Source organism: Eleutherodactylus coqui, chromosome 1 (genome assembly GCF_035609145.1).
Source record: "Eleutherodactylus coqui strain aEleCoq1 chromosome 1, aEleCoq1.hap1, whole genome shotgun sequence".
In the NCBI taxonomy this organism is placed as follows: domain Eukaryota; kingdom Metazoa; phylum Chordata; class Amphibia; order Anura; family Eleutherodactylidae; genus Eleutherodactylus; species Eleutherodactylus coqui.
In genome coordinates, this window is record NC_089837.1 from 410,378,307 (window position 1) to 410,522,485 (window position 144,179).

General features: G+C 44.0%; 2 protein-coding genes across 4 annotated transcripts; both read left to right on the top strand.

Moving 5' to 3' along the window:
• Nucleotides 1-2,363: 2,363 nt before the first annotated feature.
• Nucleotides 2,364-5,342, top strand: LOC136602387 (cysteine-rich, acidic integral membrane protein-like). Its single transcript, XM_066588867.1, has 2 exons — nt 2,364-4,791; nt 5,032-5,342. The coding sequence occupies exons 1-2, from the start codon at nt 2,364-2,366 to the stop codon at nt 5,340-5,342; spliced, it is 2,739 nt and encodes a 912-aa protein (XP_066444964.1).
• Nucleotides 5,343-7,901: 2,559 nt separating this feature from the next.
• Nucleotides 7,902-83,583, top strand: RBM26 (RNA binding motif protein 26). 3 transcript variants are annotated; one of them, XM_066580768.1, is made up of 23 exons: nt 7,902-8,101; nt 17,448-17,566; nt 20,279-20,421; nt 21,222-21,310; nt 25,555-25,701; nt 26,026-26,243; nt 31,997-32,257; nt 33,938-34,177; nt 36,764-36,910; nt 49,626-49,787; nt 54,823-54,931; nt 56,379-56,538; nt 58,245-58,412; nt 60,268-60,399; nt 60,535-60,606; nt 60,780-60,902; nt 63,460-63,534; nt 67,076-67,243; nt 68,841-68,945; nt 74,086-74,286; nt 78,501-78,587; nt 81,027-81,140; nt 83,211-83,583. In XM_066580768.1, the coding sequence occupies exons 1-23, from the start codon at nt 7,959-7,961 to the stop codon at nt 83,298-83,300; spliced, it is 3,273 nt and encodes a 1,090-aa protein (XP_066436865.1). In that variant the 5' UTR covers nt 7,902-7,958; the 3' UTR covers nt 83,301-83,583. The 3 variants fall into 3 exon arrangements, with proteins under 3 accessions (XP_066436865.1, XP_066436873.1, XP_066436881.1); XM_066580776.1 differs by having other exon boundaries at nt 36,764-36,905; nt 49,624-49,787; XM_066580784.1 differs by having other exon boundaries at nt 20,279-20,415.
• Nucleotides 83,584-144,179: the final 60,596 nt, after the last annotated feature.

Below are 144,179 nucleotides of genomic sequence, written 5' to 3' on the forward strand. Positions count from 1 at the left end.
GACCGCTGCAACGATAACGGCGATCACATGACCGGGGAACGCTGCGACGATAACGGCGATCACATAGCCGGGGACCGCTGCGACGATAACGGCAATCACATGACCGGGGACCGCTACGACGATAACGGCGATCACATAGCCCGGGACTGCTGCAACGATAACCGCGATCACATGACTGGGGACCGCTGCGACGATAACGGCGATCACAGAACTGGGGACCGCTGCTACGGTAACGGCGATCACATGACCGGGGACCGCTGCAACGATAACGGCGATCATATGGCCGGGGACCGCTGCAACGATAACGGCAATCATCTCTTAGCAATGACGTCGGTACCCGCAGCGAGTACACACTATAGTTCATGTGCGCTGCGGGTATATCTGCGACCACGGAGCACAATGGGCTCTATGTCACGGATATCTGCGGTAAAGTAGAACATGCTGCGTTCTGTTTCCTGCAAGTGGATTCTGTAATTCCGACCCGCTAATGTGAGCGGAATTGTGTCATCCAGGGCATTTGATTGATCCGCTATTACCGCAGATAAAAAGGAATGCAGAATCCGGAATTACTATCTGGTCGTATGATATCGGCCTAAGTAGATCGCTACCTTTTTATCACGTGACTGGGGACCGCTGAACGAGGCCACCGCTCATTGCTCCAGGCTATTGGTAGCCGGTAGCAAGGAGATTTAACATTTCCTGGGCTCCCCGGCTCCTGCATGTGTCTGGCATTTTGCCGGTGAGCGTGTGCGCAGAAGCCAGGAAGGTCCGTGGAGGAGGATCGCGTTAAGGTTCAAATGCGGAGGTCTCTGGTAAGAAGTTTCATCTCCCCTCACCAATCGCATCGGAGCTTAAACTTCAACTTTTGTGTGACGATAACGGCGATCACATGGCCGGGGACCGCTGCGACGATAACGGCGATTACAGAACTGGGGACCACTGCGACGATAACGGCGATCACATGGCCAGGGAACGCTGCGACGATAACGGCGATCACATGGCTGGGGACCGCTGCGACGATAACCGCGATCACAGAACTGGGGACCGCTGCGACGATAACAGCGATCACATGACTGGGGACCACTGCGACGATAACGGCGATCACATGGCTGGGGACCGCTGCAACGATAACAGTGATCACATGACTGGGAACCGCAGCGACGATAACGGCGATCACATGACCGGGGACCGCTGCGACGATAACGGCAATCACATGACCAGGGACCGCTGCGACGATAACGACGATCACATGGCCGGGAACCGCTGCGACAATAACGGCGATCACATGACCGGGGACCGCTGCGACGATAACGACGATCACAGAACTGGGGACCGCTGCGACAATAACGACGATCACATGACCGGGGACCGTTGCTACGATAACGGCGATTATATGGCCGGGGACCGCTGCGACGATAATGGCAATCACATGACCGGGGACCGCTGCGAGGATAACGGCGATCACATAGCCGGGGACCGCTGCAACGATAACGGCGATCACATGACCGGGGAACGCTGCGACGATAACGGCGATCACATAGCCGGGGACCGCTGCGACGATAACGGCAATCACATGACCGGGGACCGCTACGACGATAACGGCGATCACATAGCCCGGGACTGCTGCAACGATAACCGCGATCACATGACTGGGGACCGCTGCGACGATAACGGCGATCACAGAACTGGGGACCGCTGCTACGGTAACGGCGATCACATGACCGGGGACCGCTGCAACGATAACGGCGATCATATGGCCGGGGACCGCTGCAACGATAACGGCAATCATCTCTTAGCAATGACGTCGGTACCCGCAGCGAGTACACACTATAGTTCATGTGCGCTGCGGGTATATCTGCGACCACGGAGCACAATGGGCTCTATGTCACGGATATCTGCGGTAAAGTAGAACATGCTGCGTTCTGTTTCCTGCAAGTGGATTCTGTAATTCCGACCCGCTAATGTGAGCGGAATTGTGTCATCCAGGGCATTTGATTGATCCGCTATTACCGCAGATAAAAAGGAATGCAGAATCCGGAATTACTATCTGGTCGTATGATATCGGCCTAAGTAGATCGCTACCTTTTTATCACGTGACTGGGGACCGCTGAACGAGGCCACCGCTCATTGCTCCAGGCTATTGGTAGCCGGTAGCAAGGAGATTTAACATTTCCTGGGCTCCCCGGCTCCTGCATGTGTCTGGCATTTTGCCGGTGAGCGTGTGCGCAGAAGCCAGGAAGGTCCGTGGAGGAGGATCGCGTTAAGGTTCAAATGCGGAGGTCTCTGGTAAGAAGTTTCATCTCCCCTCACCAATCGCATCGGAGCTTAAACTTCAACTTTTGTGTGACGATAACGGCGATCACATGGCCGGGGACCGCTGCGACGATAACGGCGATTACAGAACTGGGGACCACTGCGACGATAACGGCGATCACATGGCCAGGGAACGCTGCGACGATAACGGCGATCACATGGCTGGGGACCGCTGCGACGATAACCGCGATCACAGAACTGGGGACCGCTGCGACGATAACAGCGATCACATGACTGGGGACCACTGCGACGATAACGGCGATCACATGGCTGGGGACCGCTGCAACGATAACAGTGATCACATGACTGGGAACCGCAGCGACGATAACGGCGATCACATGACCGGGGACCGCTGCGACGATAACGGCAATCACATGACCGGGGACCGCTGCGACGATAACGACGATCACATGGCCGGGAACCGCTGCGACAATAACGGCGATCACATGACCGGGGACCGCTGCGACGATAACGACGATCACAGAACTGGGGACCGCTGCGACAATAACGACGATCACATGACCGGGGACCGTTGCTACGATAACGGCGATTATATGGCCGGGGACCGCTGCGACGATAATGGCAATCACATGACCGGGGACCGCTGCGAGGATAACGGCGATCACATAGCCGGGGACCGCTGCAACGATAACGGCGATCACATGACCGGGGAACGCTGCGACGATAACGGCGATCACATAGCCGGGGACCGCTGCGACGATAACGGCAATCACATGACCGGGGACCGCTACGACGATAACGGCGATCACATAGCCCGGGACTGCTGCAACGATAACCGCGATCACATGACTGGGGACCGCTGCGACGATAACGGCGATCACAGAACTGGGGACCGCTGCTACGGTAACGGCGATCACATGACCGGGGACCGCTGCAACGATAACGGCGATCATATGGCCGGGGACCGCTGCAACGATAACGGCAATCACATGGCCGGGGAACGCTGCGACGATAACGGCGATCACATGGCCGGGGACCGCTGCGACGATAACGGCGATCACATGGCCGGGGACCGCTGCGACGATAACGGCGATCACAGAACTGGGGACTGCTGCGACGATAACGGCGATCACATGACCGGGGACCGCTGCGACGATAACGGCGATCACATGACCGGGAACCACTGCGACGATAACGGCGATCACATGACCGGGGACCGCTGCAACGATAACGGCGATCACATGGCCGGGGACCGCTGCCACGATAACGGCGATCATATGGCTGGGGACCGCTGCAACGATAACGGCGATCACATGACCGGGGACCGCTGCAACGATAACGGCGATCACATGGCCGGGGAACGCTGCGACGATAACGGCGATCACATGACTGGGGACCACTGCGACGATAACGGCGATCACAGAACTGGGGACTGCTGCGACGATAACAGCGATCACATGACCGGGGACCGCTGCGACGATAACGGCGATCACATGACTGGGGACCGCTGCGACGATAACGGCGATCACATAGCCCGGGACTGCTGCAACGATAACCGCGATCACATGACTGGGGACCGCTGCGACGATAACGGCGATCACAGAACTGGGGACCGCTGCTACGATAACGGCGATCACATGGTCGGGGACCGCTGCGACGATAACGGCGATCACAGAACTGGGGACCGCTGCGACGATAACGGCGATCACATGACTGGGGACCACTGCAACGATAACGGCGATCACATGACCGGGGACCGCTGCAACGATAACGGCGATCACATGGCCGGGGACCGCTGCGACGATAACGGCAATCACATGGCCGGGGAACGCTGCGACGATAACGGCGATCACATGGCCGGGGACCGCTGCGACGATAACGGCGATCACATGGCCGGGGACCGCTGCGACGATAACGGCGATCACAGAACTGGGGACTGCTGCGACGATAACAGCGATCACATGACCGGGGACCGCTGCGACGATAACGGCGATCACATGACCGGGAACCACTGCGACGATAACGGCGATCACATGACCGGGGACCGCTGCAACGATAACGGCGATCACATGGCCGGGGACCGCTGCCACGATAACGGCGATCATATGGCTGGGGACCGCTGCAACGATAACGGCGATCACATGACCGGGGACCACTGCAACGATAACGGCGATCACATGGCCGGGGAACGCTGCGACGATAACGGCGATCACATGGCCGGGGACCGCTGCGACGATAACGGCGATCACATGGCCGGGGACCGCTGCGACGATAACGGCGATCACATGGCCGGGGACCGCTGCGACGATAACGGCGATCACAGACCTGGGGACCGCTGCGACGATAACGGCGATCACAGAACTGGGGACCGCTACAACGATAACGACAATCACATGACTGGGGACCACTGCGACGATAACGGCGATCACAGAACTGGGGACTGCTGCGACGATAACAGCGATCACATGACCGGGGACCGCTGCGACGATAACGGCGATCACATGACCGGGGACCACTGCAACGATAACGGCGATCACATGACTGGGGACCGCTGCAACGATAACGGCGATCACATGGCCGGGGACCGCTGCGACGATAACGGCGATCATATGGCTGGGGACCGCTGCAACGATAACGGCAATCACATGGCCGGGGAACGCTGCGACGATAACGGCGATCACAGAACTGGGGACCGCTACAACGATAACGACAATCACATGACTGGGGACCGCTGCGACGATAACGGCGATCACATAGCCCGGGACTGCTGCAACGATAACCGCGATCACATGACTGGGGACCGCTGCGACGATAACGGCGATCACAGAACTGGGGACCGCTGCTACGATAACGGCGATCACATGGCCGGGGACTGCTGCAACGATAACGGCGATCACATGACCGGGGACCGCTGCAACGATAACGGCAATCACATGGCTGGGGAACGCTGCGACGATAACGGCGATCACATGGCCGGGGACCGCTGCGACGATAACGGCGATCACATGGCCGGGGACCGCTGCGACGATAACGGCAAATTACATGGCCGGGGAACGCTGCGACGATAACGGCGATCACATGGCCGGGGACTGCTGCGACGATAACGGCGATCACATGGCCGGGGACCGCTGCGACGATAACGGCGATCACAGAACTGGGGACCGCTGCGACGATAACGGCGATCACATGACCGGGGACCACTGCAACGATAACGGCGATCACATGACCGGGGACCGCTGCAACGATAACGGCAATCACATGGCTGGGGAACGCTGCGACGATAACGGCGATCACATGGCCGGGGACCGCTGCGACGATAACGGCGATCACATGGCCGGGGACCGCTGCGACGATAACGGCAATCACATGGCCGGGGAACGCTGCGACGATAACGGCGATCACATGGCCGGGGACCGCTGCGACGATAACGGCGATCACATGGCCGGGGACCGCTGCGACGATAACGGCGATCACAGAACTGGGGACCGCTACAACGATAACGACAATCACATGACTGGGGACCGCTGCGACGATAACGGCGATCACAGAACTGGGGACTGCTGCGACGATAACGGCGATCACATGACTGGGGACCGCTGCGACGATAACGGCGATCACATGACCGGGGACCACTGCAATGATAACGGCGATCACATGACCGGGGACCGCTGCAACGATAACGGCGATCACATGGCCGGGGACCGCTGCGACGATAACGGCGATCATATGGCTGGGGACCGCTGCAACGATAACGGCGATCACATGGCCGGGGACCGCTGCGACGATAACGGCGATCACATGACCAGGGACCGCTGCAATGATAACGGCAATCACATGGCCGGGGAACGCTGCGACGATAACGGCGATCACATGGCCGGGGACCGCTGCGACGATAACGGCGATCACAGAACTGGGGACCGCTACAACGATAACGACAATCACATGACTGGGGACCGCTGCGACGATAACCGCGATCACATGACCGGGGACCGCTGCGACGATAACGGCGATCACATGGCCGGGGACCGCTGCAACGATAACGGCGATCACATGACCGGGGAACGCTGCGACGATAACAGCGATCACATGGCCGGGTACCGCTGCAACGATAACGGCGATCACAGAACTGGGGACCGCTGCGACGATAACGACGATCACATGGCCGGGAACCGCTGCGACGATAACAGCGATCACATGACCGGCCACCGCTGCGACGATAACGGCGATCACAGAACTGGGGACCGCTGCTACGATAACGACAATCACATGACTGGGGACCGCTGCGACGATAACGGCGATCACATGACCGGGGACCACTGCAACGATAACGGCGATCACAGAACTGGGGACTGCTGCGACGATAACAGCGATCACATGACCGGCCACCGCTGCGACGATAACGGCGATCACATGACCGGGGACCACTGCAACGATAACGGCGATCACATGACCGGGGACCGCTACGACGATAACGGCGATCACATGGCCGGGGACTGCTGCGACGATAACGGCGATCACAGAACTGGGGACTGCTGCAACGATAACGGCGATCACATGGCCGGGGACCGCTGCGACGATAACGGCGATCATATGGCTGGGGACCGCTGCAACGATAACGGCAATCACAGAACTGGGGACTGCTGTGACGATAACAGCGATCACATGACCGGGGACCGCTGCGACGATAACCGCGATCACATGGCCGGGGACCGCTGCAACGATAACGGCGATCACATGGCCGGGGACCGCTGCGATGATAACGGCGATCACATGACCGGGGACCGCTGCGACGATAACCGCGATCACATGGCCGGGGACCGCTGCAACGATAACGGCAATCACATAGCCGGGGACCGCTGCGATGATAACGGCGATCACATGACCAGGGACCGCTGCGACGATAACGGCGATCATATGGCTGGGGACCGCTGCGACGATAACGGCGATCACATGGCCGGGGACCGCTCGCCGCAGCCACTGCTCCAGGATCCTCGGCCACCTCTGGTCGTCAGGATCAGGGAGATTTTACATTTACTGGACAATTCTTGACTTTTGCGCATGCGTCCGCCATTTTGCAAAAAATAAATCTGTAATTCTTACACAGCGAACACCGCACAAACAGAACCCCAAAAACATCGCACGGTCGTCAGCGCTCACACTTGGCAATAGATCATGCGGTACAGTAAAGGGCGCAGAACAAACACCTCATGCCGCAGGCGGCTGCGGAAACTGACGGAACGTGGACAATGGAAATGGATTTTGGACAGCGTAGTTGAAAAAAATTGTCTGCAGAGCCCGCGGCTCCTATGTGCGACATGCACACCGCGGTATGGGGGCTGGTATGTATGAGGGCACCGCTGCCCACAACCTGTGGGGTCTGTTACCACTAGTGCCCTGTTATGACGTGGGACAAGGATGACCGATGGGGTGACCTCTCGCTCATATTCACCCCCAGCTCGTTGCCAGCAGGGGGCGATGTTCCTCACAGAAAGGGCTTCTCATTCCCACTATGAAGACACAACCAGCCCTCACAGTACAGGAGCGCCGCTCCCAGCATCAGCACTGCGCATGCGTGCGTGTCCCGGTGCGTCATGGGAACGTGATGACGTACTGTGGTATCGCGATGTCTGGCGGCCGCCATTTTACAGTACGGGCTTCTCCCCTGGCTTGCAGGTTCTCAGTGCATGGTAACCCTGGGCGGTACGGGGGTCGTCAGCCTGCACGGTAGCTCGGAGCTGGGCTCTGATCCCGGCCGGGGACGCACCAACATGATCATAGAGGACTTCGATGCGCTGAAGCACTGGCTGTCCAAGACCTTGGAGCCCATGTAAGTGCTGCGCCCAGCGTGCTCTGTCTGACTGGCAGCAGTGCATTATGGGGGGGGGGGGGGGCAGCTGCGATCTGCAGCACAGGGACCCCCAGCCTTCCTTGTCACGTGACCCCTCGTCAGCTGACTGGGGGCTTAGGCTCTGTGGTGGTGAAATCTGCAGCACAGTGTCCGCTGTGGGCTTTGGTGCAGGTCTCTGTGTGAACGCAGGCGTACACGGCGCCATCGTCTGTTCGGTCCACGGAGGCCTTGTCCGCCCGGTCGCTTTGTGCAGGCCTGACCGCCGGTGGTCAGAATAGCCCCCAGCGTAGTAGTCAGCAGTGTCCCTCCAATTAGTTCCAGCAGCCCCCCCTGGTAGTAGCTGTAGAGGAGCTCCTCCCAGTTGTCGGGCTGGCCCCCCCCCCCCCCCCGGTATTACATGGGGGCCCTCAGTGTTGGGGCCCGCGTACAGGGTTCGCTGTATTGAACCGTGACATGGCGTGCAGTAAATATGTAATGACCCGGCGTACTAGTTGCGTGCTGCCGGTCGCTGTGCAGTATCTTGGCGTGTCCATGCGCTGTGGTAGAACATGCTGCCGGTACAGCCTACTCCGTGCACCAAGATGGCCGTGACACCTTCTGCTTGGCGTATAACTGCACATATGCCTCCGCCGCAGAGTCTTTACCGCCTCCGCCCGCTCACTCAGCGCCATTTCTACAGATCAGGAAGTGGTTGTCAGCTTACAGACAGGCGGGCAGCGCTTTCCATAGGAACGCTATGGAGGACGTTCACCGCCGCCGGATTATTGCCTCAGGGAACGCAATGAAAACCTGCCTGTGGACAGGAGCCCTTAAAGGGGTTGTCCCGCGGCAGCAAGTGGGTCTATACACTTCTGTATGGCCATAATAATGCACTTTGTAATGTACATTGTGCATTAATTATGAGCCATACAGAAGTTATAAAAAGTTTTATACTTACCTGCTCCGTTGCTAGCGTCCTCGTCTCCATGGAGCCGACTAATTTTCGGCCTCCGATGGCCAAATTAGCCGCGCTTGCGCAGTCCGGGTCTTCTGCAGTCTTCTATGGGGCCGCTCGTGCAGAATGCCGGCTCCGTGTAGCTCCGCCCCGTCACGTGCCGATTCCAGCCAATCAGGAGGCTGGAATCGGCAATGGACCGCACAGAAGCCCTGCGGTCCACGGAGACAGAGGATCCCGGCGGCCATCTTCAGCAGGTGAGTATGAAGACGCCGGACCGCCGGGATTCAGGTAAGCGCTGTGCGGGTTGTTTTTTTAACCCCTGCATCGGGGTTGTCTCGCGCCGAACGGGGGGGGGGGGGTTAAAAAAAAAAAAAAAAACCCGTTTCGGCGCGGGACAACCCCTTTAAGGACCAAGTGTGCGGGGGTTAAAGGTCCCAGCAGGTCGGGTCCTCTGCTTTTAGTTACAGCTGAGGACCCTGAGGAGAAGATGGTGTTAAAGTAGTCCAGCCCAAACCCGTATATCTCTGGTATAGCCACGATCGTACGGACCAAAGAATAGTTCTGTAATTTACCGCACGGCGTACCCTGCGCACAGGGCCACATCGGGGGCTCTACTTTTTCTTCTTACCATTTAACTCCACTTATCATTATTTTAACCGTTTTTCAGTAGATTGTAGAGCAGCGTTGAAAAATATAACTGGTCCGCAGAAAACAAGAAGCCCTCCGACAGCGACGGGGCGGAGAAAAGCCTGACTTATCAAAGTGGGGAGGAGAAACCAAAGGAGCGTCCTAAGGGGTTAACCTGGTCAGATAGTGCGCCTCCTGTACACACAGCGCCTCCTGTACACACAGCCGGCGCTCCTGTCCGCTGCTTTAGTCTTAACCATTTGTGCTCCATGCCGGGGAGGATCTAGTGGTGGAGGCTCGGCTCTGCAGCGTTCCGCTTCCTGTGTTCAGCTTCTTTTCTCCACTTGTGTTGATGTCGTCTTCAGGGGCTCCAGACTTCTGCCACTCGCTGAAGAAATACTCACTGGGTGATGGGTTTGCTGTAACATTGGCCTGTGTGGGGGCCCGGCTGCGGCCTGCGTGGGGCGCTGCAGTGTGTGCTGGAATCAACTTTAAAACACCAAGCAAACTTGCATTGAAAACCTTTTTTTCCCACTGATGGTTGTCTCATAGAAGGTGGCCCCTGTGTATTGGAGATGGTCTGCTCCGTGTGGGGAATAAATCATATATATATATATGTTTTGCTACATACAAGAGGAGCCTCCTAACCTGAGAATTTTAGGAGCTAAATAATATTTGTAGCCGAAGTTGCTGCATCTTCTCTGATGGTAGTAGAACTGTGGAGCAGTACCCCGAAAATAAACCCTAGTAATAATTAAAATAAAGTCAATAGGAATGCATTGGATACAAGGTGTGATACGGGCGGGCATGGAGGCTCTAGTACCCTGTTGTACCGCCTCTAGCTTGGATACAAGATGTGATACGGGCAGGCATGGAGGCTCTAGTACTCTGTTGTACCACCTCTAGCTTGGATACAAGATGTGATACAGGTGGGCATGGAGGCTCTAGTACCCTGTTGTATCGCCTCTAGCTTGGATACAAGATGTGATACGGGCAGGCATGGAGGCTCTAGTACTCTGTTGTACCACCTCTAGCTTGGATACAAGATGTGATACGGGTGGCATGGAGGCTCTAGTACCCTGTTGTACTGCCTCTAGCTTGGATACAAGATGTGATACGGGCAGGCATGGAGGCTCTAGTACTCTGTTGTACCACCTATAGCTTGGATACAAGATGTGATACGGGTGGCATGGAGGCTCTAGTACCCTGTTGTACTGCCTCTAGCTTGGATACAAGATGTGATACGGGCAGGCATGGAGGCTCTAGTACTCTGTTGTACCACCTCTAGCTTGGATACAAGATGTGATACGGGTGGCATGGAGGCTCTAGTACCCTGTTGTACTGCCTCTAGCTTGGATACAAGATGTGATACAGGCAGGCATGGAGGCTCTAGTACCCTGTTGGGCTGCCTCTAGCTTGGATACAAGATGTGATACAGGCAGACATGGAGGCTCTAGTACCCTGTTGTACTGCCTCTAGCATAGACACAAGCTGTGATACGGGCATGGAGGCTCTAGTACCCTGTTGTACCACCTCTAGCTTGGATAGAAGATATTATACGGGCAGGCGCGGAGCCTCTAGTACCCTGTTATACTGCCTCTAGCTTGGATACAAGATGTGATACAGGCGGGCATGGAGGCTTTAGTACCCTGTTGTACCGCCTCTAGCTTGGATCAAGATGTGATACGGGTTGCATTGAGGCTCTAGTACCCTGTTGTACCGCCTCTAGCTTGGATCAAGATGTGATACGGGTGGCATTGAGGCTCTAGTACCCTGTTGTACCGCCTCTAGCTTGGATCAAGATGTGATGCAGGTGGCATTGAGGCTCTAGTACCCTGTTGTACCGCCTCTAGCTTGGATCAAGATGTGATACATGCAGGCATGGAGGCTCTAGTACCCTGTTGTATCGCCTCTAGCTTGGATACGAGATGTGATACAGGTGGGCATGGAGGCTCTAGTACCCTGTTGTATTGCCTCTAGCTTGGATACAAGATGTGATACAGGCAGGCATGGAGGCTCTAGTACCCTGTTGTATCGCCTCTAGCTTGGATACGAGATGTGATACAGGTGGGCATGGAGGCTCTAGTATACCACCTCTAGCTTGGATAGAAGATATTATACGTGCAGGCACTGAGGCTCTAGTACCCTGTTATACTGCCTCTAGCTGGGATACAAGATGTGATACGGGCAGGCACGGAGGCTCTAGTACCCTGTTTTACTGCCTCTAGCTTAGATTAAAGATGTGATACAGGCGGGCATGGAGGCTCTAGTACCCTGTTGTACCGTATCTAGCTTGGATGTAAGATGTGATACAGGCGGGCATGGAGGCTCTAGTACCCTGTTGTATCGCCTCTAGCTTGGATACAAGATGTGATACAGGCAGGCATGGAGGCTCTAGTACCCTGTTGTATCGCCTCTAGCTTGGATACGAGATGTGATACAGGCAGGCATGGAGGCTCTAGTACCCTGTTGTATCGCCTCTAGCTTGGATACGAGATGTGATACAGGCAGGCATGGAGGCTCTAGTACCCTGTTGTATCGCCTCTAGCTTGGATACAAGATGTGATACGGGTGGCATGGAGGCTCTAGTACCCTGTTGTACCGCCTCTAGCTTGGATCAAGATCTGATACGTGTGGCATTGAGGCTCTAGTACCCTGTTGTACCGCCTCTAGCTTGGATCAAGATCTGATACGGGTGGCATTGAGGCTCTAGTACCCTGTTGTACCGCCTCTAGCTTGGATCAAGATGTGATACGGGTGGCATGGAGGCTCTAGTACCCTGTTGTACCGCCTCTAGCTTGGATCAAGATGTGATACGGGCGAGCACGGAGGCTCTAGTACCCTGTTGTACCGCCTCTAGCTGGGATACAAGATGTGATACATGCAGGCGTGGAGGCTCTAATACCCTGTTGTATCACCTCTAGCTTGGATACAAGATGTCATACAGGCAGGCATGGAGGCTCTAGTGCCCTGTTGTACTGCCTCTAGCATAGACACAAGCTGTGATTCGGGCATGGAGGCTCTAGTACCCTGTTGTACCACCTCTAGCTTGGGTAGAAGATATTATACGGGCAGGCGCTGAGGCTCTAGTACCCTGTTGTACTACCTCTAGCTTGGAAAGAAGATATTATACGGGCAGACATGGAGGCTCTAGTACCCTATTGTACTACCTCTAGCTTAGATCAAGATGTGATACGGGCGGCATGGAGGCTCTAGTATCCTGTTGTACCGCCTCTAGCTTGGATACAAGATGTGATACAGGCAGGCATGGAGGCTCTAGTACCCTGTTGTACCACCTCTAGCTTGGATCAAGATGTGATACGGGCGGCATGGAGGCTCTTGTACCCTGTTGTACCGCCTCTAGCTTGGATACAAGATGTGATACAGGCAGGCATGGAGGCTCTAGTTCCCTGTTGTACTGCCTCTAGCATAGACACAAGCTGTGTTACGGGCATGGAGGCTCTAGTACCCTGTTGTACCAACTCTAGCTTGGATCAAGATGTGATACGGGCGGCATGGAGGCTCTAGTACCCTGTTGTATCGCCTCTAGCTTGGATACGAGATGTGATACAGGTGGGCATGGAGGCTCTAGTACCCTGTTGTACCACCTCTAGCTTGGATAGAAGATATTATACGGGCAGGCACGGAGGCTCTAGTACCCTGTTATACTGCCTCTAGCTTGGATACAAGATGTGATACGGGCAGGCGCGGAGGCTCTAGTACCCTGTTTTACTGCCTCTAGCTTGGATACAAGATGTGATACAGGTGGGCATGGAGGCTCTAGTACCCTGTTGTACCGTATCTAGCTTGGATGTAAGATGTGATACAGGCGGGCATGGAGGCTCTAGTACCCTGTTGTATCGCCTCTAGCTTGGATACGAGATGTGATACAGGCAGGCATGGAGGCTCTAGTACCCTGTTGTATCGCCTCTAGCTTGGATACAAGATGTGATACAGGCAGGCATGGAGGCTCTAGTACCCTGTTGTACTGCCTCTAGCATAGACACAAGCTGTGATATGGGCATTGAGGCTCTAGTACCCTGTTGTACCACCTCTAGCTTGGATCAAGATGTGATACGGGCGGCATGGAGGCTCTTGTATCCTGTTGTACCGCCTCTAGCTTGGATACAAGATGTTATACAGGTGGGCATGGAGGCTCTTGTACCCTGTTGTACCGCCTCTAGCTTGGATACAAGATGTGATACGGGCGAGCATGGAGGCTCTAGTACCCTGTTTTACCGCCTCTAGCTGGGATACAAGATGTGATACATGCAGGCATGGAGGCTCTAGTACCCTGTTGTATCGCCTCTAGCTTGGATACGAGATGTGATACAGGTGGGCATGGAGGCTCTAGTACCCTGTTATACTGCCTCTAGCATAGACACAAGCTGTGATACGGGCATGGAGGCTCTAGTACCCTGTTGTACCACCTCTAGCTTGGATAGAAGATATTATACGGGCAGGCACGGAGGCTCTAGTACCCTGTTGTACCGTGTCTAGCTTGGATGTAAGATGTGATACAGGTGGGCATGGAGGCTCTAGTACCCTGTTGTATCGCCTCTGGCTTGGATACAAGATGTGATACAGGCGAGCATGGAGGCTCTAGTACCCTGTTGTACCGCCTCTAGCTTGGATACAAGATGTGATACAGGCGAGCATGGAGGCTCTAGTACCCTGTTGTATCGCCTCTAGCTTGGATACAAGATGTGATACAGGCGGACATGGAGGCTCTAGTACCCTGTTGTACCCCCTCTAGCTTGGATATAAGATGTGATATAGGCTGCATTGAGGTATACAGTTCATGTATGTTATCCTGCAGCATATCGCTCCACATTTGCTGTTACTGAGCCTCCTAGATCATACAACCTCATAGGCTGTTACATTTGGCATCCCAGATGGTCCCTTACATGTTCTATTGGTGATTATTAGTGACCATTATCCTGCTGCCTCTTGGAAGCCGCCATGAATGGAACACACGTGGCTGCAGGATGTCCAGAACATATCACTGAGCTGTCACTGTCCCTCGTACCATAACTATTTGTGAGTGACTGTCATATATGATGGCCCCCAGATCATCACACCAGCAGGGGGCAGTGTGCCGCTCCACAGCTAAGGTAGGATTGAGGTATTTACAACAGTTTGGTCAGAACCATCCAAGTAGCTGACAGTTCTTCGATATGACCTTCCAGCTTCTTGCATTCCTATAATGCGCCGCTCTCATACTCTGTAAGGCCGCCTGCACACGAGCGGAAATCCCGCCGCGGGATTTCCGCCGCTGAAAGTTTGCATAGGAGTGCATTACAATACGCACTCCTATGCAGACGGCCGCGGTTTGGCCGCGCGAAATGTCGCGCGGCAAACAAACCGCGGCATGTCCTAATTTTCTGCGGGGCACGCACTCACCCGGCCGCCGGCTCCGGTCTGCGCATGCGCCGGCTGCGCGGCAGCTGGCACATGAAAGAGCCGGGGCCGCCAGGCGCGGGTGAGTACGCGCTCGTCCCTGCAGGCGCTCGGGTCGGATCGCGCGGCGAGAATTCTCGCTGCCGGATCCGACCCGCTCGTCTGCAGGCGGCCTAACTGAGCAGAATCTCCTCTCTGCAGTGTAGGGATGTCCAGTTGTCAACAAGTTCTACACAAGTAGCATCTGAGAGCTTTTTGATAGGCTAAGGCCTAATGCCCATGGCCGGAATACCGCAGCGGAGCCCGTCACAGCGTCCCCCCAGAGACCCCATACTTGCCTCCGGATCCGCTGCCCAATGTCCCGTAATGCGCTCCGGCGCGCATGTGCAGTGTCATGTGGTGCGCATGCCGGTAGGTGGGGAAGTGTTTTCACGCTATCTTCCGCTGTGCTACAGTGGAAGATAGCGTGACGGACGGCTTCCATTGACTGCAATGGAAGCTGTAAGCCCTCGGCAAATAGAGCATGCCGTGGGTGAGGACGGGAGAATTCACGGGGCGGAATTCCACATTGGAGTTCCACACCGTGAGCATTGCGCTATTAGGGTCAATAGAACCTAATAGCTGCAGGGCAATGCTGCAGATTTCCGCCATGTAATACGCTGTGGAAATCCGACCGTGGGAATTAGCCCCAAGGGTGGAACCACCTTTAGGGCCTCAGGTGACAAGACCGTTCATCTAATCACAACTCTAATCATTTGTATATCTGCCTGAGATGTAACTGCATGCTGAGTTTTGCAGAAAAACAATTTCTTCTAGGGGCTGGATTTTTTTGGCAAATGACAGTCTATAAAGATGCTCATTCTGGACTAGATGTAACTCTTATCTATATTTTACATGGGACGCCCCTTTTAAGATCATGGTCCAATTGTTGTAAAACTAGTCATCGTTATAATATTGGTTTATTTAGGGACTTGTGTATAAAGATGGCAGCATAAAATGTAGCTGGGGCTGTCAGTACTCATCTCGGTCACCATTATGTGGAAGGGCATTATCTCTTATTTGCACTGTGTTTATGAAGAACATAGCCCTTTAACCCCTTAGTGACCACCCTATCGTGTTTTTACGTCCTGCCGTTGTAGGATGTGTATGGAGGGAGATCACTGCTATCTCCTTCTATACATCGCGGGTGTCAGCAACAGCCCCGACAAGCTGCATGGCCGATCGGGGCTGTTAACACTTTAAATGCCACTGTCAAATCTGACAGTGGCATTTAAATCCCTCCCCCCAGAGAGCCATGCTGGTGTCATGGCAACCGGGGTCCTTCTGAAAGGCCCCAGGGCTGTCGTAGTAGAATGACTATCAAGCCATCCCTATGGGGTGGCTTAATAGACTGCCTGTTGGATCGCAGAATGATGTAATGTTGTGGCATTACATCATACTGCAGGAGCAATCAAAGCATCGCATGTTGCGGTCCCACCTGGGGACTATAAGAAAATTTAAAGATAAGAACAATAAAGTTTTATTAATTATTAAAAAAACCTTATGCCATATTTACAATAAAAATTTCAATAATACAAAAATACATATTTGGTATCGCTGCTTCCACAAAAGTCTGATCTATCAAACTAATGCATTATTTTCCGTGCATTGTGAACGTCGGCCAGTGAAATAAAGAACGGTCAACTTGTTGCCAAGAAAAGATCTAATAAAAAGCGATCAAAGTCATATGTATTCAAAAATGGTACCAACGCAAACTACTGGACGTACCGCACATAATGAGCCCTAACACAACTAAAAATAGTTATTGTGTGCAGAAGATGGAGACAGAAAAAAATACAGCAAGAAAAAAAACAATACAAATTTGGTACCGTAGTAATCGTACTGACCCGTAGAATAAAGTTATCGGGTCAGTTTTGTTGCTGTTTGTGCGCTGTAGAAACAAGACGCACGGAAAGATGCCGGAATGTCCTATTTTTATTATTTTAGAATTTGTTTTACAGTTTTTCAGTAATACAACTCGTCCTGCAAAAAACAAGCCCTCATACAGTGACGTCAATGGATAAATAAAGGAGCTACGATTTTTTTTTTAAAGGGTGGAAAAAAACAAAAAGGGGGAAAAAAAAAAGTTTGGTCACTAAGGGGTTAACAGAAGGGTTTCCATCTGATGTGCCCCTCGCTCTGGCAGTGTCTGTAAACCTGATCGGGCTTTGTGGTTTTGCTTGATAGAAGCCTTTGCAGTCTCTTCAATAACCTAGTTTGGACAATCTGCAGCAGCGATCTGTACTGGCGGCTGGGCTGCTGCAGCACACTAACTTGTAAAGACTTTATGGGTTCAGTGATTATTTTCTGTTTGCTCCACAGCTGTGACGCCGACCCATCAGCCCTTGCTAAATACGTGGTTGCACTAGTGAAGAAGGATAAGAGTGACCGAGAGCTGAAGGCGCTCTGCATAGATCAGCTGGATGTCTTTCTACAGAGAGGTAAGTCCACACAATGTACAGGGGTCCCACCACATATCATTGGTGTCTGCAAGGATGAAGGGGCCGCAGCACTAGTTAGAGGGGCATTCCCACTTTTATAAAGATTGTAGGGGTATAGCAGAAGGCTGGGGTACTGATGAGTCCGGAATACCAGTGATGGGGACACAGTGCTGCATCTCCGTGTTATCACATCGTGGGGGTCCTGAGAGGTTTTTATTAAAATGATGGATATGCTAGACACACGCCGTTACTTTGCAAGATGGGAGTACCTCTTTAAGGATCCCTTTACACTCGGGCAGACATATTGTTGGCTCGTTCAAACGAGAAACCCTTCAGTCGTTCACATTCACTGTAAGTGAATAAGCGGGAATGAACGAGCGCTGGTTAAACTGAACGAGCCAAAGAGGATTTTTTTTATCCTGCATAAAGTGAATGACGAACGAAAAGTGAGCGATTTATCGCTTGTCATTCGGTCGTTGGCTGCGTTTTTGAATTATTTATTATTTTTAAACTTAAATCCTTCCGTGTAAAAGGGCCTTAAGTGCTGCAGTGTTTTCAGTCTCCCTGCACTGCAGTGCTTCTGTTCGTCCGCTACACATGATCATTCACTGCTCCCTATTGCGGAAGGTCTGACGGTCAGGGGGTTGGAACCATACTGATCCTGAAGTGATGCCACATCCGTTTCTTACGAATCTGATACACTAATGTAAACCTATCCCTTTCTTTCCCTGTGCTGATCCACTTTATCCCCAAGTTGAACACTTCCTCTGTTTCATCTGGAAGTCGTGTGTAAATTAGGCCATATTGTGAGGTCATTGTACCCTGAAACAGCTGTCTGTACATGGAGTCTTGTTTTGCTTTTAAATCCCAGTCATTGTTACAAGGCTTGTATAAAGAGTAGATCTTTGGCTTAACCCCCTAGTGATCAAGTTTTTTATTCAGTTTTTCCATTTTCGTCGTTGCCCCCTCCCTTTTTAAAAAAATCGCAACTCTTTTATTTATCTATCAACGTTACTGTTTGAGGGCTTGTTGTTTGCGGGACGAGTTGTACTCTTTAGTGGTGCTAATTCATGTTCCATATAATGTACTGAAAAAATTGAAATAAAATTAAAGGGGTTGTCTCACGAAAGCAAGTGGGGTTATACACTTCTGTATGGCCATATTAATGCACTTTGTAATGTACATCGTGCATTAAATATGAGCCATACAGAAGTTATTCACTTACCTGCTCCGTTGCTAGCGTCCCCGTCGCCATGGATCCGTCTAATTTCGCTTTCTTCTGGCGTTTTTAGACGCGCTTGCGCTGTGCGGTCTTCTTCCTGGTGAATGGGGCCACTCGTGCCGGAGAGCTGGTCATCGTAGCTCCGCCCCGTCACGTGTGCCGATTCCAGCCAATCAGGAGGCTGGAATCGGCAATGGACTGCACAGAGCCCACGGTGCACCATGGGAAAGGACCCGCGGTGCATCGTAGGTGAAGATCCCGGCGGCCATCTTGGTGAAGGAAGAAGTAGGAAAAAGGAAGACGTCGCAGAGCGGGGATTCGGGTAAGTAATATGTGTTTTTGGTTTTTTTTAACACATCCATTGGGGTTGTCCTGCGCCGAAAAGGGGGCCCTAGAAAAAAAACAAAAAACGTTTTGGCGCGAGACAACCCCTTTAAGTTGAGAAAAATAAGGAAAACATGTCATTCCCTCATCTTTTGGTGCGTCTTGTTCCTTCCTACGGGGCACAAACCAACAGAAATAGCATGATATCTTTATTCTATGGGTCAGTATGATTACTATAATACCAAACTTGTATAGTTTGTTTTTTTTTTTGCTGTACTAATATATTTTTTAAAGATATTTCATTTCTTAAATATTTTCTGTGCATCTTCTGTGCACAATAACTTTTTTTTATTTTTCTGCTGATCTAGTTATGTGAGGGCTCATTTTTTGCAGTACGTCCTGTAGTTTCAACTAGTAACATTTTTGAATACAACTTTTTGATTGCTTATTACATTTTGTTTTTCTTGGCAACAGGGTGACCAAAAAAAAGCGCATTTCTGCCTTTTTTTTTTTTTTTTTTGAACGACTTACACCGTTGGCAGTAAATAATGTATTACTTGATCAGACTTTTGTGGACGCAATGATGCCAAATATGTATTTTTGTTTTTGTTTAGATTTTTTTTATAATTAAATCTTTATTTCTAACCTTTCTTTTAGTCCCCGGAGGGGACCACAACATGTGATGCTTTGAGCACTCCTGCAGTATGATGTAATGCCACAGCATTACATCATACTGCGATCTGACAGGCAGTCTATCAAGCCAACCCACAGGAATGGCTTGATAGGCATTCTGCCAAAACAGCCCATGGGCCTTTCAGAAGGACCCTGGCTGCCATGACACCCACACAGCTCTCCCGATCTCATCACAAGGGGGCTATATGGGACCCCTGAACATCATTCAGGGATTTTAAATGCCACTGTCAAATCTGACAGTGGCATTTAAAGGGTTAACAGCCACGTGGCTTGTCGGGGCTATTGCCCGCGGATATCAGCTGTAAGAAACAGCTAACGCCCACGATGTATGGAGAGAGATAGTGATGCAGGACGTAAAAATGTGATAGGGTGGTCACTAAGGGGTTAAAGGAATGCTGCCTTCCAATAGGTGGCACTGTGGAGGTATTATTCCATCTCCCTTATTTGTATCTACTTTGAAACATCTCTTACAGAAACTCAAGGCTTCGTAGACAAGTTATTTGAAGCTGTGAACACAAAAAGCTATCTCCCTCCCCCTGAGCCTACGTCAACAGTCATTGTAAAGGAAGACCCCATAGAAAGCCAAGAAAGAGAAGCAAAGAAAGAAGAGGTGCATGTAAGAAAACTATTACAAGTAGCTGCCGAGGCCGGGTTCGCACAGACGAGTGCGACGTCTGTTTGTGAAACTCAGACCAATATTGCACTTGGCATCCTGAGATTTCTGCTGCGAGTGCGTTGCGTTTTGCAAGAAAAATGCATCCCTGAAACATGTGGTTTTCATGCGCAGGAAAATTGCATGTTTCAATAATAAAAATTTAAAAAATTGCACTGCACATATATAAAAATTATGTTTCGTTTTTTTATGTGTTTTTGTTTTAACCGCTCCATAAAAATGAATTTAATTTTTATTGGGCCATGTGAATAAAACTTTCCATTTTACATGGGCAATATCTCACCGATAGAAATCAGCTCAATCAGTCAGATATTGCGCATGAAAATCGGCCTCTATGATTGCACTTTAAGGCCGCTTTCATACGGGCTACAAAATTGTGTGATTTTTCTTGTGATGCGACAGTGCTACAAATGTGAAGCCCATGCTTTCCAATGGGTACTTTCACATTAGCAATGTTGTGTAGGCTGCTACATGGCGAGGGGGGAAAAAAAAATCATTACATCACAGGCGCTATCCTCTCCTCGAGAGAACCTATCAGAGCCGGCACTTCCTGAAGGCAGGGTTTTTAAACCACTAACGAGGAAGCGCTGAGGGAAACCTACAAGCAAGTGTGTTGGGGACCTGCGAGGTGGAGTGTGGCGGAGCGGACAGCGGCGGTTAGGTGATGTGTTGTGTTTTTGTTTAATTAGTTCTGCACTAATATTTTCATTGCTTTGTATTCTAATTTACTAATTTTTTCTCAGGTACCCAAAGATGATGAAAAAGAGAAGAAACCTTTAAGAAGAGTTAATCACAGCCCACAGCCATCGAGTACACGACACCGAGAAAATAAGTAATCACATACGTTATTTTTATCAGAATCTTCTGAAGTTTTTTTTCTTCTTTTTATTCTAGAAGTAAAATGACAAGAATTCCTTTTTAAATGTGTGTTTATATTTGTGTAGCTCGTAGCATTCTGGAGCAGAAATCCATTTATGTAGCCTTCCACTTGGCAAAATTGATGTTGATGTCTTTATTTTGTTAGTCCGTCACCATGCGGATGGTAACTGGGTGTCACCAGGTGTTTTTGAGGTGCATTGTGCCTTGTTTTGTGCCGCCCACGGGTCCTGGTTTAAGGCTTCCGTGCGTTGGGGTTATGGTCCCGCCGCACGTTCCTCGTTCAATGCAGGTGCGCGGTCGTCCCTGTAAACTGGTGTCCCACTTTTCCCTGTTTTGCTGAGCAGTAGCTCAGTGATGGACATGCGTCGATGTGATGACCACCGCGCCCCCCCCCCCCCCCCCCCAAATCTCTGCACTGTGTTTTCCTTGTACCGCAGCGGCCACGTGTAGTTGCAGGGTGATGCAGCACTTCTTGCTGCACATACTGGACATTGCTGCTGTTCGACCATTGATTTTGGCCAGCGCATGGCTATGTGTCATAGAGTGCGGCTGCAGTTTTTGGCCGCTGCTCGGCCGGTATCTTCCTCTGCAGCCCCGTCGCGGCCACCGCTAGGTTGGTGTGGGACCTGTGCATTTTTTTTCCACTGTGCGTTAACTTACTGTTGTCGCCACTGGCCAGCATGCGTAGCCCACTGCATGTGCAGCTTACTGTGATACCTTCCGTATAGAAAGAGTACTCGAAAGTCTCTGAATCACCCCTCACGTCTACTCCGAACCGGATTGAGCCTTGCCCCTCCTGCAGCATCTCCAATTATAGAAGAGCCGCAGGCCAGAGCCGTCCACGAACGCATGCTATGTGCGCTCTCGCCACAGACTACAGTGACGTTCAGTCAGAGCATCTCATCTTCCGCACAGTCCGGTGGATGTATAGTGGCGATTCTGGGTCCCAACTCCGACAGCGAGCTGGGGGGCTACAGATACATCTATAGAGCGCCCCTCCAGTCAGCTCTATGACATGCCGATCTGCTATGAGCCGCTTTGTTTGGCCGGTCTCGGAACTACAAGCCACCTTGTTTTTGTTTTTTCTAGGAATCTGGACTGCTAGTTCTATCAAACGCGTCCGTTCGGACGTGGGTAGCCTACAGGCATGATACCAGTTGAGAAAGAGTGCCCCGCTGCCCCCGATATGTGCAGAACCGCCCATGTTGCTCCTATATTGTGGATGGGCAGATGCGGTCCACAAGGAGGACTCTGTAATTCAGAGCAGTCTCTAATTTAGCTACTGGAGCATTTGCCACGGGTCACATAAGGAAGTTCACACGTCCAACGGAGTTAAGTTGGACGGACCAGGGAGCACGCTGTGATCGTCCTGTGTTATTGCTTGCAGGAGACCGTGAGACATTTTATACTTGTACTGTTGGCAATCCTTGGGGTTCGTCCCTTTCGGCTACTGCAGTTACCCTTAAAAGGACCAGCGAGATTCCCGTACCGGTGTACCCTGCCGCCAGTTCCTCCGTCACATGGTCTCCTTAATCGCCACAATCAAACTGCCCATGTGGCTAGCTTAGAGGCGTGCTCCTCGTCTATGTCCGAGGGGGATGTAGAGCGAGACCATTCCCCTTCCACCCAGCTGCTATCACTGGACGCCGGCATCTAATGCCCCCTGATACGAGGACTCCCTGGAGCAAGGAGATCTGTCTTTTACGTGATCTATCATGCAATAATTCCCAGGAAGGCAGCATGTCCATTCGGGTTCGACCGCCTGGTTGACTGAGACGGCAGGGGGAATTGAAACAGTCGCTGCTGAAGCCTGCCGAGATGAGATGCAATTTTGTGTTAGTGAGCACAGGCGTATAACTTGGTTCTGCCTGTAGCTTGTCCAGAACCTTCCGGTCTCAGGTCTGACATGACGTTGGCACAATACTGCGCACAGTGTCACTGGGTAGTATTGGCGTGAGATGAGCAGCCCAGGGGAAGTTGCCTCAGGCAGAGCTTACCCAGTGCAAGACAACTGACGGAACCCAGCGGGGACTTCTGTATCAGCGCTTCTCCTAGGCAGTAGCAGCAGCTGTGTTCACACACATCTAAGTGGAGGAGAGAGCAGGTGAAGAATTACAGGCAGAGATGGGAGGGGGGGAACAACCTAGCACCATCCAGCACCAAGACATGAGAGGGGAGAATGGCCTTGAAGTGCATGGGCCTTCCTCCCAGGCTTCCTGCGCCCACTCACCCCCTTTCTAACCCCTCCTGGGTTCAGGAGGGTGCCGCCATACACACCAGGTGCGAGGGCCTGCCAAGACACCTCGCCCCGGCTGACTAAGAAGAAGAAAAAAATAAGTAGCCCCAAAAAGCCTGGGCCTAAATTTACAGCCACGCTCGCCAACAGTTGCTCCAGGGTGGGGAACACCATAGCTGGCAGGCATGGATGTATTGCACAAAGGCATGATTTCAATGAGAGCCGTGCCTGCAGTTACAAGTGCCGGCCACTACATGGGAAGTTGGCGCGGAGACTTTCGCTGCTTCTACTCTGACCTGTGTATTTGTGGTGCTGACAGCATGTGTCTGCTCAGCTGATCGGTCGGGGTCTCGAGCAACAGACCCCAGCCAATCAACTATTGATGACCTATCCTGATGATTCACCCTGGAAAACCCTTTAATCCCCTCCAGTCTTTTATTTCCTATTGCAGGGTGTATCTGTCTGGGACAGGATAGGTTTCTTCTGCGCTGGCTACCATGATCAGCTTTCCACGCCTTCGTGTTATGCAGTGACTGCTCGGCCACTGCCCGTCCTGTGGTGCAGTGGGTTGTTTCATGTGCTGTGGGGTACTTCCGCTCCCTCACTGCTCTCTCCTGGAATCGCTTCGTTAAGTGGAGAGGAGAACTTGCTTTTTTTACGATTTCCTCCCCCCCCCCCCCCATATCAACGTAGCTGTATGAGGGCTTGTTTTTTGTGGGATGAGTTGTTTTTCAGTACATTATGGTATGGTAAATACTACCACTAAAAAATACATTTATAAAAGTTCGAAGCGGAGTAAAACGAAGAAAAAAACTATACGAAATTCCGCAGTCTTTCAGTGCGTCTTGTTTCTGCGGGACACAAATTGCAACAAAAATGACATGACTATTCTATGGGTCAGTACGATTAGTACGATACCAAACTTATGTAGTGTTTTTTTTGGGGGGGGGCGGGGGATTTTTTTGTTTTTTGCTTTAGTATTTTTTTTTTATTTTTATTTTTTTCCAAGGACAAAAAAAAAATTCTGCTATCTTTTGCACGCAGTAATTTTATTTTTCCATCCACATAGTTGTACAAGGGCTCATTTCTTGTGGGCCATCCTGTAGTTTGTGGTGGCACCATGTTTGGAATACAAATTTATTTTTTTTAATTGCATTTTTTTTTCTAGTAGACTGACCAAAAAGTGTGTGTGTGTGTGTGTATATATATATATATATATATATATGTATATATATATATATATATGTATATATATATATATATATATATATGTGTGTGTGTGTGTGTGTGTATATATATATATATATATATATATATATATATATATATATATATATATATATATATGTGTGTGTATGTATATATGTGTATATAGATATATATATCTCCTTTTTTTTTTGGCAATATTCACTATGCGGGGTAAATAATGCATTACCTCGATAGATTGGACTTTTACGGATGCAGCCATACTATACGTGTTTTTTCTTTTTTATATTTTGATTCATTTATTTAATCTAACAAATGACCTGTAAAAACAATAACAGTTAATTACTGGTGGATGATCCGCAGTGTTTACGCCACGTGGAAACATACCCTATATGTTACATAAACCTACCCTTATAGTGTTCAGCATGCGGTGTGTAACAGTGATTATAAAAGAGTTGTGCAGTCACTTTTGTTTTTATTAAGCAAGGTTAATGGCGGGATTGCTGGATTAATTGTTTTGGCATATTTCCAAAAAATACAATACAACGGCAATTGGATTACATTCTAAAAAAACAGATATCATATGAGAATTCAGCGCACTAAAGTTATTATGAGCTGCCTATCTGCTTATCTGTTGAAAAAAAAATTGTGTTGCAGTTTAATGATCGTAGCTAGGCAAAATCCCGGTAATGAAAATGTTAGAGAACTGTGTCGTCTTTCCATGCTTTTAAACATTCCTTTATGTCATTAAACAGGGAAAATAATAGAAAAAGAAGTAACTCTGACAGGGAGGGCACGTCTGTCACAACTTTTCGATCAGGAGGCCAGGAGCAGAAACCAGATGTTGATACAACTTCCGGTCGTCTGAGTGGAAGCAAAGCGCAGAGTTCAAAGAATGTTAGGTAAGAAGAAAATCATTTATGGGGGACCTTATTAAAAGCGGTGTTTAATATATCCGATCTGTGGGCACTATGTTATAGAGCCGCTGTGCAGACTGATATACTGAATCCTTCCCATAAAACTGTCTTATCTTTTAAAAGTGGGCATACATACAACCAGAGTGACCAGGTATTAAAACATATAAATGACAAGTTCTACTTTTCTCCTAAAACTACATATCAATCTGCTCACAGATGAGATGACATGATGGGTTCCCTGTCATGTCATATTTAATCTTCTACAAATGTTTTTCATTCTGTCATATGTTTCAATAATTCATATTCTAGGATTAGGGAAGACCGAAAGAAAGATGACCGTTCTCGTAAAAGGGAACATGAGCGGAACTTGCCCCGGCGTGACTCTTACAGAGATAGATACAACAGGCGAAGAGGAAGAAGTCGCAGTTACAGCAGAAGTCGTAGTCGCAGTTGGAGTAAAGAAAGGCAGCGTGATCGAGACAGGGATAGAAGCCGGAGCAGAACAAGGAGTAGAACCAGGAGCAGAGGTGTGTGAATAGTGCAAATGGGAGATGGTAAAATGCCTCGGCATCGATCCTACAAGGTCTGTTAAAAGGTTGGATGTTGACTTGTAGGAAAGCTACCTTCTAATAGGTGGTGCTGCCAGGGCATTGTAACCTCTCCTATCAGCATACCAAGTTTTCCAGAGGAGCATTGCATGGTCTTCTAAGTCTCCTCATGCCTAGTAGATGGTCTCCACAAGGAGAAACTACCCTTCCCAAATCAAGACTACAAATAAGATGTGTAGCATGTATCCAATGCGAAAGTTCTGTAGAACTTGTTTGCTAGGTGACAGAGCCTATATTTCATGCTTAAATAACAAGTGGACAATCCAGTCAGAAACCCAGGGTTACTAAAATGATCTTACTTATGCATCCAAGACCTAAGCGTCACTTGCGTTATCACCTCTTTACCAAGCAGGCAATGTTCACCTTTTGTTCTTTTAGGCCGAATGCACACGGGTGGATTCTAATTGCGGAATCCCCATCGGGCGTCCGCTCGGATTTTCTGCTGTTTCAAGCGCCCATGGAATATGAGCTACCACAGGTCAATGCAGACATGCGGATTTGTATCGTGGAATCCGCGAGCGTAAAACAAATCGCAGCATGTTCTATTTTAGCGCGGGAGGGATCCATTGATCTCAATGGAAGCGTTTTTAATTGCAATTCATCTGCAATTACTTTGCAGATGTATAGCGTTTTTGTAGGTGGATGCTTGTCCCGTTGCTAGAACAAGGAGGAAGACTGGGAAGAGGCAGTGCATAGCTGTAAATACAAGGCATGCTGGATATTTAGTAGCTCAGATGCAGGATTTCCCTGCTATCTGGGATACTAATAGTTTTGAATACCAGGATAAAAACCAAAAGGAGCGGAGAAGAGTCGGCAGCCCAGGTTTATGGAAATGAATGGACATCTGGCACCCTTACAGAAAAAAACAATAACTTGGTAAGTATTGTCATCCCTTATATTTTTCAATTGCTTTGCATGACATTTGTGCATGCTGGGTTACTTTGCTGAACATTGACATACATGCTTCTTTCATTTTTTTTTTTTTTTTGTTCAGTGCAGGAAATCAAGCGGAAATGGCATAGTGCCCGCGATCCGGTTAGAAAAGAGTCTACTGCTGTGCCACACAGTGGGTCTTCGGACAAAAGAAAGCGGTGCCTTGGACCAACAATGGGAACGCGACCGTAAGTACAATGTAAAATCTGCTTTATCTTGCAATACACTTTGACCCCCATGCTTAGGGGGTTTTCCAGGAAAATACTATTGATGCCCTATCATCAGCACAGGTCATCAATAGTTATGTGACTGGCATAGCTGAGTTGTCTTTGTAATGTGGCGTGCATAGCTGAGCTGTGTCTCCCCACTCCCGACTCACATTACTTTTGTCTGTTACACACTCAGCTTTGCTATGTCTGACCTTGTTTCTCATCCCAACCCCCAACCCCATAGTCCTTAGTCTGTTCTGCGGGCCCTGTCTCTGTGCTGATTGTTCTAAATGAGCTCTACTGATAAGGGCACTAAGCTGTATTTCTTTGTCCACAGATCCAGTGATAATATGGATAGGACTGGAGTTAAGGCTAAGGAGGGAAACCGGTCAAAGGCTGTAGCTTTTCCTCTGGAGACGGTGACAGTGTCAGCAACAAGCAGCCAAGGGGCTCCATCCCAGAGGCCATCTACAGCCGGACCCATACTTCCACCCAGTAGGCCGGTAGCTCCTACAAATCTGCAGGTAGAAATGCCGCGGGAAGTACTGTCTCTACTGCAGCAGCCGGCCGCAGCGCAGGATCCTAGTGATAGCTTTGGCCAGCATGTGGCGTGTCTGATGCGCCGGCTGCCAGAAAACCGCCAATTAAAAACGCAGAACTATATTCTGTATCTGTTGGAGATGGCAACACCTCCCAATTGTCCCACTGAGCTGGAGTGTCTCATAGAAAATTATAAACACCAGCAGACCCAGTGTGAATTGGGCAGCATCCAGATGCCGCCACCACAATACCTGCAGCACAGGAGCTATATGCAAAGCAGCTCTTATTTGGAAGCCCTGAATACAGTATACGCTCGTATTGGACAGGCTTACGTAGCACAGAGTGCACTACGCCGAGCGCCAGGTTACACCTGGCAAGAGAGCGTGTGCGGGGGGACAGAACACAGGCAAACTGCTATACCATATACCTCCCAAAGTGCTGAAACCATTCCAAGGATTCAGAACATGTAGTTTTCATTAATAAAAAAGTTGTGCTTACTGTTCAAAAAAAAGTTGTAACAAATTTTATAAAGTTTTATGTATGTTTGTAGAGTTTTGTTTTAATTTCTTAAATTAGTAAAGTTTATATTGCTTGAACATATCTTGTGTCATATTTTACTTTTCCGGATGCACTACACACAGGCAGTATCCACAATGGGTGCAAAGTTCTATATCCACTATTGTTATAACACCCAATTCCAGTATCCTTGTGGGAATCCAACAAGAATACTGTAAATAGGGTGTTGTAACAATAGTGGATATTGACTGTGTGTACCCATTGTGGATGTACGACTGGTTAAAAAAAAAAAAAAAGTCAACTTCTCTATTTTTTAAAGAAAAGCTCAGCCTTGAAATCATATCAATGCATATATGGATGGACATTGATTCCATATATCCCATGATACCTTCTTGGTGACCTTTGCATAAAAAATATTGAATTAGAAATTTACATATTACATATTTTTTCACAAAATGAACATATGGCGTAGTAAACAAAAATTACAACCCTGGTTTCCGCCAGCACGTAAAAGAAGACACTGCAAACTGTTTTGGTCCACAATACATTTAAATATAATGACTTCTGGTATAGGAGCACAGGGTAATGAGGTATTTGCTTATAATATGGCCAAATTTAGCGAATACACTTTTACGTCAGCTAATTTTGTGCATATTATATAAGCTCGCAATCCACGTTAAGGGTTCTCATTGTCTTGCGAATCCCTACCTAAACAAAAATAAAAAACACAACCTAAAGAAGATTTGGAATCCGGGGAAAAAAAAAAATCTAAAAGTGGTTCAGAAAGTTCTGATCCTCTCGCTTCATGCATACAGGCTGGCTGCCACGGAACTTCTCCTTGAGGAGTCAGAAAGTAGTCCATGAAGCGCTCTTTAACCTGAAGTCCTGAAGATGCAGGCCTGTTCAATTTGGTTCAGGTCCACGCCTGCAACTGTTGCGGTAGTTGTCAGTGGGTCATCCATAAATGTCCAAACCACATCATCGATCTAGGAAAGATTATGAAGAAACACGGCTGCTTTAACTAGCGAGCACGCAGTTTCGGATTTAATCTGACTGGTGCCCCGGAAAACTCGCCATTTACTGGTAAGAATTCCGAAGACGCATTCAAAAAAATGCCGAGCCTGCGTGCGTCGGTAATTAAAAACTCGTATGGTCTCCAACCCTCTGCGAGAAAATGGCCGCAGAACATAGTTTGACAGGCCAAAGCCCTCTTCTGCCACAATTACAAATGTGGCAGTTGGATCTGAAGAACCAGTAAGCAGCCATGGCTCTGACAGGGCCAGCTGGTTGGAAAGAAGCTGTTGACCCATTCTGGAATCCCTGAAGATGTGAGCATCTGCAGTGCTTCCATAGGCCCTGATATCACCCAGTACAAATCGGTCATCACTGTCGGCTACTGCCAGCAGAACGGTAGTGTTTGTAATTAAAAGATCGGGACCCTGAGCGCGGCGGCTTCTTCACACGGATGTGCCTACCTTTCAGGGCTCCGATGCAGTTAGGAAATGTACCGCTGCTTCAAATTCTGTAGCGATCTTCAACCATTGTTGCACAGAGGGAGGCAATATTACGGACCTCTTCACACACACCCAAATGACATTGCAGGTCCTCTTGACGATCCCACTGATGGTGGTATGCCCCAACAGGAACTCAAAATGCAGGGATGCAAATGAGTTCTCGGTGGCGAAGAATCTGAAATACACACACACACAAACAATTATTTAGATATTCATACAGAACGTAAGGAGAAGCATGGTAGGGAAGTCAAGATCAAGGAGCATGCAGGAAAAAAATATTAAGACATTCCTGCACAAGAGCGAAAACCATTTTAGGAAAAAGAGTATCAAGGAACACACATTTTAAGACGCTCCAAAAACAAACAGGAAAAATCTTCTAGAGAAAAAGCATCAAAACGGCAAACACAATATGGTAAGCTACTAGAACTTACTGCAGTGTGACCAGACAGTCCTCGGGTGAGACACACCACCTCATGTTAGTGTTGGCGAAGATCTGTCTGGGTCCCAACTCTTCCAGCCACTTGTGGAACGCTTCCACCGACATGCGGGTAAAGGCAGAAAACCTCTCCAGGTGGGCGCACAAACTGGCATACAGTCTTGTGAAGTGACCCTTTTCGTGATGCGACACTATAGGGTGCACCCAAGACTTCCTTTTCTTTCTTGCGGGGCTCCTCCTCCAGTGCTGTTTGCCAACGACCTTGCAAAAAGTGTGGTGGGGATCAGTCAGGCCAACAACGCAGTGTCCTGACCGGAAGGCATGTTTTCTGAAAACTGGAGCGGATCTCAACAACAGAAGGACAAAGAGAATGAAGACTTTTTATATTCGCTTTCCAAAGGGATGGGCAAGTTTCTAGGGGTTGATCTACTGTATAGGAGTGTGCTCGCGGGTTTTTTCCAGCGCCGATGATCCCTCGAATCATTGATCGCTTGCCACCATTTTTAATGACTATTCGCAGGTCTTCTACGGAAATCCGCATGCGGAATCCGCGTCAGCCATGTGCATTCAGCCCTAGGTTCAGATGTTCAGCTGTATCCTACGAGTGGAACAAGGTGCAAACTGGAAGTTCTAGATTTGGTGTATGCCGGACTCAAACGGTGCCAGATGATCATTCACTGTAATGGAGTCCATCCGGCTTCCAGCATGTTAGCTGGTATTTTCCCGGATAGAATAGCTTAGCATGCAGGGCTGTTTTGTCAGGGATTTTATGCGGGGTCTGCGTGTGAAGATTCATTCACATCATCGGAGGTTCCGTTCGAAACCTCCTTTGCTCATTTGCGCTACAAAAAAGGGATGAAATAGAAATGCTTACAGCTCTGTTTTGTCCAGTCAAATCTGGCAAAATTCTGGAAGAAAGACAGACTCTATTATAGTTGTTAATGGGGGTCCAGTCGGTTCTGTCACATGATAGTTTAGTTCGGCAAGTATTTGCCATTTTACTGTTTCCCAAATTGAGCAGAAAAACTGAAATTCTTAGTGCTGATGTAATCGAGCCCTTCAGGCCTGGAAGAGTCTTCAGTACTAGTTGTTGGCTACTACAAGTAAAATGTATACTGTTGGCCCCAAAGATATAAAAACCTCATCTAGACTAGTCCCCAGAGTCAGCTTGATGGCATATGGCTGTGTGTCTAACATCCGTCACTTGGTTTAACTTGGGGGGTGGTAAAGGGGTTTTCTGATCGCTGGTGTTCAGCCCAGCTATTGGATCACGACTGCTCTGGGTTCTGAAGTTTTGGGCACGTAGTTGATATGGATAGGCAAGTTGAGGTGGTACTGTACATGGATGAGCTAGTTATGGTTAAGAGTCATCAGTCTTTGTTTGACACTCCTCTCTCTGGCTTCTAGATGCAATGCTCAAAATCTGAAACTGTTACATGCCTGACCTTTAACTTCTCGGTGCTTTTATTATCACCGGGTTTTCATGTTAAATGTTTTAGTGTTTGTTTTTTTTGTTTTTTTAAGACAAGGATTCTGGCAAACCTAAATATAATCTGGAGCGGTTGGAGCCCTCTGATGATAGTTACCAGACTAGTTCTTCAGTGCCTCACATTGGACCAGCACATTATCCTGTACCGACTCTGAGCAGCACCATCACCGTAATCACCCCTTCACATCATGGCAATAATTCCTCAGAGAACTGGCCGGAATTCCATGAAGACCAGGTGGACCACAGCAATTATGGGAGACCTCCCATGCCCAAGAAGCGCTGCAGAGACTATGATGGTACACTATTTTAGTTTAACATCTATTGGTGTGGTGAACTGTACGGTCTGAAATATGGGCCAATTGGAAGTTCTTTATACAAATTTGATGTTGTTTGCTAACTGGTAGACTAGTACTCTGTATGTACCCTCACACATGACACACAATTGGAGAAGCTTATCCTGGATGCAAAGCAAACTGTTACCACATTTGTCATATACCATATTTTTCGCTCCAAGACACGCCTAGGTTTTAGAGGAGGAAAATGGGGAAAAAAAATTTGAACTCCCTAGACCAGGCAGTGAGGTATTAGAAGAGGGATAAAGAGCAGTAGTACTGCCTCAGAATGAAGTATGTACCACTTGTCAACCTGCCATTCAGGATCCAAGGAAAGCTGAGTGTAAATGTAATGGTGATCTTATTACTTATCACCAAGCTTTCCAGGAGCCCCGAATGCCATGTTTGACTATAGTGATGTATGTGGTATAAATGTTTGCATAACTCTGCAGCTGGCATTCAGGATCCTGGAAGAGCTCAGTGACAATATAATGATGATTCCATTAGTTGTCACTCAACGTTCCAGGATCCTGCATGGCATGTCTCATTTAGGTGAGGTATGGTGTATATATTTGTGCACAACTAGGCACCAATATACATACCGGCAGCTCTCTCCCCCCTTTGCTATGTAGCAGGCAGATAAGTGTCCATTTGCTCAGATGTCATAGTGTCCTATCTCCCTGGCTTCCTCTTGCTGTTTTACTTTCGCTCTCCCTCCTGTGATCAGGGCATGCTCTCCGCTGGGACGTTGTGGGCTGTGCAGGGTTCTTTAATCTGCATCATGCCCCAGGTGCCATTTTAAGCACTAGCTCAGCAAGTGGGGGAATGTCAAGTGTCCCATCCCAGCAGCAATGACCCGGCTACAGGTCCTCTGATCTCTGCTTTATGTCCTTCCCAACCTCATCCGAGAGCTCAGAAAAATACCAGCCTGAGGGGTGCAACTGTGGACCAAGATGTCATGATCCCCCTACAGCTGACTGATGAGGGGGTGCAGCAATTCCCTCTCATTCATCAGCTGTTTGTACCAGTGCTGGGCGCTACTTTAGAACGGACCTGTGATGTTTATCAGTCTGTGGGCTCCATAGCAGGAGCCACCCGCCCGTACAACAGCTCCATGCTGCTCCCCGCCCCGAGCAATCAGCTGTTATCAGCCGCTCTGCTGCTCCCCCAGCAATCAGTCGTTGGGCAGGCCGCTCTACTTTTCTGCTTAGTATGCGAACGGCCGGCAGCTCGGTAACAAGGATTTACGAACTGTTTCTGCTGCCGGTCAGGTCAGATTTCAGCATGTTCACTACACAGGACGCACTGACTTTTCCTCCCACTTTGTAGGGGAAAAAAGTGCGTCTTTACAGAGCGAAAAATACGGTATGTTGGTGGGAGGAGCTTTGCTTCCTAGTTCCACCGACTATAACTGATTTTATTGCAGTGCGTGTACCATATCCTCTGACAAATGGCACCTATTGGGGGTTTATGGCACTCGCTACACTGAGAAGATAAACCGAATACTTCAAAGCACTTCATTGTGGTTAGGAGGTTTTGGACATTGAAATTCAATAGGGAATGCGTATTGTTGTAATATCTGTAGTTTTGTTTAAGCTTGACATCTATATGGTCACTAATTTTTCTTTTTATCTGGTTCTCCAGAGAAAGGATTTTGTATGCGGGGCGATCTGTGTCCATTTGATCATGGCAGTGATCCTGTCGTCGTTGAAGACGTGAATCTACCTGGAATACTTCCATTCCCAGCACAGCCACCGGTTGTAGACGGACCACCCCCTCCAGGACTTCCCCCACCTCCATCAATCTTAACACCTCCCCCTGTAAATTTACGACCACCTGTACCTCCACCGGGTCCTCTTCCACCCAGCCTTCCGCCTGTTACAGGTATAGTTATAAATCTTTTCATAGGGGTGTGAATTTTTGACAGCTGTGCCATACCACTCAATTGTCCTGAAAAAGGCTCATTGTTTGTTGGGAGGGGGCAGGGCAACACCGGACCAACACATTTATGCCAGTTACTTGTGTAAATTATATCAGAAATCTACACCAGCTTCCAGCTGGCATAGATTTGTGTAGTCACACTGAGGTGCCAATATGCACCTAATATGTGATGAGGCAAATTACTCTTCCTATATTAGGTACATCATGTGCTGACGGGGATAAGAACGGGATATGAAATCTCCCCCCAACGTGTGTCTACCAGGGTAACTAGGAAAGCAGAAATCTATTTCTTCATCAGTTTTCTGCTGGGATCTGTTCCCAGGTTTCCTAAAAAGAACCTAAAAACAACTTCTCTTTCAAGGAACAGTCTATAAAAGTACTTCTCAGACATCTTAGTCTCTGCAGTTGTAAGATATCTAGTGTTCAGTGTAGTTCCGATCCACCTACATTCTAGTCATAGTGACTTTACATTTAGACACGTCCCACCCTTTTTATATATTTTTGGAATTCTCTAGGATTTTTCAACCGCGCCCACTCCCAACTGAAATGAGACTATACATTGTATCACCCATCCACTTGGTCATATTTATGGAAACGGCGGAGCTGCATGGTTTCTGTAACTTCTATTCACTTCTGTGGGAGTTACTAAACCCGTGCAGCATAGCCAGCTGAGCTGTTTCTGCAATCCCTGCCGACTCTACTGTAGCCGCATGACTAGGATACTAGAGGTAGGTATAGGTACCAGCGATGGGACCCACCTCAGAAGACGTTTATTTATCCTGTGGATATCCCATAAGCGTCTTGAGATGGAAATGCCCCTTGAACTGCTGCTGTATTCAGGTATCCCTCCTGTGCTCCCATTGGTCACGGTCTTTATGCACCTGCTGTCAGCTCTGCCTACCTTATGCTTCCAGCTAGTAACTGTCACTCCTGTTGTCATTGTATAGCGTTGCCAGTCCAGGCCTGTTGCCATGGCAGTCAGTTAATGGGCTGGCATCTATCATGGCACATCATTAAAGAAGGTGATGCACCCCATGAGTAAGAGCACCTCTTTTCTCTTCCTTATATTGCTGGTTAGTTGCCATGTGTACACATGTGGTAGACCAGCGTGTTGGCAGAGCTCCACGTTACTTCACTGACTTATGATGAAGTACTGCGTTTGTCTGCCCAAAGTTTTGCTTAATTTTTAATTCTCCAGAAAATTGTAGAACAGAGAAACTCCTTGAGGTGGAGCAATCTGTTACCAAATAGAGGGGGGACTTTAACTGAGATAGTAACAGCATTTGTTTGTCACCAAGGTTCCCTATATAGAGGGGCAGCCTGCATCTGTATAAATCACCTGCCATGTCCTCCCTATGCTGCCTGCTGACTTATTAATCACTTAGATGTGCACAGAGATTGTCTGGAGCTCAGCCTCTGAGCCTGCTTCATATGTTACACACATGGCACCTGGCAGCAGCATCTAAGTGGTTAGACAGAGAGAAAAGGGGTTCCCTCTGTCATCTGAACATCTCCTTCCCCTGTAAGAGTTGTAATGGCAGGTGAAGGCCTATTGAAGGTTTCCAGACCTGCCATCGTAGTGCCATTGACACTTGACCCTTGCTCTGGCAGGTATTGTAGGATGATGGTGCAGGAACAACTCACTGCAACACCTAAATAAAAAAACGTTTACACATTTTTTAAAAATGCTAAACTTTTATATGTAAAAACAAATAGTTAAAAACCCTTTCCAACAATATGTTACGGGCATCTAAAAAAAAAAACAAGCCGATGCAGCAATGATTACGGAAAAATAAATAGTTATGGCTCTTGGGAAACTAGATTGATACAAATTAAAATTGCCTGTGTCTTCAATGAGCTAAAAGGTAAACATTAAGTTTTTTATTAGCGGTTTGTTACCCTGTACCTAAAGGGGTTGCACCACAATTACAAGGTCTTCCCTAACCACAGGACAGGGGATAACGTATTGATCGTGGGGGTCTCATAAATGATACCCCTGCCAATTTTGAGAACTGGAGTCCTCCTCCACAGTGATGTCAGAATGAATGGGGTGATGGCTAAGCATGTGTGGTCAGCTCCCCATTCATTTCAATAGGGCTGACGGAAATCCCGTGCCCTTGCTGATCGGCGCTATCTGCTGCTCCATTGAAAGGGAATAGGGCGTTTGCATGACCAGTGATCCATTCAGTCTGCTCCTCACTGTGGGGGGTGCAGTAGTCCTGCAGTGAGGAGGATATGGGAATTTGTCCTTAAGATTGTCAGCGGTGAGATTCCCAATAATCGGCAAGTTATCCTCCAACCTGTGAAAAGTATGTGTGATAGATATTTTCATATTCTTCAGGAAAAGAAAAAAAAAAAACATTTGTGACTAAAGTGCGAATTAAAATGTGAGAACAACATGAGTGCCTTGGGGTACACAATGGAATAAATGTTTATTGCACATTATTAATAGCTTATTTAGTGTGTGTACTTCATTATTATCACTTTTATAAATTCCATGCTTACAAGTTTGTGCTTTCTACTTGTCAGGTCCTCCTCCGCCTCTTCCACCTTTACAGCCTGCTGGAATGGATGCTCCTCCAAATTCTGCCACGAGCTCTGTCCCTACTGTAGTGACTACTGGCATTCACCTTCCTCCTCCCCCGGTTGTTGCTCCGCCCCCACTTTTCTCCTCAGGTATATGAATCGTCTGCTTTGGTTTTAATACCTTCCTTCCGCATGATGCAAGGGTTTGTCATGGCAGCAAGGTACCTTCTGCAACTGGACGTACCCGTACGTCATGTGGCTAGTGCAAGATTAGAAGAGCTCTCCGGCAGTGGGAGCCGGCTGTCACTTATAGCTAACCTTCTGCTGTAACAGCGGGGTGTAGATTGCGGCATTGGAAGCATTCAGAGGGAGCGCCTTCCCTCTGTGGCATCGTCGGGCTCTCGGGATGTAATCGCAGAGAGCCCGGCTGGTTGCTATGGTAACAGGTCGCCAACTACAGGCGTCCTGTATTACCATTGCCTATGATCGCTATAACAAGCGAAATCAAGCCTTATCATAGCTGCTATGATGTAAGTCTCCCACAGGTAAACAAATGGTGTAAAAAAAAAAAAAAAAAAAAAAAAAAAAAATATATATATATATATATATATATATATATATATATATATATATATTAGTACAAGAAAGAAAAGTGTTAAAGAAACCAAACCTTTTTTGTGCTTTTTTCATATTAGCATACAAAAATAAATAAAATCCCACATATTTGCTATCGTCGTGTACGTAACAACACGTACAATTAGTTGAACACGGTTTTTATTCTGCACGGCAAAAAGCGTTTAAAAATAAAATTGCTAAAATACTGAGGCAAAATGCTAATTTTTAGCATTTTATCTCCCAGAAAACGCAATAAAAGTGATCAAAAAAGCCGTATGTACCCCAAAATGGTACCAATAAAAATTACAGCTTGTGTAGCAAAAAATAAGCCCCCACAGAGCTCCGTCCATAGAAAAATTAGTTATAGGACTTTGAAAAAAAAAATTCTAAAAAAGGGTTTTTATTGCAGAAAAGTGGAAAAACCTTAAAAAAAAAATAAGAATGTTGGCATCGTAATCGTTCTGAACCGCAGAAGTAATGTATTGTCATTTATGCTGCATGATTAATGCTGTAAAAACTACAAAAATCTATGGCAGAATTGGTGCGTTTTCTCTCCCTGCGGTCATAAAAAAAGCTAAAAATTTTACAATATAGTCTATTTACCTAAAAATGGCACCGATAAAAACTACAGTTTGCCACACAAAAAACAAGCCCTTATACGGCCGTATCGACGGAAAAATAAAGTTATGGCTTTTGGAAAATGGAGATGAAAATCCGCCAAAAATCGTTGCGTCCTTAAGCCCAAAATAGGCCATGTCCTTAAGGGGTTAATTGAAGTAATGTTCCACTTTGAAGATTTAAACGCCCTATTTGGAAACTCCAGTGTAACATATCAGTGGAAGCAATAGAAAGGTTGCATCAAAACTGGTGCAAAGGAAAAGTGGAGTAGTTGCCCACGGCAACCAGGTAAATGCTTGCTTTTTCTATAGGATATCTGAAAAATAAGAGGTGAAATGTGATTGGTTGCCATAGGTAACTACTCCAGTTTTCATACATCTCCAGTAGTTCAGTAGGACACTTTATGGGTTTAAATTAACAATGAGTTGCAGAGCGGATGTCGTGTTCTTGACTGTTATCGTCATATGGAAGGAGATGGAGTGTAATGTTGTACAAATAGAAAGTAATAACATTAGTTATGATAAACCATATTGTGATCTACTTTGACATTAGTGTAAAAAAGTGCGAATGCATATTTAACCCCTTCCCTCGGCATGACGTGAGGGTACTTCATGGGAGTGGGGTACCTCCTGCAAAATGACGTACCTTACGTCATAGGAATAGCGCGAGATCATGACAGATCTCGCGCCATCCGGCAGTGGGAGCCAGCTGTCACTGATAGCCGGCTTCTCGCTGCAACAGCGGGGGTGCATCGGAGATGCGCCCCCTGCTGTTAACCCCTTCCCTGCCACGATCTAAGTAGGCTCTTGCGATGTGATCGCAGAGAGCCCGGCCAGTTGCTATGGCAACAGGACACCAGATACCGGCGTCCTGTATTGCCAGAGCCTTTGATCGCTGATAAGAGATAAGGCATTGCAGGAGAGAAGTCCTGCAAAGCCTTACACTATGCCACCAATGATCGCTAGGATAAGAGGGACACAGATGGTGTAAAAAAAAAATCTAAATGTACAAAAATTAAAAATGTAAACACCCTTTTTATGCTTTTTCTCATATTGGCATAAAAAACCCAACAAATGCATATCTGGTATCGTCATGTGCGTAAAGACCTGTACATTAAATCGAGCATGCTTTTTATCCTGCACGGCAAAAAGCGTAAAAAAACACTAAAAAACTGAGACAAAATGCTCATTTTTAGCATTTTGCCTCCCAAAAAACACAATAAAAGTGATCGAAAAAATCTCACAATAAATAATCCCTCACAGAGCTCCGTCCATGGAAAAATAAAGTTATAGGACTTTGAATGCAGCGATTTAGGGGAAAAAAGTTTCCAAGAAAAGGGTTTTTATTACAGAAAAGTGGTAAAACCTAAAAAAGTAAGAATTTTGGTATCGTTGTAACCGTACCGGCCCGCAGAAAAACACATGTTGTCCTTTATGCTGCATAATAACACTTAAAAAAAAAAAAATCTATGGCAGAATTGATGCGTTTTCTCTCCCTACGATCATAAAAATAAATAATAAAAGTTCTACAATCTAGTCTATGTACCCAAAAATGGCACCTATAAAAACTACAGTTCGCTACGCAAAAAACAAGCCCTTATACGGCCGCATCAACGGAAATATAAAGTTCTGGCTTTTGAAAAATGGAGATGAAAATCTACCAAACATTGTTTGGTCCTCAACGCCAAAATAGGCCATGTCATTAAGGGGTTAATGCATACTGAATGGCCACTGTATTAGAGACACTTGCCTGTTCGTGATTGGAGCTTCCCTATAAGGAAATTTGATATCTGACCCCGGAGTGCAACATAAAATCTAGTTTTCCGTGGATGTGTGTTAGCGTGAATTCACATTAGAATAGGAAATTAAATGATCTAAGCAACTTTAAGCAAGGCCTGGTCATCGGTGCTAGACCGGCCGGGCCCAGTATTACACTGCCAACTTTGTATACATCCAACACCACAGAGAATGGTGAGACAAAGGAAGAACATCCATAAAAAGGGGATCTTAGCGATGTAAACAACTCGTCAACAAAAAGGGTCAGAGGGGAATAAGAAAATTACCACTAAGTACAGTGCTGGTGCTCCAGCCAAGGGCTCACGTCCGCGGGCGCATGCGTAAAACGCTGCATATCAATGACTGCATATTTCCCTGCTTCTGAGTGTGTATGCGTCTTTTTGCACAGGTATGGTTGTGTATGTAACTATGTTTCCAGAGCGTCATCCCGACGGCCCCATTACATATGGAGGTTGCCCTCTGACCCAGGTAGGGACAGGAAGAGTTTAAAAGCACCTCCCTTTCCACCCATGCTTCAGTGTCTTCCTGTCCCTACGGTGGGACAGAGGAGCAGCTCCAGAGCTGCAGGAGATAGGAAGCTGCGGAGGCAAGAAGACTTACCGCAAAGAAATACTTACCGCACGCTGTGCGGCCCCCCTGGAGGGGTAGAGGTCGGGGCCGCACACTCAAGAGTCCCTGCATCCCCGACCTGCGCTGCCGACGGAGCCGTCAGTCGCCCAGTAGCGCTGGTCTCCCTCGCGCGGATCGCATGTTCGGGCCGCCGCTGCTGTGATGGGATAGTTCCTCCTGGCAGGGGAACGGCAGCGGCGGCCTCCCTGGACCTCGGGCGCATAGCGGTGACGTCATCCGGCGTGGTGACGTCACGCGCACAACGTAGGGGGCGTGGCTACCGGCGAAAACCCGGAAATGGCGCCAAATTTGAAAATCCTCCCCATAAAAGCAGGCTAAACTCCATGGAGGTTCCTGCTGACTGCCAGACAAGTGTATGTGAGTATGTCTACCCGCGACAGCTCAGCACGTGAGGGAGAGATTGACACCCTACCAACTGTAAGTAGGCTATACGCCAAAACATGCGCAAATGGTCACTTGTACAGCGGATGCATATATGTTCCCTTTCTTGTCTCCCCTCTCCCCCACTTTCATGGGTAGATGGATAAGGAGGGTCCAAAGAAAATGGACCCGAGGAAAAAATCGAAAAAATGCGTCCTCTGCAACAAAAGGCTCGAGGAGAGCTATAAAAAACCCCTATGCGAGGAGTGAGTGTATTACCGCAAGTAATGCTCCTGAATCCAACGCTTGCACTGCTATAACAGTGAATTGCTCTGCCTTCACAGATGCACGGGGAAAATTCTCGCAGAGGAGAAAGCAGCATTCAAATCCGATATCCGCTGCATGATAAGGGAAGAGCTGCAGGCTTCCATGGCGTCCCTTCCCCAGGCCCAGCCAGGTCCGTCACGGGTCCCTAAAAGACCTAGACAGACCGAGTCGGCGAGTTCGATCTCCGGTGAATCGCTGGAGCTCCTGTCCGAAGGGGAATTAGAGGACCCACCAGTTCCCATAGAAGACGAGAAGAAATATTACTTCTCATCAAGCGACATTGCGCACCTCATCAAGGCGGTGAGGGAAACAATGCAAATTGAGGAAGATAACCCGCCGAGAACAATCCAGGATGAGATGTTTGGCGGCCTCCGATCTAGAAGAAAGATCATGTTCCCAGTCAACCAGACGCTGCAGCAAGTGATCACAGATGAATGGCAGGAACCGGAAAAAAGGATCACTGTTCCAAAAGAGATCCGAAACCGGCTCGCATTCGCTACCGAGGACGTCCGCCTGTACAGGGAAACCCCCAAGGTGGACATCCAGATCGCAAAAGTGGCCAAGAAGACCCTCTTGCCCTTCGAGGACACCTCCCAGCTATCCGATCCGATGGATAAAAAAATCGACGGATTAATGAAGAAAGCCTGGGAGGCAACATCCCTCACCATCGAGGCTAACATAGCCTCAACCTCAGTGGCTAGATCCATGGCGCTCTGGCTAAACAGGCTAGAAGCCTCCATAAAGGATCGGGCCCCCAGAGAGGAGTTGGCCAGCTGTCTCCCCCTCTTAAAAATGGCTACCGCCTTCCTGGCTGACGCATCAGCGGAAACGGTAAGATACGGGGCAAAAACCGGAGTCCTCAGCAACTCAGCGAGAAGGGCACTATGGCTGAAGACTTGGGCCGCAGACATTACATCCAAAAATAAGCTCTGCGCCATCCCCTTCCAAGGGGAATATATGTTTGGGCCCGTCCTGGACAAAATCCTGGAAAAAGTCGGCGACAAGAGTAAAACCCTGCCTGACAGACAACCTTTCAGGAAACCATCCTTCCCGAAGAGGATGCGCCAGCCTCCTCCCGAAGTTAAAGGGAAAGGGAAGACTGGAAGATGGTCGTACCCCAAGGGAGGTCGGGGTAAGGAAGTCCAACCCTCCCCTGAACAAACAGGGGGTAGATTAGCGGGCTATCTAAGCCAGTGGCAAGGGGTAACGTCTAACCCCTGGGTACTCCGAATAATCGAAGCAGGGTACCAAATTGAATTCCACTCGCTACCCCCTAGGAGATTCCTTATAACCTCCCCGGGGTCCCTACAGGAACAAGGGAACCTCATAAAAGGCGTTCAGGAACTTAAGGACCTAGGGGTCATTACACAAGTCCCCGATTACGAAAGGGGTGAGGGATTCTATTCCCCCCTATTTCTAATAAAAAAACCGAATGGTTCCATTAGGACTATATTTAATCTTAAAGCCCTAAATCAATTTATCTCGTACAAAAAATTCAAGATGGAAACAGTAAGATCCATCGTCCCACTAATAGATCGAGATAGTGTAATGTGCACCATAGATCTTAAAGATGCATATTACCATGTCCCAATAACGGCAGCCCATCACAAGTACCTGAGGTTTGCTCTGCGGGAGGGAGACAAGATCCAACATTACCAATTCACGGCCCTTCCATTCGGAATCTCCACCGCCCCTCGGGTATTCACGAAAATCGTTATAGAGATGGTAGCCTACTTCAGGCGGAATCAGATCCGCATATTTCCGTATCTGGATGACTTTTTGTTGGTGTCAAGGACGGAGAAGACCATGCGTATAGACCTATCCATGGTCTTATCCACCCTAAACAGTTTAGGGTGGATAGTTAACAAGCAGAAGTCCGACTTGAACCCTGGTACACAAAAGGTGTACCTGGGAGTATTACTAGACTCCCACATCCAGGAATCCCGGCTTCCATCATCTAGGAAGGAAGACCTCACCCAAAGAGTAAAATCCTTCTGTCAGGCTACGGCGGTTTCCATTAGAGAAACAATGAAGGTGCTGGGCATCCTGACGGCTTGCATTCAGATAGTCCCATGGGCACAGGCCCATACCCGGCAATTACAAGGATTTATCCTTGCCAACTGGGACAAACGGCAGACATCCCTGGATAAGAAGGTGAGCCTGTCCGTCCGAGTCAAAGAGTCCCTACGCTGGTGGACCTCACAGAGGAACCTAAGCAAAGGTACCTCTTGGTCACAAGAATCTACCGTACCCATCACAACAGATGCCAGCAAAACGGGATGGGGAGCCCAAGTAGCCGACCAAAATCTACAGGGGATTTGGGACCCCCAAGTAGCTAAACGCTCATCCAATTTCAGAGAACTAAGGGCAATCTGGGAAGCCCTTCAGGCGGCAGAACCCCTTATAAAAGGAAGGCATGTCAAAATCCTAACCGATAATATGACAGCTCTGTCATTTGTTCGTCACCAGGGGGGAACGCGACACCCGCACCTGCAACGACTGGCAACAGAGATACTCCGCTGGGCGGAATCCAACGTGCTGTCCCTCTCAGCGATCCACTTAAAAGGGTCCACAAACGTCGCTGCCGACTTCCTGAGCAGACAGAGCATCCATCCAGGAGAATGGGGACTGAATCAGCGAGTCTTCGACCAACTAATCTGCCAGTGGGGAGAACCGCAGATAGACCTGTTCGCCACGAAGAGAAATTCAAAGTGCCAGGACTTTTACTCGCTGAACCCCAGAGACAATCCACGCGGGGTAGACGCCCTGTCCCAAAGCTGGGACATGGACCTAGCCTACGCCTTTCCTCCCTTCCCACTGATCCCCCGCACCCTCAGGAAAATCCAAACCAGCCGGGCGTCAGTCATACTAGTTGCCCCTATGTGGGACAAAAGGCCCTGGTATCCCCTGCTAAAAGCCTTGGCGATCCAGGGTCCATTCCTACTACCAGCCGTAGAAGATCTTCTCCTCCAGGGCCCACTAACATACCCAGGGGTCGAGAAATTGAAGCTAGCAGCATGGATGCTGAAAGCATGATACTGCGTGGGAAGGGACTCTCCCATAATGTAATTACTACCCTAACAAAAAGCCGTAAACCTATCACGATAGCCATCTACGATAGGATATGGAAAAAATTCACAGAGTTCTGTAAAATAGAGCCAGGGAAAATCCCAGGAATTGACATTCCCGTAATCCTGGAATTTTTGCAGGCAGGCCTAGAAAAAGGCCTTAGTCCTAGAACCCTTAAAGTCCATACAGCAGCACTAGGGTCCTATCTAGATTTTCCCTTGGCAGAACACCGCTGGGTGCGTAGGTTTCTCAAAGGGGCAGAACGGCTTCGACCCTTTGTTAGAGAAACCTTTCCTACCTGGGACCTAAATATAGTCTTAACTAGCTTTTGCCAATCCCCCTTCGAACCCCTCTCACAACTCTCCTTGAGGCTGCTCACACTAAAAGTTACCCTTTTAGTTGCCATAACATCGGCTCGGAGAATAGGGGAATTGCAAGCATTACAATGTATTGAACCATACATGGTAATACAAGACGACAGGATTACCTTCAAACTAGACCCAGCCTTCCTTCCGAAGGTAGTGTCAAAATTTCATAGGGAGCAGACGATCACTCTGCCCTCCTTCTGTCAAAATCCCCGTAACGAGAAAGAGAGAGAATTTCATAACCTAGACGTTAGGAGAGCTGTTCTAGCGTACCTAGAGGCCACCCGCTCTTTCCGTAAAAATAATAACCTCTTCATTCAATTTCAGGGGCCGGCAAAAGGAAAGACGGCAACTAAGAGCACCATCGCGAGGTGGATCAAGACCGCCATCCAAGAGGCATATAAAGCCAGGGGTCTCGACCCTCCGGGAAAAATTAGAGCTCACTCCACTCGCTCTCTTTCCTCCTCTTGGGCAGAAAAAGGCCAGGCGTCTGCCGAGCAGATCTGCAAGGCGGCGACCTGGTCGAGTATACATACATTTACCCGACATTACAGGGTTAACGTCCAGTCGGACAAAGACCTGAGTTACGGACGTAAAGTCCTTCAGGCAGTAGTCCCACCCTAGGGCCACGTATAATTTGGTATACTCCATATGTAATGGGGCCGTCGGGATGACGCTCTGGAAGGACACGGATTACTTACCGGTAGTCCCTTTTCCAGGAGTCATCACGACGGCCCATAGTTCCCTCCCCTTTAAGAATAATTTATGTTCTTCAAATGTAAATATGACCGAATAAAGGTAAAATTTGGTTTAGTAAACATTGTCCACCGTAATGATTTATAAGTCACTGAAGCATGGGTGGAAAGGGAGGTGCTTTTAAACTCTTCCTGTCCCTACCTGGGTCAGAGGGCAACCTCCATATGTAATGGGGCCGTCGTGATGACTCCTGGAAAAGGGACTACCGGTAAGTAATCCGTGTCCTTTCTTACGTGCGTGAAAAAAACACAGGCAGAGAAATGAGCATGTACAGTGATTAATTAGCCTTTTACTAGGCAACAGGCGTTTCGCACGCAAGGCTTACGCAATAGGTTGCGTAAGCTCTGCTTAAGCACATGCATCTATAGAGTTCAATTGGGGCTATGTGCATGTATTATGCGGTAAAATAGAGCTTACCGTAATTTATTTTCACGTGCATATCAACACGCAGTGTCCACACACTGGTGTACATGGAGGAATGAAAGTCCATTGACTTTCAGTGCCTCCATTCACTGCGTATCACGCTTGTGTAATACGCGGTGAATGGAGGCAATGACAGTCGATGGGCTTTCATTCCTCAGTGTACACCACCATGTGTAGATAGCATTTCCATACAGCAAAGAAATAAATCACAGCATGCGCACTTTTTCTGCGTATGGTACAGCGCCCTGCTATTGGCTCCTTATCGAAACGGTGCCCCTATGCGGCATTGCGAGAGGGCAGCGTTTTGAAATGCATCCCTGCTCTGAACAGAGTGGGGAATTTGAAAAATAAAATCATTGTGCATGTCCGTGACGCCATATTCTCAAACATGCACAGTGCATACCAAGCTGATATGTGTTCTCTGATGGCAGAGCAAAAGTCCTCCATATGTGTAAAGCGACGTGGGAGACCCGCCCTGTTTTACGCATATGCCTGTGGACATAAGCCCTAACATGTTCAAACGCACAACTAGCAGCAGCCAAAGTGTCATTACTTGGTTGGTGCTGTAGAGGCATTTTCCTGTCTTCCATTTATACTATTCCATCCACTGAAAAATCTGTCATGGATCATGTAAGAAACAAAAATCATGCTTTTGTCAGCTGTTTCATTGGGGGACACAGTGAAGACCTTGTCTATAACTCTTGCCACTAGGAGGCAGACACTAAGTAAAGGAAGAGTTGACTCCTACCAGCTATACCCATCCTGTAGCCATTCAGCTAAATCAGTTTTTAGCTTAGTGTCCATAGGAGACAGACCATCCTGCTGCAGGTCTTCAAGATCCTGGAGTTTCTTGGCATCTGAGTCCACAAACTTCCCTGCTACTTCCCTGCTTCATAAATGCAAGGTTGCAACAGAGAAGCCCTAACACTTTTGTGACCCACCAGCGAAGGTCTTTTCTCTTAGATCCCTGGGCTCTCTCACACCAAAGGGAAACAAGAAACTGAAATATCAGGCTGGATTTTGATGCCACGGTATCCGGCCCTTCCCCACCAGGTAATGTATGTATGAGGACTTTTCCCATCCCCCTTCCCTGGCTCCCACTCTATGTGCAACCATCTCCCTTGTGTAGATTCCCGCTTGCGATGGGAGTGGTCATTCCCCCTGGCGGTGTCCTTTCCCGGGCTGTGCCTTTGTTTCTGGGGAGTTTCGATTGCTTCTGGTCACAGCAACCACACAACGAACTTCGTTGGTGCAGTGTCTGCTTCTGTGGCCCGAGCTCTTTCGGTCAACTTCCTGTGACGGTTAGCCCGTGTTTTTTTTCAACCGCCTCTCCTTACAGCCTGTCCTCGATGAGTCATGAGGGAAGGGCTTTCCCTTTGCATTTGCATTGTGAATGCGCTTGCCTCTGATAGGTTCTTGAAACTAGCGATCAGTCCCACCTCCAGGTTTCTGGGCAGGGCCAGCTTTTCACCCGCATTTGTATAGGTTTGACGGCTTGGCTGTTGAATCCACACACCGTCTTGAACGCGCAGGGACCCCGTTGTCCAAACTATACCCGGGGCGGGAAACCACATTCTTCTCACATCTACCATAGGGTCTGGAAGGCATTCTTCAAATGTGAGCAGCATTATCTTCAACCTATGCATTTTTCTGTTCCCAGAATCCTTTCCTTCCTCCAATCAGGCATGGATATGGGTTTGAGCCTTAAAGGGGTTGTCCTGCGAAAGCAAGTGGGGTTATACACTTCTGTATGGCCATATTAATGCACTTTGTAATATACATCGTGCATTAAATATTGGCCATACAGAAGTTATACACTTACCCCCTCCGGTGTGGGCGTCCCCGTCTCCATGGCGCCAACCAAAACCGCCTTCTGCCTGGATTAGACGCGCTTGCGCTGTCTGCCCTCTTCTGTCCCGCTCCGGCGTGCTCGCGCCGCACAGGTCTTCTGCACATGTATAACTTCTGTATGGCCAATATTTAATGCACGATGTATATTACAAACACCCCTGGCTTCCAAATCCGCAGTGTGTCCTATTCTTCAGGGAGTAACACACGCCAAGCACAGGACTGTACCCGTACGGTTAAAGGTGTTGTCTCGCCGAAAGCGTTTGTTTTTTTTTTTTTTTAAATGGACCCCTGCATTATGCCCTGTGAAAAAGAAAGCATGTGTTAGTTTTTAACAAGCACATTGCACTTATCTGCATCAGCGTTCTGCAGCTTCTTCTTTTCTTCTTTTAAAGATGGCGCCGCTGGTCTTCTCCCACGGTGCACTGCGGGTCTTCCCATGGTGCACGGTGGAGTTGTTTCTTCTGTCTTCCGCGTTCCACTGCCGATACAGCCACCTCATTGGCTGATCGGCACCACGTGACGGAGGCGGAGCTATGATGACAACGCGGTGACCAGCTCTCCGGCATGAGCGGCCCCATTCACCAGGCAGAAGACCGCACAGCGCAAGTGCGTCTAAAAAAGCAAGAAGCCAGCGAAATTAGACGGAGCCATGGAGACGGGGACGCCAGCAACGGAGCAGGTAAGTGAATAACTTCTGTATGGCTCATATTTAATGCACGATGTACATTACAAAGTGCATTAATATGGCCATACAGAAGTGTATAACCCCACTTGCTGCCGCGAGACAACCCCTTTAACTGCTCACTCCACACCCATGGGGGATGCATCCTGGGCGGTGTACCACAGCGCTTCTGTTCTCCAGATTAGCAAGTCTGCGACATGGTCTTCGCTTCATACATTCATAAAGTTTTACTTTTGCATCTTCTGATGTTGCTCTTGGTCGGCTGCAGTACCCTCTTCGCATCATAAAATTTTGCCCACCCCTAGGGACTGTTTGCACGTCCCAAGGTCTTCGCTGTGTCCCCCAATGACACAGCTGAGAAAACAGGCGTTATTACCCTAAAATCCTTTTCTCGGATGTTCATTGGGGGACACAGCACCCACTCATTGTATATTGGCGGGACCGCCTGTTAATCCGTTCCTATATTCCCCTTTTCTTTGTTCCGTTGTTTTGTTTTATGTATTCAATTAACCTTTGGGCTTTTCCTCTCCTGCCTGAGTACAAACTGATTTAGAGTAGCTGGTAGGAGTCATCAGCTCTTCCTTTGCTTAGGCCCATTGTCCACGGGTGGATTTAATTTGCAAAATCAATTCAAAGTGCCCGTAGGGAAGCTTTGGCACCCGCAACTGAATTTAAGCATGTGCATTTGATTTGTGGACCGTTTGGTGCCGGAAAATAAATCGCAGCATGCTCCATTTCAGTGCAGACCGGCTTAATAGAAGTCAATGGGTGTGGACGATCCGCAGTGAATCCGCAAATACAACTGTGGATGCACTGCGGATTTGAAGGTTAAAATTGATTAGGGAGGTGGGGTTGCAGATTTTTTTTCTGCGTGGATGATCTGCAGTGCATCCATGTGAAAAAACCATTACATCCGCCATCTCCCGCAAATGGTTTCTGCAGAAATCTGCATCCGGAATCTGATCTGCCCATGGATATGAGACTTTAGTGACCACCTCCTAGGTTCACATCCAAGGTCTTCGCTGTGTCCCCCCTAATGAACATCCGAGAAGATGATTGTATGGTAAATAACAAAAAAAAAAAAAAAACTTTCTATATGAGCAGAACCTTGTCTTAATTGTGGAAGCCTGATGTTCACAAGTCCGCTGTCTTGACTGTTGATGTGTGTAACTTCTGTATACTAAAGCCTAGATTGTTACTGCATTTCTGACAACCAGGATTTTTCTTTCTATAGGTCATGGTCATAACTACATCCATATGTCCTAGGCTTGACGTGATTGGTGTAAACCGCGTTCTATCATCCTTATTTCATGGGGGTCTCCTGTACTTCCATTTATTGATAATTAACCTTCTCTCTCTTTGTTGTGTTGCAGGGCCTATTCCTCTGTTCCCAGAAACATATGATTCTGATGGCTACAATCCAGAAGCTCCCAGCTTGACCAGTACTTCACGCCCCATGTACAGACATCGCGTGCATGCCCAAAGGCCGAATTTGATAGGCCTGACTTCTGGCGATATGGATTTACCCCCAAGAGGTACTGGCCACATTAGTTCTCTTTACTCTAGAGAATGGCGTGGTGTTTCTTCTAGACTTAACTTGCTGTGCTGCTTAACGGAAGGTAATCAGTCTAGTTTTTCGGCTTTGCCTATTTCTACTGATCTTCTGGGATCTGTGCTGCACATCTTTATACACTGCAGATGTCGTATAAACGTGTCTTCAAGACGACCCTATCGCATTCGGACAGCCTCATCATAATGTACCATTTGGTTGTCTATAGGCATCATTTAGCTAATCTAACAGCCTAATTAAGGGCATTTTGGGTACTTATTTTGCTAGTTTGTTATGAGAAATGTGCTGTGCGGCTCACTTAAGCTGCAAGATCTGTGGAAATAATAAAATCAATGAACTAACCATATTGATGGCATCTAGTAAGTGGTGTCTTATATTGTTTTGACACTTAAATAGGAGCTGCCATTTAAAGTGCGTTTTTAAAGGGTTTGTGTCATGAAGATAACCCTTTACTAATAAGAGTATTGGGCATCCAGCAGCTAGCTCAGGCCTTGGGCCTCACGCACACAGGTGCTTTTTTCAGCGATTAATGCAGTGTTTTCAGCGCTACGCTAATCGCGGTAAAACTCTCCCATTGTTTTCAATGGATTATCTCAGACAGATCCTTGATTGTGGCACTTTGCCGCGATTTCCGAGTGGAGTCTGTTCTGTTTTTTCGGCGTTTAGCACACCTCCTCAATGACGTTTTCTAAACCCAGCTGTCGACCGCAGGGAGCTGTGGCGTTTTGCCGAACGCCTGTGTGAGGGAGGCTTTCAGGGATTTCCCAGCTTTATATTGAAAGACTGCTATGTAGCTTTTAATTGTACTTTCATTCAATTCCCTAATATTGCTAAGGCCTTGGCTTACTGTCAGGGAGCAGAAACATTCACTAATTTCCTTCAGGTTCTGAAAACCCACCTTGAGAGGCAGGGATGGTTCCCATTAGGCAGCTGCACTTGTACAGCTGGACTTGGTCGGTCAGGCTTTAAGGCTCTGGATGTGAAAAATCTCTCCATTCACTGACAGCAGGCAGATATTGAGCTGTGAATAACAAACACAGAAGGTCTCCTTCTCAAAACTGTTTTAAGAGCATGTTTAAGTGTGTGTTCACATGAGGCGGATTTGCTCTGTAAGATCCATCTGGATTTTCCACAGTAAGTCCTCCCCACTATGGTGCAGGTTTGCCGCTGTGGATTGGTTTTATAATCTTGTCTTCTCTATCTTTTACCTGATCTTCTGCGGAGACTTGCTGATCTCTGGTGGCCTGCAGCAATGACAGCTTGACTGTCTATATAATGCGCCATTGTTGGAGACCAGCATGCAGAGACCCGTGCGTTACCAGACATGCATGTGCGTCGGAGTGGAGAGAAGATGGGGAAGGGGAGTAATACGTTTTTTGGTTTTAACCATTTCCTGCCCAATGGTATACATGTATGTCATGAGAGGGAAGGGGCTCACACCAATTGCTGTACATGTAAATGCATGTAGATGGCGCGGGTTCAGGAGCGGAGTATGTGCCATCTGTAGCCGCTGAGTGCTGACGCCTGACAATGGCCACCGGGTCTGCCGTGGCTTTGTGATAAAGTTAGAAGATAATATAATGCAGTACAGAAGTGCCTTATAAGGACTTTGACAAAGCTAAAAACATAAAAATATCAAATTAAAAAGGGAAGAAAAAAACTTTTTACTGTGCAAAAGTGGCTGCCCACTAATGGTGATGGTACAAAGCAGCTTTTAGGAGCTTAGGAGGCGGACTATTACTGTAGTCTCTCCATTGGTGACTACACTTGTAGGGGTGGGCTCACAGGCTCTCTTCAGCCTATCAGGGTGCCCATGCAGAGAGGTGGTACTTCCTGGAAAATCCTCCAATTACTGCTCTAGCTGTCCTTTTTCCTGCACTCCCATTGGTTTCCGCACTTCCCAGGGGTAAAGCCCGCCCTCAGGTCCTTTTCCTCTTCCCTCCTGATCTCAGCATCCTCTCTCTCCTCGACTGAGACCTGTGGTACTTCTGCTCACAGCAGTGAGGACTGGGACCACCAGCAGAGGACAGGGTAAGCTCTGCCTGGCAGTTAGCGTCTCTACCCTTTCCACTTCTGCAGCACCCATAGCAGCAAGCACATTAGACCCTAGCACCTAGTCTGACCTCATGGCAGAATCCTCCAGACAGGCTGCAGCCAGAGTCACGCATTTTGTATGCTTTTGTGGACGTACTAATTTTATAATACAGGTAGTCTGAACTGCTCTGCACTGATTGTCTCCCATCGAAACAGGCCTCCAGCGATCTGCCTACTGGCCCCATCACAGCTACAACCCGGTCGGCCGCTGAACCAGAATCAGCGCACTACTCGCATGCGCTATGAGCTTTCCCCCAGGGCTGACCCTCGCTCAGAAGCCAGGTGTCTAAGCCTCCATCTAATTCAGATCTGGACGTGGAACAATTGTCCAAACTTTCCTCTTTAGTTGATAGTTGGATAACTGTGATGGACACTCTGCATGTGCAAGCATCCACACCCAAGCGCCTAAATGTTATGTACTCCTTTTCGGAGGAGTCCATGAAGAAATGGACATCATCTCCATAGGTAGACCCTACAGTGTCACACTCGGCAGAACGCCCCCCTTTGTCTACGGCGGACGTCTGCAATAAGAAACTAGAATCACTGGCCAGAACCTCTTTTGAGGCAGTAGGTTCAACCCTACGACCTCTCTTTGCTGGGTCAGCAGGACTGCATCTGAGTAACCCAAGCAATTGCGCCGTGGCATTCTCTCCAGTTCTTACCCCTGGATGCAGCCAGACTAGTGGCTCGGGCTTCAGTGGCCTCCATTGCAACACAAAAGCACCTTGTGTCGGAAATCCTGGGACGCTGTTGCAGCATCTAAAAGGTCTGTAAATGGACTTCCCTTTTGTAGGTTCCTGCCTCTTCAGCGTTCAGCTAGATAAAATGATTTCGGAAGCCACAAGTGGTAAGAGCTCCCACCCACCTCAGAACAGGTCTAGCCAAACAAGGTCTCCACAGAAGAGGCACTCTAGTCCGCATAACAAGAAAACCGTTTGGGATCACAGGAAGAAACCTTTCTTCAGACCCCGATCCTCCTGGCGTTCCTATTCGTAGGCTTCCAAGCTCTTCGGTCCATTACTTCAGGACCAGACTTCCGACGTTTCCTTCACGGATCAACGATTTGAATCAAGCGATATGCCAGCTACTCACCCAGACTGTAATCGTCCTGGCTCCATTTGCAGAGCGTCTAACAGGTTTTTATTAAAACCTTTTTCGTTCTTCCCCAGAAAGATTGGTCCGTCTGCCCCATTCTAGACTTGAAGAAACTGAATCGATATGTGAAAATCAGGCATTTATACATGGAGTCTCTAAAGTCGGTCATCACATCCGTGGAACAAGGCGAATTCCTGGCGTCCATCGACATGAAGGGCGTATACCTCCATGTGCCCATCTGCAGGACACATGAACGTTTTCTGCATTTCGCTCTTCGGTTTGAACACTACCAGTGCCTCTCCCTCTCCTGTTTGCCTCGGCTCCATGGGTGTTCACAAAGTTCTGGTGGCTGTGATGACCCTTCTACACTTCAGTGGGATTGTCACTATCCCCTATCTTGACAACATCCTAGTGAGGGACCTTCCCACTCAGCCACTCTGGAATTTCTGGGCCTGGTCTTTGACACGACAAGTTGCCATGTTATGTTACCATCAGAGATTCGGACTTTGATCCCCATTCAACATTGTATGAGAGTCCTAGGGTTAATGGTCTCTTTGTTTGAGCCAATTCCATTCAGCCAATTTCATGCCCGACCTCTCCAGTGGACAGCCCTGTCTTGATGGGACAAATGCTCGCACTCACTGGATCTGAGAGTGCGACTTCCCTGGACGCTTCGTCTCTCACTCAATTGGTGGCTAGATTCCTCTCTTGTTCACAAAGGGTGATCCTTCCTGACGCCACAGTGGTCGGTACTGACCACGGATGCCTGTCGTCTTGGATGGGGAGGGACGTTGCACAACTTCACAGCTCAGGGAAGTGGCCAGTATGAGAGCCATCGCTCCCAATAAATGTGTTGGAACTTCGGGCTATACTACTGTTGCTCTGTCACTTTGTGCAACAGCTGTCGGGGTTCCCAGTCTGTGTCCAATTGGATAATGCAATGGCTGCCGTGTACATGAATTGTCAAAGCAGAACCTGCAGCTCAGCTGTCATGGAAGCAGAAAGAAATCCTAGCATGGGCGGAAACACCTCCTAATCCAGGCCCAGATCCTGTGTAGTTTTCCCACGTGTATGTCAGGAAGGGTATAGTTTCTGCTTAAGGAGAGCACCTAGAAGGTGAGTGAGGATCCTTATAAGGCCATGCATGCTCCTCTGGGTAATATGCAAATGGAAAGATTGAACAATCCCTCTGCAGCGCCACCTATTGGAAGGCAGCATTCTTACAAGTCAAAAGTCCAGACTTTTAAGACAAGCCTTAGAACACTGACTGGGAGCTGTAAGCCAAGCCAGAATCCATACACAGACAGTCTTGGCTTACAGAGGCTTGTGACATGGGTCGGGGGGATTATCATCTATCCTTAGAAGGTAAGTGAGGAGACTTATAAGGCCATGCATGCTCCTCTGGGAAGTATGTAAATAGGGAGGATAGGACAATAGCCATCTTCCCTATTTGCACATTTCCCCCCCTTGTATTGCGCACATGCGTTTACATATTTGTGATTCACTACAACCCTTCATCTATTCTGAGGTTTTCTCCCAGATAATGGCTACTTAGAGAGAAAATAGTATATTAATGGTCTGAGCACTTGCGTTTAGAGTTGAACATTACAGTATGCACTTTTGGCACTCAAGTCATGCATGTATAGGCTAATCTCCAGATTAAAGAAATTGGCAAATATGTGGAGAGGCAGCAGGGGGCAGCAAAGTACTGTGAGATCCTCTGCTAGACATCCAGCCTGGTATGTAATTAGTTTTTTTCACCACATGCATTAATTAAAGCATTTTCCCCCTTTTTTTGTTTTCTCAAAAAGAAAAACCAGTCAACAATAATATGAGAATCGTTGTGGATTCTGATTCCCGGAAAAGGAATCTTACCCCTGGAGACTCTGGGATACCTCCAAAAAAACCCTGGTTTGACAAGTAAGTTGGTGGAAGATAATTAGTAAACTGCCATGTGTGACTGCAGCGATAAACAAAAAAACACCAATATCTAATTTCTGTAGGGGTTTAGGGGTTTTTTTTGTAACTTTTTTACACTTAAAAAAAAAAAAATATGTAATTGTGCTGCCCTGCAAAATTGAACATATTATCTATACTGCACAGTGAACACAGTTTAAAATCAAAATCTTATATGAAGAGTTCATCCCACAATAAACAAGCCCCGCAGAGCTCTGTCCATGAAAGAAATAACAATGCTCCGGCTCTTGGAATGAGGCAACACAAAAGCAGATCTTTAAAAAAGAAATAGCAAAGCATAAAGTAACTGTAGAAACTTCGTGTTGCCAGAATTGTGCAAAGAAGAATGTCATCGCTGTATTTATTCTGCACACTGAACACCGTAAAAATAAAATTCAAAAAACAAATGGCAGAATTTTTTATCCTCTAAGAAAAATAATGAAGAAAAGTTATTCAGTACATTATATGTAGCCAAAAAGGATGGCTTTAAAAAACAACTTGTCCCGCAAAAAACAACCCCTCATTCAGCTATGATGATGGAATAATGATAAAAGTTATGGCTCCTGGAATGTGACAATTAAAAGAATCTCAAAAATTAGTTGGGCATTAAGGCGCGAACAGGCTTAGTCACTGAGGGGTTAAATACTATATTAACCCCTTCCAATCCACTGTCTGCCGTCTGAAGACATTCTGACTGAAGGCTGTACAGCTCTGATGTCAGAAGACGTCCGGCAGGGTATTCTTACTGTAGATTACTGGGCGCTTTGTTGTCGGGTGCCTCCCCAGCATGTCCCATACTGCAGTACTGGCTCTAGCCAGCAGATGGCGCCTTTCTATAATGGCAGAAAGAGAAGGCCCCCTAGAAAACCCTGAATCCAAAATTGGATTGCAAAGGGTTAAAACAATTGTCTTCATTGCCACAGAGCTCTTATTAGAAGACCTGTTTGCAATGAAACATTACTCCTGCAGAGTAGATGACTAACTGTCCATGTTATGTATGGCTGACCTTAATCTGCCAGAATGAAAGTCCTCTACCCTGTGATATCCATTTGCTCCAATGGGGCTCATCCTGATGGAACAACCTGACTAACTCACAGGTTTTACTCCATAACTAAAAAAATAATTCGAGAGAATCCTAATTTTTAAATTTTTTTCAAAGCTACCCCCAGACAGTGATGATAAAAAAAAAAAAGTTTTTATAAAAAGTCCAGCTTGCAGACATGCTCTTCGCTGCAGGAAGGGGTCTTTGATTTTTAAAGAAGGTCTTGATGTCCTTGAATACACAGTGCTCTGCTGGAGGGAGAAATTCCCATGTATTAGTTACAATTTACGCCTGCAAACATTGCCTTATGGCATTCTATTTTGTTCTGTACTCCTAGCGCATTATTAACCAGAGTCTTTGTTTTCATAGACCCAACTTCAACAGAATTAACGCACCTGGATTCCAGAAGAAAGTTGTGTTTGGAAATGAAAATACCAAGCTTGAGCTGAGGAGAATCCCTCCGGATCTGAACAACATAAGTAAACTGAATGAGCATTTCAGTAAATTTGGGACGCTGGTAAATCTCCAGGTAGTTGATGTTTAATATACTTTAGTTTCACTTCAGACCTCTCTAATCGGGATCCACAGTTTAGGTAAGGCCGGGCTCACACCAGCGTATTTAAATTGCGTATTACGCGCATAACACACAGTGAATGGCGTCAATGAAAGTACGTTGCTTTTCATTGTTTCATTCACACTTGCGTATATTATGCGCATAAAAAAAGAATGCAGGTGGTTCTATTTTACCGCATATTACACCTGAACAGCCTATTGTTCTCTATAGCTTTGCTCAGAGCGCAGTGCATATACAATTGCATTGTGTAGGTTAGAATTTTTTTACAAGTTGCTAGAAAACATGAGAAAAAAGTTAAGAAGAAACCAGGAAGCCCGTGCATGACAGCCTGTGTAAAACACACTGTTCATACGCAGGCCTATGAATGCAGAAACCTGACAGAACGAAGCTCCGTATGCCGGTAAAATGCAGCTTTTTTTTTTTTTAAAGCTATGTATTACCGTACGGTCGTATGAGCCCGGCCTAATAAAAGTAGTTGTTTTTTTTTTTGTTTTTTTTACAAACTGCAGTGCCAAAGCAGATTGGACGGACACATATATTATAGATCTCCCCTTTGCCTACATTTGTTTACACCTTTATTTGCAGTTGAAAGACATATTTTCACAACAGGTTTGTCTGGAACAGTGTGTTGGTGGATTCTAGAGTTCCTTCTCAGTGGCGTGCGAGCTCCCCAAATCTGTACTAAACTGGGAATCAATAGCCGTGTGCAAGAGCAGAAATCCAAAACAAATTGGCATCAAAGTTGGCAATGAAAATTTGGAAATTGCTGATTAATTGGTGGAAATGTGGTCACTGTACTGAGGTCTTTGGGCCTGCTCCTGTGTGCTGTATACGTACATAACATACATCCACATTTTAAAGGAGTTTTCCTAGGAAATTCTATTGATCACCTGTCCTCAGGATAGGTCATTAAACGTTGATTGGCTGGGGTCTGCCTCTCAGGAACCTGTTTGATCAAGTGATCAGGCACACAGTCAGTGCCACAGTAAAGGAGTACGAAGCGACAGCTGCTGCTCCGACCCCTGTGTTATGGCCAATGCTTGTAACTGCAGGTGCAGCTTCCATGGATTTTAAGGAGGTGCTGACACCAGCAGCAGACCCCAGCCCATTTAACTATGGCCCCCTGCACACAGGCGGAAATATCGCTGCGGGATTTCCTGCAGAATTTCCGCCCATGGAAGCTGCCATAGGATTGCGTTACAAAACGCAATCCTAGGCAGACGGCTGCGATTTGTCCGCGTGGAAAACAAATCATGGCATGCTCTGTGCGGAGCTCGCAGAAATGTCACTCCCCGGCCCCTGGCTCCACTCTACGCATGCGCCAGCTGGCTGGCAGCCGGCACATTAAAGAGCCGGAGCCGCGGGTGAGATGATTGCCGTGCTGGTCCGTGCAGAGGCGCGAGTCGGATCCGACCCAGCCGTCTGCAAGGGGCCTAAATGTAGATTACAAACTTCTGGTGCTGCATCAGGTGACGGCTTCCTCTGCTGCTTACACTAATAGTAGTACCGCAGGAATTGATTCTTTGCAATAGAAGTTGCTTTTGTGTTTCTAACCTCACCTTATTATATGGAAGACATTCATTGTCGGGTCAATGACCCAAAACTTAGACGGCTCTCATATAAGCTGTGACCTGCTTCTTATTACTGTTCTTTACTTGCAGGTTGCTTATGAAGGCGATCCTGAAGGTGCTTTAATTCAGTTTGCAACATATGCTGAAGCCAAGAAAGCCATCTCGAGCACAGAAGCCGTTCTGAATAACCGCTTTATTAAGATGTATTGGCACAGAGAAGGCCCTGCTCAGCAAATACAAGCTCCAACTGCTCCGCAGGTAAAAAAGCCCTAAACTGTTCGGTTTCCGGGTAATGATCATTGAACACAATTGTATAGTTCACGCAGACAACGTGTATATAAATAAGAAATCTTGGAAGACGGAGTGTCTGTGCTGCATTATAAAAGGCAACCGGTGGAGGAGGAGAGCCAAGAGGAGGCTGCGGAACTTTGTGAATATACTGCACAGGAGCCCATATATCACTGTATGATATGATCCATATCCAGATGCTGACAGAAGCTACATTTCCCATGTTCACCAGCCGCATGGGTGCTACAGACTGCTGGGGCATGGTAAAGCCATTTTAATGTCTGCAGGCATCAGTAAGGTTCTGTGGGAAAAGGATGTCTGTGAATGTCCATGTGAGAGGTGACGGCGAGAATAGCAGAAGTACAGCTGGGGAGACAACGAGGGGGGGAGATACTAAATTAAACAGCCTGGCAACAGTTTGGCCCTCATCGCATTACACCAACCCCGCAGTGTTCCCACCGCCTGCTGATGATCTGGGCTGTCGCTTGTGCAACTATTGCTGGTGTTTTGGCACTGATTGAGTCCCTGCAGTAGTCATTGACGTTGCACATTTCAATGGGCTGCTATATTATGCTTTAATCATTTTTTTATTGGAAAGAATTTTTGTTTTGACAAACCAGAAATAAACAGATTTTCTGTCTATCATTAATTCAAATATCAACATTTAACATATCACATATAACCTCAGCACCCAATCCATTGATCAGATTCCAGAGGTGATAGGTTCCTCATTAGACTACTAAATCTCAATCAGTCACCTTCCATTCAGTAAGCCCAGGATAAGTACCCAACTCTAAGTTTTCCTATGTATCATAGCCCTTAGTACGCTTATCCAAATAAAATGTCCTACCAGGGAGTTAAAAAGAAAAAAACATCCACACGTCTTACGCCAATGGGATATGACTGATACGTAACATAAGGATGAGTAGAGGGAAAGGTATGAATCTACGACCATGCGGACTTATCGCTCCTCAATAACCACTGTACTCTTCGTCATTGAATGCCTATGAATTTCCAATCAATCTCGGACTTTTCGGGGATCTCTGGAAATGTATCCAGGGACTCCAAATGCGTATAAACTTCTACCGACCGTTGTTCTTCCGCTGCCAAAGCCTTCATGGACATCAATTCATTAACATCTTGTATCCATTCAACCCTTGTCTAGGTCTTTTGTGTTTTTCCAATGTCTAGGTATGACTATGCACGGCTGTTGGAAACGCAGCAGATCTTTTTTGATGGTAGTCACTGAGCCAGGTAGCATAAATAAGACCACCATCTGTAGGGTGGGATTAATAGAACATTTCCTTGTATATGGAGAACACCATATCCCAAAAGGGTGCAATGTTAGGGCAGTTCCACCAAATATGCAGCATGGTCCTGTTTCCCTGTTACACCTCCAGCAATTTAGTGAGATCGCAGGTTGCTTTAATATGGTAATATTTGAAAAAATCACTTAGTTTTGTGTAAAGCTGTGCGGTTGCATGACAGCTTGTAAACTGCAGATGGAGCAGATCGATTCCAGGTACCAAAAAAATGGCTTTGGATTTGCGTGGAAGAATCATAATGTAACTGTTAAACTTTGTTTGTGGGATAACCCTTTTACAGGATTACCACCTATCCTGTATCACCAATCTACAGGATAGGTGATAAATATATGGCCGCTGACGTCCGCCCTGATCGTTAGAACGGGGTTCCCAAGCCCCTGGTCTGCAGGAGTTTGTACCTCTTTTCTTTCCAGTTTACTGTTCGCCTGTCCGTTGAGGAATGGTGTAGAGCCAAGTCACATTGATGACAAGTTATGTTTCTGCTTTACTTGCCTTTTCAGGTTGGTCAGCTTAATGTTCAGCCATCAAATCTGCCAGTTATCAAACAATCTGTGAAAGAACGCTTGGGACCAGTCCCTGCAAGTAATCTGGAGCCGGTGGAAGCACAAGGTGCTAATACAGAAGCATTGCAGGTATGTGCACCACCATAGTGATAAAGTATATGTGCTTTCTATTGTGTGTGTGTGTATATATAGTAAAGGGAAGGTATTGACCTCTTATAAACTGTAGCACTTCTGTTTAATTTACTTTTTACATGTTCTTTCCAGGCTGTGACAAAAGTTCCAGTAAAGGAGAGATTGGGTTTTATTACCAAACACAATCCTGCCACTAATGAAAAGGTGAGAAACTTTTTACACCCTTATGAAATATGAGCAGTGGGTTTTCCATGTTAGTAATATACTGTGGCACATCTATAAAGGGTTATCTGGGTAATGGTTTTGTTTTGGAGAGAGTTGCTCCATTGTTATTGATCATATTAACAGTTTGGAGCATTTTATGTTCTTATTTGCAGGTATTGTCCACTTCTACAGGACTAACAAAAACTGTTTATAACCCAGAAGCTTTAAAAGCCATCCAGAAATCTGTAACTTATCATACTGCGGTGGACAGCACTGATGCACACAGAAAGAAACAGGTAAACGTTCGATTGTACAACTGAATATATCATCAGCATGAAGGGGATCATACACGTTGGCTGGCATTGGCCAAATGTGTAGATTTTTGCAAGAGCTGCCGACCTTCTAATGTGTATGATGGTGTCCTGATTCTCTCCAATGGCAGACGTCAGAGAAAGAAAGGTTGGCTGTGTTAAATTTCATCATGTCTAGCCTGCTGCTTTCATATGAGATAAGCCACCGCTAAAGATGCTTGGCAATGGCTTATCAAAATGCTAACGACCACGTGTCTGTCCTTGAGTGAGTTACATGGTCTGCCCCTGATCACATGACTGTGATGTCATCACAGGTTCTGTAAGTACACGACTGCTATCCAGCTAGGTGTCTGTTGGTATTCCATAGCAACTGAGGCCGCGGGGGGTTGTAGGGGATACATAACTCACTGAGAGGAAGGACATGTGAGGACATCACAGTCATGTGATCAGGGGTGTGGAGCATGTAACTCACTCCAGGTGAAGGACCTGTGATAAAGTGACTGTTGTGCTCCACCCCTGATCACATAATAGTGATGCTCATCCCGAGTGAGTGAGTTACATGCTCCACTCCTGGTCACATGACTGACGTAATCACAGGTCCTGTAAGCACACGGCTGCTGTAGGTGTTCGTTAGTATTCCATAGCAACTGTGGCCACGGGGGTTGGTAGTGGATGAAATACTAACGAACACCTACAGCAGCCGTGTGCTTGCCGGACCTGTCATGTCAGTCATGTGATCAGTCGCCTGTGTGAAAGGAGTCCGGGGGTCACATGACCAGGGGGTGATCCGTGTGTGCCGGACTCTGCTGTGCTGCTTTTGTTCCCTGTTGTATGAAGAATGTGTGTAGCAGAGCTGTATGTGATGTACATGTAGCAGTAGTGTGTGTGTGTGTGTGTGTGTGTGTGTGTGTGTGTGTGTGTGTGTGTGTGTGAGAGAGAGAGAGTGACACGTGCATGTAACAGAGCTGTGTGGCATTGTGCCACCAGAAACACTGGTACTATATAATTTCCTATTAATTACTAGTTCCTCTCTACTGAGAAGAAGTCCAAGTTTGGTAGAACTGAACATGGGTGTGTTTACGGGTGGTGGGTGCAATAGCTGTTAACTACTGAAGTGTTTGACAGCTAAACTAGGTGTATGGCTCCCTTTAGGAAAATTGGGTGGTGTTGGGAAGTAGGAAAAATGAGATTGCACACCTCAGTTGTGCCTACTATCCACATCGCTCAAGGAATACAACTAACTGAAGAAGGAATATGCTGTATGAAAGAAAATTATAGTTAGAGCATAAATGTTCAATTCTTTCTTTAATCCAGCATAAAAACATGATGGTATATGGTGTCGATACAGACAGAAAACCATAGTTTGTGTTTCAGGCTAACAAGCCCTAATCATGAGTACATATGGCATTTGACAAAAGGAAGAAGTTGTATCCATTGTAGGGCACACTCCCATCACATGAAATATCCACATGGGTACAAGATAGGTACCTAGAATGCAGCATGAAAATTATATATAATATATATATATATATAAAACTTGCCATAAAAGCACAACAAATTACAGAAAAACAGAGGAAAACAGATAAAGTATAAATAATGCAGGGTTAAAGGGGCTTTCCAGGCACACTGTCAGTGCTGGGATACATCGGGGTCGGGGCAGAAGCTCTTGCTTCAACCCCAGTGTAGTGGCCAGCGTTCGTACTTGAAGGCACAGCTCTCATTGAAATAAAGTTGTGTAGTTCATGACACCGCTGCAAACGGAGGCGATGGTGGGTGAGGGTGTAAAAGGCAGTACATGTAATGGGCGCTGTGAGATCAAATGTCCTTCAGCCAAGTGTCTGGAAATGGTTCCAACAGAAACAGGATGTAACAATGGTGGACAACTTGTGCTTGTTGGACAATCAGATGATCCTCTATACTACTAGTCTGTTGAGGGGATCCTGAGCCCAGTTGCCTTTCTGTGCATGCCCTCACACATCCATTGGTCCCAGCACCTTCTAAGAGTCGGGTCAGAACGGCCCAGGTGGTGGGCAGTTCGTCAATACGACCATCCAGCTTCTTGCATTCCAATAATGCCCCCCTCTCAGACTCTGATACCTGGGTGAAATCTATTTGATTGTGTCGTAGAGGCGTCTAGTGGTCAACAAGCTCCACACAAGGTCCACTAGACGCAAATTGTCTCTGGAGCCATTTTATAGGCCAAGGATGGAACCACTTTTAGAGGCTCGGGTGGCATAACCGTTCATCAAATCACAACATAACTCTAATCATTTGTATATCTGCCTGAGATAAAAAGTTGGAGACCGCTGCAGTTATGTCATTAAAAAAATTATAACTTGTCGTTCAAATGAAATATGCCCTCGTTTGCCAATGTTGGAAGATTAAAGTTACCACTATTGGAAGGCGGGCATGAAAAAAAACAAGCTGTGTCCTTAATTGGTTAAACAGAGCTCAGAGAAGCCTTTTTATATATACAGTTTAGACCATTTCCATATGTTATGTTTTATGAGTATTTAAAGAACATTCTTTTCACTTAAAATAGGAAGCACTAAAACTTCAACAAGATGTAAGGAAGAAAAAGCAGGAGATTTTGGAAAAACACATAGAAACACAAAAGGTAAAATGACGCTTATACTGTCAACGGTTGTACTTTCTTCCATGTTCCCCTCTCACTGTTTAAAGATTAGTAGCAAGTAGAAGGTACGGCAGAGGTACTATCCATCCAGATTATTTACAGAGCAGGTTCATCTTGTAGTTTAGGTTCCTTGGAACAATAAAATAAAATTAAAGTACACATAGACTTGAGATTTTGGTAAGCTTGGGAATGTGAGGGGGGGGGGGGGGGGTATAATATCCTTGCCTACATTATGTACATATAACATGTATTTCATTCAATAATGGACACTTGTCACCCTAAACCAGTACTAGTCTCCCTCATCTGCCTAAACATTTTTACTCTTTGCAACTAACTATCTTTAAAGAGAACCTGTCACCTCCCTCCAGCACCATAAACTAAGCTAGCCAGGGAGCCGGGTGATGTATTTTCTCATCCGTGCCTTGGGTATAGCTCTTTCCACTAGGAGGCGGACACTAAGAAAGAGTTAGTCTCTCCTACCAACTATACCCCTCCTGCAAGCTAAATCCCTTTTAGCTTGGTGTCTGTAGGAGGCAGACATTCTGCTCTGCAGGTCTTCTGCCCTTTTGTTGTTTTTCCTTTTTTATCCCTCTAGCTGGTAATTGGGGTTGATCTAACATCCAACAGGGGGGGGGGGGGAAGGCGAACAGTGCTGCATCAGACACACTCCCACCTCCAAAAAGACAAAGTGGAACAGAATCGCACTAACTGCACTGCTTCCCGACAGCTATGGGGTCACCTGGGATTCCTGCATGTTCCCCCATATCCAGCAGTCTCTCACCACAGCCTCTGAAGAAGTGACCCTACTGTTTCCATGCCCTCTCTTCCAGGCCTCGTTCCTAGAGTTGGGCATCTATTACTATACACTGCTGGCGTACGCCTGATGAGTACATTCAGATCTATTCACCTTTAGCATTTTTTTCTGCAAGCTTCGAGTCCCCCCTTCCACATGTATGAGTTCACAGTGTGGTTGCGGCCAATGCACTACATCTCTTATTCGCTGGTACGGGAAATAGACTCTGCATAATATCTTACGGTCAAGGCTTTGGGCACTTTGTTTTTAGGACTTAATGGGATGATTTGTTCTTAACACTCGAGATTTGCCTTTAAATTAAAAAAAAATCCTTCACGTGGCATACGAGCCTCAGGCATCCAGGACTCAGACAACCTGGGTCCTTCTCCCAATAAATCCCTCTTCTCTTTTGGGAATCGCTCTAACTAGATGGGACAATAGAACAGTGACTTAGAGCATCCTGAGCCTCGTTCTTCTCCGATGCTGTTCATTCTCCAATGGGACTATTGCCCCTCTAAGAGGATTCCAGTCATTTCCTTTTATCATTCAGGGAATGATTCCAAAAGAATCCTGTCTTGGGACCATCTAGGTTCCAATTGGTACCCTTCTGTCCTTCAGACACCAGACCTACGTTGTCTGTTCTTTGGTCTAGGCCACCTGAAGCATGGGCCTACCTATCCAACCAGACACATACCAATGCATCACTTTGGCTGTATCTGCCACATCCAGTGGGCAGTAGCAAACTAAGTATCATATTCTACTCTCCTGTCTTTCTACATCCGATAGCTGACAGTCAGTCAGATTCAACACAGCTCTCTTGACCTACAGTGCGGAGCAGGCAGTTGGTGGGCCTGCATCAACTTGACTCTAGAACATGGGTCCTGCTAATCTAGAGAAGGTCAAACCTTCATATATGCATATACTGAGGAGAATCTACCTGCCCTCTATATGCAAATACTGAGGAGAATCTACCTCCCCTATAGGGCAAAAACACCCGAGCGTATGCTCATGAACCAGGGTGTTTTTTTATCAGGCCATTCAAGCGTCGCTCCATACCATGGGAGTTTAAAAAAAACAGCAGGAAGATAGGTCCTGCCCTATCTTACCCGCATATAGTTTATAATACTACATACAAGAAAGATAGGGCAAGTCCTATATTTGCTCGCCCGTACTATATAAATGGGCGACAATACCGCTAATGAAAACAAAACCATTGAAATCAATGGTTTCACTTCGTTCCATTATGCTGTTATGATTATCACGGCCGCATAACCGGACTAAAACACACCCATGTCCTTATGTGTATATAAGGACACCCCAAGAATTCCATATGTGTATATACTAAGGAGAATCTACCTCACATCTGTATATATAAAGTATATCTAAATGCGAAAGCCCTTACTAATTTTTCACTCACTGAATGACTTCTCACTAAGGGCTACTTCACATTAACGCAGGCAAAGCCGGGAATGTCAGCTAGTCTTATATAGAGCATTGGTTAGCAGCCACCAGTTGACTTATGGCTTCCTTGCACCCACTAAGAATAACCGACTAAGCACACCACCATTTCCTTTCTTATCACCCCTTGTGTACTGCTTTAGTCCCAAGGTTTTGCTGTGTCCCCCAATGACGTACAAGAAAACAGGATTTTTATTACTTACTGTAAAATCCATTTCCCATCACGTTCATTGGGATACACTGCCCCCACCCAATTGTTTGTTCTTCTGCAGCACTGCTAGTTTTTTTTCTCAAAAAGCGATCCTCAATCCGGCCCGTCTGTTCTCCAGCGCACTTATTGTTTTCTGATTTTAGTGGTTTGTCTTGACCACCTTCATGTTTTAATTTGTCCCCTCCTACTGCTTACATACAAACTGATTTAGCTCAGTGCCTGCAGGAAAGGCATAGCTGGTAGGAGGGACTAAATCTTTGCTTAGTGTTGCCTCCTAGTGGCAGGAGTTATACCTAAGGTCTTGCTGTGACTCCTAATAACATGACAAATAGATTTTATAGTAGATAACAAAAGTATTGTTTTTCCATACTCGCCTGTGTCCTGGTTCTCGCAGTCTTCCCCTCTGAGATCCGCACCCCAGCTAAAAATCTGACTCTTCAGAGTCGTGTACGCACGCCATCCTGTACAAGTTTATGGGAGAGCGCGTGCATGGGATTGACAGCTTTATCTGTGCCTCTCCCTTCCCTCTGCTTTCGTAAACTTCAGTGAGTGTGAAGGCTCATTCCACTCAGTTGACAGCAAGTTAGAAGGCCGCTAGTGGCCGGCGTATTAGATCATTTCTAATGTCTTTTTTGTTGAAAAATCGAAAGTGGATAACAGCTTTGCTAGTTACCCTGTGTTCCCGAAAGTAAGACGGGGTCTAATATTTTTGCTCCAACAGGTTTAACTTTTTTTACAAGTATAGCTGCCTGGACACTATTTGCATTGACTTTTTTTTATTAACTAACTAGGGCTTAATTTTGGAGTAGGGCTTATAGTTCAAGCATCCTGAAAAATCATTTTAGGGCTTATTTTGTGGGAAAACAGGGTATTACCCTGGCTGTAGGAGAGCATTGAGTCTAACAATGTATGTACATTATGTTTCTGGAAGTTCTATGGTTTAGTGTATTGCATCTTTTGGTAGAACATTTTTCTCAGGTAGAAGAAAGTTCCACGTGAGATATGTAATGATTTTATTCCTTTTTATCACTTGTGTCTTCTGACTAATTTGTATCTTGCAGATGCTTATAACAAGGTTGGAGAAAAATAAGGGCATAAAGGCAGATGAAAAAGCGGAAATTCTGAGAACACTGGAAACCCTGACTAACAGTATTACTAAACTGCGGGATGAGCTGAAAGCAGTCTCCTCTACTGGAAGTGCTTTGAGGAGTAATAAGAGTAAAGTTCAGGTACTGCTTATTCTGTTTCCCGGATGTGTGAATTGTTTGCCTGTGACTATATTACATGGCACATATTATGTATTTGTGAAATAAGTTACCATTAGATAGTATCTTGTGTGCTCCAAATCCATCACATTACAAAACACGTCCACCTTAAATGATCAATGTAGATAATTCCCAAAGCTAAGAAGGACAGTGCTACAATAGATGGAGTTTACTCTGTAACTTTGGAGGAAAATAATGCCCAATTGAACAGTGGGGAACACCTACTGTAGATCATTTCTTTACAAACACAGGAGGGGAAACTACTGATCTCCTCGGACACATATAAAAGTAATTCTTTATGTATTTCTCACCATTCTGATTCCAATCTAAGACAAAGCTGGATCACATGAGAGGGAGGATACTTAAAGGGGCTGTACAGTGTTGGAAAAAACATGCCTGCTTTCTTTTTAAAACAGTGCCACGCCTGTCCATAGGTTATACATGGTACTAAATCTCGGCTTCATTGGAGCTGAACTTTAATACCATACGCAACCGGTGGGCAAGCTGTAATACAATCCAATGCACTGAGATGCTGACAATCCTTCGAGTCCCAGCAGGAAGCAGGCACAATGTGAAGAGAAGCTGTATGCAGCACAGAACAGCTTCTCCTCACATGGTGCCCGCAGACAGGCAGGAGCAGCAGGAAAGTAGATGATGGGGAAATCTGTACATATGTTAATTACATAAACTGCAGATGTTGTTCATAAACTATGCTGCGCCTGCAGTACGCCGTGCAGCTAGCTGAAGACAGATTTCGCTAGCAACGCTTCTCATAGCTGTGTTTTGTACGAAGAATGTACAGACTAGGCTGATGAAAGATATTGCAAAAATGCTTATCGCCTGGTCTGTTTTAAAAAAATGCATTGTATGATGGTAAAGCTTTAAAGGTTTTTTATAAGAAAAACAAATTGGTGCTTTTATTAAGTATAACGATCAAAATTCCTGAACTTGCTGACATCTGGGGTCAGCAACTTCTTGATCACAGTCAGCTGGTCTCTAGTTCAATTCAATGGACTCTTCAGCCTTCACTGATTCGAAAGGCAGAAACTATGAACATGAGTGTTTTCCAGAACTTTAGAAAAACATTGACAAGCTTAGAATTTTGTAAAAAAGAGGAAAGATTTCACACTTGCCTACTTCCTCATTTCTCTGTGCAGCACCGAAGTCCAAATTTTCTCCGCTCAGAACACTGAAGAAGCAAGTTGGCGACTATGTGCCATTCATGGTACACATGACCACCAGCCTGTTGCCACCAGGTTTCCACCAGCGGAAATCGGGGCTTGAGTGCTGGCTGGGGAGCTGCTGAAGTAGGGGGATTGTGTAATTTGTCTTTTGTTCACAATTCTAAACCTGTCCATGTTTTAATGTCGTGGAAAACCCTCATGTTTTTAATAGTTTCTGCCTTGTCAATCAGTGTAGGCTGAATAGTCCATTCCATCGAACTACAGAACTGCCGGCTGCAATAACTTGCTGACGCTGGACTTTAGAGATTCTAAATCAAAGCACCAGTTTGTTTTTCTTGTACTTATCTAAACATTTATGTTTATTTCTATTTTTTAAGATGCAAAAGGAACTCCTTGACGCAGAGCTCGACTTGTACAAGAAACTTCAGGCAGGAGAGGATGTAGCAGAGTTAAGGCGGAAATATACTGAGCTACAACTTGAGGTACGTTTTTCTTTGAAGCCTTAACAAAACTTGACTACTTTCCCTGGTGCTCATTGTGAGTTAGATCTTCTCTTTTCACTATTCATGTCCAAAGTGAATACAGATTCTCGGGGCTCCTTTGTTTTATCTGCATTCATGTGACTTAAAGGGCTGATTTTTATTGTATTTAATAATTTGGGAACTGTTCACCTTTGTAAAGTAGCATAAAGTACTGCTCACAAACCTTTCTTTGTCGTCCGGGACATTGGAGAAGGGGGGGGGCACAGAAGACCTTGGTTTTATAGCTTGTGCCACTAAGTAAAGAGTTAGTCCCTCCTTCCACCTATACCCCTCCTACAGGTGCTGAGTTAGCTTAGTGTCCGTAAGAGACAGACCTACCTGCCCTGCAGGGCTTACCAGCATTCCTTTTTTCTTTTCCCCTCTAAGTGGGAATCAGAGTTGATCTAACCCTAAGTGAGGAGGGCAAACGGTGCTGCATGGGGCACATTGTTACCCCCTCTTCCAAGAAGGCAAAGTGAAACAGAACAACACTAACCACTCTGCTTCCCTTCAGTCAGTAAGAATAAGGAAACTTAGACCAGAGGGGCCAGACCCCCACCACCATCACTCCGGCACCTCCCTTTCATCTTTGCCTACCTGAAAATTCCCCTGCCAAGACATTGGGGGAGACTTACTTTATCAGGAGGGCCCCGCTACATAAGTTCCATTCCACCTTGCCGGTTGCCATAATTGCTATAGCGGCCACTTCACTATTTTAGGCCCCGAATACAGGCCGCAAGTCTTTGGGGCGGGGCTTCCAGTACACATGCTCAGGGAAAGTTCCTTCACTCCTTCCTTCCCAACATGCTTCTTCTGCCCATTAAAGAAGCTTCTAATGGGCAGAACAAGCTTCAGCAGCTCCTTCTCTTCTGGCCCACTGTCCCCCATTTTTCTTCCCAGCATCAATAGCAAGAAAGCCCAACCTCAGCCTGTTTGGTTTTCAAGCCTGCAACCCTACAGCTCACTTCCATTCAGTCAGTACTCCTGGCAGCGCTCAGCACCCCAGCAACGGAGTGGCTGGGTAGTGTAGTGCCTGAGGCTAACTACACATGGTCGAGTGCGATATAGGGCCGAGAAACTCCTATAGTTCCTACTGGGTCTTGGTTTTGGGTGGGTATGCTACTTGTGGTTGCCGACATTCCCTTTTGTCATCCACAACACTCTTGAAGAAACAAGCTCTTGGCAAGAGACCACGTGTCGGACACCGGGGGCTGATGCCACCATGAAGTTGCTGTGGGCACTCATTACCCCCTTTGGAGTAATGCCAGCACCGTAGATCCCCCATGTTGGTCATGAAGAGCTTGCCCACCGCATCACCCTCATCAATCCAAGAAAGGGTGTGTCTGCTGGGATTCTGCATCTCACATTACTATGCAGTATTGGTACACCTGAACCGTCAGATTACTCTAGTCCTCCCAAGACACAGTATCACTGCTAGTCTTCGACATCTGACCTTGCTATGCCCTCGGGGTGAGCAGCAGCCATCTCATTACCTCTTCCGTAGAAAAGTAACTGCATTATGGCTGTATCTGTCACACTAACAGAACATAAGGCGACCGCCAGCTGTTTCAGTGCCTGTACTATAGGTGAGCACACATAGTACGCACCGCTAATACAACACCAAGTCATAGGAATTGCATAGAGGCACAGGGACTACCAGTATCTGGCAGTCGTTTCATAAAAGCAAGAATGGTAGTACTGCTCAGCTATGTATCTGACGCATTCAAGCGATGATTGTAGCCATAAGGTTGCTTAATTTCCCCTTGCCCAAATAACAGGCTACATACGTTACTGATGGACTCTGTATAGCATTACATGAGGAGTGCAGTCTCAATCACTCATATTACTACTATCCTTTGTCATGTGGTTTGACAGTCACATTAGAACTTTAGCAAATAAGGAAGATGGAACAGTACCTCTGCAGCGCCACCTATTGGATGGCAGCATTACTTCAAATCAATGTACGACTCTAAACAAGTCTTTAAAACAATGATTGGAAATAGCATTACAACTTTTCATACAGGAGTAATGGTATTACTGGCAGACATGGCATCTGCACTATGTATGGCACTTTCACCATAGGAGTAGTAATTGCGTTCCTGCTAGAGTTTAGGTAACATGCCTTCACAATCGCAGGAACTTGAGGTTGTCTCATCAGCTTCCATAATGCGCGGTGGTATGCCTCTACATTGCATACTCTCATTTTGGTATGATGTGTTTACCATCAGTGGACGGCGGCATAATTCCATACAGCCAGCACATATCTTACCCGTGTTCTCCAATATTAGTCAGCGCATCTTCATAACCACACTGTCATAACATCACTAAACAGCTCACTCCCTCCTGTCCAGTTACAGTTAATCTCTGTACCAGCAGTTCTTCGACTATCCACCTTCTTACTCGCCCTGGGCGGAGCGGTCCTGGATGACAAATTACCCTCCTCTTTCAGACTGTGATTTTCATCTTCACACTGCTCATCAATATCTTATCTTCGGCAGATTCTAATAAATCTTGGTAACATCAACTGAGGGACGCCATGATGTCACGTCTAAACCTCCCATGGTTATGGCCAATATTTTGGCCTCCATAAGGGCATTCTCTGCGGAGTCTTCATGAGACTGTTTGGGTAACACTGGGGCAGTACATCTACCTAGTGAGGGCTGCTCACTTACTTTGCATTGCACCCACCATGCTAAGTAGTCTGCTCCACCTTTAGCGTACCACGGTCACCTTTTCCATATGAGGTGTTAGGTGCCCATTATTATAGTCAGTTATTATAAGCCTATACATCCCAAAGAGACCGCAGTACATACATGAACAGAGCCCAAGATGCATAGAATACATTTGTGTAGCGCTCTCTGGTAAATAGTTACTTTCTGCAATGAAATGACAGACCAACAAAGAAGGATTTTAAAGCCCGCTTTCTACTGAAATGTATTGTTCCATACAGCCCCAATAGGTGGCACTACAATAATGTGTTTCCAGGTAAAGGGGTTCTATCTCCACAACCACTGTCCAACCACTCAAACCCCCAACTATCACTAGAATGGGGATACCAAGTCTTCACTTATGAATGGAGTGATTGCCACTTCCCATCTCTCTGGGGCATCACTCGGCTGTCCCCAGCAGTGACCTCTGCTCCTTTGGTATAGGGGACACAGGAGCCCTGCCCTCATGATCTGTGTGGGTCCTCAGTGGAACACTTATCCTGTGGCTAGGTAAATAGTTGTCTTAAGACAATACTCAATGCAGTTTTGCACCTTTTTTTTGTACAAAAAACAAAGCCAAAAGCCGTTCACAGTTTATGCAGTTACCTCTTTATAGTTAACTTTTAAAACAATTTCTAACCCTATAAGGACCAAGTGCTGTCAGTATATGGCGCTTACTCCTAGGCTTTAATCCCATGCCATTGTGTGTATATACGGTGTCTAGCAAGAGTAGGTCGGGTGCTCGGCTGTCAGAGAGAGGAGAACACAGAAGCGGCTTCTGCCTTCTCCTTTCCAGTCTTAGTGCTTAGCGAACGCCTTGTGATGGAGAAGCAGACGATTTCCAGTCTTGGATTCGGCGATCCGTGGCATAACAGAGCTGCTGTCCACTGCCCTGACAGTGACTAATGTCACTAGAGGGGAGGGAGAATGTTTTCCCCTGTAACTGGGGTTCCTGTGGATGTTGCTCCTCTGGATGCCCAAGTTACAGGGGAAAACTGAAGAAAGCAATAAAAAAATAGTGTGAATGTTCCTTTTGCGGTCTTGTATAGCAACAAGGCTAAATAGGTATTTAAAAAAAGAAGCTAAAAGAAATAAGAAAAAAAAAAAGTATGGAATATGATTTATTAAAAAGAAACTCTGCCCGCGCCAACCTGAACTTGTGCACTGTCTGCCCTGTAATCAGAGACTACACAAGTCATACAGCAAAATAATTTTAGCTGTCCAAGAAAAAAAATATATAAAATACACCATGTGTAAAAAATGCTACAGAGTGTCCGGGACCAGTACGGCTGTGCATTTTCTTTGCCTCGCTACCTTGTCTGGACTCTACTTTTTCAGTTAGTGCTGCTGGACCCTTTTTTTATAACTCTGTTGCCTGTATGTGCCTTGCAGCTGCTTCATGGACCCCTCACACAAATAGGAGCTGGTATGGGAGACTGTTGTAGACTTGTTTTGCACAGAGGTCATTGTGCAGGGAGGGGGGAGTAGATAGTCACAGCTTATATCTCTTATTGATGGTGGCTCCAGTATTATCTACATATAGATGTCACCTTTGTGTAATCCTGCCGAAGCTTTCCCTACAGATCAGGAAGGGACAGACTAGTATAGTGTCCCATTTACTGGGGCCAGCAGCCATGTAAATGACTGCAGGAGCGCTGACTGTCACCGCTAAGAGCGTTTAGACAGGCTGAGTTGATTGCTGGCTTCTCGCTCAGCGCTTCACCTTCTATGTCAAGCGCTGCGCAGAGGGCGTTTACACGCAGTGAGGAACCAGCAATTCTGCAATATGTTTTATGCAGACTGAAAGTCAGCGATAACGAAAAGTGAAGGAATTGCAAACAACTTTTTTGCATTTACACGCGACAATTATCATGCAATTTCTTTCGTTTAAACAAACTTTGAGCAATAATCGTCCCATGTAAATGATCTTTTGGGAACTCTGGTCAGTGTGAAAAATGCAAAATTATAAGATTAGGGTAAAAAAAAATGTGAACGAAGGTTAAAAAAAAATCACCAGAAACTCTTTAAAAAAAAAATAATAAAGTTTAGCACTAGCATGTGATTTATATCCTAGGTCATTTTCTGATGACACATTCCCTGTTAACTTTTCAGACTTTCAAAAAGTGCTAGATCTGTAAGACAATCAGAGATGTGCAATAGGGGAGACGGGGGCGCATGTTGCCATTTTTTTATGAAGCTGGCTGATCTGCCAAAGAAGGTTGGCAAAATTCTGCTTGCCCTATCCGCTTTTATACTACAAATTGCCATGAAAGCATTGTTGTGTTTCAGCTATTTTCTATTAGCCTTTCAGAGGTTCTTCAGAGTGTTAGTTGGAGTGAGGCAGGCCGTGTGGGACAAGTGCGCTGTAATAAATATATCTGCTCTCCTTGTAGGCTGCGAAACGCGGTATTCTTTCTTCTGGACGAGGACGTGGACGAGGGGCGCACGTGAGGGGACGAGGGATGTCCCGAGGAAGAGGAAGGGGCAGAGGGCGCGGTGTCCCAGTGCATGCTGTGGTAGACCACCGACCAAAGGCTCTAGAGATCTTTGGATTTAGTGAAGGTGACAGGGAAGATCTCCTTCCTCATTTTGCAGTAAGTAAATAAATTCGAGATGTATCCTAAATGGTCAAGTGTAAAGTTCCACTGTATGCTTACTACCAGGTTAAAATCAACTGGTTAACAGCTTGCTTTTATGACCACCTGATCACCAGTATGCATATTTTTAAAAATGTATTTTTCACCCTTAATTTTGGCATGCCTTCCTTTTGAGTGGTATTCTGGTTTTATGTGAATACTTTAATAATTTTCTAGTATGCTCCTATAAAATTGGAGAACCCCTATCCTAAAGGTGGATAATGATATATTGCAGTTCCCATATTGACCAGCAGGCTGCACTGTAGGCTGATAAAACACACACCACTTGCTGTAGCCACCTCGGAAATGTGCATAGTTCTACAGTTAGTACACATGAATGTAATTTGATTGTTCCATGCATCGGTAGTGTCACCAGTTCACTTTTGGGACATTGGAAGCATCGCTGGCTACATGTGTGTGGTGTTCCTCTAAATCTCTGCAGGCTATTCTAGAATTGTATGCTGCTTGTGAAGGGAGTATATAGCGGGTTTATAGGAGGGTCGGTCTGTTAAGAAATAAAAGTTTCTCTGATAGTTTAATTAGTGGATATGGAAGTAATGGGCAGTCCTCTTCACGTGAACACGAGCGATGCTTGGAGTCATGAATGGTGCTGCTGCTGGTGGTCGTCTTTATACCGAGGGTCTGCCGAGCCAGAAGATTCAGGCACAAGGCCTCCAGCTTCACCTGATCTACTGCTTTATAGGATGTGCTGCTTATCTCAATCTATGTTGTGTGAAAATAATTGTGTTAAACTTGGAAGTAGTATCAGCAATATCCGTGATATTGAAGAAATACTGTGATACTGTACAAAGGTCTTAGGCAGACGTCAAAAATGCTGCAAAGAAAAAGAAAAGTGAAATCAATAAAGTTTTATTGTGTAAAAAAAAAGTAAAAGTTTACATCACCCCACCCCCTTTACCGTATCTATAATAAAAAATCTAAATCATAAAAGAAAAGTACATATCTGGTATCGCTGCGTCTGTAAAAGTCCGATCTATCAAAGTAGCACATTATTTACCCTGCATGGTGAATTCGTCCAAAAAAAAAGATAAAGAACGCCAGAAATGCACTTTTTCAGTTACCCTGTTTTCCAATAAAAACGCAATAAAAAGCAATCAAAAAGTCCTATGTATTCCAAATTGATACTAATGTAAACTAAAGGACATCTCGCAAAAATGACCCCTCGCTCACAAACGTCTACGGAAAAATTAATTTTTTTTGCGTGCAGAAAATGGCGGCAGAAAATAACTTAAAAAAATTAAATGTTTATGGAAAAATAGAACAGTAAAAAAAAAACTATACAAGTTTGGTATTGTAGTAATCATACTGACCCATAGAATAAAGTTGCCGTTTTTGCAGTTTGTGCGCCGTAGAAACAAGGCGCACTGAAAGATGGTTAGAATTTTTTAAAAGTTTTTCAGTACATTATATGGTACTTTATATAGCACCATTGAGAAATACAACTCGTACCGCAAAAAACAAGCCCTGATACAGCGACGACGATGGCTAAATAAAGGAGTTATGATTTTTTTTAAAGGGGGGGAAGAAAAATGAAAATGGGGGGTGGGGGTAATGGACCGCGTCATTAAGGGATTAATAATGGGCTGACATTTCCTGCTCTGTAGAGAGAGCTTTTTAATCATCTCCGTATCGGAAGCAGGGATACAATAAAAAGTAACACCTAATATATAGGTAACACAGGTCCAACGTTTATAGCAGGTGATGGTCACAACTCACCTCCGTCCCCTCTCTGCACAGGTTACAGACCCTGTCTAGAACACTTTCTCATAGAAGTCAATACATTTCCCTGTCCATTGCGTCTGTGGCCCACGAGACCGCCATATATTTCAACATGCTGTTAATTGCCGTTCATGCAAGATGGCCTCACCTGTATTCCTGTACAGAAAATAGAAAAAAAAAGTAGTTAAAGGGGTTGTCCCGTGAAACAAAGTTGGGGTATACACTTCTGTATGGCCATATTAATGCACTTTGTAATGTACATTGTGCATTAATTATGAGCCATACAGAAGTTATTCACTTACCTGTTCCGTTGCTAGCGTCCTCGTCTCCATGGTGCCGTCTAATTTTCAGCGTCTAATCGCCCGATTTAGACGCACTTGCGCAGTCCGATCTTCTCCCTTCTGAATGGGGCTGCTCGTGCTGGAGAGCTGCTCCTCGTAGCTCCGCTCCGTCACGTGTGCCGATTCCAGCCAATCAGGAGGCTGGAATCGGCAATGGACCGCACAGAAGACCTGTGGTCCACCGAGGGTGAAGATCCCGGTGGCCATCTTCGCAAGGTAAGTAAGAAGTCACCGCAGCGCGGGGATTCGGGTAAGTACTATCCGGTTTTTTTTTTCAACACATGCATCGGGTTTGTCTCGCGTCGAACGGGGGGGCTATTGGAAAAAAAAAAAAAAAACGTTTCGGTGCGGGACAACCCCTTTAATAAATAAACCCATTTATGTCCGTATTTGGGTTTAATTGGTAATGCACTGTAAGGGGTCCCTTTTAAGATCAGGTTGGAGCACAAAAGGCCTGTTCAAGTAAACCAGTCCTAGAAATACTTTGTCATACTTCTCCTTAAGTAGAATTATCGTTGAAGGAATCTGTCAAAAATATATCGTTTAACCCCTTAATGACGCGGCCATTTTTCTTTTTCCATTTTCGTTTTTTCCTCCCCCCTTTAAAAAACTCGTAACTCCTTTATTTATCCATCGACATCGCTGTATGAGGGCTTGTTTTTTGCGGGACGAGTTGTATTTTTCAATGGTGCTATTTAATGTACCATATAATGTACTGAAAAACTTTTAAAAAATTATAAGTGGAGTAAAATGAAGAAAAAACGCCATTTCGCCATTTTTTAGTGCGTCTTGCTTCTACGGCACATAAATGGCAACAAAAACGACATAACTTTATTCTATGGGTCGGTACGATTACTACGATACCAAACGTGTAGTTTTTTTTTTTTACTACAAATTTTTTCAAAGACATGACATTTTTTTCAATTTTCTGCCGTCATTTTGTGCGCGCAATAACTTTTCTGATTTTCCGTCGACGTAGTTGAGCAAAGGCTCATTTTTTTGCGGGATGTTCTGCGGGGTCTTCTAATAGTACCAATTTGGAGTACATACGACTTTTTGATCGCTTTTTATTGCGTTTTTTCTGGGAGACAGGGTAACTAAAAAAGTGCATTTCTGGCGTTCTTTATTTTTTTTTTCGGACGACGTTCACCGTGCGGGAAAAATAATGCACTACTTTGATAGTTCGGACTTTTACGGACGCGGCAATACCAAATACATATTTTTAATTTATTTAGATTTTTTAATAATAGATATGGCAAAAGGGGGGGGGGGGTGATTTAAACTTTTACAACTTTTTTTTTTCCATTAAAAAAAACTTTATTATTTTTTTTTTTTGTTTTTTTTTTACATTACTTTGAAGTCCCCCTGGGGGACTTTAAGATGCGATGCTTTGATCGCTTCTGCAGTATGACGTAATGCTATAGCATTACGTCATACTGCTTTTTGACAGGCAGTCTATCAAGCCACCCTGTGTGGATGGCTTGATAGGCAGTCTGCTAAGGCAGTCCTGGGGCTTTTCATTAGGCACCCGGCTGCCATGACACCTGCACGACTCCCCCGATCTCATTGTTCGGGGGATTTAAATGCCGCTGTCAGAATTGACAGCGGCATTTAAATGGTTAATAGCCGCGATCGGCAGTTCGCGGCTATTGCCCGCGGGTGTCAGCTGTTATAAACAGCTGACGCCCACACTGTATGAAGAGAGGTTGCATCGCAACCTCTTTTCATACATACCCCGCGGCCACAGGACGTACCGGTGCGGCCACAGGACGTACCGGTACGTCCTTGGTCGTGAAGGGGTTAATGATGGAAAAGGGAAAATCCAAAATCAGAATAAAAAAATTGTTGGTTGCCCTGATTATAAATGCTGCAGTCATTCATACGAGTATGAAACTGAAAATGCCCAAAAATGTCTTGGTAATTCCGTGCCTCCCCAGGTTTTAACCAGATTTATTTTTTGATTTCTTTAACCCTTCCTTCATCTTGCATGTTGTAATAAATACAGGTAGTTTCTAGTATAAAGCTGGGAACACCCCACTGATGGAACTTACTGGGGTTTTATTGTAATATGCTCTTGTCTTCTCATTTAAGCAATTTGGGGAGATTGAAGACTGCCAGATCGACGACTCTTCTCTCCGTGCAATAATTGCCTTCAAGTCGAGAGCAGAAGCCGAGGCTGTAAGTTTCTATCCTCCACTTGTAGCTATGTAGTCTTGTGATTGTATACACTGCATGTCGTCTCTCTTCTAGGATATATACAATGTTGTCTTTTCTCCTTAAGCCTGGTCCGTGTCACAAGGGTAAACACAGTTCTGTTGTGCAGCTCCCTCGTAGGAGCCAAACGCAACTCCACCTATAATGTTTGCCGCCATTGTGAAGTCTGGCAGTGTTAAGGGGGAAAGTAGATCTATTTTTGTGGAAATCTAAGTTTTGTAAACGAAAGCTAAATGAATTCTGGTGAATGCTGGTAAAGGTTTATTTGGGGTGGATTCACCTCGGAAATGTTTATTAGCCTTCCTTTCTTGCTGCCGATACATTGTTGCCATGTCCAGAGATGCATTTTGCATGACTATCATATACTCGGTCACTATAATGAATGTCGCTCCTGATCAGACACTACGCCTTTCACAATATATGTTTTCCTAAGCCCTTCTCTGTTTGCAGATGTGCTTACCTAAAGATTTTCTGAGAGTCAAAACCCCCCAAACTATAAGCAGACACTAGGTTAAAGTAAGATGATAATCTCATGACTGTGCAGAGGGGAGCCGGGTGCCTGCACTTTACAGGGACCTTGGGGGATAAAAACCTGTGACAGATGACGGCAGTCCATAGAGTGCTTCTGACTCTCTGAAAACACCTACATGCAATTATATAGATATCTGACATTAAGGGACCGCACACATTTAATGCTTAATATATGGGCCTTTATACTAATGAGGGTTTACCGGTGTCCATGCATTTTGGCACCGCTGCACACAGCAGAATTATTGGGGGAGACTACCCTATGAAAACTAAAATGTTAAAAAGGAAGCTGAACAGGTTCTTTTGTCAATGAGAATCAATTTTTTTCGATAAGGAATAAAGAGACTGACAGCTTGCAACAATCATGAATTGCTGTTCTAGTGCTTGATAGAGAAACCTTGCATCTTTTTTTTTTTTTTTTTTAATCTCTATCCCATATTTTTCCCTATATGGAAGCTTTCCAAATAGCTGCACATGTTTAAAAATGTCAAAGCCAATGGTGCTTACCTTTCCTCAGCCCCACGGTCCTCCAAGTGTCCATTTTGGAACAGACGCCATGTGATCGCTGCTGCCGATCAGAGGCCACAGTGGTCAGGTGCCGTTCTCCTGGCATATCCACTCCGATGCTGGGAAACATGATGCCCTGAGAACTGCATCCAACCACTGTGGCCCCCGATTGGTTGTAGTGTTCATGTGGTGTCCGTTCCCAAATAAGATCAGGAGGGCTGAATTGCGGTAAGTAGTGCTGCGTTTGCATTTTTTTATATATTTTTTTTAAACGTGCAGCTATAGGTAAAAAAAAAATCATTTTGTAACCGGACAACACCTTAAATCTTCTACGCACATTGTGTTCAGGACTTACATTTGGCGTATATGCTAGAAAAAGCCCCGGTGTGTCCATAGAGCTCCATTCATCCAACAGAGGCCAAAACAGCGTCTTTTTGGCCTCTCGCCAGGGTGGTATGCTTTCCCCCTAACTGTATGTGAAAGCAGAGTAGACTGATCACAAAGAGTATATAGTGTGGTTTATTAAAACCTCTACTGTTGTATCTGTATACCGTGGCGTAGGCTGAAACCTTCCTGACACATACCTCTGATGTGAAGCTAAAAGTAACACTCACAGAGGGGAACATATTCTATTCCAACATGATGCCTTATTTCAGTCTCCTATCCTAAGCAATGGGGGAAAAGGATTACTCTTTAGCATTTTATTCTTTCCAAAGCTCAAAGTAGCACTTCTGCACATAGGACTTAAATGCTGTCTTCCAAGTTTGCCTTGTATGATCTTGTGATTAGCCCATGAAGAGGAGGCGTGTGAGCTGCATGGTAAAGAGGCCTTTAAATATATCATAAATTTCTATGTACAGATTTAAAATTTATACCTCAGGACTTCAATATCACACAATTCATGGTCAGCTGCTGTTGAACATGTAATTGTTTCTACATTTCACATTATGCTGTACTTTAGGATTGTGCTATAAATCTTGTGTGCCTGTCCCGGCTATTTGGGTATGTTGCTAACGCTGATTTATGTCGCTTCATGTTACTTTAATTTGAGCATACAATTTCCAAAGCCGCCACTTTGTGCAGCTGGCACCAAGCAAGATTTGAGTATTTTAATACTAGTTCTTTTCCGTTTTCAATTACGCAGGCTGTTCTTCAAAGGTTATTTGTCTTTCCAGCTCCTGTAGGTCATAGTGATGATTCCTTTCACAATAGGAAGCACAAGTACTGTTTTATTACAAATAAGTGCTGTATATCCAGGTGCCACATTCACACCATATGGGACAAAGTAGTGTGTGTACCAAGTGCATGTTTCCTGCTGATGACCAACACTTTGCTCATTCATTTCTATTTCTACACATGCTAACTTAGGCTGCGATCCATGGAGCCCATTTCAAAGGACAGAACTTAAAATTAGCTTGGAGTAAACCTGTAGCAAATCCAAGTAGCACAGAAGTGGAAGATGTAGAACCAGAGGAGGAAGAGGTGAGCATTTTCTAATAGGTGACCTTTTTCAGTGAAACGTTACATGACTCGTCACGGTGTTTATAGTACTAGCTGTATACTGACGTGCCATAGAAATGATATCCATGACCAATCTGCTGCTGGAGTTAATGTAAGAAGTCATTAGAACTACTACAGTAGTCTGTACGGATATAATTACGTCAATGGTATTAGAAATGTGGAGTTCTGACCCCTCAGAATCTGCCTCATCAGTTGGAAGAAATTGTTTTGTTTCAATGTACTCAGGGAAAATGGTCGTCTTCTAGATCCATCTCCTACGGGAATAGAGGATCAGGCATGTTGAAATCCGGCATGCCCAATCCCTCTTTCTGCTGACATAGGGGTGGGGATTTTCAACTGTCCTCATACACATAAGATTGTCAGCCAATCCCACTGAAGTCAGTAAGTTTTGTTACATTTTTTTCCTCAAGTATATGGCCAACTTTAGTATGACTGTAAAATGCACCCCACAAAATACTGCTTTTCCTATGCTGCAGACAGACTCTTCTGTCTGTCAGCCAATCACTAGGTTGGCTCCTTTTAAGGGGAGGGTTCGTCCAGCTGTACAATAACCATTACCACCTGCAGCCTCCCCCCTTCCCTTTTTAGGCCACCCTTTCGAATCAGAACTGTATTATTTTTTTTCATTACCTAGCTTAAATGAGGGCTTGTTTTTTGCGGGACAACTTGTATTTTTCAGTGGTAGATTTACTAGGGTCTACTACACTGTCGTCATGAGCAGAGTACAATGCACTACATAAGTGATGCAGTGTACTATCCTAGAGATTGAGTGATGGCATCTTCAAGTGTCCTTGAGAGACTAAAGGCCCATTTACATGTAATGATTATCACTCAAAATTAGTTCAAACGACTGAAAATGAGCGATAATTGATACATGTAAATGTGGGCAAATGCTCTTTTCATTTGAATGATGATTTTAAGGTGAAAATAAAGCAAACACATTTATCTCTCAGTAGACCCGCAGGCTGTTATCTCCGCGGGAGTCGGCAGATAACATTCTAATCTGCCTTCAGCCACAAGCAGAACAATGCAACTGTGTGCACAGCTGGGCATGTGATTAATCACAGGCTGGGCTCTGCAAACAGCGCCCGGATGCCCTTTTACATGCAAGTGAAGATGATAGTGTTGATGGTCATTAACACTTTATGCAAAAAGATTGCCAAATCTTTCAGTCGTTTCAAAATCTTTGCGTGTAAAAGGCCCTTTAGAAATAGTGTCAGAGTTCAATAAAGTTTTTAATTTTTTTTTTCTTTAATGCATTTCTCCGCACAGAAAAACCTTTTAAATGGACGAAATGCCAACATTTAAAAAAAACAATGGGTATTGCCAGATTTGTAACGATCCAAACAATGAAAATATTGTCATTTTTCTTGCATGGTGAATGCCTTAAAAATAATTTTAAAACTTCTTGCTGAAATTGCTGTTTTTTTTCTATGTGTTTTCAAAAATTGCAATAAAAGGGAGACCAAAAAACTAAACTGCAACTCTTCCCACAAAAAAACAAGCCCTCAGATGGCTCTATTGCCAGAAAAATAAAAATCTTATGGGTCTTGCAATGCAGAATCAATAGTTTTTCTTTAAAAACATGTTTTTGTTGGCAAAAGTAGTAAACAAAAAAAAAAAATCTCTTAACTTGGTATAACAGTAGTAGTGCTGACCCAGATAAGAAAGTGATGCTTTCACCAAACGGTGAAAGCCATATAAACAGACTAAAGAAAAGCAATGGTAGCATTTCTGGGGGTAAGGGTGGGGCTTTTCAGTTATTTCCCCCCACCACACCAAAAACAAAACTTAAAATAAAACTCATTATGGCTATGCCACCAAGTTCTGCAAGTTTTGATTCTTGCAGAGCTACAGTGAAAACTGCTTGGCCTTTGATTCAAAACATAGGCTGGTCGATGAGGGGTTAAAGGCAGTCCTATTGTTGCGGAGTTTTCCTATAAACAGTTCTAACTTCATCAGGTCCTTTCTACATAAGAGTTGACTCGAAAACCAAATCCGTTTAGCTTTATATTCTTTTCCCCCCTCCAGTTTCCGGAAGAGACTGCGGTGGACGACTCTCTGCTGCAGGACGATGACGAGGAGGAAGAGGATAACGAGTCGCGGTCTTGGAGGAGATGATTTCTTTTGCCTTCACACTTGGACTCTCTCCATATCTGGACTGCTTTTTAGTTGGATTGCAGCACTTTTCCATGGGATGTTTTCCTGCATTTCTGTGCGAGAAGCTAGCTGGACGATTGGTTAGAACAGATAACTTATGCTTTGGAAGCCTTCTGTAGTTGTCACATTTCAGTAAATGATCGCACAAGGCACCATCATAGACGCGCAATGATTTTATCACATACACTTTGCTGGGTGTACAATTTGGCTTATTTTTTTAATTTAAGAAACTTGTGAAATGCAAGTTGTTTGGTTTTTCTTCCTCAAGAAAAGAATTTGCTTTAAAATCTGAATGTTTTCAGAGACGAGTAGATGTATGCTAAACCTGGAATCTCAGTGGTGTTTTCTGTATACATGATGCCTAGTGTAGGCTTTACTTATATAGTAGCCTTTCGTGTTCAGCTCATTTTGTGTACGTAATTTGCGTATTGGGTTTTAATAACATTGTACAAATGCTTTGCAAATAAGTCCGTGTGACTTCAGTATGTTAAAAAAAAAATAAAGTGGAATGGTCCAAGAAAGACATAAAAAACAATAAGGAAAATCTAGATCTGTTGCTAAATTAAAATAACAGAAAAAAAGAAAAAATAATTAAAAAAAAAAAGAGAAAAAAAAAATCCAACCATTCCAGTGGTTTAACTGTAAAGATTGCATGCTGCTATGATGAATTAAACATCTCACGTTTCATGTGCAACATTTTCTGATATGGAAAGTACACTGTCTGACCTCGTGATCTAGCGCCTGCTCTCGCAGAAGCCTGTAGTGTGCGGATGACCTTCGATTTGACAGAAACAAGACAATATTGGTGAGTAATCTATTTATCTGATGTATCTACCTGAATGGAGTATGTTATGGGGACCTGTTGGATAAAAACTGCCCCAGCCAAATGGATTTACTATTTAATCCGATCCTCCAAGTAACTCAATCATCCTGGCACACGAGAGTGAGGCCGCCTTCACACGGCTGAAAGAATCACGTGAGATTCGTGTGTTGCGAGACGCACAAATATGAACCCCATTCTTTTGGATGGGATCAAACACATGAGCGATGGTTTCCTGCATGGCACCGCAATGCTATGCAGGAGACAAATCACAGTATGTTCTGTCTTGTGTGTGCTCTCGCATCGCATCTCCATTGTCTACCATGGGGCCAGCGGCAGCATCACGCCACAAGCAAAGTGCACATGATATGAGGTCTCCCATTTAAAACAATGGGAGAAACTCTTCATCTCTGAAGTAATATGAAGTTAGCCTTAGGCCTCATGTCCACTTGAAAAATACAATCCGCGCAGAATCTGCTGCGGATTTGCTTTAAATGGTATTTTTTTGCATGCAGATATCTGCACACATTGCTATCAATGTGATAGCAATGTTGCCGATACGCGCAGAATCCGCGGCAGAATGGAGCATGCCACGGTTTTTCTCCCGCGCGTGAAAAACGCAATTCTTTTAAAATGCCATCCGAGGGTGCAAAAGTCAATTTAATGGACCGCGGATGGCCAATGATTCCCTATGGGCAAAATCCGCAATTGCATTTAGCTAGTGGGCATGAGGCCTTAGGCCTCATTCACGCAGGTGTATTTATGCTCTGTACTAAGCGCAGCATACGGGCAGTACGAAATCCATTGATTTGTATACTGATGTGTGTTTATCATGCACATGAAGAAAATCGCAGCAGACCCTATTTGGCCTGTTGTACACACCAAAATGCCCATTCAGTCAGTGGGTTTGTGTAAATGCACAGTGAATATGCATAATGTGTGCGTATTCACAATGTATATATGCATGAAGGCAGGAGTCCAATGGTCTGTGGGACCCCTATTGCTTTTTTTTCCCCACACGTGAAAAATGCAGTGAATATTCACACGCAAAAGAAAACCAAGGAGGATCAAATACACAGTAATTACATGCAATTTTGGTCTGTGAAAATGCTGCATATTTCACGGACTGAGATGGCATATGCACAGGTGAATAAGCCTAACTGTCCCTGGAAGTGAGATGGATTAGTCATTATGGGTGCAGGGATCACTACCTCCTCCCAGCTGAACATAGGGAACAGTAGATTGTATAATCTGCACATTAAATGTATCCACAGCTGGTTTTGCACAATGTACTGTCACGTATGTGCTTCTTCAGCTAACCACAGCATTGGGGAGAATGGAAACATTCCTTCATACATGGTGATTTGTATTTTTAAATGGGGCTAAATCCAAGTGCAAATGTGAGGCTCAGTCTTGGGTCTCTGCCATGGATTAAGCGTCAGATCCGCCTCAGAAAAATCTGAGAGAGATTTCACTCTTAACCCTTTCCAATCTAATTTCCCTGCCACCCGCACACGCCCAGCTCTTATTTATGGGAAAGTGCTTTGTGGATCCTTTGGAATTACTAAACAGAAACACACTAAAATGAACACTTATATTTATTAGCAATTTCTTTAATTTATTCTTTCCAATCCATTGTCAGCCTTGTCCAACATTAAGATTTCACTTCATAGCTCTGATGTCGGACGAGGGCTGACACATTTTTCTGACACTATGCAGGACGGTGCTCCGATGTTTTGGGGCTGTTCTGCATATGTGTGCTACAGTATACAGGACAGTGCTCCGAAGTCCATGATACAGGACATCTGAGCGCTGTCCTGTATATTGTAGCACATATATGCAGAACAGCCTTCTACTTTGGAGCTCTGTCCTGCATAGTATCCGACGTTAGAGCTAAGCAGGGAAATCTTAATGTCAGATGAGAGCTGACACTGGATTGGAAAAGGTTAATAGTTGTTTGAATATGCCCAAACGCTGGGTTCAACTCTTACCTTTTATTTAAAAAGTGGATCCCCCTAACATAGTCTTCAACTGGCCCCATGATTAAAAATTCTAGGGTTTTAATTTTTTTTATATAAATAAGGACATCAAATATTTAAAACAAATCACCAAAAAATTCATAAATGTTTAAACCTAAAAATTAGATTCATGCAATCGGTTAGTTTCTGATGGCACATTTCCTTTAAAATAAATAGTCCTAAATTGAGGTCTTTTTATTGGAAGCAGGAAATGTAATTTTTGTATGCAGAGATCATCTGTGGTCCTCCTTTATTGTGAATAATTGACCATTGACAGGTTTATGGGTAACTTCACAAAAGCAGCGGTGTTGGGCTTATTATGGTGACCAATCTGATGGCTGAGGAGCCACTGACAAGATCAATTTCTTTTTAATTGCAAAAAAAGCTGTTAGAGCTTCTAATTGAAATGTCAGCTTCCCCTATATGATCTTATGAAGAGGGTCAATCACAATTTAAAACTCCTCAGATACAAGGTGCTTAGATGGGGCAGCATGACCGGTCCACTTTAAAGGGGGTTCTGTCATTAGAAAAAAAAAAAACTTGCCCATTCCTCCTCTGGCAGTCTTCTTGCCGATCTTTTCCAGTCCCTCCAGGTCACATCACCTCCAGCCAGCCAGGTCCTCTTTTTTTCTGTTATGTCGCGTACATTCTGCTTCCTGCAGGTCAATGTGTCTCACTGCAGTAGTAAGTAAACACTTGCAGGAAGACAGCGCACATGCACGGTCTCTACAATAGCTCGGCATTACCTGCTAGGCAGTGAACGCTACGTCCCTAGTGACTGGGTACATTGCCCTGCAGGAAGGAGTCTGCAGAGAATGGACATAACATTACAGGAAGAATAGGTTCCAGCCGGCTGGAGGTGATGTGACCGGGAAGACTGGAGGATTCAGGAGAAGGGCTCACTCAAATGGGCGTATGTATGCTGTGTAACAATAGAAAACAGAACCTCTGGCACTTCCACAGATACCAGAATAAAAACTGTATTTTATTTAGACATGGATAAAAAACATCTTCCCAAAATTTTTTGTGCTTAAATGTTTCAAATAGAGTTCTTATTTCTAACATGCAAGTGCAAGATGAATAAGAACTCTATTCGAAACATGTGCGCACGAAAAACTTTTTTGGAAGATGTTGTGTTTTTTTATTCATGATGTCTAAATAAAATAATGTTTTTATTCTGGTATCCACGGAAGTGCCAGAGGTTCTGTTTTCTATTGCTGTGGGGCGTACTTGCACCTGTCCGTGCACCAGACGGTGGTTGTGTCCATGCAGTGAGTTGGCGCTTGGGATTTACATATGCTGTGTAGCAAATATGTATGTAACTCAGCTAATAATGGGTATATTATGCACCAAGATGGGACATGCTGTGTTTTTTTTATCATGCATAAAAAAAAAAAAAAAAAAAAAGATGAATGGCCCAATGTAAATCAATGGGCTCTTAGCACTGCGTATTACGCAACAAGCATATGCCCGTGTGAGCCCTAATTGTAGATTTGCACATTTTCTAGAAAAGCTGTCGAATTACATTTACTGTAGGTGCGTGGACCGGACTGAGACTCCTTTTAACATGCCATCCAACTTTTTACCTGCAGATTTTGGGGAGTAAGAGTTTTCCGAACATGGCCTACTGCAGATGCCCCCCAGAGACAGGTAGCGTATGCTTCATTGATGCTTTCTATCCTGATTTTGTTTGTCGTTATGATAACCTATAACATTTCAGATGCCCAGATTTTCCCCCACAGTTCTGCACATGGGTGTTGCGCACTGTTTCTTCCAATGTTACCTGTTGGGTTGGTCTTATTTACAAAATGCAGTTTTCAAAATCCTAAAAACTTTTATCTGTCAAGTATATACTTGTTAAAATTTATTAGCTTTTTCCATTTTTTTTATTTGTAATCGAGAACATTGCCCTCATTTTGTCCAAGTGCCTGCGCTACTTCACAACAAATACAGTCTAATTAACAAATTGCATTATCCTGGATTCGACCAACCGCCCCGTGAGGTGTGCAAAGAATTGACATCACATGCTCCAGTTGGTGTTTGGTACTGAAAACAGTAAGTAAGCTGCATAAACCTCGGTGAGCTGCTGTAAATAGATTAAAAAAAATAAAATAAAGATGTAAGTTTTTTTAAATTACAATGAGTTCCCAGAGCTTTTATGCTGCTTGCTTATTTTCGGTATCAACACAAGGGAGCATGTGATGCAGTTTTTTTGCACATATTTGTATATATTCTGTTACCAAAACTTCCTCTTAGCTCAAAATATACTGCAGTGTTATGCTGGAGGCAGACCGTTCTATGTGCTCTGCAACTCATCCTTAAATAAAATGCTGCACGGGGGGTGAAGACTTAAGTGCATCTTCTAAACCTCCTTAGAGTCGGGAAGTGATACAAGACAAAATGGTTCTATATGATGATGTCTTCTTAAGAAAACGTAATTCTTTGCTTTCTATCGGACATGACTACAGTTGAGTCTGGTAAAAGAAAAAAAAATAGTTCTTCATTGGGGCATGTTTCTTTTTTGTCCATGCTTTGCTCAGCAGCAACCTAAATGTGATGGGCTTCTGCTGAGCAATAGAAGTAGATATCTGTGGGTGGCAATGCCTGTGTTGTCAATATTTAAAGGAGTTTCCCAGGGAAATACTACTAATGACCTATCCTCATGATGGGTCATAATAGTTGATCTGCTGGGGTCTGCCGCTGAGGACCTGGCCGATCTGCTGATTGGACGCCTGCTGTCAATGGCGCTACACACACTGGTACAGAACAGAAGCTGCTTCTCTGACCCCTGTGTAGTGGCTGGCGCTTATAACTGCAGGTACAGCTCTCGTTTTTTTTCAACCAGCTGATCAACTATTGATGACCTATCCTAAGGGTACGTCATAAATTGGTAGTTCTCTGGAAACCCCCTTTAAGTTCTAGTTGGATGTATGGGTCATTGCCAAAATTTTGAGTGTGATACAAATTTTAGTTTCAGGGAGTTTGCTGCTTCAGTGTTGGATCTTCTAGTCAGATGTAAGCTTTTTATAAGTTTTAAAACTTTTATTGACAAATCAGCCAGGTTTAGGCAAAGAATCAATATTTACAGTGTTGAGCCTTATTTTTTCAAGGTTTCTGCAATTCGCCCTGGCATACTGGATATTTGCTTCTGGGCCAAATCCTGGCTGATGGTCACCCATTTTTGCCTAATTGGAGTTTGGAGTTAATAACAATTTGTGGCCTTTTTGCCCACCTGGTCTTTGAGGATTGACCAGGGGTCCTCAATAGCATCTAGATGTGGGCAGTTTACTGACCACAATCCCAAAATTTAAATGTTTAGTCCTCAGAGGCATTATTGCTTTTGCCTTGTGACTCGGTGCTCCATGATACTGGAAGAAGCATTGTTCATTACCGAATTGCTCCTGGATGGTTGGGAGAAGTTGGTCCTGGAGGATCTGTAGATACCATGGCAGTATTCTTAGGCAAAATTGTGAGTGAGCCCACTGCATGGATGAAAAGCAACCCCACGGATGATCTCAGGATGCTTTACTGTTGCCATGACACAGGGTTCAAGCCATGAATAAAGAAGGTACGAGAGCAACGTCTCCCAAGCATCCAGGAGCAAGTTGGTAATGAACAATGCTTCTTCCAGCACCATGGAGCACCGTGTTACAAGGCAAAAGCAATAATTAAGTGGCTCTGCGAACAAAGCATTAAAATTTTGGGTCCATGGCCAGAAAACTCCCTGATCTCAACCCAATGAAAACGTGTGGTCAGTCATCAAAAAGTGGGTGAACAAAGAAAGACACAATAATTAGGCACTTATTAGGCAAGAAATGGGTTGCCATCAGTCAGGATTGGTCCAGCTAATAATTGCAGAAGTCATGAAAAAGAGTCAACACTGTAAATATTGAGTCTTTGCCTAAACGTGATGTATTTTTTTGATAGTGATTCAAAAATTTATGAAATGCTTAGAAGTCTACTTTAGTATACCATAGGAACATCTGACTAAGGCTGGGCTCACACGGCCGTATGCATGATCCGCTTGTAATGTTCTGCGTATGACCACATGCAGGCGGTCATGCACAGTGCAGCTTTTTTTTGTATGCATTTCCCGCGCCGTCACTTAGCGATGACGTGGGTGCCCGCCCACACACAATGAGCTCTATGGTCGCGGATTCCACAGTAAAATAGAACATGCTGTGTTCTATTTTCTGCGAGTGGATTACACGATTCCAAACTGCATAATCCAATGCATCTGATTGAACCGTGTATTACCGCAATTCAAATCCGGTCGTGTAAGATCAGCCTAAAAGAGCTAAAAACACTGAAGCAGCAAAATTTGTGTTTAGTCTCAAAACGTGTAGCCACAATTGTTTATAAAAGCTAGCAGAAAGAAGTTGACTTTGACCCCCCCCCCCATGATCTTGTTGGGAGTTGTATTTACTGGACAACTAACTTCTGCATGTAACTCTCCCTTGATAGTTAGGGGTTTTCTAAAGCAGACTGTCTTTGTTATTAACCCTATATTTGTAAGTGGCCTCATAATTTACAAATCATGAGCTACTAGTCGCAGTGTATGATTCACCACATTCTTCTCTCTTGCAGGTTTTACCCTTCTGTTTGGGTGGGATTCTGTACAACAGCTGGCAGCATGCACATCACACTGTTAGCCTGTTGTGTGACGCCTTGGGATGTTCGTCTATACATTAGCCAAATATCCTTTCTTCCTACTAGTTTATAATGCTGAAACCATGTAATCACTAAAACAATTCACATGTGCATCTCTTAAATCTCAGGTTAGTAGTATGCAGCCTGTAAAGAACCATTTAGGTTTTTAGGAATATCAGTTGTAAGTTCAGCGTTTCACAGGACAACTGCCAGGCACGTAAGCGCCCAATAGCCGTCCCACGGGCTACCGCTAACACTCCCATTGCCTTTACACAGGAGCAGTAGTGAATGGGGGCAGAGTGGCCTGGGATCATTCTGGTTGGCTATCCACCTTCATTCACAGTTAACAGGAGTCGCTCAAACATTGCTAGGCTCTTGATTACATGGCCTGACAGTTCGCTTGATTTTTAGTTATGCCAAAAGCCAAGTGACTCTGCCAGGTGAGCAATGTATCGCTCAGTGCCCTGTCGGTGGCCGCATGAACACAGGACAATTACCACCCAAATTCATAGTTTGCAGCAGGAATTCGCCCCTTGTAAAAGTACCCAAAGAGTTTAGAAAGTGAACTATTGAATAGCTATTTGATACATAGTGATGTGCGTGGTTTAAGAAGGTCTCAACATCCAGATTGTTGCTGTTCTTTAGGGATGTAATGTTGCTGTACATGTTAGTGTGTACACATTAGATGCAAAGGTATATTCACATTTTATTACATACTTGAAGAACATTTTCTATATGCAGTTTATTAATTAGACAAGTCAAAGGGGTTTCAATTTTTAAATGTTGCTAGTCTTCTAAGATATAGTTACATTTACGAAGAAAAAAGTCTGTGTTAAAGACTGCATTTCTTTCATAGGTGTAGCTGTGGCTACCTGGATCTTAGGTTTCTCAACTCCATTGCTTAACTTCAACAGGTCATGATTCGAGGATATCTCAGAGAAAACACCTGTGTCAAACTTTCATACTTTGACAATTTTATTGACTGCACAATATTGGGGAGATCCTGAAAACCTGACCTGTAGAAAGTACATGAGGATGATGGTTGAGAGAAACTGAGGTGTAGGGATGTACGGAAGATGGACCTCAGCTGGGGTATCCCATACACATTAAGATGATCTGACAGTTTTTTAAATAATATGTGCGGCCAATTTAATAGGTGGTGCTGTTGGGGTATTGTACCATCTTCCGCTTGCTTCCCAAAGGCGCTTTCCATGGACTTTTAAAGCCCCTTTTACAGGGGGCGACTGTTCGGCACATCAATGCCCCACAGCCTTCCCATCGACGATCACTCTTGTGCTTTTGCGCAGAAGTGATTATCGTCCAGTGACTGGAGGCAGAGGGGGCCGGGGATCATTCTGGTCACTCGCCTCCATTCACAGTAAACAGGCTATCATTCGTAGATGAATGACGGCCTGTTTACACAGAACAATACAGCGGCAGACCAATGATGATTTTTAGTTCTGCATGAAAGATTCGGTCGCTGATGGGTCTTTCATTACATGCTTACACAGTTATATAATAAGTGATTTGCACGATACTTGTGCCTTGTAAAAGGAAGTTAAGTCTCCTCATGCCTACTAGGCAGTCTCCACGAGGAGTGACTAATACCCCTTCCAACTCACGTCATAGGCCTCTCGCCCAGCCAGCAACTTCCTGTACACTGAGGGGCAAAACCCCCCGAACAGCTGTCTGCACATGGTTATCTTTTCCTTCTAAAGAAGGCATTGGCTTATATTTCTGGTTAGGTTATAAGGCCTGTTAAAAGGCCGGACATAGTCTTGTGGGAAAGTTACTTTCTAATAGGTGGAGCTGCAGAGGTATCGTACCATCTCCTATTTGCATGGCGAATTTAAAGCTCACCTAGGTTTTCTCTTCTGTCCTTCACCGACCTCGGGTTGGTAATACTGGCGATTCAGATATTTATCAGAGTGAAGCAAGATTTAATAGCCCACTAAACCGTGTGTGGGTCACAGACCTATTTGTAAATGGTTTTTAGGTTTTATAGTGGGGATCATGAGCACAAACTACCGATTCTACCATTGAGGAACCTTATAGTCCTCCTCTCCTCCTGGAGACAATATCTAACATGCAGCTTGCACAAGCATAGAAATAATAGGGTTTAGTGCCTTTTAATAAAGTCTTTTCAATAGTAGTCTGTCGTTGCAGTGAAACTAGGACCAATCAAGTTCAAGATCGGTTTCAAAAAATATTATACATATAGGGGGAAGGGTCTGTGGACGCTTTAAGTAAAAGCTGGCCTTTTGGCTCATCTGACATGGCTGTTTTCATTAATACTTGTATTCCTCATAGAATAAAAGCATCTTTCCTTAGACCTTTAGTGTGCTGTTCCTCTCTTTATTCCTCCTGAATCTTTAACAGTAAATTGACAGCTGGGTATCACCATTCTCCTTCTCTAAAGGTGTGTTGCTACACAGCATGACACGGTCAGCCGTAATTGGACAGTATATAGACACACCCTCAAGTGGTAACACCCACTTGTCAATTCCTAAGGATTACAAGTATTTAATAAGATCTGCCAGGAGAACCGTGACAGGTCGTCTTTAGACAGAGTTTAAATTGACAAAGATTCTGTCTAAAGATACATTGGACTCCCTAAAATGTGTGTAAAATCTGTTCATATTGGACAACCATATATGTACCTGTCAATATTTCAAACACATGATCTGTCTCAGGTTATTTCTCCCTAAGGCCACTTTCACAATACAGAGTCTGAAAATGCCGTGTTTGAAACAGTGTTTTCACCACACCCTATCATGGTAATGTGTGATTAGGTGCGGTAAAAAGAACTTAAACACACGTAAATAGAGCAAACCGTGTTCAAAAATCGCAGCGTTAGAAACACGATGTTCGAACGCTGGTCTGCGAAAGACCCATTGAAATCAATGGAGGTATTTTACAGTGTTTAGCACTGTAAAAAGTGTTTGTGATGGTGGCCTAAGGCATGGGATTGAATTATTTATGAAAACTACACAGTATATTTAAAAGGCCTGTAGTGACATTTAATACTTTCCCATAGTTCCCTGCACTACCCCCGCCCCTGTCCCACCATAGCATTTTTCTGTAACTCTGTCATTCAGGTTGTTGTCTTCTTAATGGTCTGACCTGCTCAAGGGAATGGTTTTACCTTGTATTTATATATTTATTCATTTATACTTCCATTATTTGTTGACTGAAAATACACATTTTAAAGGAGACGACTTATACCAAGGTCGTGTACTGAGTCTACTCTATTGGCAAACGGGCAACAAGACTGTTGGTCCTGAACTTTGCTTTAAACTTGTATGTCACCAGTACAGACGTAGTCTTCATTTCAAGACACCACCAATACGTTTGACAACATTAACTAATGTTAATATTTGCCATTTTGTGGAGAAACTACAATTATTGTATGGAATGTAATGATACATACTCCAAAACTTGCACAGCAGTTTCTTCCAGGTATACAATTTAGAACAAGAAAAAAAATGTAACCACATGAAAACAAGTTGCACATATTAAAGGTATATTTTGGTGGCAAACAAAAGGTGGAAATTAAAACAGATGTCTGTGTTCTTAACTATTTTTGTTTGTTGCTTTTTTTACATTTTTTCCTAACCAAATAAAGTATTTTTTTCCTTACCAGAAAATTGTATCTTCTTTATTTCACTATCTTAAATATCAGAAAGTATCAGTGTTGCCAAATAAGTCCTCTGTCTAAGGTATAGAATTGTAATGTGAACAGGCTTTCATGGGTTAAAACAACAAATCGATTTATATTCTTTTCTCCTGGCTCCTTGTATCTCCTGCACCACTATTTGGTCCTTCGATGCTTTGTAATTTGCTGCAGCAGGTTGACTACAGTCTGTAAACCAAAGCGCTGTGATCAATAGCTGAGATCTGTCATTGGCTGCAGCAGCCTGTGGCTTACCATAAAGAGGTTGCTGCAGCATGTAAACCTGTCACAGGGAAACATGAAGCAACATACTGTGTTGGACGCAGCAGCGAGCCGGGACAGGTGAATATAAGCCAATTTGTTGTGCAAAATACAACATGAAAAATAAGAAAACTCCAGGACAAGCCCGAACTTCATTAAAAATCCTGTAAAAAATCCATTATTGCAGATAAAAATCAGAGCGTGGTATGGCATATTGCAATCCTTCCTCGTGGTCCTGACAATGAAAAGAAATTTCCGAAGATTTTAATTATAACAGTTGAGCCAGTGTCTGGAGTACATAATGTTTAATCACATTTTTATGTTGACGCATTCAACTTTGTAAAATTAGAGCAAAAAGCACTGGTTATTGAGGAAATTTAACAAAACTAGCACAAAAGGTAAAGTGAGGTGGTTGCCTTATCAGAGTAGTGCTTTATTTCTCAATAGGGCCTTTAAAAAATTGCCTTGCATCAGATTACTGAGTGCAACTGTTCCACTTTGTTTCATACCATTTTCCCCTATGTGGTATGTCAGTAAAGTATAGGTGATCTAATATGAGTAAATCTACCTCGTTGTGAATCTGTATTTACAAATTTGTGTAAGGGTAATTGTACCATTCACATGTACACCACCCTGGAACTTAAAGGGGATTGTCTGAGATTGGAGAAAAGAAGCTGCTGCTATTACAGAAACAGTTTGCACTTGTTCATGTGCCACTTCTGGTACTGTAGCTCATCCACATTAATTTGAAATGGTGTTAGAATACCAGACACAAACAATGGACAAGTGTGTGGTTTCTGGAAAAACGGCAGACTTCTCTTGTCTCTGACAACCCCTATATCACCTTGCATGTGCTGGTTCCTATCCACTGAGTTAATCTTAAAACTGTGAAACAAGTAAAACTGAGTTTACGTGGGACGACTTGTCTTACCAACAGGGAAAGAATGGTTGAGGAAGTAAGGGTGGCTGGAACCTTAGGAGGCAGTGATCATTTTATCCTTGAATTTTTGAAAAGGGAGAAGGACCTGAGAAGACTCAGACCAAAATTGGATTTCAGAATGGCAGATTTTAATGGACTCAGAAAGAGAGTAGGAAAGATCCAAGGAGTGGATGTTCTTCAGGACAGAAATGTCCAAGGTTGTTGAGAAATATTGTCAAATAAGATTCTCAAAGCACGGTTGTCTACAATTCCTAAATGAAGTAGGACTGGAAAGCATTCAAAAAGACCAGGCAAAATGAACACAGAACCTAAACACATTTTAAAAAGGAAGAAAATGGAAAGAAGGGGGGGGTGGGGTGGAGGGTGATATCTAAAGAAGAATAAAATGCAGTCCGCAGCAACTGTGGGACAAGTTTCAGAAAAGCTAATGATAAATTGAGACTTGCAAGAGAGGCCAAAAGCAATAAAGGATTTGGGGGTATTTCAAAGAGAAAAGTCAAAGATTGTATAGAACGTTTACAGGATGAAAATGGTGAATTGGTTAAAAATTATATTGAGAATTTAAATTTCTATTTTGTGTCCGTTTTCTCTCAGAAAGTAGATGTAACAGCAACTGATCTTCCCTGTGCTGTTAAAGGAATAAAATAACGCAGGCTTATCTATAAACCGAGAGATGGTGAGGAAACACTTGGCTAATTTAAATGATTTCAAGTCTCCAGGTTCAGATGAATTACTGTCTAGGGTACTGAAAGAAGAGGTGAGGTAATTGCTGAACCACTCGCCGTAATCTTTGAAAAGTCTTGGAGAAGAGAAGTCCCAGAAGATTGGGAAAGATCAAATGTCCCTATCTTAAATAAAGGAAAGAAGGTGGAGCCAGGAAACTACAGGCCTGTGAGCCTGACTTCTATAGCGGGAAAGATCTTTGAACAAATTATTAAACAGCATGCATGCAAGTATTTAGATAACAATGGAGTAATTAACCAGAGCCAGCATGGGTTTGTAACAAGTCATGCTAGACAAATCTAATTTCCTTTTATGACAGAATCACTGATTGGGTTGATCATAGAAATGTGGTAGATATAGTATATCTGGTCCTCTAGTAAAGCATTTGACAAAGTATCCCCTACTATCCTTATTGACAAAAATGACCAAATATGGGATTGACAAGGCAACTGTTAGGTGGCTGACTGTTCATAAATGGCTGCACATCCAATTGGAAGAATGTGTTAAGTGGGGTACGACAAGGCTCTGTCCTGTTAAACATTTTTATAAATGATCTGAAGGAGGGAAACTGATCAAATTTGTCAACAACACAAAGCTAGGAGGGATAGCTAACACTAGAGAAGACCGAGAGAGGATTCAAAAAGATCTAAACAAGCTTGAACAGTGGGCGGTGACTAACAGAATGGTATTTAATAAGTAGAAATGCAGGGTCCTACATCTGGGCAAGAAAAAAAAAAGCACATACAGAATGGGAGAAAGTGAGCAAAGCAGGAGCACATGTGAAAAAGACTTGGCTATATTAATAAATCAGACTGAACATGAGCCTACAGTGTGATGCCGCAGCAAAAAAGGCAAACAATTCTGGAATGTATTAAGAGACGCTGTCACAATGGAGATGGATCAGCCCTATTCTCATTTGCACAAGGAAAGACTATAAGCAATAGGATGAAACTGAAAGGGAGGAAATAGATTACATATTAGAAAAAGTTGTTTTTGACAGTGAGGGTGATCAATGAGTGGAACCGGTAGCCAAGGGAAGTGGTGAGTTATTCTTTCATGGAAGTCTTTAAACAGGCTGGACAGGCCTCTGGGATGACTTGGTGATCCTGCATCGACCAAGGGGTTGGATCCGATGACCCTGGGAGTCCCTTCCAACTCTACCATTCTATGACAACTGTCCCAAAGATTATCACTCCTGTGATTTTACACAAGAGTCATATTTGTTCTCTGAATGAATGGCAAAGTAGGCTGGAATTCTCTTCTGGCTGCTCACCTCCATTCAATATAAGAGGGTAATTGTTCATAGTTGAACTGCCTGTTTACACGGGCCAGTAGTTGCTTGGTTTTTATTGCAGCTAAAAAACTGGCTATTCCAACAAGTGAGCAATTTTCTCGCTTAGCGCCTTGTTGGCGGTCACCCTAATTCACAATTTCCAGTAATGAATCAATCGATAATCACACCATGTAACTGTACCTTAAATGAGAGCAAAAAGTTGTGATGCTCTGAATATAGATTTATAGCTTACATTTCAGAACTGCACTCACAATCTTCAGAGCAGACATCTCTTCAGCATTCTATGTTGGTTCAATGTCGACACAGAATATTTTGATAACTAGATTGACCTGATATTTGCTGAGCAAACATAAAATGTTTGGAAAAATGGTTGTAAATTTTTTTAAATAACTGTCGAGCCGAGGATTCGCCTTGAACTGTTCACCATCCATAGCTTGGTCTTCCACGGTTTGGAGACATGGCAACAGTCATACTGGTAAGCACTTGATATGAAGTCTCTTATCAACACTTGACTCTCCCTAGCAGCGCTGTTGGCTGAAGCACAACAGCGCTGCTAGACTTAACGTAGGAACTTTGACCTTGCCTGACAGTCACTCGATGTATCAAACTAAAATGTTATGATTTTACGACAGTGGTGTGGAAGTCACAAATCTAATGACACCAAAATAATCCACGTTACGCAAAGGGGTCAAAGCGTGGTGCAAGAAGAGGCTGTAGGCTTTTTTATATATTAGATTTCCATGTGCATGAGCTGTAAGGACAAGACTTTGAACTCTCTTTACACAGCGAGATTGTGTAAAGAGTAAAAATGCCAATCATTGTCTGATATAATAGTCTGCAGTTTATTTGTACTTAATGATTTTTTTTAAGTCATCTTAAAAGATTTGATCATTTTTTTGTTTATCCTGTCATGTAACTGGTCATCTGTGAGTTGCCAGTAGAAGAGAGGAAAAAAGACCAAGCGAGTGAAGATGCAAGGAAATCATGCAATTTATGGTTGCATGTCTTTAGCATCAGTATTAGTAATTCAAAACCAGGAGTGGGCCAAAAACATGGAGGAGGTGCAAATGTTTTTAGAATATCTTCTCTCTTCTGCTCCTAGATTTAGCTTATGAATACTGGTGCAAAATTATGTCTCAAATGTGCAAGTGGATGCTCACAAACCAGCATTTGTATGACTAAATTGGGCCACCATGGCAAACAAACACATAATTAAAACCAGAAAAAGGCAAGTACACTTATACATTGTAAATAGATTTTCCTGTTTTCACTCCAATACAGCATACATTCCAACATGCGGTGACTATTTTGGTTGGCGTCTGTAGTGGGTAGTTTCCTTTTTATGTGTATATATTTTTGTATTCCATAATTTTTTTAACTTATTTTACTTATTTTTGTAATTTTTTTTACCATGTATTTCCCCTATGACGTCATATAAGATATATATTTTTTTAAATTTCACACTTTTCCACTGTAGCTGGGACATCTATAGGAGCTTTAGTTACAGGGCAAAGCTTCCCCCTATAGTGACAATAGTCATTAGAGCTCATCAGGATCTACTAGGAACCTTTATTTCTGCTGTAACAGGGGGTACCTGGCGATCATGTGATTGCTGGGTTCGCATACTGGAAATAATACTTTCGCTGCTTAGTCCATAGTGCTCATTGAGTGCTATGTAGCCGGGAAAGAAGGCAGAAGTTGTTAAATGCGTCTCCGTTCTTCTCCTAGTCCTCTGCTGTGTCGGACAACTGAAGACCTGATCTGTTCCTGCTTGATTGCGGGAGCAGAGGCTTTAATCCCACTCCCTACTTCTGCTATCAGCCAGGATTAAAGCCCAGGAGCAAGCGCCATGTATTTACCGCACTTGCTTCATAAGGGGTTAACAGCCAAACTTGCAGCAAACTGCTTTTGTGGAGGGGGTTTTAACTAAAAGTAATGGTTATCCTTACTACTATTATGCTAATTTGTAAAGCTCCCATTGAGGGAGGATTCACACTATTAAAGTCAGAAGTGGGTGCAACAGGAAGGAGAAGTAGAAGTCCTTTCCTTATATTTCTCATTTCTTTTTTAAATCCACTTCTGGCTTTAGCTCAAACTGTAGTGGCGTTTTCCAAAAATTGCATATGAAACCACCGTTTTAAGCCTTATGCATACAATTTTGGGTATTTTGGCTTGCAGTATTCATGGTCAAGTAAGGCCAGTTTCACGCAGCCAAGAAAATCGTGCTAGATTTATGCGTTTCAGACTCACAAATCTTGTGCGAATATGACCCCTATTCTTTTAAATGGAGTCTTGTACACATGTATTGTTTTCCAGCACCCCATCGTAGCATGCTCTAGCTTTTTGTGTTCCTTGGAATGCATCGCCCATTGATTTCAATGGGACCTTGAATGCCTTGCATGGTTCTTGCATGCTGTGCAATGTGAGGTTTCCCATTGAAATCAATGGAGAACACTTCAGATCCTCTTATCGCGCGTGAGGATCGGAACTTCACAGATCCATGGGTAAATCACACGCTCACAATATTGGGCCAAGTTTACCAGCCCCATATCGCACTTGCCCGTAGGTAGGTACTTCCATTCCTGCCACCAAGTCCTCAATAAAAAGGACAATCTTCATTCTCTTCAAGAGCCCAGGAGATTTTGAATCTTCGCTTTTATCACATCATCTGTTAATAAGAAGCACCCTGAATATTTTCTGACTGCAGCTTAGATAACAGCACAGCTAAAACAGTGTTTATCAGAGTCTTGATTGATATTCCTTAATGAATAATCCTAATGGGAAAGTCCATTCATTTTTATTTGAGTTTTCTTTTAAAACTTGGAATACCTAGGAATCTTTGTTAAAGGCAATGAAGTCAAATGGCCTAAATTTTACACTCAGCTATAGTAAAGGCAGCAGTAGTGCCTATATGACAAGTTTTACTCTTGGGTGCCTTAAGAAAAAGAAATTTCATGAGTTTAATTTGAGCAATAATACCTCGTATATCTTAAATACAATCTTCGGATTCTTGTCTGAATTGCGCTCCCAATACATTAAATTTTTATTCAATAATTTAAACTACGTAGGGGAAACAATTTTAGTTAATGATATTAATCTCCCCAGTACTGCTTGATTGGGTGTCGTAACTCTCTTAAACTTTTTAAGTAGCACACTGAGAATGTAAAAATATTGGCAGACTAATACTTTGCAGACTACCCGCAACAATTTGAGACCTCAGAGCTCAATAGAAATAAGGTTCTTCTAAGTAGGGCTTAGGTAGACTCAAACAGATAATGGGCGCTTAACAAGGCGCTGTGTACGCTATAAATGCAGCGGCAACTCTATTATTTACACTTATGAGGGGCAGGACGAAACTAAATGTAAATACATCCAGGTAAGAAAATTTATGTAAAATACTTCCCCAAAAGGGACCGTCCCCAACTAATTATTGTTGTTGGGTTATCCCTTACCCAATTAACCTAAAATAGACGTGGCATCAAAGTCATTTTATGTGATGAACATCATCGAGGGATTTATGGCAGACGTGATGTGATATCCATGGGGCCTCACACAAATGCGCCATGATTTTTGAGCGCTATCTGCTCTACTTTTCTACATTTTCACACTTTTTAACGCACTTCATCACCCATTACAATGATGGGGTGCGTTAAAAACCTCTGTCAAACGCAGTAACCAGCGATGAAAAACAGCGGTAAAAGCTCAGCGTTTTGCCAGTGCTATGTATGAGTGGCCTTATTCGAAAGCTGATATTAAAAATAAATTGGCTTCAACATTAATGTCATTTTTTTTTTAAACTGCATGCCTAAAAATTAGAGGGAAAAATTGTGTTGAAGTCAAAAAATGAAGCCTGTATTACTTGTGAAAAAACGCTCCAAAATCACAGCAATAACCCAACAAATTAGAAAATTATCGCTGTTAAACTCATGCATATTAAAAATGACTGAACTGTGCCCAGTCCTGAAGGCATATATCTATATTAAACCCCAGTTAGGCACGCACAACCAATCAGGTTGAATCAGGGAACCCAAACAACCAATGAGGTTGAATCACACAAGCCAAACAACCAATGAGATTGCTGGAATTGTGAATCACAACCAATGAGGTTGCTGGAATTGCTGCATAGTGCCGAACTGGGATTTAATATAGATATATGCGTCCTAAAGACCCGAAATACCCTGGACCTCAACAAGTTAACTCTCTGGGGAGTAAAAACAAATAGCAATTTTACAAATTTTAATTTAACGTTTTAGACGTTGGTAGTATGTTTTACTGCAGTTTTCACTTTTTTTTTTTTTTTATAAAAAGGGTCTGTCAGATCCTATGAGCCCCATCAACTAAAATTATCAGCTCAAAGTCTCATACGTGAGACTTTTTGATTACTCTTTATTCCATTTTAATTTTATTGTATGGTTGATTACAAATATCAATTTTTCATATACTTTTTCACATAACGCCTTTTTTCTACTGTTAAAAGGGCTGCATTTTTTTCTTGAATTACATTTTTTTTTATATACCTCCACACTAATTTCAGTCTCACAAGGGGATTTGAGCATGTGATTGTATGATCACTTACATAATACACTGCATTACTAATGCAGTTCACTATATTATTACCTGACTGTCAATCTTATGGTCTGTCTCTACAGCAAATCTGCAACTATTCCAAAATCGGCATGTATTGCTTGGGTATTTTGCTGCTGATTTGCTTTGGATTTCTCCTTGCTCATTAAAATAAATGAAATCTGCAGTGAAAATATGCAACATAAATTGACGAGCTGCATATTGAAAATCTGCAACGCAAGTCAGTTTGTTGTAAGTTTTTTATATGACTTAGGGATGATTGCAAATTTTCTTAAGATTTTCTGATGATAAACTGCAGGATTCCTGCCGTCGGTTGTGATTAAATTCCTCATGCCGCTGCAGCTCAAACACCTTGTAAAACACAGAGAGCCATATCGATGTTCCATGTATAGATAGTGAGCTTTTCTTCATGAGTTGACTTCTCTCCGAACATGACGCTTATGGTTTAGTCTCATCACTTTGAATTATTTTGTTCCAGAGGTTTTTAGGCACCTCTAATGCTGTCTGACCATTTTGCAGCACTGGGAGCCGAACCTTTTCTGGCAACTCTACTATGCAGCCCATTTTTATCTCCTTATTGTGCCTGGATAGCAGTGGAAATTTCTTGTGTTTTCCTTTGGATCCTCCTGACACATTTTCATATCATTAGTGTCAATTTTCTTTTGTTTACTTGATTAACATGAACAGAACCGAGTCCCATTTTCCAATCTTTGGATATCTTTTTAGAGTCGTTTCCTGATTGATAAAGTTGAACTACTTTTGCTTACAGATCATGTAAAGGGATTTTGTTGTGAGGTTGGTGCTGTGTGAACCACATTGCCCGTTGCCCTCGTCCGTGTTTCATTCTGAAACTCTGTGGTGTTTCAGAATAAATACACTTTGAAGTTTGACTCAGAGCTCCAAGTCACGGAGGCAGGCTATGTGGACGTCTCCTCACCTACTGCAAGAAGACTCATAGCTCTGTCTCCTTTTGTGTATAGGGACACAGTGGTCAGTCTTTATGCAGTAGGCAGGGAGAGGGCAGCATGGCCCACCCCATGACTCAAAGCTCAGCTCTGCGTCAAACTTCAATGTGAGATGCCACAGCATTTCAGATTAAAACTCCCCCAGGGGCAATAGCCATCTGTGTCCCAGTTGATGACATAATCCCTTTAACAATTCTTTTCCTTCCCCCAGGCTTCAGTTACCAGCAAGCCATTGCAGATGGATGAAAAGTACAAAAGTTTTTCAAGAGCTAAATAGCTAGCTCATGGACTATTTGTTAAACATACAATAATTACAATCAGCCAAGGCGCCAAAGTGAATAATTGTTCTGTGCCATGTCAACCTATATAATATCAGCACGAACATTCAAGGGTATGTACATTTTTCCAGGGCAATCCGAATTTAAAAAAAAATGGATATATTGCAAGTTGAGGGGCAGCATCACTCTACAGGCCCTGAATTGCACATAAATGTATTCATTTTACATGGACTATATTATTAAGCAATCTTTTTTTTATTTCCAAATAACCAAGGGCACCCAAAATACAAGGCCATTCCAAAACTTGAGAAGCATTCTCTACAATTTATCTCAATAAATGCCTATTTCTGTAATTGTCCTCCAAGAATGACTAAAGATGGAATTATCAATTATGTAAATGTCAACCAGTTTGCGATATCTTATGTCTATGCCGCGGCAGGGCAAACATCGATGTAGAAATTTGCCATGAAGCAATGGCTGCCTCTTCTTGCCTTCATATTTGCGGCTCGCTTTAGATGCGATACTTTAATGCCAGCTCCTGAACACAAGCCGTAAACTGGTTTTCTATTTTCTTGTAAACTAAAGTGCTTCGGAGAAATCCCATTTGCCTTATGAAGAATGTCTTCTACTTTAGCGTTATCAATCAGACAAGGAATACGTGGTCTCCGGAGCACTAGAGCAATTCTGCGCCGAGACATTTCATCAGCCTGGGATATATGTATACATATAAAAGTATATATGTATATAAATAGTTTTAGCATCCACAACATGGGATGAAATTATTCATGGAAGTTCCATTTTGTTCCCTAACATTTTATGTTTTAATTTCCTTTAGTATTCTTCTAAAATCTACAGTGTGCAATATTCTTGCATAAAGAAAACTACAATGGCTTCCTAACATCATTTCTTCAGTATTGGGGATATAAAATGCACAATTTAAGCACCTTGATCCCCTTAGTGTATCTGCCGAACAGTTAACACTTTCCTTTTGCTCCGAAACTTGAAGATTTGGTTAAAAGCATAATTGCATTCTTCTGCTCTCCCTGTGAAGTTAGAAATCAGTTTATGAGGCTTTGAGTGCTGTTCATGTCATTTATCCATCAGCACTCAGTCCATTTAATCCGGGCCCCTCAGCTGTACAGACCACAGCCCCTGTTGTGAGTGATCGGCCTGCTTGAGTGCTCCCAGCTTCTCCTGTCACATCACATTTGCATAAAAGAGGACGGATAACCAAATTTGAGCACACAAATGAAAATGCTAAGCGCTGAGCCTGTCACAGTTGTTGTTCAACTAATTGTGAAAAATTTGATTTGCTTGCTTTTCACTGTTTATCATGTAGACCCCTTTTCAAATTTGCCTTGCTTTGTGCTTCAGAACATGTAGCTTTTAAACTCTATGCAGTAGCATCCCACCCTTGGGATTACTTACCTCACCTACCAGCTTTTAATGTTGGCTCGTCTAGTTGACTAAATTAGGCCACCGTGGCAAACAAACACATAATTAAAACCGGAAAAAAAGGCAAGTACACTCGCACATTGTAAATTGATTTTCCTGTTTTCACTCCGATACACCATCATATTTTACAATTTGATAAGGTAACATTCACATGAGCCATCCGCGTGGGTTACATAGCACACAATAAAATTGTCATTTCCATATCCCGTTCTATTGCTCAAATTAGTATTTTCAGAGGTGTGCTAAAGTCTAAGTTCACAGCACAGCACAATGGAGTTTCGCTGTGTTAAATTTCCGCCATAATGAGATACATAGATTATATATACTTAATTTTTTTTCTTCTCCATGTGATGCTTTAGCAGCCACACCGCATTGCCAGCTATTTAAATATTTATGGCTTCTAGTCGAAAGGATAGATTGAAAGGTTTACATTGTTTTCATGATTATCGTTAATTGATCCTTGATTATGCTCTGTCTATTGTATGTATGACTTGTGGAATCAAGGACTGCACAATGTATTTTAAAGGATGTCATGCACTTGCAGTAAGTTAAGGAGGCTCTGCTGAATAATGCAGAATATCTACTCATACACTACTAAATAAAAGCGTATAGTTTGTGCTTTAACACAAGTGCGATGTATGGTTCGGGAAGTATAGAAGGTGGGCTCTTCTGGGGCGCTCAAGCTTGGGTTGGTGATGGCTTCCAGAATGTAAAAAGAGCAAGCGCCTCCATACATGATGTAGAGGGCTAGCCAAATATGGCGATAAGAATTATTAGTGCCTGGATTGCTGGCAAATGGCACAACCAGGGCTGTGGAGTCTGAGCCGGTAGAAATATACTGATATCGGCTTATAAAAAAAATAATGTATATAATTATAGATTAGAAATGTGGTATTAATTCAATGCTGAATTTGTTGCATATTTCCTGTCATAGGAATGCTTTGAATGGTCCTATAAATATATCTGAGCCCCAACCTATCAAAGACATTGATGTGGAATGTAGGATGTAGCTTGATTATTATATCATAATCATGATGGAAGGCCTGATGATACCATTTTAATAAAGTAACTATCGCCTAAAAATATGAGTCTCATATAAAGGAGTCTGAGTCTAGGAAAATTAAGAAGTTGGAGGTTTGGCTTACCAACTCCACAGCCCTGGGTATAACATGTATAGGGACCTCTCAGTTGCTGCACCTCCCCAGACGAACAAGTAGAAAGCCTCCTTAGTAGAGATGAGCGAACGTACTCGGTAAGGGCGATTTCGCAATCAAGCACCGTGATTTTCGAGTACTTCACTACTCGAGTGAAAAGTACTCGGGTGCGCTGGGGGGTGTTGCAGAGGGGAGTGGGGGGGGAGAGGGAGAGAGAGAGGGCTCCCCCCTGTTCCCCGCTGCTACCCCCCCACTCCCCTCTGCAACCCCCCGCCCCACAGCGCACCCGAGTACTTTTCACCCGAGTAGTGAAGTACTCGAAAATTGCGGTGCTCGATTGTGAAATCGCCCTTACCGAGTATGTTCGCTCATCTCTACTCCTTAGTAACTCCAATGCAAGAGAAGAAAAGTGCTGGAGTTGATGCACTACTTGATTGAGCAACCAAGACAGCGGTAGATGGTTGACACTTTTAATTGGACCGGTGATGTGTTTTGGTACAAGGTTTCTTGTTCAGTCCGTACTGACCCAATAAGGTGCAAGTACTGTACTGAAACATGGCGCCTGACCAATAAAAAGTGTCAACCATCTGCTTCGTTCCTTGGTCAAGCAGCACCACAAGGCCCCTGTTTTTTACTCTTTTGTCCAGAATGATGATGTCATTTACAAAGCACCTGTCACGGAAATACTGTTTTGGACAGAGAATTTTACAATGATATAACATATATGACATCATCTTAAAGGGAACCTGTCAATGTCTAACAGTACAGCAATGGCTCAGCTTAATTTAGGTTGGGTAAAGACAAGCCATAAATTTGAAGGGGGTTGTACAAAATTAGAATAACATGGCTGCTTTCTTTTAAACAACATCCCATATCTATCCACAGTTTAGGTGGGGTATGGCAGCTCAGCCCCATTTACTTTATGGCTGCTTCAGATGAGCGTATTCTTAATCTTCATTTGATTGATATTTTGTGGACCGTAATACAGAGTGTATTAAAATCTGTTAATCTATTTACATGGGCATATTTTTCAGGACTGTGTCTTTAACGCTGTATGCACTACTTCTGTCTATTTTTATGAAAAATAAACTCATATTCTCTTGAAAGTGATTAAAATATTAACGCATTCGTATTACGTCAGTGATTGATCTGTATTTGGATCCGTGCTTGCATTCATTGGTAAGATTTTCCATTGGCTGTAGTTGCCTAGTAGAAAATAAAACCCATAAAAGCTGATACAGGGGCAAATATGGATGAGTTATAGATGCAATATCGTCTGTAATATGGACATATACTAATACACTTGTGTACAACTGGCTTGATTCTGCTGAGCTATATTAGCAGACACAAGGCGCTCTTAATGGAGGACAGCAGCTATGTTTTTCTAATCCTGTACAACCTTTTTATATGGCTTGTTTCCCTCTCCTGAAGCCTAAAGAGGTTGCACCATGTTCAGCAGAGGGCTACTGTCCCCGTTCTACCTATTGGTGGTTTCAGTTCATGGACCTTCAACAATGACAACTTCTAAATGTGGTGATCATAACATTTCAGAAATTTGTTACAACTTAAACCGGAGGAAATATCTATAACTGTTCTAGTCTGTTGTAAGAGTATGTAATAACTGGTGTAACTATATCATACATGTAACGACCCTCCAGGCTTACTGGAAATAAGGGCCCTGTCACCAAATTCTTGCACCTGCTGAGGATAGGTCATCGATAGTATAGTCCTGGATAAACCCTTTAAAAATATTCATACATGAGCCCCTATGGGACTCAATGTGGGCCCTAAGTTGTGATCTAGGGAAACACACCTATTGGGCTGCACTATTTCTTGACATAAAACGTATCCTTGGAGGTCGACCATTAACAGGTTGCTAATGAGAAATCAATAGGAATTCTCCTGATATGAAACAATATGGAGCACGGCGGCACAATGAACAGGTCAATGCGATGGACTTAATATATTACTACATTACACATACTCTTAAAACTTCCCTTAGGGTTTGTGCAAAGAAAAATTCCAGACATTACTTTTTTTTTTTAAGTCTTTGACACAGGGGATCTATATAATTGTTTGATGTTTCATGTAAGAGTCGTCTTCAATTATTCACACTAAGTAGAAGTAGGGCTGGGTACGCTGGCCACATTTACTAACAAGTGGAGGCACTATAATGTGTCTTCTTCTGGGACTGCATTTTAAATGTAGGTCTTATTTCTACCATTATTTTCACATCTCTTCTTTCCCTGGTGTTGAAAGTTACATTCAGTACAAATGTTTTAGGATCATACAGAGGTGTACACATCTACCACTGATTGTAAGACAGTTCTTGTTCCTGCACTGACATGATTCCTGACAATGAAGAAGACTATTATCCAGACTGAACGAACTATTGTTGGGAGTCATACCCAGCATATACCTATTTACAATGCTACCGACACAAAGAAGGGATCAGGATTTAACATTCAAAGTGCCAAATAGAAAGCCTGGAATCATAGACATAACTATGATAATGTGTTATATGTTTGCTAACAAAATGCTTTACATATTTTTTGGGCAGTTTCCTATGCAAAAATGGTAATGCATACCATGCCAGTGGATGCCAGACAGACACTCTTGTGGCCTTTATAGGGTGAATGGAGCCCAATGGATAAGTTTGAGAGCTTTTCATGAAGTATATGGCAAACTTAAGGCTCATTTGCTGTGTCTCCAGAGTCTGAGCCATGTAAAGTACAACTCCATTAAAAACTGAAAATTCAAAAGCAAGAGCAATACTCATAATTCTAGATTCCCATCTAGATCACATTAACAAGGGGCCATGAACCTGAGCGCTCTGCTACGGTTTGCATTGAACTTGTAATGGATAATGATGAATTTGCCATCAGGATTTTCAGTTTGAAACTACCAACATGGTGCATGCAGTCATGTTTAACACACCATGGACATACCATATCTTTATGTAAAACAGAAAATTGTTCTTGAGCCTAAAAAAAAAGTACATTTACTGCTTCGCACCTTGTATGCAAATGACACAACTTGAGTCACGGATGCAGGCTGCTGGAGCCCTGAGTCACTGTGCCATAAGTGCATGTATGACCTCTCTCTGCAGGATCACCAGCTACTAATGTCAATGCAAATCGCGGTGAAATCCTGTTTTTGCGCTGTGTGTTCCTTTGCCCCTCGCAGCTAAACACATGCACATTGGGTCAAAGTGTCTCGGTCTGTAAGCCGGCAGGCTCAAAAATGCACAACCTCGCCTTCTGGCACATGTTCAATTCACCAGTTAAGTCAAGGTGTAGATACCTTGACATAATGTGCATGTGTGTCGTCACCAGGGACTGAGGGCCGCATGATACAAGGGTGGAATGTCACATGACATTAGCAGCAGGGGAGGCAGCGATCTTGCAGAAACTTATGACATGGTGGCTCGGGGCTACAGCTGCCCGCCCCCATGACTCAAAACGAGTTATTTGCATATCAGGTCCAATGTAATAGATGTAAATTTTTAGAGTCAAGAATGATTTTCTATTTTACAAAAAGATATATCTGTAGTGTATTAAACATGCCTTTTATCACTATCTCGGCTGAAGATCCCGATGACCAGTTCCCTTTAACAAAAACGTGGCTGTGCATCGGCAAAGGAAAAAATATCGTCTTTGTTTTGCATCTACAGTGCTTCTTGACGGAAAATATCAGTAATTTTGTCAGGGCTTATACAACACGATTCCACTGTAAGTGGGAACGGTCTTCTTCTGTTTAACTTTTCATCCTGGATTGTTGTGGTACCATGTAAATTGTCTTTCACAGACACATCTATGATATGGTCAACCAAACATGGACAATTACGTCTAGATGAAAAATACACATCCCAAAGCTGAAACTTTTAACAATATTCAGTTCTTGATATTATAGGGATCATGCCTCTCGTAGTTCTATCCCTACTTCACTATGAAAACATCTCCTGTTGTGTGCTATTTTCATGGTGGGGGTTGCTTGGAACTTGTGTCCTTGACCCCTAGTGTTGCATCAATGGGTCACCGAGCGATATACTAGAAAGTTCTGGGTGGACTATGAAGAGTAGTTACGGGAGGTCCCATGGTAAACTCCCGCACCAGAACCCATGAGTCTTTACTAGAGATGAGCGAGTATACTCGCTAAGGCACTACTCGCTCGAGTAATGTGCCTTAGCCGAGTATCTCCCTGCTCGTCCCTAAAGATTCGGGGGCCGCCGCAGCTGACAAATGAGTTGCGGCGGGGAGCAGGGGAGAGCGGGCGGGAGAGAAGGAGAGAGAGATCTTCCCTCCGTTCCTCCCTGCTCTCCCCCGCAGCTCCCCGCCCCGCGGCGGCACCCGAATCTTTCGGGACGAGCGGGGAGATACTCGGCTAAGGCACATTACTCGAGCGAGTAGTGCCTTAGTGAGTATACTCGCTCATCCCTAGTCTTTACCAATGCCCCTAATTCCTACTTACCTGCTGGTTTGTGAAAAGCCCAGTGTACGTCTGCCTGAATTTTTGGTGACATCCTATGGCTTGAATATATCTATCCGCCTCTAATTATAAAAGGACCACTGTACGGCAATGATGTATTCATTGTCTATCCATTTGAGAGATCTTTTATTGTTTTAATTAACTTGAATTTCCTGATTCTCGGTGACTAATATAAAGTAATAACCGACTATAGATCTATTCACTCAAGTGAATACAAGTGAAGGTACCAATTAGCCAATTTTTCTTGGCTGTTCCTATGCCAGAGACACATTCTCTACAGCGCGCTGCTGTTGACATATTATTTTAATTTATCCCTTTATTTTGATTCCAGCAGACGGAGGTTAGCAAGTGTAATAATGCTTTCCAGTTTCTTTATCGTGTAAGACACATAATTTTAGGCATTTAATAAGGTAGATTTATTCCAGGCACTTTGGATTGCACGTTCATTCAAATGGGCCTCCCCAAAGACAACATTAAAAATGTGATTAGTTAGCTGCCATCAATAACACAAAATAAGAAAACACTCTCTGAAGGGACAGCTCTGCGGAGGACACGGCACAGTGTGGAGTAAAAATATATGGCCTAATAAGTTTACATTTGCAGGCTCATTTGTTAAAACTCTTGAATTTCTAATTTGTGTCGGAAAGATGAATGGAGGGAGCCTCGGTGTAGTGTGAGATTAATACTGATGGATGGAGATCCTGCTTCTTGCTTGCCTCTTACTTCAATACAACTCAGTAGGTAGTTTATGTGGAAACCAAATGTAAGTAAAACGGAGGACATTATTTACTTTGGTCAAGGCCAATTACCAACTAGATTGCTCTTTTAGACCATACATGGTGGAGGCAAATCTGGGCCATCTAATTATTGTTTAATGCTATTTAGCAATAAACGCTGGCAAGGATGCTAATAAAGATGCACATCTATTCTGGGGAAGCGGGAATTTATGGCAGCGATCTGCCTGGTAATATCTCTACAGATAATAGTCTAATATAATACTGCTCACTATCGTCCTCTCAATATTGGCACTCCACATGTATATCACTTGGATTGGACACTTTCAATAATCTGGCTGCGGCGAGAACCTCTATAGAAACCATCCCGTATCCTATAGACTGGCGCATAGATCACATTAAAACTTGAATTTTTTATTTATTTTTTTTGCAATTCAGTGTCATGCAAAAAAAACGCAACATGCTCTATTTTCTTGAACTTATTAAACGAATTGGCCATTTCAATGCCTGAGAACATTGGTGTGTTTTTTTTCGTGCACAGAATTGCACACGACTTGCAAGCACAAAATCGACAGTAAAAAATGCTCTTGCGCAACGCCTGATGTGCAAAAATGTGGCACAAATCTGCACTCACATAGGCATATGTTCAAGTGAATCCAGCTTTCAGCCTCCTTCTTCTAGCGTGTTGAACATTTTATGAAATTCATGCGTTTTTAGAAGCATTTTTTGTTGTGGTGTTTTTGGACGCACATCATTTATTGTTTTGTTCCTATGAGTCGTCTATGAAAAACTACCTGAAAAAAACATCTTACCTAGAGCACGCTGCGATTTGCAATAAACACCATTTACATGCCCCAAATGGGAGAAAAAATTCTGCAAAAAACTACACTGATTTCATAAAATGACTTACAGCTGACATTTTGGATGCAGCGTTTTTGCAGAAAAAAATGCCAGTGTGATAACACATAAAATGGGCGATACAAGCCTTAGGACTCACACCCACTTGCGTTTTTTAACGCTCCGATATCACTGCGTTTTTTTAATGAAAATATCAATGGCACTTTCTAATGTTAAAAACGCATCGCACCAAAATCACAAAGCACCAACTTATGATGCGTTTTTAACATTAGAAAGTCCCATTGATATTTGCATTTAAAAACGCAGTGATATCGCAGCGTTAAAATGACACAAGTGGGTGTAAGCCCTTAGGGTTAATGCCCATGGACGAATTTCTGCTGTGTGAAACGCAGCGGAATTCCGCGGCATCATGCCGCAGCTGTAAGGTTCTATTGAACCTAATAGCTCAATTTTCAAGCTACGGAATTCCACTGCGTAAAAGAAACCGCGGCATGTTCTAAGGCTGCATGTCCACAAGCGTGAATCACGTTGCTATGGAAAGCGCAGCCACTGCATCCACAAGCGGAGAATCATAGCGATTCTCCGCTTGCGGGATCTAAATCGCGGCATGCCGCGATTCTCCCCAGTGAGTCCATCTGTCAGATAGGCTCAACACTGAAACCTGTCAGCACTTCCCTTCTCGTCCCCTACGGCGAAATATCGCTGACGATATTTCGCAACGGCCGTGGACAGGGGCCTTTAATGCTACGGAAAAACGCACAGCCAGCTTTCATTGTAGTCAGTGGAAGACAGCCATCACACTATACTTCTGCTGTGAGCACAGCGGAAGTATCGCGTGATTACGTGTCCTCTACCACTAGCGGTGCATCGCTGTACTGCGCACGCACGCCAGCTTGCCAGGCGGGACGCGTATGGCAGATCCGGGAGGTGAGTATGGGGTCTTTTGGGGGGCGCTGTGATGGACTCCACTGAGATATTCCGCTGGCGCAGTCCGTCACGGCCGTGGGCATGAGGCCTAATACTGTTATAAAAATGATCATTTTCCGGCACTACGTTCGCTCACGTAAACAGATATCTGCTTGCAATGGAGCAGCGTGAGAGGAGGAAAGACAAGTGATCACCGGTCCAAAAATACAAGCAGTGGAACATATAACTGCAAATGTTGCAAGCCTAGATGACTCGCTATATGGTTAGTTGGCGACCACTGTAGGCGAACTATCTGCTGCGTATAAGGACACACCTTGCTTCTGTGTATGTTTGCTGCACTTCTGAAGATGCTTCCAAATTACCTTAAACATGTCCACAAGCTAAAATGAGCCCGGAGTTAAGTCAAAACAGTGGAACATACACTACCTCACAGAGAAAATATCACACCATGAAGTTTTGGTGCCGCATTGTGTAATTATCAGGGTATGTTCAGACAAACAAATAATGCAAATTCATGTAGTTTTGGGCCAACCATGTGATCTGGGAGCATGATAATAGGGGAAAACCAGTCTACTAAGCTAAGTTTTGAAATGTTGTCGCCCCCACGAAAACTACTTTGTCAGTGGTTTTTGTGCATGGATTAAGATTAAAGGTGTTGTCCGACTTCTAGGTGTTTCGCTGCAGAAAGCTCCATACATTGCTCAGTGGCCCAGGTTGGTACTGCAGGCTGATTCCTATTGAAGTGAATTGGACTGCAGTAAGATGCCATTGAGAGCCATTTAATCATGCGGACAAGTTCATTAAAGGTTTCATCATAGGGTTAAATTCAGCCAGTTAGTTGCGTCTTAATGTGGCAGAAAGTCAATGTGATGCCTCAGTTATTGGTCAGATTTGGAGACCGTTATTAGCAGAACAAAATGTGCATCATCTTATTGGGATCCGAGCACTAAACAAATGTCAAAACACACAGATTAATGCATCTGACATCATGCAATAGCGATGCCACAGTCCCCAGCTGGTGACACTCTGCAGGCTCTGTGGACAGATTTGGATACTACAATATCAGTATTGACAGTTTTGCATGAATTGGCCCAGGTAGGTTTACGGTCAAGCTGTCTATTGTGAAGATTGCCTCTCATGCCACACCATCTTTATGAACTCTTGCTGTGGATGTGTGTATCTTCTTCAAACTGTATGAACTCAATTGCCATTATGAGGGAATCCTGTTCTACACTAAAGGCCCTTTTACACGCAAAAATAATCTGAAAGATTTAGCAATCTATTTGCATGAAGTGTTAATGGCCATTAACACTTCATTTGCATGTAAAAAAAAGACCTGCAGTTGTTTGCAGAGCCCAGATTGTGTTTAAACACACACTCAGCTGTGCAAACAGCTGCTGACACATTCCATTGTTCTCTTCAGGGCTAGTGTAAACATGCTGTTGGGAAAACATTGCTCAGTCTTTGAGATCAATGACTTCCATGCATATTGGATAAAAGTTGTCTGAAGCTGCCAAAAAACTATTGTACATGTATGGGGCCTTGACTTTCTTCAACAGATCATGACAGGGGCAAGAATCGGGCACACTGAGAAAACCAACAGACAATATAAGTAGGCTTTGTTCACACGTGTATTTTTGTATTTTCCTCTATTGACATGCGTGGTGCTTGATATTCCTATATAGTTACCATGTAGTCAATGGAATAACAGAAGGAAACATAAGGAATTCACTTGCATGTGTTAGCAGTGTTGGGCTCGGGTGCCTAGGGCCCACTAGTAAAATTCATTCTGGGGGCCCACTGCATGCAAAATATTAACTGATATTAACTGATACCCATTCATAAGTTCCTGGCAGCTACATTTTCCATACACTTCAATTGAAAGGTGTCTGTAATGCTATGCAGCCCTGTCTCTACTGAAGTATGTGCCCCTCATGATTCACCTGTTCCCCTGTGGCCCAGTATGATCCTGTGTGTTAGGGAATATTGTTGTCTGTTTTCGCTGCAGATTTTTGTATTTTCCTGTTATTTTTACAAAATGCACAGATATAAAGATTGCAAAAATCTGCAATGAGAAAGCCTTATGTGAACATACATGTATACTTTTACTTCTGATCTGTTGATGCCAGCTCTAATAAAAACAGAAATATAATTCTAGTAGGAACAAAACTTAGATACACAAGTTGGATGGTTTGTCCTTTTTTACTTTCACTTGTAAAATGTCACCTTTCTGTGTTATTGGCTCCTCCATTTGGTAGTCAGCTACCTGCATGGAGGAGCCTATATGCACTCCTCAGTCAGTAAGTAACGGCCATTTTCTGTGATTGTTTTTAATTCTCTATATTTCCCCTTCTGTAATGTATCTGTACTCTTTAACAATCAATTCCTATTATTACTGATAAATATTTGAATTAGATGCACTAAAAATAAAAGAAAAGCCTGCAGAGAATTTTGAAAAATTCCACCAATGTCTACAAAAGTAGGCCAGTAGGGCAACCTGCAAAGGGACCTCCACCTTGGTTTGCTCTGAGCATTTATTGCATACAAAATAGCCGATGCTTTTATATTATAACTATTATTCTTAACTTCACTGAATATTCTTCCTGAGCCAGGAGATTATATATATATATATATATATATATATATATATATATATATATATATATATATTGCAATGCACAGTACACGAAAGCCAAATGAAGCACCACCAGCCAACTGAATAGGGGCATTCAAAAGTTACACAAGCAAGCAACTTTTACTGATTTGGTATGTAAATAGGAATTCTTCAAATGGGAGAGAAAAGGCCCATTTACACGTAATGATTGTCACTCCAAATTTGCTCAAACGAACCAAAGTATGTGATAATCATTATGTCTAAATGTGAGCCATTGCATGCTTTTCACTTTTTGCTCAGTTTAAGCCAGCATAAAACTGATCAGCGGCTCGCTCATCTCTCATTATGTTTAAACGCTCCCCGCTTGGTGTTCCACATAGAATATGAAGCTATAAGCGAGAAGTTGGAACCTCCAGATCCAGCGGCAAATACCGAAAGAAAAAGTGCTGCACGCAGTGTTTTTTCTTCCATCCCCAAACCGGGCAGCTGGGTGGAAACTGTTTGGCCATGGGGAGTCTCTGAACGGAGCAGGAATGCGGAATCCCCAACACGGCGTGAATGCACCTTAAGAGGTGCCTGGCAGTGGCTAATTCCCCTCTCCCCATTGCAATAAACATGCATGAACAGGCCGAGCGTGCACGTTTATGGTATAATTGGCTGGAATAGCTCTCGGCAGACGGCTGTCTCATGTGTCCTGTACTTCAGTCCAGGAGTCCTGCAATCTATCCGAGTTTTCTGGGCAATTTGGTTTACTTTAATAGTTAGATCCTTTTATTCCATCCCGAGTACCCTAGCTAAAAGTCTATGTCTTCAGCAGTGCTTGGGTGACATTGTTTATTTCAATGCTTAGCCTCATCATAGGAAAGCTAAGAGTTTGTCAATCACGCTTCTATTTCATCCTGTGAGAGAGGTCTCCTCACAGCTAAACCTGCCAAAGTACACTTCCTATGATTTATTCTTTATAGAAGCATGTTTTCTTTTTCCTGTGTGCAAAACTGTGATGATTTTTTCACATTGAAAGTGCCTTGTGATGCTTTCTACTTTGCAGCCTCCTACCTTCTCTTCTGTTACCTTTAAATATTTTATTCAGAACTCAGAGTTTTCAGAAGAATTGCAAATTCCACAGAGATCATTATTAATTTAAATCTGGCATTCTTACCCTATATAGTATAGCCGTCCGTCCCTCCTCAGCCATCTCCATGCTTTATCCTGGAGACGTGGAGGAAAGTCACAGCTAAGGGTTGAATGGACAAAGCGGAACATTCATTGACATTCATTTGCACAATGAGCATAGTAAAATACAAGTCTCCTCTGTCAAACAGGATGAAGAATATGTCAGTGCATGTGAGGAGGTGGGGATTACAGCGAATGAGGGCTAAATGAATTATTATTGGAAAGATGGGATAAAACATTCATCTTTATCCAGTTTTTTATTGTGCTGCATTACAATCATTAGTCTTCTTTGAGGAATCATGGCCGTCTGCCTGTTCTTCTCCACCCCAGGGACTAGAACATGCACAAAAGTCAAACCCTGCACTACATCATTGTTCAATGACTGTCCATAAATCAACCCGCACAGCATCTTTGCATCTATTTTATGCATTTATAAAAATGTAAACAAACACACGAAGAAATGTATCAGATGAAATAATAAAGGATTTGATCAAATATATGACAAGCGTGAATCGTTCTTGAGGTTGAATCCATAAAGTGCTTTGTTCCCTTGTACCTGTCAAAAGCCATTTCCGAACACTGATAAGAATCCTTCAGTTTAGCCAGAATAGATAGGAAGTTTATCTAATCTTTATATATATATATATATATATATATATATATATATATATATATATATACACACACACACACACATACACATTTTACCCTGATGTGGTACAATTTGATATCTACACATCTCTGCCCTCATGTGTATGCATTATGTAACTACACGCTATGCCTCACACTCACTCATCATCACCATAGCATCTACAAGGTGGGCCACGGAAAAGTAGCCCGGCACCACACTCTTATGAAAGCTGTCTAAGAGAAATCTGTGTTCGTTGCCCACTGCGACCAATCACAGCGCAGCTTTCATTTCTTATACTACTGAGGCCTCCTAGATGTTGAACAATGGCACCACCATATACGAATATTACTTCATGAAACACTTTTTATTGGACATAAGACAATAGTGATGAAACGGATGGACAGGTGACCTCCAATGGTGGCTCAATGGCAAAATCTAGTACCTACAATTATTTCATATGAAAACATTGTTTATAAAAACAGAAAATGTCCTGAAAAGTTCTACAAAGTACGAGACATATAGTGTAGTTCCTTACTACTTAATACTGTTTTCACTCAAAATGCTCATCAATTCTTACAAGACCAATTAGCATTCTTATAATACTATCTAATAACACAAACCATCCTTACTATATTTGTTATTACTAAATCAATATATCGGTATACACACAAAAAATGCTATATTTGTAGATTTTAGTAATTGTAATAATAATACATTTAATAATTTTCAATATACTTAACATTATAAGTTTTCAAAACCTTATACATTGTAACTGCATTTGTTTTTAGAAGTTGAATATCTTATTCCTCAATAAAATGAGTAAAAAAAGAAATCTGCACTGTGATTGGTTGCTATAAGTATAATCACTCTCCTCCTCTCGCATGTTATTCTCACAGCCATATCTGTAACAAAAAGAAAATTGATAAGAACTTTGGCAGGTATAAAGATACATGGTATTTAAGTGCAAACTTGGATTCAACATCAAATTCTCTATGCGATACATATGTCACATGCACCCCTTCCCATTTGGAAATATTGACTTGGTTCCAAGATGGCAGCTTTCAAAATGTCTGCTGTGTTTGACACTGCCCCTCACAGATTTGCCCTCTTCCCATTAGCCACATGCCACACGTAGGATGGCGGTCCCAACCTCTGTTTTACATTTATTCAGGTGTCTCCGTAGCTTTCGACCGCCCTGTAGATTGCAGTCGCCATTGTGGGAGGGCTTTCTACTAGTAACGTTATAATGTTGTATAGCACTCATGGTATAAATCGGAAAACTTGAAATTCATTTCAGATCAGGGGTGGAAGAAAAATGATGTGAGTTTCCATTGATTAAAAGGCCCAGGCCTATTTATGGGGTATATACATATAGGCGGGTTATTTGCAGAATGTGCAGATCCATAGCATAAAATTCACATCAAAAACTGCACTATTTGATGTGGATTTTCATGTGTTTTTGGCACAGAATTTGGAGAGGAATTCTCCCCCTTTTTTGAAGAGGTGGAATCCGCACCAAAAATCCGGTAATATAATTGACATGCTGCAGATATAAATTCTACGCCACATGTCCGTTTCTACAGAAGATTTGTTCTGCAGTGTAAGAATGAGATTCTTAAAATCTCATTGACTTTGCTGCTACCGCAAATCTACCCACCCCATACCCAAAATTGTTCCTGCCTCTGTGAGATGCAGTGCAGCACAGGACAAGATCAGGATCCCAGCTGCCTCCACCTTTCTATCACACCTGCTTCAGTGGAGGAGCAGAATCCTCTTTTCCATGGATGCTGGATAATGACACAGATGACGATGCCTTCTTTCCCGTGGTGCATGCGCGATTCAAAAGACAAAGGCAGCTGTGATGCAGGGCTACTCCTGTGCTTGTGCTGCATCTCACAGACAAGGTGTGCGACTTGCTGACAATACTGAGGGGAGTTTGTCATACTCCAAGGGAATGGTAAAGCTGGGTTCCCATGGGACGGATATCCCGCAGAAATCTCGCAGCTTGGCCACCCACTGAAAAGCCGCAAGATTTCCGCAGGACAGCCGCAGCTTTAAAACCCGCGGCATTTCGCTGTAGATTTTGGAGCAGTTCGGCCGCCGGCATTCCGTTGTCGCTTTTTCTCCCCATAGAGAGAAGTGAGGCCGCAACAGGAAAAAAAAAAGAATTGACATGCTGCGGCTGTCAATTCAACGCCGCATAGCTGATTTCCGCCCAGCTTTGCCACAACGAATTGGCCCCCCGTGTGGACGAACTTTTTGCAAATCGTGTCTACATGGCTGGCTAATCCCGGGATAAGGAGCCGCGGGCAGATTTGTTGCACAGAAATTCCACACAGAACTTCCGCTGCAAATGCGTTCCGTGTGAACCCAGCCTTACAGCTGCCAATTATGTATAAGTCAGACTACAGACTCACCTGACCCATTATAATGCATGGCAGGAAACCCTCAACCTTCATTATTCAGGTACTGAACGCTCTTTGAGAAACACAGATTTATTGAGGCATGACGTTTTTGAATCTTGTGTACGACTGTGTATTTAGTTTGATGGCCAAAATCTTGATTTCAGGTTACTTGCAATTTGGGCTTATCTAGGTTTTGCATGCTCTACCCTGTACACTTTGAAAGAGCACTTATCATTGTATGATATGAGAGGAGAACAGAGCATACAGAATCCAGGTAAGATTCAGATTTTGCCTGCAATATCCTTTTAATACATAGCATTTATAAGGTTTATAAAATATATATATATGTGAAAATGATGATCAGGGTGCTACAGGCATGGGTATATTGATCTCCCAAAACCAGGTGTGGCAAGGACTGAACAGATCTGTCTATCATAGTGACATACCTACATAGCAGCCCCCAGTGTAAACATTAGGGATCCAACCAGGGGCGTAGCTAAAGGCTCATGGGCCCGAGTGCAAAAGTTTATCTTGGGGCCCTCCAATGTCTCTTAACCCCTTAACGCAGAGGCGTAACCTGAAGCTTCTGGGCCCCAATGCAAAACCTGTAATGGAGACCCCAACTATAATGCTTTATTCATAGTATTGGGCTCCCTATATGGAGAAGAGAGGTCTTATAAGTCCCCTAAGGCTCCTGGGCCCGAGTGCAACCGCATCCCCTGCATCCCCTACAATTACACCAGTGGATCCAACAGTGACTAGTTGAGGGTAAATAAGAACATGGCAGATGTGCAGGTTTACTTCCTTAATTGTATTATGCCTTCCAATGCATTTTTATAGATATCATACTACTGGTGAACTCCTTTATAGTATGTTCATATTTTAAGTCATTTTGACATTATATTATTTATTAAAGGGTCACTAAGATGAAAACTCATTTTTCCATCCCTCATATGATTGTCTGTCACACTCCTTTGTATATTGCAGTCACTTCCATGCATTGCAACTGTAGTGGGCCAGAGTTAAGTGTGAAAGTTGTGTTTGTCCGTGTGATGTGTATGTGTTTGTCTCATGTCATTGCCAGGCGTTGCAGACAGTGTAATGTTATGTGTATTGACTCATACAGGTCACTAAACAGTTAATGTCTGGTATTGTATCTGTTTAGTCTGGTTTTGTGTATTGTCCTACCTAACCCTCTGTGTCCATGTTAGGTAAAAAGAATGAGTCACATGTTAGGGGGAGGAGTCAGAGAGAGAGCAGAGTGGTAGTCGGGAGTGAGATGTGAAAGGAGGAGGTTGAAGAGTGGAGATGAAATGGAGAATAAGAACCATGTGAGGAGACAGGAGGTTCGCAGCTTACCCCTGCCATGTCCCAGGCATCCTTCTGCAATGATGGAATGCCTGTCCGTGGAAGGGTTTGAGGAGCAAGTCCTCTCTTCTTTGAGTCGGCGGTGTTGTGTACATGATTCCTACATATACCTGCTTCTTTAGGGAAAGTATGTAAGAGAGACCGTGAAAGTGGAGTAACATTTTGAAAGGTGTGCCTAGTTTGCAACAGGGGCACTCCAATAGGAATCCGACAGATAACATACACTGCGGATATACCAAAGAAAGAGAGTGACTGCTGGACACTTGATGGAAGAATTCTTGGATTAAGTTCACATGTTAATACTTAAGACTGTTTATGCCATGTATTAGAACTGCACAAGTTGGATTTATAAGTAAAGGGAAACCGAGTGCCTCCGGTTTTTGAAAAGTTATTCATTAGTCTGTGGACTTTACACTGATCAATGGAAAGGGGCACTGGCGTCACGAAGACAAACAGGTATCAAGCGGTTTCTTACACAGGTATTATTTATGGGGCCTGCACGCGACTGGAAAGGCTGCGCCTGGGGCCCAGAGGGAGAAAATGGTAGAGCCACCCATGACAGAGTAAGTTCTTTACCCCACCATCTTGCCCCAGCACCTGGGAGTAGCACCGGGCTGCTGCACAACCTCCTGTTTGATACTTATCAGGCCCTATTTTAATGCTGAGATTTCTCCATACTTTCACTACTCTGTGCTATTAATGTCATGATAGAAGAGCATGACATCACAGCTACAGCCTGCAACATCAGAAAGGACACTGCCATTGCCTTCTGTTTTCATCTAAATAAGGTGCAGACCATAAGTATAGAGTCAAGAGGAGGAGCTGTGACCTTCTCTATTATAACTGTGTGACAGGAGTCACTAATTATAATTACTAACTGTGATATGAGTGTGTGGCAATAGAGCCGGTCATGCGGAGATTCGTCCGTACATGGTGCGGCCGTCTTATCGTCCAGAAACACGGGCGGATCGGCGCCCGTGTGAATTAACCCCTTACGTGGAAAATATGTTTGAGGTACATTGTATGAATATATGTTCAATCCTAATTCAAAAAAATTGGGATGCTGTGAAAAATGTAATAGATGTAAAGAAAAAAAATAATGCAATTAATTGAAAATCTCTTGTAACCATATTTTATTCACAATAGATTCAAATTGATGGCAACACATCTAAAAAAATTGGCTCAGGGGTATGTCCTCCATTGTGTAGCATCTCCTCTCTTTTTCTTACAACAGTCTGTAAACATGTAGGAAGTAAGAAGGCCAATTGCTGGAGTTTTGAGAGATGAATGTTGTCCCATTCTTGATTGATTTAGGATTCTAGCTGCTCGACAGACCTGAGTCTTCTTTGTTGGAATTTTTGTTTCATAATGTGCCAAATGTTTTCTATCGGTGAAAGGTCTGGACTGCAGGCGGACAGTTCAGCTCCTGGACACTTGTTCTGCAAAGCCTTGCTCTAGTGATGGATGCAGCATGTGGTTTAGTATTGTCATGCTGAAATATGTGAGGCCTTCCATGAAAGACACTGTGTGGATGGGAGCATATGTTGTACTAAAACCTCTATATACTACTCAGCATTGATAGTGCCTTTCAAGATGTGTAAGCTGCCCATGCCATAGGCACTAATACAACCCATTACATGAGAGATGCAGACTTTTGAACTGTGCGCTGATAACATGTTGGATGGTCCCTCATCTCTTGTCCATAGCTTCAAAAAAGAATTTCAAATTTTGATTCATCTGACCACAGATCAGTTTTTCATCTTTCCTCAGTCCATTTTAACCCCTTGCCTGACTCCATCGTCAGGTATGCATTCGGGAGAAAAATGTTAAATTTGTCTCCGACGCATGACATGCGACCTGCGAGAGCGGCTCCGGCCCCAATGAAATCAATGGCCGATGATCGTGGTCCACTGCCACTGCTCTAACAGTTCCTTCACCGCTGTGGGGAGTCCCCTTCATCACTGAACAATGCGATGATGATTTTAGGGGTGGCAGGGGGGATGCTTGAAATATAAGCCCTTCCTCGAAAAACATCCCAAATGTGTGTAAAAAATAAAAAAATATGTATACTCACCTCTCCGCCACTGCTGGGGCTCGGTGCGACCTCCCGCTTGGCTCCCCGACTCTGTACTGAAGATCTTTCAGCCATATGAGTATATATATTTTTTTATTTTTTACACAAGCTAGGGAGGATTTTCAGGGTACCATTTGGAGAAGTGAGTATATATTTTTTAATTTTTTTACACAAGCTAGCCAGGGAGCCAAGTGGTAAGACCCACCGGACCCCGACAGCTGCGGAGAGGTGAGTATGTATATTTTTTATTTTTTACACAAGCTAGGAATGATTTTCGGGGAATATATTTCAAGCCTTTTCCCAAAAATCACTGCTGGGGTTGTCTGTGTCCCATTGCTTTCAATGAGGCCGGCGGCTGTAGCATCATATCTCCTAACCTATACTAAATATGTTTAAAAACATTACACTCCCAAGTTCAGAAAGAATAATAGAATTTAAATTGCTAATAAAAAGTGACATTTTTAAACCCGTAAATAACTAAAAAATGCATCACTAAAGTGGTTAAATGCGCTTTGGCCTTATTGGCTTGAGAAAGGTGTTGAAAGAGCACCAAAATGCGTTGCCTTTGCAATTGTACCCCTCGTTTGTATGAATAAAGGACCTATGGGAACTTATCCAGAGTGCTTGGATTAAAGTTTCATCTGGTGAATTCGGAGTCGACACTTCCAGGAGGGGGCTTCTACTTGTCATACCCCCCTCCTTCAGAGTAAGTGTCAGTCCATTGCTTTGTCTGCATCATTTTTGGTAGCTCCAGGAGTGCAGGATTTTTCCTGACTGACAGTGTGTCTCTTGGCATTCTTCTCCCGGGGGAGTTTTTTCTTAAAAAGAAAACATATACCTCTGCAGCTCTCCTTCGCCTAAGGATGCGATGTGTGTGATGGTTTACCATTTGAAGAACCCTTAGACACTCTCTAAGTTTTTTCTGTTTGAATTATTTCTATAAGTATTTCTAAGCCCATGCAATGATTTTCATTACAGAATCATGCCTGTTTTTAATGCAATGACGCTTGAGGGCCCGTAGATCTTGAGCATCCAATATTGACCATCTTGTCCCTTGTGCACATGGATTTCTGCAGATTCTTGGAATCTTTTGACGATATTATGTACTATAGATGGTGGGATACTCAAAGTGTTCCCAATTTTACATTGATTAGCATTTTTCTGAATTTGTTACACAATTTTTAGAAGCAGTTTTTCAGAGATTGGTGAACATCCCGTCATCTTTGCTTCTGAGAGACTCTGCCTTTCTAACTTGCTCTTTTTATACACAGTCATGTGACTTAATAAACAATTGACCCTTCAGCTGTTTTTAATTAGTCCACTTACTTTTCCAGCCTTTTGTTAACCCTGCCCCAACTTTTGTGAGATGTGTTGCTGCCATCAATTCTATTTTTTTTTTATGAAATGGAAAAATGTCTCCCTTTCACCTTCTGATATGTGTTGTATTGTGAATAAAATGGGATTATATGAGATTTACAAAGCATTGCATTCTTTCTTTCTTTACATTTATTTAAATTTTACACAGACTTATAACTTCTTTAGAATTAGGCCTTAGTCAGACGGGCGTTTTTTCGCGCGATTTGCGCATCGCATGTCGCATGCGCAAATCGCGTGACCGTAGGCGAAAAATCGCGGGAAAAATCTGCACCTAGCCGCGTTAATCGTCGCAGCAAAACGCCCGTCTGACCGGAGAAAAATCGCCGTGCGCATCAAAATGCGCATGAAACTTCGTCTGACCGGCGAAAAAATTTATTTTGGTGCGCACATAAAACGCAGAACGCAGATAGGCGCGATCTGCGAATCGTCGTGTCCTATAATTTTTCACATATGCGCATAAAAAACGGACATGTGACCGATACCATAGCGAACCATTGGTTCTATATATGCGCAAATCGCATGCGCATGCGCAAATCGCGCGAAAAAACGCCCGTCTGACTAAGGCCTTAGGGTTGTATAAAGCTGGTGCATATGCAGATGAGTCCTTTACCTCTATTGCAAATATAGCAGTCAAACTTTTTGAAAAGAAGCTAAAGTTAATTTTATAAATGTGAATAGCAGCAGCTTCCTTTTTTTTCTTTTTAAATTCTTTATTTTCGGTTTTTCGGCTTTACAAAAAAAAAACTGTTAGGGCTCTTTCAAGGAATCTTAACACAGCTAAGTAACATAAAGTCCTAACTCAAAAACATCAAGTGTTCTTAGAAGTGTGTCTGCGTAAATCCACCATTCACGTTGGCCCATTAATCGATTCCTTGTTACTAAACTTCTTCCGTGTGTTCTGCTCACGATATCTTAAAGTCCGTTACTGGTGACCAGGCAGACATTGCTTATTTAAGAACTCTTGTATCCTTAACATGAAAACCTCTAAGAACCACGACAAAGGACAAGACACATTAGGGGATGTTTAGGTTTAGGCAAAGAGGTGGTCAGGGGGACGGGGTGGCGGGAGAGGGGTATATAGGAGTGAGTTTTATGACCTTTGATGACTGGGGTCTAGTAGCCTCCGGTATTCCATGGAGTTCTGAAATTCCATCCAGTAGAACCAGGTCTTAAAGGGGTTGTCCCGCGAAACAAAGTGGGTCTATACACTTCTGTATGGCCATATTAATGCACTTTGTAATGTACATTGTGCATTATTTATGAGCCATACAGAAGTTATCAGAAATTTTTCACTTACCTGTTCCGTTGCTAGCGTCCTCGTTTCCATGGAGCCGTCTAATTTTCAGCGTCTAATCGCCAGATTAGACGCGCTTGCGCAGTCCGGTCTTCTTCTTTTCTCAATGGGTCTCCGTGTAGCTCCGCCCCGTCACGTGCCGATTCCAGCCAATCAGGAGGCTGGAATCGGCAATGGACCGCACAGAAGCCCTGCGGTCCACCGAGGGAGAAGATCCCGGCGGCCATCTTCAGCAGGTAAGTAAGAAGTCACCGGAGCGCGGGGATTCAGGTAAGGGCTGTCCGGTGTTTTTGTTTAACCCCTGCATCGGGGTTGTCTCGCGCCGAACGGGGGGGCTGTTGAAAAAAAAAAAAACCCGTTTCGGCGCGGGACAACCCCTTTAATGAACTTTTCTTGGGTACCTTTGAGCGATGCTGTGAGGTCCTCCATCTCTTTTATTCCCTGTACTGTGTTGAGCCAATGCGCTATCGAGGGGGGTGTTGTCAGGCGCCAAAGTTTCGGTATGCAGGAATGAGCTGCGTTAACCAGATGACGCACTACTGATTGCTTGTACACTACAAGAGAAATCTCATTATGATGGAGAAGAAAAAAGGCAGGAGTTTTGGGTATTGCATATTGCGTGAATTTCGAGGTAATCTGCCAGATCTCCGTCCAGAAGCTCGCCAGCACTGGACAGTCCCAGAAGATGTGTAGGAGGGTCCCTTGAGCCGTGTTGCATCTCCAGCACAGGGGGGAGACCGCAGGGAATATTTTGTTTAATTTGGCTGGTACTCTGTACCATTGTGATTGCACCTTGTACCCAGCTTCTTGAGTTTTGCTGGATATGGATGCAGTGTGTGTGTGAGTGTGCATATTTTTTTCTATTTCTGGTTTGGCGAGTGTTATTGAGAGATCTTCCTCCCATTTCTGGGCGAAACTGGGTGGTTGGAAGTCTGTCTGTGTATCGAGGATGTCGTATACTAGAGATAGCGTGTGTCTGTGAGGGCCTTCGGCGCTGCATATTGTTTCGAACTGCATTATTTGGATAGCAGCAGCTTCCTATCATTTTTGAGCTTCACTTCTAGACAGATAAGCTGAGACCATCACCTATTGTGAATGGTGTATCCTGTATTATCTCTATATGGGTGTTACCTTTCATTGTAATTCTGCCTGTAGTAATAATGTGATGACTGCTGAAAAGTTTCTCTACAGAGCAGGACTTAGAATTATAGAATGGTAGAGTTGGAAGGGACCTCCAGGGTCATCGGTTCCAACCCCCTGCTCAGTGCAGGATTCACTAAATCATCCCAGACAGATATCTGTCCAGCTTTTGTTTGAAGACTTCCATTGAAGGAAAACTCACCACCTCCCGTGGTAACCTGTTCCTCTCATTGATCACCCTCACTGTCAGAAAGTTTTTTCTAATATCTAATTTGTGTCTCCTCCCTTTCAGTTTCAGCCCATTGCTTCTAGTCTTTCCTTGTGCAAATGAGAATACGGCTTATGATATTTAAGATTAAAAAATCGTAAAAATTATTAACTAATGTGTTTGCATTTAATATAAAAGCCTGATTTATACTGCAGGTCATTTTCTGATAACACATTCCCTTCTGAAGTGACTTTGGACTGCTGCACAGATGGAACCAGCTTACCTCTCAGATCTTTTAAGGGAGTTGCAAGGTGCTGGCAGTGCGAATGATGGCCTAGAGGGAGGAGCACTCACCTGCAACACTGTACTCATAACCAGGGTTTCTAAAGTCTTTCAGCTCCTTATGGCCTCCGATGGCCCTACGGTGTCTAATTGTTTGGCCGTCTACATAGCTATAATCTGATGTACATACTACTGTCTTTGCTCTCAAGCATTATTAGTCAATGTCAAGCACATACTGGCATTCCTCATGATATATCTATGCTGTTGTAAGCAACACTTTATCTGTCGTGTTCTTCTTGATTAAGCAAATTTAAAAATGGCGCCATATTGTGTGACAAATGCATGGAAAATTTAGCAGCATCTCGAAAGTATATAACATTGTTGAAAATTAACAGCTAACATCTAATCACTCATGAGCAACATATTCCAGAGACAGTGAAACATTTCTATGCATGTGTAGCATGCCTGAGACATATTTTCAGATAATATTTTTTAATACTTGACCGATGTTAATATTTAAAGCCACACATACTAGAAATGTTTCTAACACTTCTTGATGGGATCAGGTGCACCAATGCTGCAATCCACATTCATACCCCAAACTGATTGACATTATTAACATTTTAATGAATTGTAAATGACCTATAATTAAAAGCAGACTTCCAACAATCACAAATTACCAGCTAAAATTAGTGATGACTTCAAATGGCAACAAATGTCTACCCTAAGTTAATTAGCTTCTGCCTAATGAGTACAACATCAATTTAATCTGTAATCATTCAGGTTTACCTTAACAGATGCCATGTATAAGTCGACATCTATTAATGACGGTGTAGACATGACAATATTCTCTAGATTGATTGAAAATGTTGAGTTAACTCAGTTTCCAAAATGAAAAAGGATATTACTTTATTACAATGATTAGGAAGTAGTGGGAGCTTGATTAGGGAGAGCCATACTGCGGGAAGGACTTACATAAGCATCAATAGAATTTACATGCTTGTCTCAATTTTGTCTTATGCATATTGTTTGATGTATTTTTTTTCATTTTTAATCATGGAAATTAGCCATAAAACACATTTAGGCCCCATTCACACGTCAGTATTTTGGATCAGTAATTGACATCAGTATATGTAAGCCAAAACTAGGAGTGGATCCAAAATACGGAAGAGATGCAAATCTTTCCATTAAACTTTCCTTTTATAGGTTCCATGGTTTTGGCTTAGAAATACTGATGCAAAATACTGAACAGAATACTGATGTATGAATGAGACCTAAAAACCAATGAAATGGAAATGATCAGATTTGGTTAATCTGTACAATTTTATAAGAAAATTGTTTATGGCTGAATTAGCAGTGTTAGACCTCATATACATGTGTTACAGACCTGTAGAGGTGCCATGTGCCAATATATGATATTCCATTCTCCCTAGAGGAGAATACCTTCATAAACCTTCATGCAATAGAATACGACACAATCTTTTCCACATAAATTGAGTAAATACATCATAGGCCTGTAGATTTCTATAGGTGCCACGTTACAGATGAACAAAGATGTGTGGTACAGCAGTGCATGATCATTGTGTAGTAGTGATTTTTTATTGTACTCTCTCCCTTCTCCAACCTGCCAATTCAGCTGCTGCAAAACCACAACTACCAGCATGTCCTGCAGTTTTGGACACCACTGGGATCTGTAGCAGCCTCTTGTCTTAGGAGAACCTGGGAGCTCCTTCTCTGACCAAAAGAACTGGCCCTGGTGGACAGATGCATCTTATGGAGATGCACAGAAAGTCCAAATCTGTGGATCAGGGCCGACTCACAGCAGCACATACTTCATAATCATTGCAGTGACCCTCTGGGCCCAGACAAACAAAAGTGGCCACACCGGTTCCCTGACTACCTGATGAGCACTATGCATAGTCTGCATTGGTAGTATAAGACACTATATGCTGCTCTGGCTTGCCCGCATTGCTCATGTGGGCAACACTGGTTAATCAAAGCAGGTGTACAGTCTTAGCCTAAGGCCTCCTTTACACAAGTGTTTTTTTGAGATAAAACGCTGGCCAAAAAATGCGACCATCTAAAGCACTGGATTCCAACTCCTATGGGAGTCTATGAGAGCCGTCAGAGAAGGGAAGAGGGAGGAAATTTAGCAGCAGCTCGCGTTGCTAAAGTCCCTCCCCGTGCCGGAAGTTCCAATAGGCTGGGCAGGTAGGGGGAGAGAGTTTAGCACGACTAGCTCTGCTAAGCTCCCGCCCTGTCCCGCCCCCTTCCCCTTGCTGGCAGCCGGCAAAGGTCGGAGATAGGGACGGAGTTTAGCTGAGCTGAACTTCCCCGACCGACAGTATTCCAGGCTGCGGCGTACATACGCCGCAGCTGTGTCGTCTGAATGGGCGAGAAAACGGGAGATGCAGCCACGACCAAGTTACGGCTGGCTCTCGCTCATGCAATTTCCGACCGCAATGCTGGCATCCGAAAATCACAGAACCTGTATGAAAGAGGCCTCATGATGCATACTAATACACAGCCATCTTTTTTCTCCAGACTCGGAGGGTTATTTTAATATAACTTTCCCATTATCTTTAAAGCGACCCTCCAGGCCAGACTACCTGATGAGTACTGTCCATTACTATGCATTGGCAGTCTAAGACACTACATGCTAATCTGACTGGCCAGCATTACTTATGTGGACAGCACAGGTTAATCAAGGCAGGTGTAGTGTCTTAGACTAATGATACATACTAATGTGCAGGGTAGTCAGATAAGTGGTGCGGCTGTCTTAGTTTCTCCAGGTCCAGAGGGTCACTTTAAATATATTATTATCGAAGTCTCATAGTTCATTTAATTTTGCTTTTAATGCAGCAGGAAAATGTAGATCGTTCTGTAACAGACCTGTTTAAAATGTGCAAAATAGATGTGTTCATGTAACATGTGATTCATTTATTTCTCATATGCAAATACCTTGCAGGTTTATTTAGTCGTTTCCCTCTTTGTCACACTATGCAGAAATCATAAACCTGAGCAAAATTGTTAAGTATGCAGTTTAAAAGCACTAATACAATAGGTAATGAATCTTTGACATTTATTGTTCATGGTAATTCTATACCACTACAAATGGTAAGTTGCAATGTGACCAAACAAAATTAGACCCATAAATCAGATTAGTCTTTTGCTTTTTTCTCCCTACAAACCAACCAGTTCAATAAATCACTCGATGTGACCCACGCATTATTCTTAGTGCAACTGTTATGTCTGCATCAGCACAACGGTACACTCCAAAATGTGATTTGATGTATGCAAAGTGAATCAATGAGAGGAAAATGAAAAATGTGTCATTACATAAGACACAGGAGGGTTCTGATCCTTTATGTACTGTATGTGCCGAGAGGAATCTGGTGCCAGTCGTCACTTTATTAAGGAAAGGACGCAGTGCTGTATATCTTTTACAAGCGGGTGCTGTCCCTTTAAGAGATGTCACATAAGCTAAAGAACGTAATTGCTATAGAAATATATTATTTTCATATTCGGGGACAAGAGCCGGTTATTAATGTAATATCATGTGCAGATGACAAACAGCAAAGTCAATGTACATTTGTTTTAGAGCAGAATAAATGTCAAAATATGAACGTATGTGAAGAGAGATGACGACTCACCCAGATATGCAATCCAAAAAGTTTTTTATAGCTTTCGATTAATTTTAATAAAATAATGCAGCTAATTCTCAAAGTCATTTGGGGAAATCAGTGCAGGATGGCAGATTGGTAATTTACAATATATATTCCACATGTAGTATATTATTCACATATGGTATCATCATGAATATCCGCAGATTATTCAGCTGTATCGTCCTGTTTATCCGTACTATTCGGCCTTTTTTACAAATAGTTTATCTTCTTGTTTCATGTTATGCAATAAGTAAGTATATTAAGATTTGTATGTCCTATTTGACATATTTATGTCATATTTTTGCATTCACAATTGCAATATGGATCATGTAGAAGCTGTGGAGGAATTAAAAAGATTTTCCACTTTAGGGTCTGTTCACATCTGTGTCAAAAGCTCAGTTTGGAACCACCATCACATAATCCAGGCAGAAATAGCACAGCATGCTGCAATGTCTTGTCTTGGGAAATGCTATGCAGCCTGACGGAACCTCAACAGACCCCATTTTAGTCAGTGAGGTTTCAAATCCAACATGGGACGAATCTATTTTCGACTGGCATTCCGTTTTCCTTTCCCATGACAAAGTGGGGTAAAATGGAAGCAGAGTTGAGGCCAAAAGCAATAAAAAAGGATTTGGGGGGTATGTCAAAAGCAAAAGAAAAGCAAGGTCGGCAGCACACCCACCAATATAGCCTAAATGGCTGAGGCTAGATACAAGTATGCAATGCCACCACAATGCCAGGACCAAAAACCTCCAATATAATCTTCCAGCAAAATACCAAGCAAGTGGCAGCATACGTGGTACAAAAATATAAAAGTCCTTATATTCCTCCATTACAAATGCAACATTTGAACCTCTGCGGTCTTTGTCAAGCTCAACAAAGACCACAGAGGTTGCAACGTCGCATTTGTAATGGAGGAATAAAAAGGACTTTTATATTTTTTTGCACCACGTATTCTGCCACTTGCTTGATATTTTGCTAAAAGCAAAAGAAAAGTCAAAGGTGCTATTGGATGTTTACAAGATGAAAACGGTGATTTGGTTAAGAATGATGTTGAGAAGGCTGAACTTTTAAATTCCTATTTTGTATATGTTTTCTCTCAGAAAGTAGATGTAACATCAACTGATCTTCCCTGTGCTATTGGGGGCATAAAAGAATGCAGGCTATCTATAAGCAGAGAGATGCTGAGGGAACACTTAGCTAACTTAAATGAATTCAAGTCTCCAGGTCCAGATGAATTACATCCTAGGATACTAAAGGAAGCAGCGGGGGTAATTGCTGGATCACTCGCCATAATCTTTGAAAATTCTTGGAGAACAGGAGAAGTCCCAGAAGATTGGAAAAGGGCAAATGTTGTCCCTATCTTCAAAAAAAGGAAGAAGGGGGATCCAGGAAACTACAGGCCTGTGAGCCTGACTTATGTACCGGGAAAGATCTTTGAACAAATTATTAAACAGCTTGTATGCAAGTACTTGGATGATAATGGAGTAATTAACCAGAGCCAGCATGGGTTTGTAACAAACAAGCCATGCCAGATGAATCTAATTTTCTTCTATGATAGTATCACTGACTGGGTTGATCAGGGAAATCCGGTGGATATGGTTTTTCTTGACCTTAGTAAAGCATTTGACAAAGTATCTCATACTACACTTATTGAAAAAATGACCAAATATGGGATTGACAAGGCAACTGTTAGGTGTATTCAGAACTGGCTGAGTGATCGTACTCAACGAGTGGTCATAAATGGCTGCACATCCAAGTGGAAGAATGTATCAAGTGGGGTACTGCAAGGCTCTGTCCTAGGCCCAGGGTTGTAATGTTCAACATTTTTTATAAATGATCCGGAGAAGGGAATTAATGGGAAACTGATCAAGTTTACCGACAACGCAAAGCTAGGAGGGATAGCTAACACTAAGGGCTCCAGCACACTTGCGTTTTTCTTGTGCATTTTTTTCACGCAATATCACTGTGTTTTTTCATGCGATTGTCAATTAGAATTTCCAATGTTAAAAATGCATCGCACAAAAATTGCAAAGCACCAGTTTGTGATGCGTTTTTAACATTAAAAAAGTCCCATTAACAATCGCGTGAAAAAAACGCAGCGATATCACGTGAAAAAAACGCACAAGAAAAACGCAAGTGTGCAGGAGCACTAAGGAAGAGAAAGACAGTATTCAAAAAGATGTAGAAAAGCTTGCACAGTGGGCAGCGACTAACAGAATGGTATTTTACAAGGAGAAATGCAAAGTCCTACATCGGGGCAAGAAAAATGAAAAAAGCACATACAGAATGGGAGGAATTGAGCTAAGCAGCAGCACATGTGAAAAAGACTTGGGTATACTAATAGATCAGACTGAATAAGAGTCAACAATATAACGCAGCAGCCAAAAAGCAAACACAATTCTGGGATATATTAAGAAAAAGCATAGAGTCTAGATAACATGAGGTCATTATCCCTCTCTACTCTTCTTTAGGCTGTCTGTCCACGGGCATTGCAGTATCCCGCGGCGGAGATCCGCCGCAGGATACCGCCACCCTGGGGCAGGAGCATGCTGCGAATTTCCGCCCCGCGAGTGGAGAATCGCTATGATTCTCTGCTCGTGGACAGGGGGGCGGCGCTTTCCATAGCAACGCTATGGAAAGCTTTCACTGCATTCCCCGTGGCCAAATTATCGCAGCGGGGAACGCAATGAATATACGCCCGTGGACAGGCAGCCTTAGTCAGACCTCATGTGGAATACTGTGTCCAGTTCTGGGCACCCCACTTTAAAAAAGACATAGATAAACTGGAGCAAGTTCAGAGAAGAGTTACCAAGATGGTGAGCAGTCTGCAAATCATGTCCTATGAGGAACGGTTAAAGGATCTGGGAATGTTTAGCTTGCAAAAATGAAGGCTGAGAGGAAAATTAATAGCTGTCTACAAATATCTGAAGGGCTGTCACACTGCAGAGGGATCAGCCCTATTCTCATTTGCACAAGGAAAGACTAGAAGCAATGCGATGAAACTGAAAGGGAGGAGACACATATTAGATATTAGAAATATCTTTCTGACAGTGAGGGTGATCAATGAGTGGAACAGGTTACCACGGGAGGTGGTGAGTTCTCCTTCAATGGAAGTCTTCAAACAAAGACTGGACAAATATCTGTCTGGGAAGATTTAGTGAATCCTGTACCTAGCAGGGGGTTGGACCTGATGACCCTGGAGGTCCCTTCCAACTCTACCATTCTAGGATTTTATGACTAGATTCTATTTCTGACTGATCCTGCCTAAAGCAGGGCTACAGCCCTGACAAGGGCAACCCCACAACCGGAATCTCACTAGAAATGCTAGATACCCTGAGATAGAGACAGGGCGCAAAAGAAAGAGAGCAGAAGCAAAAAGTCAGGATGAACACAGGAGAAATAACAAAAGTAAATGCAGAATACAGAGCACATGACACTGAACACTGTGCACTAAACACAGAGCATTGAAGACTGACCAGATTAAAAAGAGTATAACAAACCCCACCAAAGCTTCTGATAGACTAACAAACCCCACCGAAACACCTGATAGACTGGCTTAAAAAAACAGGCAGCCCATGTACGCCATCACTTACACTATACTATGCTATTAACATTTCTCTGACCATTAATTTCCATTCTTTGCAACTGCCATAAAGTACACACCCCTTGTTGCAGACAACAGAGGGAGGAAATGTGTCTCCGATAGGGTCTCCTCAGGTAAGTTTTTAAAAATAAATTGCAACAACGTGACTGTTGCCCATAACAACCAATTACAGAACAACTTTAACAATTTTGAAAGCAGTTTAAGAAATGAAAGCTCTGAATTTTCCTTTCTGTTCCATTCTGATGACACAAGATGTACCGGATGCTAGATCACCCAAACACAGCATGAATTGTAGTAGTGTCTGCGCTCCAAGAAGGGGAATAGTAAGTAATAAAGATAAAAAAGTATATATCAAGTGTAGGACTCAACTGGTGTGGGACCTGTCATATGACAGGACTCCACACCTATGGTCCAAGTTAGCCTTCAATGAGTAGCACAAACATGTAATCCCGTCAGATGTTAATGGCTGGGACAGCGTCAATAGAAGTATCTGGGCCTAAATGACCTCGGTCATAGAGGATATGGTAGTCACTAAGTGAAAAAGGAAATCAAGTGCTGCAGAGTGCTATATAATGTGGTAAAGGAAAGGACTTACTTCACAGGGGGGAATGGGGTGCCACCAGGTCCTCCCAATCTCCTATCTGCTAACATGAATTGGGGTTAAATTTCCAAAAACAGCGTGAAGGCACTGCTTAGAGTAACATTGATTGGGTAAAGAGGGCAACTCCTACAGTGTGAGTGACTCTATACTTTTTGTGTTTAATAATTTTTGCTCAGATTTACTGGCTTCCCTTACCTCTATGAGAGGTTTTATATTTAATTTTACATTAGTAGATTAATTACTTTTAGTAGAATAATGTAACTACTGAGTTTTTGCACCACACTCAGTTTAGGTTTTGCATGGGACCCTAGACAAGTGCCTTGTATGTCTACTCCCTGTCCTTCTTTGGTTATAACAATAAGTGCTGTTCATGGGGACAATAACAATGACAACCCTGCACATTATTTACTGTATGACTTGTTTTATTGGTAGTTTTTAATATTTTCTGGTTAGTAGACATCTCAATAAGAGACCCCAAATGCCAAAAAGGCAGCCAAATAATTGTATACTTACAAGACTGCAGAATGCAGATGTTTTGGCATGTGATATTCTACGTCAGAGGTGTAACTTGAAGCACCTGGGCTCTAATCCAAAACCTGTAACAGGGCCCCCAACTGTAATGCTTTATTCATAGTAGTAGGCTCCCTATATGGGGAAGAAAGGCCTTATGGGCCCCCTGAGGGTCCTGGGCCCAGGTGCAACCGCATCCCTTATAGTTACGCCAGTGTTCTACGTCCTGCACCTTACTACTTTCTCTCCTCTACTGATGTGTAGTTTTAATGTACACAGATAGCATGCATAATGAAAAGACCTGATTCAACATTATCAATGAGAAGTAATATAAGCCAATCCATAATCTATTAAGTTTATTGAGTCACTAGGGTGCACTGGAGAAAAATAAGTGGAACCCTTTAATATCAGCCGGATGGAATAATTGTATTTGTGTCACTGGTCATATACTGAAGAGATGTCAATTTAATTTGTAGGAAAATGGCAGGTACATGCACAAATAATTCTGGTATGTGGCACAAGTAGTTATAGCCAGATAATTGGTCATGATGAATAATTACCTAAAGTGATGCACACTGTATAGGAAAGGGAATAAAAGGAGTTAGAGGGATTTAGGTGTATTAATATGGTTTAAGCTTTACTAAAACTATAGCTGGTTGTATCTAGGGAAAGTCATTTAGAGTTTGTCAGTATCAAATGAATCTCAACATTTCTCTGACATGCAATTTTACACCTAAATAAAAATCAATTGTGCGCAGAAAAATCAAGAAATGACTTATGAATTCACTCGTGAACAGTCAGGAATTGGAAAACACCAATATATTTAGACTCACATTTGCTTTCTTATTGATTGACAAGATTAAAAAAAAATCTAAGTTGATTTAATCAACTTAATAGAATATGAATATGGATGAGGAAGCTTATAATTCATAATATCCACAATCTGAGAGCTGCATTCCTTGAAAGGATAGCTCTATAGAATAAGGAATGTCATTATACATATCTTAGGGTTCACATCTGCGTTGGAACATTCGGTCGGAGGTTCTGTTACAGATCCAGCTAAAAATGCTGGAAGAAAAAGAACTGCATGCAGTGCTTTTTTTTCCATTCAAAGCGAAACCCGAACGAACCCCATTATAGTCAATGGGGACCGTTTAGCGTAGTTCTGTTCTGTTCTGAGTGTAAAGGCCAGACAGGCCGCAACAGGGTTAGTTGCGATACTTCTATCACAGTGGCTCTATTATAACACTCACTGATGAGAGCTGTAGGGCATTAGCAATCTATAACTAGTTTTCTAGCGTGGAGAGTTCTTGTGAGTTGATGCTACCCGTAAAGTTGGATAGGGTAAGATGGTAATTTGTCAAGTTTATGATGCCAGTCTGTATGCAGGCCAAGACCCATGCAGGATGAAATAGTAAGAAAAATGGGAAAAATAAAATAAAAGGGAACGATCCTTTCTCCTGGAATGTAGTGTGGTACCTCAGTGCAGATGTTACAGTGGTGAGAAGTGACTCCAGAAGGCAGCAGTAAATTTTGAAGCAGTAGGACAGGTTATTCTCAGAAGGGCAGCTTTAACAACTTCATACATTTCAGGGTGTTTGGTTACTTGAGGTAGGTATACATTTCCAGTTATCATGCAGGCATTAAGTACAGAATTATCCTCTGTGGACTATGGCACTCTATCAAGTGGAAAGCATAGGGTTCCTTTCTATCCCCTCTGCATTGTCATCCTGCTTCTATCTTTCCTTGTCTTCTATTTCTCTAAGTATGAGGCTTTTCTCATAGTTAGTTACTGTGGCTTCATTGTATTGCCTCTTCCTTTCTTCTCTTCTGGGTCTGTTTAAACTGATTCCTCTTTCTTTACAACGTTACTCTGTTTGTACTCACACTTCCATCCTCCTCATTGCACTGGCTCTCAGATCTGGCTTGGGCTCTGCTCTCTACATCATCCACTCTCTCCATGTTATATTCTTTTCTGGCCTTGGACTCCTTCACTCCATCCCTCTCCTCTCTTTTATCTGACTTCTCTAGACCAACCTATGAGTGGGATGTATCCTCATATCCTAGGACAGCTCTCTGCTAGCTATCTTAACCACAATAAGGCTAGGATGGGGTTTTCAAACATAAAATGTGGAGCAATTCAGATGCAGGGATTTTCCTTTCCTGCTCCCCAAACAGAACAGGAAAATGAAAACCCAGGTGCAGGTGTGAAACCACCTCTAAACACACATAAGAAATCTTAGGGTCCTTTTAAACAGGACGATTGTCAGGCACTTAAGCGCCCGACAGTCATCCCGCTGATAATTGCCCCAGTGCTTTTATACAGGAGCGATAATTGTTAAGTAAATCTTGGCAGATGACTTGGAGATCGCTTCCAACCTGCCCACCTCCATTCACAGTAAACAGGCAGACATCATTGTTTGATTTATTTTTGCCTGAACAAAGTGAAGGACGAATAATAGTGAATTATCGTTTGTTGTTCAGTCGCTGGTAGCATTTACATTAATCAATGATTGTTCAGGTTGGCACGCTCCAGTAATTTGAACGATTATCGCTCTGTGTAAATGGGCTTGTATGGCTATTGAGCAGTTAGTCTGCATGGTATTTCCCTTGTTCAAACATCATTGGGACAGATTTACTAATACTGCCTGATAGCTTATTCAAAAGGCCTTAAGCGCCAGCACGGAGTGTAGTCGCACCTGAATGAGGGAAATTTCTTCCCCTTCGCCGGCTTTTCAAACTCAGGAGAAGAGTTTGAAAAGTACGCGGGAAGATAGGTGCTGCCCGATCTTTTCCACACATAAGGTAGGACAGGTCCTATGTTAGGTCGCCTGTACAATTAACTGGCGAGAATTCTGATAATGAAAACGAAACCCTTGATATCAGTTCCGTTATAGTTACTGAATACTTAGATGCGTTTATGCTGGATGATAAATCTGGTGCATCTTTAGACACTTCTGTCTAGCGTTATACCACATATACGTTGGTGCAGTTTATGCCAATTTTTGCACCAAAATTGTGGCACAATTTTTGCCTTTCAATGTTGCTTTCAGTCTATGCCCTATTCCAGAGAAGCCATTCCACCTTCCCACGAAGCCACACCCGATTGTTGGATGTTCCGAAAAAAGTGTGGAAAAGTGTCTAACACATCATAAATCTTGTACAAACTATGTAAGACAGTTTTCTATTGCAATTTGAACCAGAAAACTGGCACATTTTCAGTAATAAATCTACTCCACATTTTTCTACTGGAATGTAAAGTTTCAACCATTGTTGACCATTTTAGCATTATGAAGTGGAATCTTTTGGAGAGTGAAGCAGAGAGCATTATAAAACAAAATATTAGAGGTGTGACTATCAACAAACTGCTTTCAGTGGAAATAAATTCAGCTGTGGATGGAAATAACTTATAATACAATGTGGAACTCGGGAGCAGACAAAAACAATGTTTATGTACATCATACCCATTCATAAAATAGCATATGGTGGAGAAAGGGGAAGATGTGTTTTAACCACTTCCACACAGTGGCAATATACCCAACTGACAGATGTTGATAGCACACCAATGATTCATGTCCGTTGATGTGTACAGGCAGATACATCAGTGCCCACCAGTCCCATAGGGAGCAAAGATGTGATGTTGAAATCCAACGTGCTTGATTCCTTGATCCTTCTTTTCCTTACATTAGCAGCAGAAGAGTCTGGAGAATCACATGTATATTAGATATTAAGTCGATCCAACAGAAGTCGGTGGCTTCTCCTGATTTTTAACTAACGTGTATGAATGTATAGCTAGCTTATGTACGCTGAAATTATTTTCTTACCATTGTAGATCAGGTAGTAATTTGGTTTAGGCATCTTGGCTATAGAATTGGTCTATATAAATTGACATTTTGCTGTAAATTAGTCCTTTTATATTATATGTGTCGCAGCTTGTCGGTCATAACAGCATTGTGGCATGGTGGCCATGATGCAGGGACAGACCAGTCACCCTGCTACTATGCAGAGCATGGGTTAACTCACTTTGTGCGAGGGCTGCTGTCTACCTGGATGCTGCATACTGATATGCTATCTGTGAGTCATACCTGTGGGAGAGGGTTTGGGGTATGGTTCCCTCTGTGCTACCTATCAACAGGTGTGGAGGGCTTTATATTCCTATCCCGCTCTTTCTTCCCTGGTGTTTATTTCAGTTTAATAGAGAAATGGTTGGTGCAGTTTGGAACCTCTATCCTGGGTAAAAAACATCCTTCATTCAGCTAAGCACTGGTGATCTTTCCTTTGGCTTTTGTTTAGTCTTTACTCTTTTGCTTTGCTGTGTTAGTGCATCTCTCAAGGCATCCTACCAGGGATAGTGAGGTCTGAAGTGAAGACAGTGGGGCCGTCCTTACCAGGATGCCTACACTGCTTTTAGGCAGGGTTATCCCATTCCCTAGTCGTGTAAGAGGGACACGTCTTTTTCCATCCTGTTGAGCCAGGAGTGGTGCTATCAGTTTAGCCAAGTATTGTGTGTGCTTTTTTACCTGTCATTTACTATTTTTGTTGTAGTCAGAAGTATTATTATATATTAGTCTTCATTCACATGGAGTGTTTTGGCACTTTGTGATAAGTTTGGTGTTGCATTTCGATCTCCTTTTTCATTGATAGCACATAGGTTGTTATCTAAGATTGCACGCTTTGCATGTTCACTTTCAATACTTGGTATAGTGATGTACTCCCACAGCGCCACTTATTAGCAGGTTCCTTCTCTATAGTTCAATGTCTGACCTTTCAATAGGCCTTGTAATGTGACTAAGGACGTAAGCCCAATCAAAGAAGGAAAGACATTCATCTGCAGACAGCATGTTTTGAGGATTTTGCCCCTTTTTAGTGAGAACATGGTACTGATTGGTGAGTTGAGAGGCCTTTGATGTGGGTCTGGGGAAATAAAGGTTCTCCTTGTGGAAAGCGTCAAACTAGCATAGGGAGTCTTATATAGGCCATGCAATCATTCCTGGAAAAAGATATGCAAATAGTGGATGGAAAAATGCCTGAGTAGCACCATCTATTGGACAGTTGCTTCCCTATAATTCAATGACCGACCTTTCAACAGGTCTTGCAATATGAAGGTACTTTGCCATCTCCATATTTGAATACCTTTTCCCAGGGGACATTGCATGGCCTATATAAGACTTCCTACGCTAAGTTGGCACTCTACATAGGTAGAAACTTCACTCCTCCAGCCCTTTATTGGAGTTTAGAAGAATTTGTTCTTTTCACCAAAACTGCAGTGTTTTGAAAACTGTATTTCGATGTAATGAATATATAAATATATATTTTGTTGGAGACTGGTTGATTGTTTCTCCTATGACCTCTTGTTACTCTCAAAATGGTGCAAGGTAAATGTGCCTCCAGACACCATGTTCAATTGGAGGCAGCTGTAAATGGGCCTACTCCTAAGAAATGATTCAGGCTTGCATGGGAATGCAGAGATATTGGGGTGCTGCACCCTGAAATTCACACATTAGTGGATGCGTAAAGAATAAAATTTAGAGCCTCTGGTGTCAAATGCTGTTGGACATTATCTGTGAGCACTGGCGTAACTATAGGGGATGCAGGGAATACGGTTGCACCTGGGCCCAGGAACCTTAGGGGGCCCATAAGGCCTCTCTTCTCCATATAGGGAGCCCAGTACTATGAATAAAGTATTATAGTTGGGGGCCCCGTTACAGGTTTTGCATTGGAGCCCAGAAGCTTCAAGTTACGTCTCTGTGAGTTTGGAAAAATTCCCTCTGGATAGGCAGGTTGTAGAGAGACAGTCAGTTTCTGATGCAGTGGAGAACACTGGAAGAGGAGAAAAGCTGTCAGAGACCTCATTGGAGTAGCCGTGCAGCGGTAAGGTACTTGCATGTTGCCTGAGCAAACTGTGTCAGATGCCACAGAAGCTGAGTCGACATGAGGGACATTGTGGACCTTACCTACAATGTGTGAAAGAGGTGTTGGGGAGAATGAACGGGCGAGAAAGAGAAGTCTTCCCATGGTAGTCAGTAAGTCTGTTACTGTCTGTATGTCTCATGCTCATATGATGTGTATTGTTTGTGAAACATTTAAGTACTCTACCTTCCTATGAACAGATGCTAAACACTTCAAATAAAGTTGTCCTGTTTAAGAACTTCTTATTGCAACTTTTAACACCAAATTAGGGCGACTAAATACCTTGGGGTGGTTTTTACATCTACATTTGGGATTCCGCTTTCCTCTCCATTTAGGGAGCAGAAAAGGGAAAATTCCTGCAGTCAAACAGTGCGGTCTATTGATGGAACCAAACAGCGCCGGATGGACTCCGTTGACAATAATGGAGTCTGTCCACTTTCCACCCAGCTGCCCGGCTTTTGGATGGAAGAAGAGGTACTGCATGCAGCGTTTTTTCTTCCAGTATTTTAAATCAGCTGGAGTTTCCGACTAGAGATGAGCGAGTGTACTCGCTAAGGCAAACTACTCGAGCGAGTAGTGCCTTATGCGAGTACCTGCCCACTTGTCTATAAAGGTTCGGGTGCCAGCGGGGTAGAGCGGTGAGTTGCGGGAGTGAGCAGGGAAGAGCCGGGGGGAGAGAGTGAGAGAGAAATCTCCCCTCCGTTCCTCCCCGCTCTCCCCCGCCGGCATCCGAATCTTTTGAGATGAGCGGGCAGGTACTCGCATATGGCACTACTCGCTCGAGTAGTTTGCCTTAGTGAGTACGCTCGCTCATCTCTAGTTCCGACATAGATGTGAAACTGCCCTCACACCAGTATTTCACCACACCTGTAAAGTGCCTATTAAGTTACCACATTACTCGTTAACCTATGATAAGATACATTTGTGTAAATAAGATGGTTTATTTATTTTCTAGGGTGATAGATGCAATGTAATTGGAGCTTCAATATAGACTGATAATGTGACTTGTGTTAATGTGTCTTTCGTACCATGTTGTGTTTCTTTCATACTATGTAAAGGAGAGCTAATTCGAAGCTCAATTTAATTTTTGTTACTCATATTTCATCAAGTTTTAGGGTATTTTCCTCAATTAGTTGTGCTGTGATTCTTCTCGCTAGCTAAGCACTTCTGGACAAACAGGGGATGGCAGAGTTCTACAATTAGATCAAAAGATCAATCGTAATGTACCATTTCCTCCTCACCCTGCTGCTGTAATAAAGTGGCTACAGTTCTCTAGGGGACAACTCAAAATCCTACTACTGATATTTCTAAATTAGCTGACTCTGTGACCTTGCTGGTAATTGCATTAGTTTATCAATGTTCAACACAATTTATTACTCTCCAATATGTACTAAAGTGTTTATCTCTCTGCTCTAACAATATTAAAACATTGAAATGCAACTCTATCTGTCCTGTTGGAAGAAGCGAAACAAGGCAAGCATTAAGGTGTTATAGGTTACTGAGTATGCGAGAGGGACATTGCTGCTATTGGTGCTTCTTTCAAATGGATTTCCCTTTCTGTTTATTATAAACACTGGTTATGATGAATCCATTTTGGGGGGGAATTGTATGGATTATTATAATGAACGGATTAAGATAATGTATGGATTATTATAATGCAAAGATTATTGTAATGCATGGATTAGATTGATTACTTTTGAACACATTTTCTGTCCATAGGACTGGCTTTGAAGTTATACATCAAGTCAAACAGTGCTTTGCAGGGACTGAATGCCATGGCACAATGAGACATTCAGCTGAAATGTATCAGGACAAAATAAGATCCGGCATATTAGCTGTTTTTTTTTTTCATCCGTACATAGTCCGTTACTAGAAAGGACAAGGGTCAGAAACGCTATCTTTCTCCTTAGGGAGATCACCTAGACGGTGAGAGAGGCGACTCCGTCCCAGGCCTCTCACTGGCAAAGCCAGACTCCTACTGTACACTGATGAAGGGCAAATAGCTGTCTGTGCATGGAGTCTGGCTTTGCTTTTAATTCACAGTCATTGTTACAAGGCTTGTATAAAGAGTCTAACTTTGGCTTGAAGGAATTCTGCCTTGCAATAGGTGGTACTGTGGAGGTATTATTCCATCTCCCTTATTTGCAAGAACGGACAAC

What these genes read in the sequence shown, in the direction of transcription:
- LOC136602387 (XM_066588867.1), top strand. Translation starts at nt 2,364, where the DNA reads ATGGCCGGGGACCGCTGCGACGATAACGGCGATTACAGAACTGGGGAC. An exon ending in TCACATGACCGGGGACCACT is followed by an intron (nt 4,792 to 5,031) that starts GCAACGATAACG and finishes GCGATCACATAG; the next exon opens with CCCGGGACTGCTGCAACGAT.
- RBM26 (XM_066580768.1), top strand. Translation starts at nt 7,959, where the DNA reads ATGGTAACCCTGGGCGGTACGGGGGTCGTCAGCCTGCACGGTAGCTCG. An exon ending in AAAAAACCCTGGTTTGACAA is followed by an intron (nt 54,932 to 56,378) that starts GTAAGTTGGTGG and finishes TTGTTTTCATAG; the next exon opens with ACCCAACTTCAACAGAATTA. An exon ending in ATGCACACAGAAAGAAACAG is followed by an intron (nt 60,903 to 63,459) that starts GTAAACGTTCGA and finishes CACTTAAAATAG; the next exon opens with GAAGCACTAAAACTTCAACA.